General features: G+C 47.3%; 3 protein-coding genes across 3 annotated transcripts in view; 2 read left to right on the top strand and 1 right to left on the bottom strand.

Moving 5' to 3' along the window:
- Positions 1-7,533, top strand: part of FAH (fumarylacetoacetate hydrolase) — a 17,890-nt gene extending 10,357 nt beyond the window's left edge. The window contains exons 8-13 of the mRNA XM_056866129.1: positions 368-498; positions 1,701-1,776; positions 2,799-2,845; positions 4,100-4,201; positions 5,704-5,821; positions 7,457-7,533. Of these exons, the coding sequence (XP_056722107.1) occupies positions 368-498; positions 1,701-1,776; positions 2,799-2,845; positions 4,100-4,201; positions 5,704-5,821; positions 7,457-7,533 (551 nt within the window). The remainder of the gene's footprint in view (positions 1-367; positions 499-1,700; positions 1,777-2,798; positions 2,846-4,099; positions 4,202-5,703; positions 5,822-7,456) is intronic.
- A 6,098-nt stretch (positions 7,534-13,631) lies between these two features.
- On the bottom strand, positions 13,632-13,846 carry CTXND1 (cortexin domain containing 1). Its single transcript, XM_056866130.1, has one exon. The coding sequence runs from the start codon at positions 13,809-13,811 to the stop codon at positions 13,632-13,634; it is 180 nt and encodes a 59-aa protein (XP_056722108.1). The 5' UTR covers positions 13,812-13,846.
- Positions 13,847-46,621: 32,775 nt separating this feature from the next.
- On the top strand, positions 46,622-140,608 carry ARNT2 (aryl hydrocarbon receptor nuclear translocator 2). Its single transcript, XM_056866086.1, has 22 exons — positions 46,622-46,857; positions 56,622-56,686; positions 59,454-59,533; positions 61,721-61,910; positions 64,097-64,208; positions 66,839-66,886; positions 72,731-72,944; positions 74,705-74,918; positions 98,264-98,366; positions 99,617-99,682; positions 101,275-101,369; positions 113,023-113,099; positions 114,925-115,059; positions 117,282-117,356; positions 122,626-122,777; positions 127,320-127,392; positions 128,720-128,843; positions 135,803-135,902; positions 136,945-137,083; positions 138,597-138,762; positions 139,013-139,149; positions 140,485-140,608. The coding sequence occupies exons 1-22, from the start codon at positions 46,622-46,624 to the stop codon at positions 140,581-140,583; spliced, it is 2,700 nt and encodes an 899-aa protein (XP_056722064.1). The 3' UTR covers positions 140,584-140,608.
- The last annotated feature ends 2,489 nt before the right edge of the window (positions 140,609-143,097 follow it).

The raw sequence follows: 143,097 nt of genomic DNA, 5'->3' as shown, positions 1-143,097 counted from the left end.
CCTGGAGGTTTTTAAGAAGGGGCTAGATGGCCATCTGTCAGCCATGCTGATTCTATGAGCTTAGGCAGATCATGAGAGGGAGGGCATCTTGGCCATCTTCTGGGCGTGGAGTGCGGGGGATCACTGGGGTGTGTGGGGAAGAGGTAGTTGTGAATTTCATGCATTGTGCAGGGGGTTGGACTAGATGACCCTGGTGGTCCCTTCCAAATCTATGATTCAAAGAGAGGGTCGTATTGAGAAGGAAATAAGGGACAGAGAGAATGTATAACCTCGTTTAGTTATTTCTGTGATGTCTATAGTTATATCTATTCATCTCTATTTGCCTGCCAGTATAATAGTACTGTTGTCATCTTCTCCCCTCTTCCAGCTCGTGACATTCAGAAGTGGGAATATGTTCCGCTGGGCCCATTTTTGGGCAAGAGCTTTGGAACGACCGTCTCTCCGTGGGTGGTCACGATGGAGGCGCTGCAGCCGTTTGCCCTGCCAAACCCTGCCCAGGTCAGCCGAGCGCGAGCGGGCGTCTCTCGTCTTTCGGGCAGGGCGATGTCTACCGAACCGCCACACTCGGCACTCAATTCGAGACGTGCATCGGAGGCAACCTCCCCTCTCTCGTCTCACCAAGATAGTAAAGCGTGGGCAATCTCCATCCGAGGCCCCCGTGTCTGAATTCCTAATGTGCCCGCAGGCTTTAAAAGGTTGGGGACCCCTGGGTTAGAGTGTTAGATTAGGATCTGGGAGAGCCAGTTTCAATACCCTCTCGGAGCTAAACAAAAACTTGGTGGGTATATCATTTAGACATTATAAACAGGTCATAACTTTTTAATGTTAAGCAGGAAAATATAATCTATTTACCCACATAATGTAATCATTTAGATCATCTAGAAATTTTAAGATCTGTAGAGATGGATAAGAGCCCCGTGGCGCAGAGTGGTGAGCTGCAGTACTACAGTCCAAGCTCTGCTCACGACCTGGGTTCGATCCCGACGGAAGTCTGTCTCAGGTCGCCGGCTCGAGGTCGACTCAGCAGTCCATCCTTCCGAGGTCGGTGAAATAAGTACCCAGATTGCTGGGGGTAAAGGGAAGACGACTGGGGAAGGCACTGGCAAACCACCCCGTAAACAAAGTCTGCCTAGGAAACGTCGGGATGTGACGCCACCCCATGGGTCAGGAATGACCCGGTACTTGCACAGGGGACCTTTGTCTTTAGAGATGGATAGAAACAATTATAGGGATTATAGAAATCATCCTATACCATTTATTGATTTTAATTTTTTTTGATACATTGGACTACTAGATAAACTATTTTGGTAGCTTGTAATGTTTTCGAAGTAGTCAACTTATTTTGTACCATATGTTATATTGTGTATGTTTATTTTATTCTGTTTAAACCAGTCCTTGTTTTGAATTCGCTAGATATTTCTATGTGTAGCGGTAATCTCCACTCTTTTTTATCGGTTTTATCTTTTGTATTCATTATCATCTAAAATAAATAAATATAATATAAAATAAAAAAACTTGGTGGGTGACCCTGGGCCAGTCACCCTCTTTCAGCCTAATGTACCTTACAGGGTTGTTGGGGATAAACTGAAGGGGCACAGAGCAGCATGCCTGCTCTGAGCTCCTTGGGGAAAGGGTGAAATAAGAATACCCTAAATCAATCATTCTGTACAGCGGCTATAACGCTACTTCTGTTCTTTCAGGATCCCAGACCTCTGCCCTACCTCTGTGATGACCAGCCGTATACATTTGATATCAACCTCTTTGTCTCTATTAAAGGTACTGTACGCCCTCTATCACATTTTGGGTCCGACAGAAGGTCAGGGATGGTGGCGGGAAACGCTGCCAAGTCGCAGCCGACATGGCACCCTCATCGGGTGTTCAAGGCAAGAGGCGTTCAGAGGTGGTTTGCCATTGCCTGCCTCTGCGTAGCAACCCTGGCGTTCCTTGGTGGTCTCCCACCCAAGTACTAACCAGGGCCGACCTGGTTTAGCTTCTGAGATCTGATGAGATCAGGCTAGCCTGGGCTGTCCAGGTCAGGATGCGACACATATTACCTGTCTCATTCTAATCCTACTGTTCCTTTGAGGAGCTCCGTACGTGCTTTTCTCCTTCATTTAATCCTCACGACGACCTTGTGAGGGTACGTCCATGGCTGAGTAGGGATTTGAACACGGGTCTTCCCAGCTCTGGTTTGACGCTCTAACCTCTGGGCCACACTTGTTCAAATCCTGTTATGGTGGGAAGGGAAGGACATGCCAATTCTTCCGCTGCAGGAAAAAGATCCCTGGCCAGAATGAGCTTGTGCATTCTCTAGAAAAGCCTGGAACAATGTTAAGGTTGGGTCGCCAGCTCCAGGTTGTGAAATACCTGGAGATTTTGGGGGTGGAACCCTAGGAGGATGGGGTTTGGGGAGGGGAGGGACTTCAGTGCCATAGAGTCCAATTGCCAAAGTGTCCATTTTCTCCAGGGGAACTGATTTCTATTGCCTGGAGCTCAGTTGTAATAGCAGGAGATCTCCAGTCTCCACCTGGAGGTTGGCAACCCTAGTTAAGATCCACCTAGATTTTTATTGTCTCCAACCCATGGGCCAAAATCTCAAACGTTACCTGTTTTCCCCTCCTCGTGACTCCTGGCCGCTGAACGAATGAGGGACATTTAGCAAACCTTTTCCAATAGGGTTAATTAGCATTTATGCAGGCTGCTCAGGTAGGGTTACCTGGACACAGCTGTTTGGGTTTCATTGAAAAGGCAACACTGAGCCAGTGCCAATTCCCCTCTATCCTCCACCTCTTTTTCAGGAGAGGAGATGAGCAAGCCGGCTACTATCTGCAACTCAAACTTTAAGGTAAGAAACTTTTCCCTGTTTCGGTCGCTGTTATTCAAATTCTTGGCTGAGAAGGGATTTGAACCGGGCTCCCCCATGAGCCCGCCGCTAGTAACTGCACCACACTGTCACTTACGGAGCAGCTGCTCTCTGAGACTGGACTGGGATTGCGGCAGTTTCAGTTAATGCGCTTCCTGTGTGACTCCTACACAACAAGATAAAGTTATTGAAAGCCCTGTGGCGCTATGGCGCGTGGGTTTTTGCTGTCAAGTCGCTACTGACTTATAGCGGCACTGTAGGGTTTTCAAGGCAAGAGTCGTTCAGAGGTGGTTTGCTGTTGCCTGCCTGGAAGGCTTGAAGAGGGGAGTGGACATGTACATGGAGGATATCCATGGCTACTAGTCAAAATGAATACTAGTCATGACCCATACCTGTTCTCTCCAGTATCAGAGGAGCATGCCTATTGTATTAGGTGCTTTGGAACACAGGCAGGATGGTGCTGCTGCAGTCATCCTGTTTTGTGGGCTTCCTAGAGCCACCTGGTTGGCCACTGTGTGAATAGACTGCTGGACTTGATGGGCCTGGGTCTGACCCCGCAGGGCTTTTCTTACGTTCTAAGGCTTGAAGAGGGGAGTGGACATGTTCATGGAGGAAAGGGGTATTCATGGCTACTAGTCAAAATGGATACTAGTCATGATGCGTACCTATTCTCTCCAGGATCAGAGGAGCATGCCTATTTTATTAGGTGCTGTGGAACCCAGGCAGGATAATGCTGCTGCAGTCGTCTTGCTTGTGGTCTTCCTAGAGGCACCTGGTTGGCCACTGTGTGAACAGACTGCTGGACTTGATGGGCCTCGGTCTGATGCAGCAGGGCTTTTCTTGTGTTCTTATGCCTCCGCATCGCGCCCCTGGTATTCCTTGGAGGTCTCCCATCCAAATACTTGCCAGGGTCGAGGCTGAGAGTGTGTGACTGGCACCACTGAGGCGGGCAAAAACGCTGGCTATCAGCCATGAACTACTGCGGGAAGAGGATATGATGGATTTCTTGCCTCCTTCCCCACTGTTGTGCTGTACATCTGGTGAACAAATCAGGGAGTCTCATAGAGCAATGTTAGTTCCAGCAACGTGCCTCAGTTGCTGTGAAGGGTTCGGAGTCTCAAAGGAAAGATTAACTTAGACAGCGGATCTCTTTTGATCAGCAGGGGAAGAATGAAACCCGCTGCGTAAAGGCCGTGGTGCGGCCAGCGCCTTAAACCACTTCTGTTTTGTCCTCAGCACATGTACTGGACCATGAAACAGCAGTTAGCTCACCACACTGTCAACGGCTGCAACGTCCGGCCCGGGGACCTCCTAGCCTCTGGAACCATCAGCGGACCTGTAAGAGTTTTCAGTAGCCACTATCGCATGAGCGCATGAACACATGAAGCTGCCTTCTGCTGAATCAGTGTCACAATTTGCATAGTACAGCTACAAAATTCATATAAAACCTTTAATGCCAATATAAGGCTTGATGTGCCTCTGGAGGAGAATGTCTGTCTTGTGCATCATTGCTGCACTTTTTCTCTTTTCCTATGAGACTGAGTTACATCAGTGTGAAAAATACACACAGTAGGCCTAAGGCCAAACTTACGAACAGATGTTATAGCTGCTAATAGCAACTTGATAAAATTAGTAAAAACTGTCTTGAAATATATGTATCTTTGTTTGTTTGTTGTTTAGATAGGTAATGTTAAGTTAGACACTGGGATATATTACACTTGGGTGTGTTTGTTAGACAATTTTGTATTTGATAGTATGTTATATTGGTTTTATATGAATTTTGTAGCTGTGCTATTCGAATTGTGACAGTGATATATAGGGCATGGTAGGTCAGATTGTATTCTACTGACTTAGACCATCAAGGTCCATCAAAGTCTGTATTGTCTACTCAAACCAGCAGCGGCTCTCCAGGGTCTCAGGCAGAGGTCTTTCACATCACCTACTTGCCTGGTTCCTTTAACTGGAGATGCCGGGGACTGAACCTGGGACCTTCTCCATGCCAAGCAGATGCTTTACCACTGAGCCACAGCCCCTCTCCATAGCTCTCCAGGGTCTCAGGCAGAGGTCTTTCACATCACCTACTTGCCTAGTCCTGGTTTCTCCATTCCTACACACGAAGCCAGCTGGGTGACCTTGGGCTAGTCACAGCTCTCTCAGCCCCACCTACCTCACAGGGTGCCTGTTGTGGGGAGGGGAAGAGAAGGTGATTGCAAGCTGGTTTATGTCTCCCTTAAGTGGTAGAGAAAGTCGGCATATAAAAACCAACTCGTCTTCTAATATGCGAGGGTGGGGTGGGGTGGACATGGCATTAGCTGTGTGCCATTGATGTGCTGAGATTTGTCCCCTGTACTTCCCTGATTAGGATTCTTTATAGATTACTTTGTTTTAACAGTTTGCTCTTAGACTTCAAAGGCATTAGCTAGAAAAGCAATCTGTAGGCATTCTCCCAGAGAACAAAGGATTAAATCAGAGCCAAACAAATCAGCCTAGCACATCAATGGACTGAATCGATATCAGGGTGGGGTGTTTTGTTTTGGCACTCTCTGGGTCCGCAGAGCACATCAATGGACTGAATCGATATCAGGATGGGGTGTTTTGCTTTGGCACTCTCTGGGTCCGCAGAGCACCCTTGGGTTTCGAAGGCCGGTGGTACCACAGCAGTAGAAAAGGGCAAGAGTCCAGTAGCGCCTTAAAGACTTAACACAATTTCCAGCAGGGTGTGAGCTTTCGTGAGCCACAGCTCACTTCTCCAGGTCACCCAAGGCTACTGTGCACATGCTGTTAAAAAAAACCCAACAAACGGACGCCGAATAAATATCTGTCCTCGCTCCCTCGTTCAGGATCCCGAGAACTTTGGTTCCATGTTGGAGTTGTCGTGGAAGGGGACGAAAGCGATTGACCTCGGGAACGGCCAGTCCCGTAAATTTCTGCGAGATGGAGATGAAGTCATTATAACAGGTGTGTTTCCATGTGGGCAGAGAGGAAAGATGAGACCTGATGTAGGGGGGGTATTGGGGGGGAGGGGGTTGGTTTAAGTAACAGAGCGTGGGGGCTTGATTCAGACCGAAACGTCAACACGAGGGAGAGGGTTAAGTGAACATACGAAGCTGCCTTATATTGAGTCAGACCTGGGGTCTATTAAGGTCAGACTCGTCTACTCTGAGCAGCAGCGGCTCTCCGGGGTCTCAGTAGCGTAGGGTCTTCTTTCAAATCACCTACTATCCAAGCTTATTGATTGGAGAAGCCAAGGATTGAACCTGGGACCTTAAACAAATGAAGCTGCCTTGTACTGAATCAGACCCTCAGTCCATCAAAGTCAGTATTCTTTACTCAGACTGGCAACAGCTCTCCAGGGTCTCAGGCGGAGGTCTTTCACATCACCTCCTTGCCTAGTCACTCTAACTGGAGATGCCGGGGATTGGACCTGGGACCTTCTGCGTGCCAAGCAGATGCTCTACCTCTGAACCACAGCCTCTCTCCATGGCTCTCCAGGGTCTCAGGCAGAGGTCTTTCACATCACCTACTTGCCTAGTCCCTCCAACTGGAGATGCTGGGGATTGAACCTGGGACCTTCTGCGTGCCAAGCAGATGCTCTACCTCTGAACCACAGCCCCTCTCCATGGCTCTCCAGGGTCTCAGGCAGAGGTCTTTCACATCACCTACTTGCCTGGTCCCTTGAACTGGAGATAATGGGGATTGAACCTGGGACCTTCTCATGCCAAGCAGATGCTCTACCACTGATTTATGGCCTCCCCTACAAAGAAGAAATTATCATCTGTGCAGGTCACAATATGTAAATTAGTTTTTCTGCTTTGTTAATTTTACAGTGACCTCTTCTGTCTATTATCCTGGATCCCCCCAGGACCTAGGAAACAAATTCGCCTTTCCGTCGTCCTTGCAACCACCATCACCCCATCCCGAAAGGAACAATTTGAATCCTCCATCCTTTACAGACCATGATGGATTTGTGCATTCGATACTCTGTAGAAATTCACTTAACCTTTGCGGAGAGTTGATAAGATAAACCCGGAATGATTCATCAAGAGTTTGGCTAGCCATAAACTTCACAAACTTTGTGTGTGTGTGTTACCCCTTCTGAACTCATTTAGCAGCAACACAGAAAGCTTTTTCAGGAGGATTTTGTGGTGCTGGAGAGCAGTGCTAAAGTCCCCCCTCCATCCAACTAGTAGTCTCTGGTATTATGCAAATCTATGAATAGGTTCTCCCCCAAATCTATAAATAGGTCTCCCCAAAGCACTTGCTTTGGACTCTCTAAATCATTAATTGGGGGAGAATCTATTCATAGATTTGCATAACAGAGGGTTTGGCCCTTAGAGAAGGGAGGAGCCCAAACCAGCCTGAAGCCGCCTTATGCTGAATCAGACCATTGGTCCATGAAGGTCAGTATTGTCTACTCAGACCGGCAGCGGCTCTCCAGGGTCTTAGGCAGAGGTCTGTCACATCCCCTACTTGTCTGGTCCCTTTAACTGGAGATGCCGGAGATTGAACCTGGGACCTTCTGCATGCCACAACAAACAAGGCCATACTCTTGTCCAAAAGATTATCTAATTACGTTGTTTTCTCATCCTGCAGGCTACTGCCAAGGAAATGGTTATCGAGTTGGCTTTGGGGAATGTTCTGGAAAAGTGCTCCCAGCCAAACTGATCTGAGTTGTAAGGCTGGCCAAGAGGAAAAGGAGGAGGGAGAATTCCTTTCTTAGCATTTTGTTCCTGCTTCTGACGTTATGGTTTACCAGTACAAAAGAAAGTTGGGTTTTTCTCTCCCTTATAAACTTTTAAACCACTAATTTTTTGCAATGGACTCCGGATTGTTGCTGTTTGTCATAGGCATAAATTCTAGCGATGCATATTGTCTTAGTGAGTCCAGCTATTTCAGTGCCGCCTTTCAACTAGAATCAGAGGCTACCGCTGAATCCCGAGAGCAGTTTTCCCCGTGTTCATCACATACTGATCTGCAGGCTGGCTGGAAAAGGCAGGTCCTCTGAGCGTGTCGTGAATGCTGTTCCTGATGGTGAAATTCTGTTCAGATTTACTCCACTGAAATCAAGGGATTTAGACTAGAGAAACTCTGCATAGGATGGTACTGTGAGTAATGGCATGAAAACATGTCAGTGTACAGTTAGGTTTGTGAACTCTGGGTCGAGAAATCCCTGAAGATTTTGGGGGAGGGCAGGGTTTGGATTGACTCAATAAAGTAAGCCACAGCCTTCAATTTGCAGGATCTGAGCAAGGCTGTCAAAGATAGGACATTTTGGAGGACTTTCATTCATAGGGTCGCCATGAGTAGGAAGCGACTTGACGGCAGTTAACACACACACAGGGTTTGGAGAAGGGAGAGGGCTCAGCAGGATATAATGCTATGGAGTCGACCCTCTAAAACAGCCATTTTCAACAGGGGAAGTGATTTTCTTTCATCTGAAGATCAGTTGTAAATTTGGGAGATCTCCCGGCCCCACATGGAGGTTGGCAAAGCTATGTACAATCGAGTTATGAGGGTGGGGAGTTTTTGAGTCCTTGAGCTTTAGAAATTGGGTAATTCTACACACACACACACACATACACACACACACACACACACACCCCAAAGCCTATGACATCTGTATTATTTAGGACGGGTATCTTTGAATTCTTAGAATCTGGAATCAGCAAACAGTTTTGCAGGAAAGTCATTAGTGGGAAGGTGAAAACCCAAATCTCTCCCTGAAAAGAGCACTTGCCATTAATGATGCATCCTGGCATGCGCGCCATTGCATTACAACTGCAAGTCGCAGAGTTATCCAGGCCAGACCCTTCAAAACTTGACTCCCTGTAAGGACATGTGTTTGTCCAGCATATGTAATGGAATTGGCCTTTGGGGGCTTACGCGCTGAATATACAGTACATAAGTGGCATTGACGGCCCTCCCCTCTCCAAACCCCTCCCTCCTCAGGCTCCACCCTCCAAATCTCCAGGTATTTCCCAGTCCGGAGCTGGCAACCCCATGCCCGAAGATGGACAGCGAGCCGCCGTTTTCTATTGAAGCCATTTATTGTAATAGATCATACATTCTCTACAGGTTTCCGGCGAGTGGGGTTGTTCCGAGCGCAACCGCCCTCGATACGGGAGAACTGCTTAAGTACGAAAGTAATTTTTCTATTCCTTAAAATAAAATCGGCAGAGGCACCTTCCCCACATTCAGTTCAAAAGTCACGGTTGGCCCCCAGTGCTGCATCCCCCGTGGAGGTGAAACTTCTGGGGTCTTTCCAAGGACATTTAACCAGACAGTAGGGTTGGCTTTGGGGGCCAGTGTGTGCGTTAGGCAAGGCATCTTACGCAAGGGTCATCGCCAGAAGCATCGGGGTGAGGTATTTAGGCGGTCCAGCGTTTCCTCTTAGCGACCTCTATGAAATTTGTTTGCTAATCCCACCCTTAATCCAAGCATCTCAGGACGGCATACAAAAATTCCCCTCACAACAACCTGTGAGGTAGGTTAGGCCAAGGGAGACAGTGAATAGACTGAGGTCACCCCGTGAGCTTCGTGTAGGGTTGCCAACCGCCAGGTGGTAGCTGGAGATCTCCCGCTATTACAGCTGATCTCCAGCCGATAGAGATCAGTTCACCTGGAGAAAAGGGCCGCTTTGGCCATTGGACTCTATGACATTGGAAGTCCTTCCCCTCCCCAAACCCCGCCCTCCTCAGGCTCCACCCCAAAAATCGCCCGGTATTTCCCAACCCGGAGCTGGCAACCCTTGCTTTGTGGATGAGTAAAGGATTTGAACCTGGGTCTCCCCAATTCTAGTCCGACGCTCTAATTGCTATACCACACTGCCTCTCTTCCTGCTCCTTCGCCATCTGGAGAAGGCAGAAGGGACAAGACAGTATTGCTGGGTTGCTCTGGAGGAGGTTGCCAGCTTTTTTCCCGGGCAGTGTTCCTGCGCCTTTAATAGGTACCTGACAAACAGCTGCTGCAGCCCTGTCTGCCCAGCGGGCACAGGATCCTAGTCAGGAAAAAGAAGTTGGCAACGCCTAACTGCTGAGTCTGGGAGGGAATCGGTGCGATCGTACACGCATTCACAGAAGCGAGTCCTATTGTATTCATCGGGGCGTAACTCCTAAATAAACAGGCACTGGATCGCCGCCCGTTTTTATCAAACACGGCTTATGGTTTTGAGGAAATTCACTCCCCAGTAGCTCTGAATTGGTCCTAGTTCAGGTCTTAGGTAGGTTTGGATTTTTTTAATGTCAGGCAGAGTTTCTCCCTCCCACTTCTGGCAGTTAATAATATCGTGGATACTGGAGAAACATGTAAGCCCCATTGCATGGCATCATTGTACTACTTATTTCAACAAGCATGGGGGGTAGGGTTGCCAAGCTCCAGGCGGCAAGACGGCTTCGGCTTGGCAATAACGGGTGGCTGGCAGAGGACGCCACGAAAACGGGTTGTTTTACCGGATACCTGTCCCACCCTTGACTATGGTTTGTTCAACCTTGATTGGAACCTTAAGCCGCTTTATCTTTATGTTGATCTGTACTAAAAAGCTGTCATTTGTGCATACAATGAGTGACTGCGTTAAATACAACTCAGTGAATGTAATAACCAAAATACAACTCAAGTGAGTTTAATAACCAATCAAAGCTGTGATTTATAATGTTTTTAGGAAACGGGAGTTTAGCCGTAGTGGCTGCAATATTCTTTATCAAGCTCCAGGCGGTGGCTGGAGATCTCCTGGGATTGCAACTGATCTCCAGGCGACAGAGATCAGTTCAGCTGGAGAAAATGACCCGTTTGGGAAGATGGACTCTAGGGCATTATACCCCACTGAAGTCTCTCCCCACCCCAAACCCTGCCCTCTTCAGGCTCCACTCCCAGAATCTCCAGGTATTTCCTAACCTGGAGCTGGCAACCCTAAGGAGGGGTGATTTTGACCAGAGGAACAACACGGGGTAAGAGTTGAAAACTCCTGCGCCAGGACTCTGATCCATAACACACACAACCCCGGCTGCTTCGTTTAGGTTAAAATTATACATTGGGGATTTGGTTACGGGTCCCTGGAGCTGTGTGTAGCACGGTCCTCAGGGTTTACACACTGCCCAGCTGAGAGCGTTCAGCCTTTCGCACAGATCGCTTCAAGGGTTCAAAAATTCAAGGAACTTAGGGAATCTTCACAACAGCCTTGAAAGGTAGGCCAGGATTCTTCCCCGTACTAGAAATAGCTCAAAGAGTCAGCACTTTCCTCGTTGTTCTTAAAGCGACAGGGCGTGCAGGCTTCAACAGCCGCGTGGGTCAGGAACTGGCCTCGTAGGCAACACTCTGGTGAATTAAAATGAACCGGAAAATAGACGTGGAATTAATTATCTGCTGAAACTTTCTTTCTGCGCTACTTCCGTCCTGCGTTTACTAAAAAGCCGGGCAAGTAATTCTACCTTAGTGCAATTCTTGGAACAAAACGTGGACACTACAAGGATGTTTTGTCAATGGGGAGAAAAAACCGGACCACCGCAAGGCGGTTGTTTTTCTTTCCTGAGATACCGCCGCTGGATCGCTGCGTTCTCTTTTGCTCTACTCAACAAAATATATGCTCTGCTCAACAACAAATGTCCTCCCACCCACCTACCTGTTCTTAGCGTTTATCGTTCAAGTGAAAGGTGTCATTGTTCTCTCCCCCCATTCCATTTAATTCAGGTGTTGCTCAGCAACTGGAAACAAGATGGGAAATGGTTTAAGGTCAGATCGCTTAAAGATCAGGAGGTCTTTAGAAGAAGAGTTGGTTTTTATATGCCGACTTTCTCTGCCACTTAAGGAAGAATCGAACCGGCTTACGACCCCCTTCCCCTCCCCACAACAGACACCCTGTGAGGTAGGTGGGGCTGAGAGAGCTGTGACTAGCCCAAGGTCACCCAGCTGGCTTCGTGTGGAGGAGTGGAGAAACAAATCCAGTTCACCGGATTAGCCTCCGCCGCTCATGGGGAGGAGTGGGGAATCAAACCTGGTTTTCCAGATCAGAGTCCACCGCTCTTAACCACTACACCACACTGGCTCTCACAGTATCTTGCATTATGGAAAGCAAGATATACATAGAGGTGGGCTTGTTGATTTCCAGGGTCCTGGGTATGGGCAGAATGACGCCAGGTGCCTCTGGGTACCCTGTGGGGTATATCAGTCTGCAGCTAACACTGCTGCCTCTAGGGATGCCAGCCTGCAGGTGGGACCTCAAGGACCGAAATGTACTGAGCCTAATTCCATCCCAAAGACCCCAGTAATCTTGGTGGTGGAATGTGCCGTCAAGTCACAACTGACTTGCGGCGACCCTGTAGGGTTTTCAAGGCAAGAGATGAACAGAGCTGGTTGGCCATTGCGTGCCTCTGCGTAGAACCCTGGATTTCCTCGGGGGGTCTCCCATCCAAGTACTAACCAGGGCTGACCCTGCTTAGCTTCCGAGATCTGATGAGGTTGGGCTAAATTGGGCCGTCCAAATCAAGGTGCGGTGGCCTTAGCCACCGAGAATCAAACCCGCTGCCGTCTGAAAGGCCCCATTCTTGGGGCAGATGTTCCTTGGTGCATGCTATAGTGTGACAGGATTTGGGAACTGATCTTTATATATGTAGGCTGCAATGTCCCTTCTCAACGACATAAGATCGCAGTACATTCTCCCCATATTGTCATCCTTTCCTGGGAGATCGGAAGAAGCTAAAGTTTCCCTTCTCTTAGCAGACTCCTCTCGAGAGATAACCACTCAAGTAGCCAAATTCTGCCTCTGGTCTAGTGGGATTCGTAAATGGCTAATTGAAAACCTTTCCCCATAGAAGATCTTTCCTCCTCTTCTTTAAATCATCCCTCCCAGAATCATCATTTTATTATTTTATTATTTTAACCTAACTTTGTTTTTTATCCAGAGCTGATTTTGCATCGAAATAAAACTTAATTGATATATACGTAGGCAGAGAAAGGTACATTTTCTCGGATGTGTAAAGTGGACAAGTATTTGGGGTGTGTCTTTCCTCTCTCTGTCATTCACGGTTATTAGAAATGAAATACTGGGCAGGATTGTAACCTATTTTAACCTATTACTTTAACCTATTATTATTTTAGCCTAACTTTGATTTTTATCCAGAGCTGATTCTGTGTCGAAATAAAACTTGATTGATATATACGTAGGCAGAGAAAGGTACATTTTCTTGGATGTGTACTGAAGTGGATGGATATTCGGGGTGTGCCTTTCCTCTCTGTCGTTCACGGTTCTTAGAAATGAAATACTGGGCAGGATTTCTTGCATTTTGTGCACTGGCTTATGACACACCTTTAATCAACCTCACAACACACAACTGTTGTGATTCAGGCACCCACAGTCCTTCGGCCCTTAGCACCCTAGGATACCTGCCCGGTCGCCACGCCGCGGGTTTGTTTGCAATTAAAAACAATATCGATTTCGACGGCGAGAAGGTGCTTAGTAAGAGAAAACGCTGGAAAGGGACTTCTATTGCCTAGAGAGCTTTTGTGCTACTTTGACAGACTGTGATAATTTTTTCTCCCCCTCTCATTAAAACTCGGAGGTCACCGCAGAGAAATAGGCCGGACGTCGGGCACGGCGAGAGGTCGTGCACGGAAACCGGTGTGCTGTCAGCTGAACCGAGGCAGCCTCGGAAAAGCCGGATAAGATTTTGTGCCCTCGTCGGAAGGAGGCGGCCATTCGTGTTGTGCTTTTCCGGTTGGTCCAGGATATTGGTCCAGGTTGGTCATCTCCCGCCTCTTTCCCGACGTCCCCCCCGCATCAGTCATCCAGGTGCTGTTCTTCCCACGTGGATGTCGGGATGGCGCTGTACGGATCCATGATGACTTTGGCGCAACGGATAATCATGACGATCAGGAACAGGCAAAGGAAGACGAAGCATGCCAGCGTTAACCCTTTATCCACGTCGACAAAGACCGGCTCTGGGGTTGGTCCCTCCATGGCTCATGTCTCTCCGCATCAGGGCTGATTCCTACTGCTACCATCATTTTACTCCTGCAGAAGACGACAACGAAAGAGACGGCTGACCAAAGTGGAACTGTGAAGTTCGGGGGGGATGAGTGGCTTTGGGAATAGGGTTGCCAATCTCCAGGTGGGACCTGAACACATGAAGCTGCCATATACTGAACGAGACCCTTGGTCCATCAAAGTATTGTCTACCCAGACCCCCAAGGGTCTCAAATGGAGGTCTTTCACATCACCTACTTGCCTAGTCCCTTTAACTGGAGATGCTGGGGATTGAACCTGGGACCTTCTGCATGCCAAGCAGATGCTCTCCCACTGAGCCGCGGGCCCTTCCAGACACAGACCTGGAGATCTCCCACTATTACATTGGATCTCCGGTCAATAGCGAACAGTTCCCCTGCAGAAAATTGTTGCTTTGGAGGGGGTGGGGAGTCTATGGCATTTAGGGCTGCCAGCTCCAGGTTGGGAAATACCTGGAGATTTTGGGGGTGGAGCCTGAAGAGGGCGGGGTTTGGAGAGGGGAAGGACTTCAATGCCATAGAGCCCAATTGCCAAAGTGGCTATTTTGTCCAGAGCTGATCTGGAGATCAGTTGTAATAGTGGGAGATCTCCAGCCACCACCTGGAGGTTGGCAAACCTAATGGCATTGTGCCTTGCTGAAGTCCCTCCCCTCCTCAAACCCCACGTCCTCAGGCTCCACCCCCAAAATCTCCAGGTATTTCCACATCTAGAGCTGGCGACCCTATTTGTGAAGCAAGCAAATCCCACAACCTTTGGGAAGGGAGAAGGAGAATTATTTCCCCTTTACTCCCAACTATCTAAAACTCCCTGCTCAACAAGATTTGTCTCTTTAAGGAGGAAAAAGGAGGAGGAGGACATGGACACCGCCCTTCGCAATGTGCCACAGGTTATGGCCGCGACCAAGAGCGCACTGGCCCTTTAAAGCAGTGTCTTCTTCTTCTTCAGCAGAGGGGCAGAGTCCAGGCAGGCCTGCTCAGGGGTATATAAGGAGGCTCTTTTGGCCCCTTTTTGAGGCAAGGTGTTTCCTGTTGAGGTGGTGGAGCCAATATAGCAACCCTTGCTAGAGCAATGCTCTCTCCTGCTCATAGGTTTGTGTCGCTAATGTCTACTTGCATCATCCCAGCTGATTGCCTTCCATGTTTCTGTCTTTGCACCTGGGCTCAAGGTGAGCTCCTGTGCCTTCTTCTTTCCAGGAAGCACCCCGTGTTTACCTCCCTCCTGAGCCTCTCCCCTGCTGCTCTTATACCCCAAGACATGCTATGTAGAAATGTTGTGTCTCCTCCCACCCAGCAATCCTCCTGCCACCAGAGAATCTCTTTCATTATTTTGGTTTGCAAGTTCATCATGCCCTCCGGTCCCTGTTGGCTTCAGCTGTATCCTCTGGAACTCCTGTAGTAGCCCCTGGTAGGTTTTTACAGTGTTTTTTTTTACAGTTTTTACAGTTTTTTTACAGTTTTTACAGTATTTTACAGTTGCACCATTTATTTGTATTTTAAGCTTTTATGCTTGTTATGACCCATGTGGTTATAACAATTGCTCTTGGTTTTTAATGATTGTTATGAGCATGTGGTTACAACAATAAACGTATCCGCTACCTATATAGTAGGGTTGCCAACCTCCAGGTAATAGCTGGAGATCTGCTGTGACAACTGATCTCCAGCCGATAGAGATCAGTCCACCTGGAGAAAATGGCCGCTTTGGCAACTGGACTCTATGGCATTGAAGTCTCTCCCCTCCCCAAACCGTGCCCTCTTCAGGCTCCGCCCCAAAAACCTCCCGCCAGTGGCGAAGAGGGACCTGGCAACCCTACTATATAGGGTTGCCAACCTCCAGGTACTAGCTGGAGATCTCCTGCTGTTACAACTGATCTCCAGCCAATAGAGATCAGTTCACCTGGAGAAAATGACCGCTTTGGCCATTGGACTCTATGGCATTGAAGTCCCTCCCCTCCCCAAACCCCGCCCTCCTGAGGCTCCTCCCCAAAAACCTCCCGCCGGTGGCAAAGAGGGACTGGCAACCCTATTCATCCATGCCCTTCATTTTGCTGACCTCTATCCAACTCTCTCTCTCTTTGTTGGATGGTGAGCCGGGTCTCAGATCACTCGCTGTACCTGGTGGGCCGTTGCGGTGTAAGGAGTGGTCCTTTGTCATGTATCCCGGAACGAACAGGTCGACGGGAGACAATCTGGACTCCTGTTGTAAAAGAATAACAAAGAAAGTTACACTGCCATCTTCAGTAGGGTTGCCGGCTCTGGGTTGGGAAATACCTGGAGATTTTGGGGGTGGAGCCTGAGGAGGGTGGGGTTTGGAAAGGGGAGGGACTTCAATGCCATAGAGCCCACCTTCCAAAGCAGGCATTTTCTCCAGGTGACCTGATCTCTGTCACCTGGAGATCAGTTGTAATAGCTGGAGATGGCCAGCCACTACCTGATTTTGATTGTGCTGGATTTACTCTCCCCGCAAAATCTTTTTACCCTTTGGGTAATGGCAGTGCCGAATTTATGTATAAGCTAAACAAGCTATAGTTTAGGGCCCCACTCTCTTGGCCCCCCAAAAAATTTTTTAAAGGAAATAATAATTATTTCACTATTAACATACTTCTTAATTGTATTTCAGTTCAACAATTACTTTGATAAAATACATATTTTGTTATGTGCAAATGGCTTTAGATACCTACTAGGTCCATAAATTACCATATACCATATATTCAACACAAAAAACAGCGACAATTTGTTGTTGACAAAGGACAGCTGGACATATTACCTTCAGTAGCTTAGGGCCTCATCAAACCTAAATCCGGCCCTTGGTAATGGTTTAATGTTTTGATACTTTTTTTTTTGCTGCTTTTATTTTAAAAAATTGGCATTTTTCATGTGGTTCCATTTTGAAATCGTTTTGAAATTTAAGTATCTTATTGTTGGATTGTATGTTTGTTACTAGGGTTGCCAGGTCCCTCTTTGCCACCGGCGGGAGGTTTTTGGGGTGGAATCTGTGGAGGGCGGGGTTTGGGGAGGGACTTCAGTGCCATAGAGACCAATTGCAAAAGCGGCCATTTTCTCCAGGGGAACTGATCTCTATCGGCTGGAGATCAGTGGTAACAGCAGGAGATCTCCAGCTGGTACCTGGAGGTTGGCAACCCTATTTGTTACCCTGGGAGCCTGGCAGTTGAGATTTAGAATCTACATCTCTGAAATAAAATAATACAGATAAATGAATAGCAGCAACCACAATTCCCCTGTGCAGTGAAAAGATTCTGTGATTGCTCAAAGTCATTGTAAGCGCTTGCAAAAATTCTGCTGCAGTTGTCTCTGTGTGTGATTTTTGCCATCAAGTATTTTTTGCTGTCAAATAAATAAATAAAATAAATAAAGTCACAGCTGACTTATGGTGACCCCGTAGGGTTTTCGAGGCTGGTAGAGTTAGAGAGAACGGTGACTGGCCCGAGGTCGCCCAGCAGGCTTCACATGGAGGAGTGGGGAATTGAACCCGGTTCTCCAGATCAGAGTCCGCCTCTCTTAACCTCTACACCATGCTGACTCTCACTGTAGTTGTGTATTTGCATCTTAAAACACAGCCCGCCCCTGTGAATTATACAGTGGCCGTTTGTGCAATTTGGCCTTGGATTCGCCGCTCTCTAGATGCACGTTTTCCCCATCCGAATTCTCAAAACTCTGCTTGGGGGGCTTATTGTTGAGTTGGGAGAATTCGGATGGGGAAAATGTGCATCTAAAGAGTGGGAAATCTGAGGCAAAACCTCCCAGGCATAAATGGCCATTGTCAGGGAAGATCAGTAACCTAGGCAGTAAGCCTCTGGATCCCAGTTCTGGGATTCCACTGGGGTTACCAACCTCCAGGTACTAGCTGGAGATCCCCTGCTATTACAACTGATCTCCAGCTGATAGAGATCTGTTCCCCTGGAGAAAATGGCCACTTTGGCGATTGGACTCTATGGCATTGAAGTCCCTCCCCTCCCCAAACCCCGCCCTCCTCAGGCTCCGTCTCAAAAACCTCCTGCCGGTGGCGAAGAGGGACCTGGCAACCCTAGATTCAACACCAGGGAAGATCTTTATGCCTGTTTGCTGACTCTCCAGGGCAGCAGGTTTGCCCCTGTGTGAAATAGGATGCTGGAATGGATGGACCACTGGTGTGTTCCAGCACTCTTTTCTTATGTTCTTCAGTCTCTTGCGCCCGCTTTGTTCTTCATTACTTGTCTTCTCGTTGAGGAGCCCGTGATAAATCCCTTAAGGAGCAGCACCTGGAAAACCACCAGCCTCGATAAAGCCTCGGCCGTCGAACATGCCGTCCATCACAGATTTGCGCACGGTAATTCCATCAGAGTGTTGAACTAACGTCCCCCCCCCCGAGCCCGTATAAAAGCCGCTCAATTATCCGACAGAGATGCCAAATTAAGCCGATGGATCTGTCTCTAATTTCATTTTGGGGTCCATTAAGCAGCAGTCTCGAAGCATCCTTCTCCAACTTCGGGGAAAAACGCCCCTTTCCCTGATTTCTGATACGAAACACCGTTGATGGATCGAGGCAGGTCAGCGGCCTCCGGTGCCTAGAGAGCAATCGGCTACTTTGCCTAGAAAAATTAATTGTCCTTTCCTACGAGAAAAGAAATCAGCCCCTTATTACAGCAGCAAAACCCGTGTTCTTTTGTAGTCTGCCTATAGGCCCTTTTTTTTGTGTGTGTGTGTGTGTTTGCTTTTTCGATTAGCGCCTTGCTCTTCCTATCATAATTTCGGGAGCTGCGTCAGCTTTTCCACGGCCCATTTAATGCAAGGCAATTCTCTTGCTCGTTCTTGTCTCGGAAGACCCAAAAGCATTCGACTGTGCTCCCCCGGGTACGTTCGCCCTGGGGTTCTTTGAGAAATTAAAAGGATATTTAAAGGAGGGTTCCGGAATGGCATTTTACAAATTGGTAGCCTAGAGACGGGATCGCCTTGCGTCCAGACGTCACAGACACAATGCAGTTCGATAAAATAGGATTCCAACGACCCCTTTAAGAGGTTAACAAAATAGGAGTTTTCGTGAGCCGGAACTCACTTCGTCAGATGTGTGAAGCGTTCAGCCATCAATATTTCTAAACTCTGTAGCTCTGGGTACAAATACTCAGCATGCCAAAGGTCCAGATTCAATCTCCAGATTCTCCAGTTAAAAAGGATCAGTTCATGGGTGATGTGAAAGACCTTTGCCCGAGACCCTGGAGAGCTGCTGCCAGTCTGAGTAGATGATACTGGCCTTGATGGACCAACGGTAGGGTTGCCAGGTCCCTCTTTGCCACCGGCAGGAGGTTTTTGGGGTGGAGCCTGAGGAGGGCAGGGTTTGGGGCTGGCAACCCTACACTGAAGTCTCTCCCCTCTCCAAACCCCGCCCTCCTCAGGCTCCAACCCGAAAACCTCCAGCTGGTGGCAAAGAGGGACCTGGCAACCCCATGGCTGCCTCCCTCTTGAAAGCAGAACAATGGTTGATACTTCCTGGTTTAGGAACTCAGTTTTTCCAATTTGCTAACTCTGGTCTTGGGGAAGGCACTGGCAAACCACCCCGCAAACAAAGTCTGCCTTGGAAACGTCGGGATGTGACGTCACCCCATGGGTCAGGAATGACCCGGTGCTTGCACAGGGACTACCTTTACCTTTATCTTTAACTCTGATCTGGGGAATTCCTGGAGATTTGGGCGTGAAACCTGGGCAGGGTTTGAGAGGGGAGAGACCTCAGCGGGGTATAATGCCATTTGGAGTCCACCCTCCAAAGCAACCATTTTCTCCAGAGGAACTGGTCTCTGTAGTTTGGAGATCAGTTGCAATTCTGGGAGATCGCCTGGCCCCGCCTGGAGGTTGGCAACCCTAGCAAATGTGGTTCTCTTTCTAGCCTGAGGATTGGTATATGGCTAGCATTTTAGGCTGTCGAATGAACGCTGTTTTTATGCCCCTGAAGCCTCCCGTAGGAGGAGAAGTACAATCATTCTGTTCCCCTCCAGGAGAAGCTATCAGTATTTCAAATTGGCCTTCAGCTGGGGGAAAGATGCTTCTCTCTCATAGTCAATATGGAAGGAATTTTAAAGGAATGTTTTTGGAGAGGTGGTTCCTAAGAAACCGAGCTCAAGGGCCATTAATCAGAGAAGAAAAAAGAGCGCACAGTTCCCTTTTTAATCGTTTTGTGGCGGCTTGCTAAACCAGAATACCATTCAACAGCTTTAATAAGGTCTTTTTTTTTTTAATTTGCTTCTTTTTTTTTTTTAACTCGCCTTAACTTGCTAATTAAATCAAATGTTCCCTAGCAACAAAACCAATCAGGGGAAGATTCCAGAAATTCACAAATACATTTAGCTCTGAAACCACTGCATTGGGGGGGAGAGAAGAGGGGATTGGCTTTTTTACGGGATCAGAATCGTGTAATCAAATACTAGACCCTCTCCTACCCCACTTGCTGCTTTGGAAGGTGGAGTGTAGGGCAGGGGTGTCAAACTCATTTGTTACGAGGGCCAAAAGTGACGTACCATACGGGCCATGCGTACCATAAAATTTCATGCCAGGTACCGGATATACAAACTAGGCTTGCCAACCTCCAGGTACTAGCTGGAGATCTCCTGCTATTACAACTGATCTCCAGCCGATAGAGATCGGTTCACCTGGAGCAAATGGCCGCTTTGGCAATTGGACTCTATGGCATTGAAGTCCCTCCCGTCCTCAAACCCCGCCCACCTCAGGCTCCGCCCCAAAAACCTCCTGCCTGTGGCAAAGTGGGACCTGGCAAACCTATAGAAGACACAGGCAAAGCCAATTAATGATATTTTTTTTTTACTTTATTTTTTACTTAAAATACACACATACTTGAAACAGTAACACGCTTAGAGTATTTTCTTTTATTTAACAGTCTTTGATCATTGACACCTTGGGAGTGGGAGGGGTGTCTGCCTCAGCTGGCTCACGGGCCGGATAAGAGCTATCAAGGGGCCAGATCCTGCCCCCAGGCCTTATGTCTGACACCCCTGGTGTAGGGCATTATACCTAGGGTTGCCAGGTCCCTCTTTGCCACTGGTGGGAGGTTTTGGGGGTGGAGCCTGAGGAGGGTGGAATTTGGGGAGGGGAGGGACTTCAATGCCATAGATTCCAATTGCCGAAGTGGCCATTTTCTCCAGGTGAACTGATCGCTATCATCTGGAGATCAGTTGTAATAGCAGGAGATCTCCAGCTAGTACCTGGAGGTTGGCAACCCTACTCCCTCCTCAAATCTCCAGATCTTTGTGAATCCGGAGTTGGCAACCCTCTTTGTACCCGAATATCCTACATCCTAGTCCAACGCTCTAACCATCATCTCTCAAACTAGCTCCCTAACTTTGGACGTAGATAGCACCATCAGTCACAATTATTCATGCTGGTTATGCTCTGGAGTTCATCTATCACAATCAACCCGGCGTTTGCATTTTAACAATCCTTAGGGTGATTCATAATATGGGCTTCCATTCTCTTATAGTTAAAAACCATTCAAGCTTCAAGCTGCTGAGGCAGTTATTTAAGCCCGGTGCATTACACAACGCCTCGAGATTAACCTTTTCCCCTTACATGATCTATGGCTTGCTTACTCTTTGTCGTGCTAGAATATGAATGGCGTCCTGGGTGCGGGTGTCAATGCTGTCGCTAGCAGAGAATAACCTGTGTGTGTTCTGGTGTTCTCATTAGGGCAGTGTTGCTGGTATTTGGTATTGTTCCCTTGGGTTTGTCGGGTATTTTATGGGATAAGCCTTGCCTTCCAACTTGAACATAAGTCTTCATTTTATGCTGATTTTTACCTTTGCATTGGCCAAACGGGCATGCTTCTGCAGAAAAAAAAGATGTTTAAAATAGACCTTTGAGACACCAATTGAGGAAGAACATTTCAACTTCTGGGGCATTCAGACCTGGCTGTGTGTTTTTATCTTGCATGCTGTTTTTATCTTGTTGGTGGACTGTTAATATTGCTTTGGGTGCAACGGGAGCTTTGCCAGTCTTACTGCTTTGGAAGATACGACGACAGGCAGGAGCACCATTTTTACCAAAGCTAATACTGCCTGTGCTGGCTGGAAATGCTCTTCTTTCATGGTTTAAGATACTCTGATCTGGAGTACCGGGTTCGATTCCCCACTCCTCCAAATAAGTGGGGGAGGCTAATCGGGTGAACTGCATTTGTTTCCCCACTGTAAGCCGGTTTGTTTCTTCCTTAAGTAGCAGAGAAAGTCGGCATGTAACAACCAACTCTTCTTCAAGTTTAAGCTACTCCTTCAGTGTACTGGTAACCAGGCTCCAGATAAATAGGGTTGCCAGGTCCCTCTTCGCCACCGGCGGAAGGTTTTTGGGGCGGAGCCTGAGGAGGGCGGGGCTTGGGGAGGGACTTCAATGCCATAGTGTCCGACTTCTCCAGGCAAACTGATCTCTGTCAGCTGGAGATCAGTTGTAATAGCAGGAGATAGCCAGCTACTACCTGGAGGCTGTAATCAAACAACGGCCTGCAAGTGCTATTCAGGAGTATGGAATTCAAAATATGGCACAAGACAATTTTTTCCAAAATTAGGAAAACAAAAATGCAAATATGCAAATCTTGCTTTTAGGTAAATATATTGAGAACAATTATCATACAGTCACACTTCTTGAGCAGAAAATATGCAACAATTGGTCTAAAAAAGACCCCAATTCATAACATAAAGTGTTACAATGTGAAACTATAAAGGCTCAAAGGCTCAATTCTTATTCAGTCCGTTTCAAAAGAGTCCATAAATATTGCACCAGTAGGCAACAGAAACAAGATGTGATACAATGGAGATCCGGTATACGGTAATTCCATTTCGTGTAAACTTTCTCAAGCCTTCAGTCTTTCTGTGCACTATTCATTCAATGCATAAAGGAGTGTACCTTTCCTGTGTATTTGGACGGCAAAGTAAGACGGCAATATATTTACCTAAAAGCAAGATTTGCATATTTGCATTTTTGTTTTCCTAATTTTGGAAAAAATTGTCTTGTGCCATATTTTGAATTCCAGTACCTGGAGGTTGGCAACCCTACGGATAGATTTATGAAACGGACGCATATTCCAGATTCCTGTCCTTTCCACTGCATACATTTTGTTATATTAAGGTATACATTTTGCTTTACCACTGTCCTCATTACGTTATATTTCTGCACCCTTTTTTACCATTTGGCCACAATTGGTTTGCCTTGCGCCAATAATTGTTTATGGGAGTTTGCTTCATGGTGTATTGTGCTTTTGGGACATTTGCCTGACGCATGGGTAGACTTCCCCCCCCCCCAATGTTCTGAGCAGGCTGGTGGAAAACCAGCAAAGAGCAATTAATCTCTAGCAGCGCCGGTGACCCATTTGCCGCTTACCAAGGTTAGCAGCAGACGTGGCGAAGGACGAAGGGATCCCTCAGAGTGCCTTGAGGCATCTCAGGCTGTGTAAACATCCGTACTGTAGATTTAGTCAAAGTGGGGGGTCACAGAAGAGCGGCCCCTCACCCTTGGCGTAGCTGACAAGCTTCTACAAGCCGGTTGTTAAATCCGAGCTGGATTGTAGCGCTGCTTCCTTTGGAAGAGGGCCGTATTTAAATAAAGGATGGTTTGTTTTTCGAAATCACGGCGGGCGCCCCGTATCCTCGTGGCTGTAAATCAGGGTTGCCAATTTAGGTACTAGCTGGAGATCTCCTGCTATTACAACTGATCTCCAGCTAATAGAGATCAGTTTGCCTGGAGAAAATGGCCACGTTGGCAATTGGACTCTATGGCATTGAAGTCCCTCCCCAAACCCCGCCCTCCTCAGGCTCCGCCCCAAAAACCTCCCGCCAGTGCCAAAGAGAGACCTGGCAACCCTATGAACACATGAAGCTGCCTTATACTGAATCGAACCCTTGGTCCATCAAATACAGTAGAAGAAGAAGAGTTGGTTTTTATACACCAACTTTCTCCACCACTTAAGAATCAAACCGGCTTACAATCACCTTCCCTTCCCCTCCCCACAGCAGACACCCTGTGAGGTAGGTGGGGTTGAGAGAGTGTGACTAGCCCAAGGTCACATAGCTGGCTTCATGTGTAGGAGTGGGGAATCAAACCCAGGAATGGGGAACAAATCCAGTTCACCAGATTAGCATCCACCGCCCATGTGGAGCAGTGGGGAATCAAACCTGGTTCTCAAGATCAGAGTCCACTGCTCCAAACCACCGCTCTTTACCAGTATACCACGCTGGCTCTCTCAGGGCTGGTCACACGCTCTCAGCTTTATCTACTGTCTCCTCAGACCAGCAGCGGCCCTCCAGGGTCTCAGGCAGAGGTCTTTCACATCACCTGCTTGCCTGGTCCCTTGAACTGGGGATGCCGGGGACTGAACCTGGGACCTTCTGCAAGCCAGGCAGATGCTCTACCACTGAGCCATGGCCTATGCCCATGAAACTGCATTATACTGAATCAGACCCCTGGTCCATCAAAGTCAGTATCGTCTACTCAGACCGGCAGCGGCTCTCCAGGGTCTCAGGCAGGGGTCTTTCACATCACCTGCTTGCCTAGTCCCTTTAACTGGTGATGCCAGGGACTGAACCTGGGACCTTCTGCATGCCAAGCAGATGCTCTGCCACTGAGCCACGGCCCCTCCTCTCGCTCTCCCCTGCAGTTCCCTGTGTTGTGCCTACGTTTTCAAATTTGAGATAAAACAGGACTCTGAAAATGCAATACGCTGCTTTCAGGAGCTGCTGATGCTCCTCATCGAAAGGATGTAGGAAGCGCTCGGACCCCAAACAAATACTGATACAATGGGCGTTTTGTTGTTTAATGGTGTTTTGCCTTGGATATTCTGGATGGTTTTTACAGACAAACAGTTCCTGGTGTTTCAGATTGTGCCTCCTGTTCTCACAACACGATATAAAGTAACGCTTAGGGCTGTTTAGCTTGGAAAGAAGGCAGTTAAGGGGAAACACGACAGAGGTCTATAAAATTATGCATGGTGGAGAGAGTGGACAGGGAGGAGGTTTTCTCCCTCTCCCATAATACTAGAACCTGGGGTCATCTGCTGAAGCTGGAGGGTCAGAGATTCAAAACTGATAAAAGGAAATATTTCTTCACGCGACACATAATTAAATTGTGGAACTCCCTGCCCCAGGATGTGGTGATGGCTGCCAACTTGGAAGGCTTGAAGAGGGGGGTGGACATGTTCATGGAGTAGAGGGGTATTCATGGATACTAGTAAAAATGGATACTAGTCATGATGCATACCTATTCTCTCCAGGATCACATGAGCATGCCTTTTATATGAGGTGCTTTGGAAAACAGGCAGGATACTGCTACAGTCGTCTTGTTTGGGGGCTTCCTAGAGGCACCTGGATGGCCACTGTGTGAACAGTCTGCTGGACTTGATGGGCCTGGGTCTGATCCAGCAGGGCTTTCCTTATGTTCTCATGTAGGACGGGGCTATCAATGGCTACTAGTGGCTACTAGTCATGATGCATATCTATTCTCTCCAGGATCAGATGAACATGCCTATTATATTAGGTGTTGTGGAACACAGGCAGGACAATGTTGCTGCAGCCGTCTTGCTTGTGGTCTTCCTAGAGGCACCTGGTTGGCCACTGTGGGAACACACTGCTGGACTCAATAGGCCTGGGTCTGATCCAGCATGGCCTTTCTTATGCTCTTAAAGCTTGAAGAGGGGAGTGGACATGTTCATGGAGGAGAGGGTTATCCATGGCTACTAGTCAAAATGGATACTAGTCATGATGCACACCTATTCTCTCTAGTATCAGAGGAGCATGCCTATTATTTTGGGTGCGGTGCAACACAGGCAGGATGGTGCTGCTGCACTCGTCTTGCTTGTGGGCTTCCTAGAGGCACCTGGTTGGCCCCTGTGTGAACAGAACTGCTGGACTTGATGGGCCTTGGTCTCATCCAGCAGGGCTTTTCTTATGTTCTTATGAAGAACATCCGTTGTCAGGGACTCAGTACTGTGGTGGTGTTTTTTGGGGAGGGTTGAAGGAAGCGTGTCTTTCACAGCGGACCTTTAAAAAATTGGCCAGTCATTCAGCTTGTCAAAATTGATTGCCAGCAGCAGACCTGCCGTGTCATGGTAGTTATTGGGCAGAAGATCAGAACGCTGCCTATCTGCTGACGCTGCAGAACATTTCCAATCATTCGGTAAACTGATAAACGGATTTACGCCCGTCGGGACGAATTCTGCGTTAAATCGCTAACAGCACCTCAAGGTTACCTGTCCAAAAATCGCGGCAGGTTCTTTGACGTTAGCATAGGCAAAAGCCGGTCACTGAAAAACAGACATGGCAGGAAGGTGTTTAATTCTTCTGTGGGAGCGGTCCTTTTGGAAATGAGGGGAAGAAATAAAAACAAGCTGGATGAACTCGTTTCCCCCCTGGTTTATGCCGCAGGAGGGTGGAAGGGGTTGTTTTAGCTGATCTCTCGGCACCGTTAATGATGGGAGAGAGGGTGCGCGTGCACGCGATTTAACGGTGCATCAAAATGTGCCTCTGAATTGGTTTGTTTTATATTATGAGAGCAGCATAGCCACTTTGTCGTCTGAAATCTTCAGAGCAGCTCAACAGCAGAGCTATTAAAATATGAAGTCCGAATAGGATGGTATAGCAGTTAGAGTGGAGGGCTAGGAGATGGGATAGGGTTGCTCGTTGCCGCCGGTGGGAGGTTTTTAAGGCGGAGCCTGATGAGGGTGGGGTTTGGGGAGGGGAGGGACTTCAATGCCGTAGAGTCCAATGTCTAAAGCAGCCATTTTCTCCAGGTGAACGGATCTCTATCGGCTGGAGGTCAGTTGTAATAGTGGGAGATCTCCAGCTAGTGCCTGGAGGTTGGCAACCCTACTCCCTCCTCAAATCTCCAGATCTAAGTTGGGAGACCCAGGTTCAAATCCCTCTTCTGCCATGGAAGCTTGCTGGATAAACTTGGGCTGGTAACGCACTCTCAGCCTAATCTAATCTACCTCACTGGGTTGTTGTTGTGAGGATCAAATGGAGAAAAGGAGAAAAAAATGTAAAGTCCAAAATATTGTCGAAGGCTTTCACGGTCAGAGTTCATTGGTTCTTGTAGGTTATCCGGGCTGTGTGACTGTGGTCTTGGTATTTTCTTTCCTGACGTTTCGCCAGCAGCTGTGGCAGGCATCTTCAGAGGAGTCACACTGAAGGAGAGACACTGTCCTCCTCTGAAGATGCCTGTTACAGCTGCTGGCGAAACTTCAGGAAAGAAAATATCAAGACCACGGTCACACAGCCCGGATAACCTACAAGAACCAATGTAAAGTCCCTTTGCATCTCCACTGGGGAGAGGTGGGTATGATTAAACAAATAAAACCGGTCAGAATGTAAATACTACAAGATTATGCTATATACAAGAGTATGCTAAGTTCAAGACTTTCTATTCCTTGGCTCCACCATCAACCAAAAGGGAAACTGCAGCCAAGAAATCAGAAGGAGATTGAGACTGGGAAGGGCAGCCATGAAGGAACTAGAAAAGATTTTGAAGTGTAAGGATGTGTCACTGGCCACCAAGACTAGATTAATTCATGCCATCGTATTCCCTATTACTATGTATGGGTGTGAAAGCTGGACAGTGAAGAAAGCTGATAGGAAGAAAATAGATTCCCTTGAAATGTGGTGTTGGAGGAGAGGGTTACGGATACCATGGACTGCCAAAAAAACAAATCAGTGGGTTATAGATCAAGTCAAGCCTGAACTGACCCTAGAAGCTAAAATGACTAAACTGCTGCTATCGTATTTTGGTCATGTCATGAGACGACAAGAGTCACTGGAAAAGACAGTCATGCTAGGAAAAGTTGAGGGCAGCAGGAAAAGAGGAAGACCCAACAAGAGATGGACGGACTCGATAAAGTAAGCCTCAGCCCTCAGTTTGCAAGATCTGAGCAAGGCTGTCAAAGATAGGACATTTTGGAGGACTTTTATTCAGAGGGTCGCCATGAGTTGGAAGCGACTTGATGGTACTTAACACACACACACACACACACACACACACACACACAGAGACTATGTTTGGCCACCCAATGTAATAACTTGGCCATAAATACAGCATGGCAGAGCATGAATGCTTGCTTTTCATGCTAAACAGGGTTGGTCCTGGCTCGTACTTGGATGGGAGACAACCAAGGAATACCAGGGTTGCTACTGCAGCATTTGTATTTTCTTCATGTTTGTTGATGTTATACACATCCTGAAACGCTGGACGCCATGTACAAGGTGTGAGCCGTGAGCCATGTTTTAAGGCACATGGACTAACTATTTTAACATAAAGCCACACAGTGTACTGTGAAATTGTGCATGTGTGACCACTGAGGAAGGCCTGTAAAAGGCCAAAACGCATCTGGTCAGATTTTGGTCATGTTGTGTACTAAGAAGAAGAGTTGGTTTTTATATGCCGACTTTCTCTACCACTTAAGGAAGAATCAAACCGGCTTACAATCGCCTTCCCCTCCCCACAACAGACACCCTGTGAGGTAAGTGGGGCTGAGAGAGCTGTGACTAGCCCAAGGTACACCCAGCTGGCTTCATGTGGAGAAGTGGGGAAACAAATCCAGTTCACCAGATTAGCCTCCGCCGCTCATGTGGAGGAGTGGGGAATCAAACCCGGTTCTCCAGATCAGAGTCCACCGCTCCAAACCACCACTCTTAACCACTCCACCACGCCGGCATCAACTGTTATGTGCTGGTAATAATTGTAACTATGTTTGTGCTTTTTCGGAAGCCTGTATTTTAGGCCCTGTGTTTTTTAAATACAATTGTGTGCAATATATAATAAAAATAGATTTATTGGTTGTTATGTTAGATAGTGTTTAGCTCAACCCCTTTGGTTTCGCCTACCACAGAGGAAGGCAATGGCAAACCACCTCTGTTTGTCTCTTGCTTTGGAAACACTGCAGGGTCTCCGTAAGTTGACTTCGACTTGATCCGCATTTTCCACCACCACCATTACCTTTTGCAATACATTACCAAGTGACAGCAAAAAGTTCAGAGCTCAAGAACTAAAATACACTGCAGGTCAAGAAGTAAAAGAAAATTGGTACAAGATGTACTACAGATGGTATATCACCCCTGACATGATTTCTCATATGCAACAAGTGAATAAGAAAGAGGGGGCATGTTGGAAATGTCGAGAAACAGCTGGCTCCTTTTTCATGTATGGTGGACGTGCCCCAAACTACAAGAGTTTTGGGAAAAGATCCGTGGTGAGATACAGACAATGCTCAATTTAAAACTCAGCCTGGATCCAAAAAAATTTCTATTGAGCATAGTACCATCACATTTACCAGTAAAATATAAACACTTGCTTAAATATGCCACAACGGCTGCGAGAGTAGTTCTTGCAAGGAGATGGAAACAAATGACTCTACCAGAAATAGATGAATGGAAAGAAAAGATGCTGGAATATGTAAATATGGCTAAGATGAATTACTTGATGAACTTAGATGACAAGCAAAATGTCGAGCAATTTAATGAGAAATGGTTACCATGGTATATCTATATGTCTTCAAATACTTAACTCTAGCTTAATCTTTCTCCTTTTTATGTGAGCAAAAGTTCTCTTTATGTATAAATACCTTCATGATGATTATCTTTAGAGAAATTGACCACGATTTATCTTTAATATTATCTTATTTAGACCGGCTGTCTAATATGCATAAAAATATACCCGATTGCTTTTTTATCGAGCAAAAATAAAATAGAAACTAATATTCTGAATCAGCAGTAATAAGTATAATCTTGGTACTATGTGTGTATATTAATGATTGAGACAATATCGTTTGCTGCAAACGGATGCAAATCTTTCCCCCTTCCCCTTCTTTCCCTTCTGTATTCCCTAAAACATAATAAAATCCCTCCAACACTAGATATATGCTGCTCAAGATCAATTGATCAAGGAGCTTCTAAGGGATAAAAGGAAAAGGAAAAACTTTATAAAAAAAATGTTCAGAGCTCACACAGCAAACCAGGGGGAAAGCTGCAATTCTACCAACTGGACCTTTTTGCAATGAATTCAACCATTCTCTCCCTTCCAAAAGAGGCAATGCAATTTGCTGCTGGGGCTTTAAATGTCAGCAGACGCCGGCATCCTTATTCTGCTGACACTTGCTTAAAATACTGAGAGACGCCACTGTATTGATAAGAGTATTTCTATAAACCAGCGGTGAGCTGGAACCCTGTTTGGAAACAAAAAGTCATCTTCATACAACTGAAAAAAGTTAATAAAGCCGTATTTTGTTTCCAGAGGCCCGCAAGCAATGTTCTTCTGAATGTGGAGTCTGCCTTCATTGATTTTTCTGTTCAGCAAAGATTCCTTTCCAGATGGATTTTAATTTACAGAAGCAAAGGGGTCAACTCAGCTTCTTCCCTGCCATAACTGGGCTAGTATTCAGAGAAATTCTGACCACCCTGAATTGATTGAAAATGCGGTTGTCAACCGATGGGAAACCGGAAAGACATGAAGATCAGTTGGGCCAGGGGGAAATTTTGGGAGACATGGCTTACGGAAGCTTGTTGGTAAAAAGAGATTTATTGTTATGTAGAACATAAGAAATGTCCTGCTGGATCAGACCAAGGTCCATCAAGTCCAGCCAGTCTGTTCACACAGTGGCCAACCAAGGGCCTCTAGGAAGCCCACAAGCAAGACGACTGCAGTAGCATTACCCTGCCTGTGTTCCTCAGCGCCTGTAGAGACTGGGTTGTGATAATATGAAACTGTCGGTCATTCTGTTGGTCAATCAAGGGCAATATTGTCTGCTCTGGTTGGCAGATGCTCTGAGGTTGAGGTCATTCACATCACCAGCTACCTGGGTCTTTTAACTGGTGGCTGAACTTTGCGCCTTCTACATGCAGAGAGGATGCTCTACTAACTTTCTCCTGAAAATTTAGCTACTGTTTGAATGCATGAAATTGCCTTTTGCTGAGATGGACCCGTGTTCTGTCAAGGTCAGTATTCTCTACTCCGGTGGCAGCTCTTAGGGCCAAACTAGACATGCCAGTTTCTAAAGAGCAGGATTTCGGTTCCTCAGACTCAGGTTCCCTGAGAGGAAAAAAGTTAAGCATTAAATCATCTCTGAAATGGCTCTCTTTTTCATAAAGGCCTCGAATCAACCGGATCATCCCTTAACCTTCTTTTTCAATAGAACATTTTGCACATGCATAGAATGATTATTCACTGCTGGGATGCCTTTGCCATGTTCCATAAATAAGTATTTAGTACACACAAATTTAATGTTAAATAAGGATCAGACCATCATCAACCAAAAGGGAGACTGAAGCAAGAAATCAGAAGGAGATTGAGACTGGGAAGGACAGCCATGAAGGAGCTAGAAAAGATTTTGAAGTGTAAAGATGTGTCACTGGCCACCAAGACCAGGTTAATTCATGCTATCGTATTCCCTGTTACTATGTATGGGTGTGAAAACCGGACAATGAAGAAAGCTGACAGGAAGAAAGTAGATTCCTTTGCAATGTGGTGTTGGAGGAGAGTGTTACGGATACCGTGGACTGCCAAAAAAACAAATCAGTGGGTTCTAGATTAAATGAGGCCTGAACTGACCCTAGAAACTAAAATGACTAAACTGAGGCTGTTGTATTTTGGTCACATCATGAGAAGACGAGTCACTGGAAAAGGCAGTCATGCTAGGAAAAGTTGAAGGAGCAGGAAAAGAGGAAGACCCAACAAGAGATGATTGACTCAATAAGGGAAGCCACGTCCCTCAGTTTGCAGGAGGCTGTCAAAGACAGGGCATTTTGGAGGACGTTGATTCATAGGGTCGCCATGAGTTGGAAGCAACTTGACCGCACTTAACACACACACACACACAAGGATCAGACCGAGAAGCATTGCATCCAGCATCCTGTCCAAAGCACTGACCAGCCAGTGTGTGTACGAAACTCACAAATGGATAGCTGTCCCCAACTGTTTGTTCTCCAGGATCTAAGGTATTTTAAGGTGTACTGCCTCCGAATATGGAAGTTCCACTTTGCTGTCATTGCTAAGCAGGTGCTGACAGGCCTATTCTCTATTATATCATCTGAACATTTTTTTTTTTAAAGCCACTTTAAACTAATGCCCATTGGCACGTCTGTAGTAAGCAAATTCTACAAATCCCAAATGCATTGCGTGCTTATCTGGGATTAGGGATTGCTTAGAAACCTGGTGTCTTCAGACCCGTGGTTCCATCAGGTTACAAAAAATGCCACTAGATCCATGAAGTGAATGAAAGAGTTTTTGATTTAGAGTAATTATGCATCAACCAGTATTCAAAAGTGGACCAGGGGAACTATTCTCTTGAAACCCGCAGAAAAAACCACAATCGTGAAGGTTGTTGACGTTATTATTCCTTTCTAGTAGCTTTTATTGTTACGGCAGAATAACTGTATGTCTTGTTCGCAGCTTAATTTCTTTTGTTTGAGAGAACCATACATGACAAGATTCTCTAGGGCTGAAAAGGGGAAATTTCCCAGTTTCATCATTACAGGGGAGAGTTTTCCTAATAAAACTGTCTCTATACTTAAGGGGGGGGGGAAAACGGGAGTCCTTTTAACATGAAGGGAATTGCTTAACAGACTTCAACAGTGCTAAATTCGCAAAGGCTGCTTAGTTAAGCTCAAGACCTTTGGTCAAAGGAGCTAGTAAATAAATGGAATGGCAAAGGCTGCTTAGAAAAGCAAACCTGCAATCTTTTTTTTTCCTGTTCATTAGACAAACTAAGATTGTTCCTAACATTAATGGACTGCTAGATGTTGATGCTGAAATACATTTATCGAATACCAATGAATGCAGACTTTTTTCCACTTTGGTGAACTGAGAGATTGAACTATGGCTCACATTAGTTTATACCATTAAAAAAAAAAAAACTACACCCCAAATCTAGTGTTAAAGGTGGCACTTTGTAAAAATCCAAGTGGATATTGACGACATATGAATCCGAGTCTTTAAAAAACGTCTCCGCTTAACAATTCAGATTATTTAAAAGTGCAGTATAAAAAGTTGAAGCCACTTCAGAATCCAAGATGGTGGAGACAATTCCTTATCTCTAAAAAGTCCATGAACGCTGTAATAAACCTGTCTCACGAAAGAAGTGACTCAAAATCTGAGAAGACATTGCTTCCATTCACACACCTGCACATCAGTTGCTACATATGGAACTGCTCTGTATATACAAATACAAAATTAAAGGTACTTGGGTGTTTGGGTCAGGCCTACTCCTACAATCCAAACTCCTTATTTCCTCCTCCTCTGGTTCCTAAGAAACAAATCCTCAGTTCCAAAATAAAGGCATTCAATCCTACTGTTGTTCTTCTCTACACCTAAACATCTGTAAGTGGTTTGTGGGCATTTGCTTCTGCACAGACACAAATATTATCCAGTAAAGCCCCCTTTCTACGTAGCTGCGAACAAAATTCACCGGCAGCCGCTATCCGGAGGTCCAACAGCACTGGGATCCATCCCCCGCCACTAGAGTGAAATAATGAATCTCGGTCTCCATCAAACTGCCCATTCCTCAATATTGACAACTGGGACTCGCAGCTGTCTCTTTTCCCACCGGGAAATCCCTGTGCCGGTCTTGGCGCACTGTTTGCTTCCCGGCAGATGGATTTCTCTGTCGGCTGAAAAATCCAGCAGACAGGTGAACGAGCGCTCTCCGGCTGGGCACCCTCCTGTCTCTAAGCAGCAGCTAGAAAATAAGAGTTACCAACCTACTGGAAGAACTTGTCCAGCCCAGGACTGTTGCGTGGACCATCCCCTGCGACGCAGAGGCATGATGCACTGTCTTCCAGCATCCTTGCGTAGCGGTGCGATTTCCTCCGGCTGATTTGCAAACACCCCCCCCCCAAAAGGACCAAGGAGAGATTCCCTTTTGCGCTGACACCAGGCCAGGTCTGGAAATGGCCACGAAGCAGCAAGGATGTCCTTTCCCCCCCAGTTGCTAACTAGCTGCCGGCACACTGCTGCAATCTCTGTCTCATTTACTGCAATGCTCTCTCTCTCTCTCTTTTTTTTTTTCTCCCCTTCTTCTTACAGCACGGTTGAAAGTGCCGGTTCTTCTGAGCGGCTCTCCTCCTTCTGTCAAGCCGGAGGGGCTCCCGTCTTCTCTTCCGCACCGTTCACCTCCTTAAGGATCTGCATGCTCATGCTGGAAGCGTTTGTGTGCCCCTGTCCTGGGGTTTCCTGGCTGCAGTCCCTTGCTTACCCTATCCAGAGGCTCTGATGTGCTCCAAGGGAACAGTCCACTGGGTCTCTCTGAAGAAAGAAAAGATGCACCTCCTTGAGAACCAGATAAGAGAGGAGGGGGGGGTGCATTTATTTATTTGCATCAAACCGGCGCAACTCCTGAACCATCTGAAAGACCTTTTTGCGTGCTTTCAGTCTCCGTGGTTTTCCTTTCTAATACAATGTTTGGTTTGTGCAACATCATAATACGGGCGTAACGAAAAAAGAGGGGTTTGATATGAAATTGCATTTGACTTTGGAGTGAGGAAGGGGAATATGTCTGGGCTCACCAATCTTGTATTGCAAAATATACACAAGCATGCTATGTATACAGAGGACACTGGTGGAGACTCTGCTGCTTGGTATAATGAACGCATGAACGCACGAAGCTGCCTTGTACTGAATCAGACCCTCGGCCCATCAAAGTTGGTATTGTCTACTCAGACCGGCAGCAGCTCTCCAGGGTCTCAGGCTGAGGTCTTTCACATCACCTGCTTGCCTGGTCCCTTTAACTGGAGATGCCGGGGATTGAACCTGGGACCTTCTGCATGCCAAGCAGATGCTCTACCGCTGAGCCACAGCCCCTCTCCATGGTTCTCCAGGGTCTCCATGGTTCTCCAGGGTCTCAGGCAGAGGTCTTTCACATCACCTACTGCCGGGCCCCTTTAACTGGAGATGCCGGGGATTGAACCTGGGACCTTCTGCAGGCCAAGCAGATGTTCTACAAACTGAGCCACAGCCCTCGTGTTGCACTAGGTTTGGGGAGACCCAGGTTCAAGCCCCGGCTCTGCCGTGGGAGCTAGCCAGGTGACCTTGGGGCCAGTCACTCACTCTTGGCCTGACTTACCTCACAGGGTTGTGAAGATAAAACGGAAGGGGGGAAAAGCAGGGTATAAATATGTGAAAAAGAAAAGAAAAAAATTGGATGCATATCATGTTATGAGTAGAGTTGCCAGGTCCCTCTTCGCCACCGGCGGGAGGTTTTGGGGGCAGAGCATGAGGAGGGCGGGGTTTGGGGAGGGGAGTGACTTCAATGCCATAGATCCCTATTGCCAATGTGGCCATTTATGTCCAGGTGAACTGATCTCTATTGGCTGGAGATCAGTTATAATAGCAGGAGATCGCCAGCTAGTACCTGGAGGTTTGGCAAAACAATTCACAGTGCGATACAAGTAGGCTTAGCAAAAATAATCAGCACTAGGCTCAGTTCTAAACATATATTCAAAAGGAGACAGTCAATACAACAAGTAGTGTGAGAAGTATCTACAAGTGAGCGATAGTCGAACAGGGGAACACAGTACAACTAGAATCAAGGAACAAGATCAAAGAACAATATATACACACAAAATCTATGTCTAATGTTTCCCTTTGCGTCCTTAAGACTTTCCTTTAGTAATAACAGTCTTTGTAAGAGCTGGTCCAGGAGGTGGAAAAAAAAATTCCTTGAAGGAATTGAATAGGTCCGTATCGAAAAACGGACTCCTTAATCCGCTGGCCGTGTGCTGCCGGATTTCCAACGAGGACCAAGCTGGCACTAAATGTCAAGCGGAACGGAAACGTCTTCCGGGTAAAGGACGCTTTCACCAATGATGGCTTCTTCAGCCTTGTTGATTTGTTATTGCTACATAATCAAGTCTGCAACTTGGTTCTTGCCTGTGTAATTGACGCCTGTGCTTTCTTGGTCAAAGGGAAACATTAGACATAGATTTTTTGTGTGTATATTGTTATTTGATCTTGTTCCTTGATTCAAGTTGTACCATGTTCCCCTGTTCGACTATTGCTCGCTTGTAGATACTTCTCACACTACTTGTTGTATTGACTGTCTCCTTTTGAATACATGTTTAGAACTGAGCCTAGTGCTGATTATTTTTGCTAAGTACCTGGAGGTTGGTAACCCTAGTTATGAGTTATGATGTAATGTGCCCTGGTCATTATGGTCTATGGCAGGGGTGTCGGACTCAGTTGTTACGAGGGCCGGATATGACATAAAGGTCTCTTAATCGGGACGGGCCATGCCTCGCCAGCCCAGATTGAGCGGGGGGTGGCTGCCTCGGCTGGCTTGCGGGCCGGATAAGAGCTCTCAAGGGGCCAGATGTGGCCCGCGGGCCTTATGTTTGAAACTCTTGGTCTGTGGAGTGCTTATCAGAATGTCTTGCAGAAGGAAAGGATGAAAATATAGACCTCTGCCCCAAGGAATTTACAATCAGATTTCAGTTGAGAGGAGCAGGGTATTTAAAAAAGTACAGCATTCTTCCAAGTCCATAGGCTTTAGATGAGGTTCCCTTTCCATTTCTGCCTCCTTCTCTCCTAAATATCTCGGTCCCTCTGCTGACCGAAAAGGCTCATATCTGTATTCTGTATTGGGAAGTATAACAGAACACAAACTCATTTTCTTCCACAAGCTCCAGTTTAAAACCTCCCATTTCCATAATCCATGAAAGATGAGCGCCAGGCAATGTCTGCTTGTAGTCTGGGGAGACAGATCAGTAAATACCATACCGGATTATGTTATCACTGCATTGTCAGGTAGGGAATTATGTGTGGCAACATCTTTGAGATGATATAGGGTCAAGGATTTTTTTGTTTTTTTTTTTACAAGCAAGAGAATCTATATCACTTTTGCAAATAGGTTCGGCCCCGACAGACGCTGGTCTTTGCTGAAGTCTGCAAAGATTTATCACAGAATAAGGAATGTAATGTAGAGGCAATACGCCTTTCACAGTGAAGTATTGTGGTTGCAGGATTTACAAGGCCTCGTGGTAGCTATTGCCCTGACTAGGATAGCCCAGGCTAATGTGATCTCATCGTATCTCAGAAGCTAACCCGGGTCAGCCCTGGTTAGTACTTGGATGGGAGACCACCAAAGATGCCCAGGGTTGCTGCGGCAGAGGAAGGCCATGGCAAATCACCCCTTGCCTTGAAAACCCCACAGGGTCTCCATAAGTCAGCTGTGACTTGACGGCAAAGTAAATAAAATAATGGTAGCTGTTAACCATTTCTTTCTCAGCTGAGCTTCAGGAGTTCTCCTGTAGGGGATTCATGTTGGCGTATTTGATTCTGAGTAGTTTATTTGTGCACGTTCTATTTTCAAGGCTATTATTATTGTTGTTGTTGTTATATATTATTAGTTAGGATTGCCAACTTCAGCATTCAAAAATTCTGCCTCTTAAGAACATAAGGAAAGCCCTGCTGGATCAGACGAAGGCCCATCAAGTCCAGCAGTCGGTTCACACAGGGCCAACCAGGGGCCCACAAATAAGATGACTGCAGCAGCATCTTGCCTGCTTCCCACAGCACCCTGCCTGCTTCCCACAGCACCTAATATAACAGGCCTGCTCCTCTGATCCTGGAGAGAATAGGTATGCATCATGACTAGTAGTCATTTTGACTAGTAGCCATGCATAGCCCCATCCTCCATGAACATGTCCACTCCCTTCTTAAAGCTTTCGAACATAAGGAAAGCCCTGCTGGATCAGACCAAGGTCCATCAAGTCCAGCAGTCTGTTCACACAATGGCCAACCAGGTGCCTCTAGGAAGCCCACAAGCAAGACGACTGCAGCAACATTATCCCACCTGTGTTCCAAAGCACCTAATATAATAGGCGTGCTCCTCTGATCCTGGAGATAATAGGTATCCATCATGACTAGTATTTATCTGGTGGAGATGCAGGGGATTGAACCTGGGACCTAGTGGGGAAGGGGATACAGGGGAAAGTGCGGTACCTACCACAAGTCTTTGCAGGTTCCCCACCATGCAAATGGGGCAGAGTTTTCTTGGGGAGAGACTGCCAAGGAAGAAGGAAGGAGGGAAAGCTAAAGACCTGGGGGGGAGGGAAGATCAAGGCAGGTTGGCTGGTGGGTGGGAAGGAGAGAAGGAAGCAGGAAAGGGGGAGAGGGTGTGGGGGCTTTCAGGGAAGGGAAAGAGGAAATAGTGAGGGAGGGGAAAATTAACTGCATCCCACAAGTATAGGCAGGGCTCCCTTTGTATCTACTGTTTTAAAGTTATTTCAGTGTTATTTCAATGTTATTTTAATGTTTTGTATGGTGGGTTGTGATGGCCTTTGGCCGCAGACAATAAACTTTATATCATTATTAATAAAGAACTGAACCACGCAAAGACCCAAAGTCGTTGGAGGGGTGACGGCGAGTGAAACGGCCATGCATAAAAGACCAAAGGCCGCCCTCTCCTGTGTTTCACCAGCCTGCTTGTCCTCCAAAGCTGACTGTCCTCTTCTCTGATTCTCCCTGGACTCCGCCGTATAACAAAGTCCCCAAGAAAAGGCAAACGCTGCCCTAAACGTATGTTGTCTATCGAAAGGCTTGTGGTGAATGGGAAATCGGCGTTTGATCTCCAGTCCCAGAGGAGAGACAGACATGCGACGGAAATGAACCGTTTTGGAGAGCAAAGTTGAACTTCGTGGAGCGTTTGATGTGCAGGGATTGCGTTTGCCTGTGTGCCAAATGGATTGGCGGCTCTGGAGCAGCCTGCGCCGCTGAGAAATTACTCGAGGAATGTTGGATGTGGAACAGAGATCCGAGTTCTCCGCCAAGGATCTGTTTCTGAATTGGCACTTGAGTTAAATGGATGGTACTTTCGGTCGCTAAGGAAAAGAAAAGAAAATCAGTGTATGTATAAAGAGGCACATTAACCCAACTAGGATTCAAAATGTAGCTGACTATATTGGTAAGTAAGGTAAAGGTCCCCTGTGCAAGCACCGGGTCATTCTTGACCCATAGGGTGATGTCACATCCCGATGTTTTCTAGGCAGACTTTGTTTACGGGGTGGTTTGCCAGTGCCTTCCCCAGTCATCTTCCCTTTACCCCCAGCAAGCTGGGTACCCGTTTTACCGACCTCGGAAGGATGGAAGGCTGAGTCAACCTTGAGCCGGCTACCTGAAACCAACTTCCGCTGGGATCGAACTCAGGTCGTGAGCAGCGCTTGGACTGCAGGACTGTAGCTTACCCCTCTGCGCCACGGGGCTCTGTCTTTACCGGTAGCCATGCATAAATAGTCTTCCCCCACCTGTAGTGTTTAACTTCCTGCCTTAAGCTTTAAGAGAAGCCCTGCTGGATCTTATGCCTGGGACAGTTCAGTAGAAGATTCCCTGGATTCTTCATGTTCCCAGTATCTTGTGAGTGGACTCAGAATCAACAGGATGAATTATAAATAAAAGTTACAGGTGTATGGAAGAACTTCCATTAAGAAGAAGAACAGTTGGTTTTTATATGCCAATTTTATCTACCTTTTAAGGAGAATCAAACCAGTTTACAATCTCCTTCCTTTCCTCTCCCCACAACAGACACCTTGTGAGGTAGGTGGGGCTGAGAGAGTTTGGAGAGAACTGCGACTGGCCCATGTGTAGGAGTGGAGAAACCAACCCAGTTCACCAGATTAGACTCTGCCGCTCACGTGGAGGAGGAGTGGAGAATCAAACCCGGTTCTCCAGATTAGAGTCCGCTGCTCCTAACCGTACACCACGTTGGCTCTGAAGTGTTTATGGAACCAGAAAGGTTTCTCCTAATTTATCTGTTTTGGAGTTACTGCCGTGGGCAGTTTGACCTTGCCTGCAGCCACTGAAAAATTAGCAAAACAAGTGAATGGGAATCAGAGGCAGAACAGATGAGAAGAGATTCTTCTCGGAGAGCGTCCGGCTACAGAGGCTGCTTATCTGGGTTTCAGACATATTGGTTTTTCTAAACCCAGCTGGACAGATACGTTTCAGCTGCCGGCAGACTGTAATAAGATCACCTGTAATTGAAGTCTGAGTAAATCAAGTTACTGCCTGTGAAATAACCGAGTCAAACTTCTGTCTTCAAAACCCACGCACACAGGCCATTTATGCAGGGTTAATTTTGATGCTCGCTCAAAGCTCTTTTTTTTAAATTGCGACCTTTAAAATGCCTATTCAGGTGCCGATGCAAAAGGAGTAATTCCACACCCACCCACTCGCCTGCTCCTTCGTTCGCATAGCCATTGGCAATGGTCGTTTGCATAGCTAAGCCACGTTTGTGATTTTGCATGCTTCCTGGAGGGGATTCTTCAAGGCAGGGGCGGAGCAAATACAAAAGGTCAGGTTAAAAGGGCTCTTAAGAAATGCGAAGCAGGTATGCGCCGGCTTCGCAGTCACTTCCTGAATGAGGGTTCAGCATGAAAAACTAAAAAAATAATAATATGCGGGGCACTTCAGCCTGGAACGCGTTGCTAATTACCAAACATAAATGGCCACAGTTTGTGAAGGAATGGGCCCCTTTAAAGATGCAGCCTTTAAACAGTAACACAGGTCCAGAGGGCTGGATATGCAAATCTATCCAACAGAAGATACTGTCAGACTCGCTGGTGGTAGCAGTTACTCAACAGTTTTGATTTTGGTACCCCTTCTGAGACTAAGGGAAAGGAGTGATATTGCCGAATGGAGGCTTGGGACGGCCAGGCAACCCCAAGGAAACAGGGCTTGCAAGTCCATTCATTCACAGAAGTAAATAAATATTTAACATTTTAAAGAATTTGCGATTCTGCACAAGAGGAGAGGAAGACCACCAGCGGCGTTTTGAGTTGTGTTAAAAAGAACCAGTTGATTATCTGGTAGAATTAGGGTTGCCAGGTCCCTCTTCACAACCGGCGGGAGGTTTTTGGGGTGGAGCCTGAGGAGGGCGGGGTTTGGGGAGGGACTTCAATCCCATAGAGTCCAATTGCCAAAGGCGGCCATTTTCTCCAGGTGAACTGATCTCTATCGGCTGATTAGTTGTAATAGCAGGAGATCTCCTGCTACTACCTGGAGGTTGGCAACCTTAGGTAGAATGGGTAATCCATGTTTTTATTTATAACTCTGAGGGCAGCTCATCTGGCCATCCCTCCTGCCCCCATGAGACGGCTGTCATCCTATATGTTCAAAAGTTCACACATGCACACCATTAGAACTGAGAACATTAACCCCACAAATTTGCATGCTGAAGTTTTATGTCCAGGCATCTGCTGATCTTTTGTTTTCTAGGAAAGTATTCCTCTTGCAGCAAACAAACCCAAGAGTCTTTTGGCACCCTAAAGATTTAACAGATGCATTGCAGACTTGCTTATGTCACAATAAATATGTTTGTTTTTTAAGGTGCTGCTGCTACAAGTGCATGTATACTCAAAAGAAAATCCTACGGAGTTCAATTAGACTTACTCCCTACGAAGGGCGTTTAGGATTGCAACCAGCAACAACTCTTGGTTGTGATTGCTTCTGCAGATTATGCGCCAAACTACAAAGGACAACAGGAAATCCATCTATGGCTCTCCAACACTTCTTATTTCCCAGAGGTTCAGTAGCAGATGTGGAGGATGCAGGGGAATTTAACCCTTTCTTCCATGCAGCATTTTTCAAATTCGGTTTCCCCTCCTTCTGAGTTGCTGTTTGCCCCGTGGAGGGAAACAAACCTGTTTTTCTCTGGGGGGCAAAAACATCCGGGTGGGAAGAGATGGGGGAAACTGTGCATGGGGGAAGGGTTTACTCTTTGCTTCTGTGACAGGGCCCCAATCCACATTGCCCGAGAAGCTGCAAACACTACACTCTCTTGTGTAGGGAGAGCCAGTTTGGTGTGGTGGTTAAGAGCGGTGGTTTGGAGCGGTGGACTCTGATCTGGAGAACCGGGTTTGATTCCCCACTCCTCCACATGAGCGGCAGACTCTGATCTGGAGAACCGGGTTTGATTCCCCACTCCTCCACATGAGCGGCAAAGGCTAATCTGGTGAACTGGATTTTGTTTCTCCATTCCTACACATGAAGCCAGCTGGGTGACGTTGGGCTAGTCACACTCTCTCAGCCCCACCTACCTCTGTTGTGGGGAGGGGAAGGTGATTGTAAGCCAGTTTGAGTCTCCCTTAAGTAGTAGAGGAAGTCGGCATATAAAAACCAACTCTTCTTCTTCTTGTGTGGCACTGGGTAGTTTTTTTCCCTAAAGCACTTCCCCAAATAAGCAGGGGGGTAACGTTTAAATGTTTACATTCAGTGTGTACTGATGCAATCACATGGACTGTCAGCAAACCAATTTCACATCTCCCGGGTAATCTGACGCTGGTGTTCCCATTCTGGAAACAGTTCAGTCCTACCAGCCCTTGCCTAAACAGTGCTTGAATGGGAGCTGCCACATGACCTGTGAACTGTAAAGGCCAAAGGAGTCCAGACCAAGAAGCTGACCTCAACTGCTGAAGGAGGGCAACCACCAAGTAAGAGAGTTTCTAACATTTTAAAGTAAAGTAAAGGTCCCCTGTGCAAGCACCAGGTCATTCCTGACCCATGGGGTGACGTCACATCCCGACGTTTCTTAGGCAGACTTTGTTTACGGGGTGGTTTGCCAGTGCCTTCCCCAGTCATCTTCCCTTTACCCCCAGCAAGCTGGGTACTCATTTGACCAACCTCGGAAGGATGGAAGGCTGAGTCAACCTGGAGTCGGCTACCTGAAACCAACTTCCGCTGGGATCGAACTCAGGTCATGAGCAGAGCTTGGACTGCAGTACTGCAGCTTACCACTCTGCGCCACAGGGCTCCTAACATTTTAGGATTCCATTTTTGTATTGTTTTGACTGTAAATTGTCTTAAAGTGCACGGGCAGAATGGTGTTTAACGCATAAGCAATTATCTGATGATTTGGGGCTACATTCTAAAACGTTTTGAATCCTGCTTTGACTTCCCGAGAGCTTAGCAGGGTCACAGGATTCTTTTTCTTAGAAAAAACACCCCATAAAATTACCTATTCCGTAAGCAAGCAGCACTTGAAAAGTAATTAAACCAGGCAAGGATCTAAAATGTAGAAGCCATGGGGTTTTTGCCAGCATCACTGATTCATTGCGGTTTATTTGGCTTTTAATCGACAGCAAAGCCTGTTCACTCTTGGCCCGCCCCCCAACCTCTGAAACATTAAATAAAATTATGTCACATTGATCCCTTTCAGTGTTTTTTTTAAAGAGAAGCTAAGGGATGTATTAGTTGGCTCAGGTTTTGTGGCACGCCGTTTAAGAAATATAATTTAGAAGAAGAAGAAGAGTTGGTTTTTATATGCCGATTTTCTCTACCTTTTAAGGAGAATCAAATTGGCTTACAATCTCCTTCCTCTCTCCACAACAGACACCTTGTGAGGTAGGTGAGGATGAGAGAGTTCAGAGAGAACTGTGACTAGCCCAAGGTCACCTGGCCGGCTTCATGCGGAGGAGTGGGGAATCAAACCCGGTTCTCCAGATTAGAGTCCACCACTCGCCACTACACCACGCTTGCTCTCCAGCTACAGTACCACGTCAGCTGGACTGCAATCTCCGAACAGGAAAGCGCTGTTTTTGTCTGGTTTGTAGAAACAATTCTGTTATAAAAATGTGCCCGTCAGATAAGATGCAGATGCATTTGGAGTGCAATGGGACTGGGTAAATTTCTCATCTATATCTTGAAGGGAATTGGCAAAGCACGTGATCCCCAAATCCACTGTGTTTTTTTAAACAGACTTTCCTTCTGATAAGGTTGCCAGCTGATCAGGAGGGGGGGAAATAAACAGCTTGACCTATGGCTTTAAGAGCAGGGGCCATGGCTCAGTGGTAGAGCATCTGCTTGGCATGCAGAAGGTCCCAGTTTCAATCCCTGGCATCTCCAGTTAAAGGGACTAGGCAAGTAGGTGATGTGAAAGACCCCTGCCTGAGACCCTGGAGAGCCGCTGCCGGTCTGGGTAGACAATACTGACTTTGATGGACCAAGGGTCTGCTTCAGTATAAGGCAGCTTCAAGTGTTCAGGTGTTCAGATTGGTCCAAAGAGGATGACAAATGAAAGATTTCCATGGCATTGAGATTCGTGTTTTAATGGCACAGGAGCCAGTGCTAACAAAATATATGAATTAGCACCCTAACTTTCCCTACCTGCAAAACAGATTTGGGTGCCAGAGACGGCAGAGCCCCCAGATCACTTCCGCGATCTGCTGGACTGATCCCCTCCACTTTCTAGCCAGGAGACACAAACTATGGTGGCCCGTTCCGAACCAGGAAGCAAAATCCAAAATATCGGGTCTGTTTCTTTGGAACTGGTTCCCGTCAATGCTGAGAGCCGTCTGTGGGCTGCACACATGTCCACTTCAGCACTTCGACAATGACAATGGGGTTGTGCTTTTTGCATCTGTTTTGTGCCGAGAATCGATGCCTGAACTTCGCCCCACATATTCCGCGCTGAACTTGCGACTCCGTTGGCTCCTCTGTATTCCGCACTGGTCCGAAAGTTTAGAGATAAGCTTGAGAAAACATAATTCCCCTGCAGTCTGTTATCAGCTGTTCTAACCTTGGTGTGGGCAAAACAGCAGTTGCATGGCAAACGTAATGTTCATCCACATGTGTGTACATGCATCGCAGCGCGCTACAGTACAAGGTGCAGGTTTCCCATTGAGAAACTCCATGGCTGTTGACGTGGGAACCTGAAAAGTGACAGCTTCCACCACGTCCACACCCCAGTTTAACAAGGGTACCAGTATGTTGGACACATTATGAGAAGACAAGATGTTTGGACACATTATGAGAAGAGTCACTGGAAAAGACAATTATGCTAGGAGAAGTTGAAGGCAGCAGGAAAAGAGGAAGACCCCGCAAGAGATGGATTGACTCAATAAAGGAACCCATGACCCTCAGTTTGCAAGATCTGAGCAAGGCTATTAAGGATAGGATGTTTCGGAGGACATTGATTCATAGGGTCGCCATGAGTCGGAAGCGACTTGACGGCACTTAGCACACACATACGGCACAACACCAGTGTGTTGCCAGGATGTCAGCATCTCACAGAGATGTAACTGGCTTATTTTGTGCCCGAGGCAAGCATATAAAATTGTGCCCCCTATACTTTCATAGTAGCTATTTTGGTAACAAGGCAAATATGTAAATAACAGGAATAACAACACTATGCTTATTTTAGTAATGAGATTTGCATTCACAATCAACGAATGCAGAAGTGGAGGGGAAGGTGTATTGTAAGCCGCTTTGAGACTCCTTGAAGGTAGAGAAAAGCGGGGTATAAAACCCAACTCTTGTTCCAAGTGAGCATTTAAATTATTATTTTAAAATACAAAATTAAACTATGTCAGGAAGCTTTCTTTTTTTCTTTTCTTACAGTTGCACTGTTTGTGCTTTCAAATGTGTGTGTGTAAACTACCGTCAAGTCGCAGCTGACCTATGGCAACCCAAGTAGGGTTTTGAAGGCAAGCGACCCTGGTATTCCTTGGTGGTCTCCCATTCAAATGCTAGCCAGGAATGACCCTGCTTAATTTCGGAGGGTGAAGACGCATGGTCGCTTTAGCCTCCTTTATTCCCTGTTGCAGCCAGGATTCAGCCAGGATCGAACGCGTGCATTTCCCCGAAGGTGCGTTCGATCCTGGCTATCCTGTCTGAAACAGGGAATAAAGGAGGCTAAAGCGACCGTGCGTTTTCGCCGTGAGAAGATACAGGCTAACCTGGGCCATATGGGACAGAGCTATACTTCCAAGGGGCTTAATCAAGTTCTGTTCAGTAGTCAGTTCTGCCTGTTAATGTTTCCAAATGAATCAATATTTACAGCACAATCCTAAACAGAGTGACTCCAGCCTAAGCCCACTGAATTGAATTGGCTTAGACAACAGTGACTCTCTTTAGGATTGCACTGTTAGCCACTGATAACGCTGTTTTTCATCCCCAACGAGGACTCCAGGCGGCCAGTGTGCTGTAGTGGTTAAAAGCGGTGGTTTGGAGCGGTGGACTCTAATCTGGAGAACCGGGTTTGATTCCCCACATGAAGCCAGCTGGGGGACCTTGGGCTAGTCACAGTTCTCTTAGAGCTCTCTCAGCCTCACCTACCTCACAGGCTGTCTGTTGTGGGGAGGGGAAGGGAAGGTGACCGTAAGCCGGTTTGAATCTCCCTTAAGTGGTAGAGAAAGTTGGCATATAAAAACCAACTCTTATTATTATTATTATTATTCCCATTGCATTTTGTCCCCAAGCTAGAATGCCTAAGGAGCAGGTGTAAGCAGCCCTACTCCAGAAGCCAAACCACTAGGACTGGCTCCCAGGATCGCGGCCCTTGCCTCCTTTGCAAGGCACCCCCTCCCAGTGACCGTTACCCAGATTTCCTCCTGTGCAACCCCAACCCCAGCAAAGGGAAAGGGGCTGTGGCTCAGCGGTAGAGCCTCTGCTTGGCACGCAGAAGGTCCCAGGTTCAATCCCGGGCATCGCCAGTTAAAGGGACTAGGCGAGGAGGTAATGTGAAAGACCTCAGCCTGAGACCATGGAGAGCCATGGAGAGGGGCTGTGGCTCAGTGGTAGAGCAACTGCTTGGCATGCAGAGGGTCCCAGGTTCAACCCCCGGCATCTCCAGTTAAAGGGACTAGATGAGCAGGTGATGTGAAAGACCCCTGCCCAAGACCCTGGAGAGCCACTGCCGGTCTGAGTAGTCAATACTGACTTGGATGGACCAAAGGTCTGATTCAGCAGCAGGCAAGGATGGAAGGGTGGCACTGATGGTGGGGGGAGTGGGCAAAGTGAGGGCAGCGGCTTCACTCGCCCATGTGCGGCTGGGCGGGGGGGGGCGAGGCGGTGCCTGGCCGCGCCTGCGCGGTGGGGCGTCTCGGACAGCTGCGCCCAGCCCTCCTTGCCCGGGACGCCTCCCTTTGCGCGGACGGGGCGGGGGGCTTCCCGGCCTCCCTCCGCCTCCCCTCCCGGGCCTCGCCCCCCCCGGGCATCCCTCCGCACCCGGCCGGGGACCACGATGGCCACGCCGGCGGCGGTGGTCAGCCCTCCCGGTGAGTCTGCCTCGCCTCCCCCTCTCTCCAAAGGACGCCTTTGTGCAGAGCGCGCGCGCCTCTCTTTGCAAGCGGGCTGGGCTGGGCTGGGGGCGACCCCTTTGCAAGGGGGGATCTTTGCAAGCGGGCTGGGCTGGGGCGACCCCTTTGCAAGGGGGGGCGACCCCTTTGCAAGGGGGGGATCTTTGCAAGCGGGCTGGGCTGGGGCGACCCCTTTGCAAGGGGGGGCGACCCCTTTGCAAGGGGGGGATCATTGCAAGCGGGCTGGGCTGGGGCGACCCTTTTGCAAGGGGGGGCGACCCCTTTGCAAGGGGGGGATCTTTGCAAGCGGGCTGGGCTGGGGCGACCCTTTTGCAAGGGGGGGCGACCCCTTTGCAAGGGGGGGATCATTGCAAGCGGGCTGGGCTGGGGGCGACCCCTTTGCAAGGGGGGGTCTTTGCAAGCGGGGCTCTGCTGTCTCCCCGGCATCTCGCGGGCTCCGGGAGAGCTAAGAGCCTTTGCACGGTGCTGGGGGAGGAGAAAGGTTGCATCTCTTGGAATCATGGAGTTGGAGGTTGGGGCTCCCCCGGGGTCATCTAGTCCAGCCCCCTGCTCAATGCAGGATGTTCACGACGGCCTCCCCCACCCACGCACTCACCCAGTGACCCTCTACTCAACCCCCCTGCGCGGTGCAGGAGATTCACAACGGCCTCCCCCCCCCACAGACACACCCAGTGACCCCCTACTCCAACCCCCTGCTCAAAGCTGGGTATTCGCAACTGCCTCCCTCCCCCACACACCCCCAGTGACCCCCTACTCCAACCCCCTGCACAATGCAAGAAATTCACAACTACCCCCCACACACCCAGTGACCCCCTACTATGACCCCCTACTCCAGCCCCCTGCACAATGCAGGAGATTCACAACTGTCCCCCCCGCACCCCCAGTGACCCCCTACTCCAACCCCCTGCTCAAAGCAGGATCTTCACAACTGCCTCCCTCCCCCACACACCCCGTGACTCCCTACTCCGACCCCCTGCACTATGCAAGAAATTTACAACTACCCCCCACACCTCCAGTGACCCCCTACTGTGACCTCCTAATCCAGCCCCCTGCACAATGCAGGAGATTAACAACTGTCCCTCCCCCACACACACCCAGTGACTCCCTACTCCAATCCCCTGCACAATGCAGGATATTCACAACTGCCCCCCACACCCCCATTAACCCCCTACTCCAACCCCCTGCACATTGCAAGAAATTCACAACTACCCCCCCACACCCCCAGTGACCCCCTACTGTGACCCCCTACACAATGCAGGATATTCAATACTGCCTCTCCCCCCCGCACCCCCAGTGACCCCCCTACGCCAACCCCCTGCTCAATGCAGGAAATTCACAACTGCCTCCCCCCCCACACCCCCAGTGAACCCCTACTCCAACCCCCTGCTCAATGCAGGGTATTCACAACTGTCCCCCCCCCACACACCCAGTGACCCCCTACTCCAACCCCCTGCACAATGCAAGAAATTCACAACTACCCCCCACACCCCCAGTGACCCCCTACTGTGACCCCCTAATCCAACCCCCTGCACAATGCAGGAGATTCACAACTGTCCCCCCACACCCCCAGTGACTCCCTACTCCAACCTCCTGTTCAAAGCAGGATATTCACAACTGCCTCCCCCCACACACCCAGTGACCCCCTACTCCAACCCCCTGCTCAATGCTGGGTATTCACAACTGCTGCTTTGGAGGACGGAGTCTATGGCGTTGTAACCCACTAAGGTCCCTGTCCTCCCTTGGCTCCTTCCCCAAATCTCCAAGAGTTTCCCAACCTGGAGCTAGCAACCATAACCCCCATCACCTGTCAGTGGCTAGGGGGGACATGGCAACCCTAACTCTGTGGCATTGTGCCCCACTGAGGTCCCCGAGGTCCCCAGGATCCATCCCCAAATCTCCAGGAGTTTCCCGACCTGGATCTGGCAACCCTACCCCCCCATCCCTCACTGGTGGCTGGAGGGTGGGGCTAGCAAGCCTACATGTGAAGAAGGCTACTGGGGAGCATCAATGGGGCGTAGATCTAGAGATAAAGGAGCAACCCTACAATTGGCAACGTTTGTGGCCCGGGGTTGTAAAGATTCCTCAAAACCCTCTCGTGCAAGTTTTGGTCAATGAATAGTTCGCTGGTTTATTCTGGATCACTCCTTATTATTATTATTGCAGGAACAGTAAACTATTGTTGCTTCTTTTCGCTCTAAAGCTGGTGTTTGGAAAGCTTGTGATGTAATTTAATCTCCTAGTGGGTTTTTAAATGCATTTTACTTGATTGTGTTGTTTTATTTGCTGTTTTTATTGTTTTGCTATGGGTTTGAGCGAATGCAGTTAAAACTTGGTTCTTGTAGGTTACGCAGCCCGGATAACCTACATTGTAGGTCCTACAAGAACCAATGAACTCTGACCGTGAAAGCCTTCGACAGCAGTTAAAACTGGTGTGAACTCTGGGGCGTGGGTCTGGGGGGAGACCGAGCCGGCCACCTGCCCAGAGGAAACCCGATTTCATCGGGGGGGGGGGGGCCTCTTGCTTTCCCGACTCGCTTAGTGTGGCCAGTCGATAGGGTTGCCAACCTCCAGGTGATAGCTGGAGATCTCCTGCTGTTACAACTGATCTCCAGCCAATCGAGATCAGATCACCTGGAGCAAAAGGCCGCTTTGGCAATTGGACTCTATGGCTGTTTGGGTTTTTGCGCTTATAAGTTTCTAAGGACTACCTGTCCTGATGGAGGGAAGGAAATTCTATTGTTCCCTTGGTCAACATAATGATTTTTAGAATTGGGAAGATTCAGATTCAGATTATTTATTTACGGCCCTTAGCCTGATAAAATTAGGAAGATTCGCTTGGTATCTAACCTGAATCCGGTTCTGACATAACTTGAACTCTTTGCTCCTTTATTCTTCTGCTGGTGGTTGTTAATTTTATTTACGTTTTTTAATATTTACTTTATTTACACCTCACGTTTCTCCCCAACGAGGCCCCAAAGAGGCTGATATCATTCTTCCGTCCTCCGTTTTATCTTCACACCCACCGCCCTGCGAGGTGGGTGAGGCTGAGAGAGTGTGACTGGCCCAGGTGCACCCAGAAAGCTTCCCTGGCAAACGGAGGATTCGAACCCGGGTCTCGGATCCTAATCCCACACCGTCTCGGGATGCTCTGATGTTCGCGATGCTCTGCTGGCCTTTTTAATGACCCCGATACATCTGCTGAGTTTAGGAAGGAACCGTTTGTCTCCGTGAGAGTTTTAAGTCCCTCGTAGTCGCGAAATGAGCACAAAACACAGACCACTGGCCCGGAGATCCCTTTTTAATTGGAAAGTTTTAAAAAAATCTTAAAATGAAAACCAGTACGTGATGATAGAGTACGAAGTGAATGTTCCCTGGCTTCTTGTCCTGAAACGTGGTGTGTGTTTTCAAGGTGAAACTCGTTTGACCTACATAAATGCCGGGTGAGTGTGGGAAAGAAAGTCAAGCGGCCTGGTTTTGTTTTTTCCCTTCTCTGGACAGCGGGCAGACTTTGCAAGGTCATTTCTTTCCAAAGGGGCTCTGAGACCAGGTTCCCATATGCAGAAGAATGAGATGGTAGATCCCTTAGGGTTGCCCGCTCCGGGTTGGGAAATACCTGGAGATTTTGGGGGTGGAGGCTGACAAGGGTGAGGTTTGGGGAGGGGAGGGGCTTCAGTGTATAATGCCGCCGAATCCACCTTCCAAAGCAGCTGTTTTCTCCAGGTGAACTGATCTCGGTTGCCTGGAGATCAGTTGCAATAGCACGAGATCTCCAGCCATCACCTGGAGGTTGTTGTATATAGAGGCTGGCTAATCTCCTGTTAAGGAAAAATATCCCAACACGCAGCCACTTCCAATTCTTTTGTTATTTTTATATTTTTCCCATGCTTAGTATCTCTTTAAATACCAGTTCACAAAGTTTTCATAACACGATTTACAATATTAAACCACCATAGACAAGATAAATTGTCCAGGATATTGCATGTAGAAAGCTAGCACAGCAGGGAGACATGGTTCTTCCATTCCCCCCACCCTTCTTTGGTGGGTGAACTCTGTGGCATTATACCACCCTTCTCCAAACCCTTCCCTCAGTTGTAATTCTGGGAGATCTCCAGGCCCCACCTGGAGATTGTCAGTCTTAATTTGGGATCTAACTATTTTATTTTATTAGATTTCTAACTGCCCTTTCTTGGCCTAGGTCAGACTCAGGCCGGCTTACAACAATCAATAATAATACAATAAATATAAAATTGCAGACACATCCCCAGTCCTGTTCACCCTGCGGGCACTTTGGGAATGTTGAGGACGGGGCATGAGCACCGTCGCAAAGCGGCTGCCACGTGGTCAGTCTTACAATGTTCCAAGCCAAGCTATAATGGGGGCCGCTGCTTCTGAATGGGTAGCCCCTGCAGACACAAAAGTGTTACCTTCCGCTCCTGAGAGGTAGAGAGAAGCTAAGTATGAACCTTTGCTTTGTGAAAGAGATGTTTTTTTGAAGAAACAGAGTTGGAAGGGACCACCAGGGTCATCTAGTCCAGCCCCCTGCACAATGCAGGAAACTCACAACTACTTCCCCCACACACACCCAGTGCCCACAAGATGGCCAAGATGCCCCCCCCCATGTACTGCCCAAGTTCATAGAATCAGCATTGCTGACAGATGGCCATCTAGCCTGTGCTTCAAAACCTCCATGGAAGGAGAGCTCACCACCTCCTGAGGAAGCCTGTGCCACTGAGGAACCGCTCTAACTGTTAGAAAACTTCCTAATGTCTAGACAGAAACTCTTTTGATTTAATTTCAACCCGTTGGTTCTGAGAATCCATTGGTTCTCTGAGAAGACCACCCAATTGTTTTTGTCGGGATAATGGAAGGCGTCCCCCCCGTTCTGCTAGAAAATCATCCTGGTTAGAGAAGGGGAAGAGGCTGAGAATCTTGCTAATTTCATAGGAATTCAGACGGGACTTCCTGTCGTGGGGGGTTACCGCACTTTGTATTCCCAGTGATGTATTAAGAGTTTGAAAACGTTATAAAAAATACTGTTCGCACTTTGTTTGGCCCCTTTAGTTGTGAAGATGTCTTCCAACCATTTATAAGCTGTGGTATCCAAAAACCCTTTTAAAGCGATGGGGGTTACCGCACTTTATATTCCCAGCGATGTATTAAGAGTTTGAAAACGTTATAAAAAAACACCGCTTTAAAAAGGTTTTTGGATACCACGGCTTATAAATGGTTGGAAGACGTCTTCACAGCTAAAGGGGCCAAACAAAGTGCGAACAGTATTTTTTATAACGTTTTCAAACTCTTAATACATCGCTGGGAATACACAGAAAGTGCGAACAGTATTTTTTATAACGTTTTCAAACTCTTAATACATTGGTGGGAATACACAGAAAGTGCGAACAGTATTTTTTATAACGTTTTCAAACTCTTTAATACATTGGCGGGAATACACAGAAAGTGCGAACAGTATTTTTTATAACGTTTTCAAACTCTTTAATACATTGGCGGGAATACACAGAAAGTGCGAACAGTATTTTTTATAACGTTTTCAAACTCTTTAATACATCGCTGGGAATACGCAGAAAGTGCGAACAGTATTTTTTATAACGTTTTCAAACTCTTAATACATTGCAGGGAATACACAGAAAGTGCGAACAGTATTTTTTATAACGTTTTCAAACTTAATACATCGCTGGGAATACACAGAAAGTGCGAACAGTATTTTTATAACGTTTTCAAACTCTTAATACATTGGCGGGAATACACAGAAAGTGCGAACAGTATTTTTTATAATGTTTTCAAACTCTTTAATACATCGCTGGGAATACGCAGAAAGTGCGAACAGTATTTTTTATAACGTTTTCAAACTCTTAATACATTGCTGGGAATACGCAGAAAGTGCGAACAGTATTTTTTATAACGCTTTCAAACTCTTAATACATTGGCGGAAATACACAGAAAGTGCGAACAGAATTTTTTATAACGTTTTCAAAATCTTAATACATGGCTGGGAATACGCAGAAAGTGTGAACAGTATTTTTTATAACGTTTTCAAACTCTTAATACATCGCTGGGAATACACAGAAAGTGCGAACAGTATTTTTTATAACGCTTTCAAACTCTTAATACATCGCTGGGAATACACAGAAAGTGCCAACAGTATTTTTTATAACGCTTTCAAACTCTTAATACATTGGCGGAAATACACAGAAAGTGCGAACAGAATTTTTTATAACGTTTTCAAAATCTTAATACATCGCTGGGAATACGCCGAAAGTGTGAAAAGTATTTTTTATAATGTTTTCAAACTCTTAATACATTGCAGGGAATACAAGTGTGGTAACCCCCATGGTTTCCTCAAGCCTCTCTTAGAGCAGGATGTCTCTAATAAGTGGGGCGCTTCTTGCGTTTCGGCCAGTGCCTGGCACTTATGAGAAAGAGAAGGCCTGAAACAGTTCGGCATGCATCAGTATGGGGCTTCTTGGAACAGGAAGGCGGAAAAGCCTTGAATGCCAGGAAGGGATATCGCGGGCCACGTTTGTTCCCTTTCCTTCTTATGCCACCTTGCCACTTTATACATCCTTGCCATTTTGCCTTGCCGATTCTGCCTCCCGTTTTTATTTCCTCTTGGCTTCCCAAGATTTTTTTACGGTTTTGCAAAAAAATATATCTCTTTTTTAGTTCAGCCATCTAGTTGGCATTTCCTTTTACTCCCCCCACCCCTCGTCCTCTTTCTCCCATTCAGATCCCTCTTACGGCTACTGTACCTGGCAGGCTCTCTCTCTCTTTAGAAACTGTACTGCTAAACTCAGCAGTGTTTCTGCCTCTTGGTTACCATTGTTTGAATCTGAATGAACGCTGGCCAAGGTACCACCGCTCCGCAGGGAGGGTAGGGGGGCTTGAACGGCGCTGAAGTTGTGTTCTGTTGGGGAGAATTGGCCGGAAAGCCCCCCCCCCTTTCCTCGGGAGAAGAAGAAGAAGACTTGGTTTTTATATGCCAACTTTCTCTACCACTTAAGGAAGAATCGAACCGGCTTACAATCGCCTTCCCTTCCCCACAACAGTCACCCTGTGAGGTGGGTGGGGCTGAGAGAGCGGTGACTAGCCCAAGGTCACCCGGCTGGCTTCGCGTGCAGGAACGGGGAAACAAATCCAGGTCGCCAGATTAGCCTCCGCCGCTCATGTGGAGGAGCGGGGAATCGAACCCGGTTCTCCAGATTAGAGAAAGAGAAGGTGGTTCCTCAATTCATCTCCACCTCTGAAATATGTTACACAAGTGTAAAAGTCTATTAACCGTTGGATGAGACCTCCATTTTTGCTCTGTGCTTCCTGGATACGTGTGCACACTTTCAAATGATTCCTTTTTTCATATGTCAGCCCCTATACACACACCGGGGTTACTATTGCCCTTGCTGTTTCCACATACCCTCTGTTTTGCTTTTTAATTGCATTATAATGTCCTTAAGGCAGGGACTTTCTCTCTATTTCTTTTGGTTTGGGCACTGTGTATATCTCTAAGGAAATACTTCTTCGTAGAATGTGTAAATTTAGCTTTTGGCATTCATTGTCACAAGATTGTGTGGTAGCTATTTGTCTGGATGGCTTCCTGACGGTTCCATCTATCTTAGCCGTTTTTATGGTCTGCTTGTAGCTCGAGGACTTTTTTTTTTACGAGTATCTTTTTTAGGTTGCTGTTTTATACTGTGCTTGTTTTTAATGGCAGGTTTTATGGTTTGGTTTTATGGCTGCTTAGAACTGATAATTTTTTGTACCATTTTTTATTTCGTGAGCTGCCTCGAGTAGGTTACTGGACAGGCGGCATATACGTTTTCTAAATAGGGTGACATGGATGAAATATAATTTTTCCTTGTGTTTTCTCCCTGGTGTCTTTGCTGTTCTATTTATTTGCTCCCCAAAGGAAATAGTAATGTGTAGATTGCGGTTTTCTTTGCAGTTGATACCAGCTTCCTGCTAACTCCCAAGCTTTTATTTTTATGATTTCCTTTGGGGTCTATTGTACCTTCCACATTGGATTAGTAAAGTGTGCTTTTTATTCAGGACAAGATCAAGTTCTTATGGTAAAGGAGAGACAGCAAAAAAAATTTAAAATATTTTTTATTAAAATTTTAAACATTACAAAAGCCTACAGCTACACATACATACAGTCTAGACCTTCTTCCAAGGAAATCGGTAAATAATTATAAGTGAACTAGTAAATAATAGAGATCACTCGTTTAAATCATACAGTGGATTTATCTTAATGATGAACTACTCTAAATTACATATATCATGTAAGCATCTTGTTCTTCTAGTTAACCAAAATTCTAAATTATAAAATTATAAACAGTGTCTAGTATTGCTACACTTGGTTATACTTGTCATCCCTACTTTGATTGTACTGTAAATTATTTCTCCACATTTTACTGCCTACTTTTGCCATTTATTCAACTATCTTCATCTATCCTCTACACACACTATACTTGGCGTACAAATACCTTATTTTACACTTTCAGGTGTGCATAACAGTAGAACTTCCATTTCTTTTGAAATTCATCCATGGAGACGCATCAAATTTAATGATGATTTTTGTCCGAGGACAGACTGCAAAGTTCCACAGAATATCCGATGCAACTAACAAAATAGGTAGAGAACGAGCCCTTTCCGGTTTGGTCTCTCCCCTAAAGTCAACCAAGAGTGGAAGGGTTTAATTACAAGCCCTTCTAGCAGCCAAGCCGCAGTGCTTACTCAAGAACATCGCTCCCCCTTTAGTGCGCGCAGCGGCAAGCAGTTTAAGAACTGAATCTTCCTTTATGCGTCCTAATTAAATATCCTACCTGGGTTTTTCATTTTGCTGATGGCAAGCGTCCATGTTTGAATTCTCAGCTACCGTTTGGGCACCTCTCAGCCAGGACAGATGCCATGTCACAGTGGGAATAAACCCCACTATGTTTCAGGGGCTGTGGCTCAGTGGTAGAACATCTGCTTGGCATGCAGAAGGTCCCAGGTTCAATCCCCGGCATCTCCAGTTAAAGGGACCAGGCAAGTAGGTGATGTGAAAGACTCCTGCTTGAGATCCTGGAGAGCCATGGGAAGGAGCTGTGGCTCAGTGGTAGAGCATCTGCTTGGCATGCAGAAGGTCCCAGGTTCAACCCCCGGCATCTCCAGTTAAAAGGGACTAGACAAGCAGGTGATGTGAAAGACCTCTGCCTGAGATCCTGGAGAGCTGCTGCCGGTCTGAGTAGACGATACTGATAGTCCAAGGGTCTGATTCAGTATAAGGCAGCTTAATGTGTTCATGTGCTCTTTTAGGGGCGGGGCTGTGGCTCAATGGTAGAGCATCTGCTTGGCATGCAGAAGGTCCCAGGTTCAATCTCCGCCATCTCCAGTTAAAGGGACTAGGCAAGTAGGTGATGTGAAAGACCTCTGCCTGAGACCCTGGAGAGCCGCTGCCGGTCTGAGTAGACGATACTGATGGTCCAAGGGTCTGATTCAGTAGAAGGCAGCTTCATGTGTTCATGTGTGTTCAAACATACGTAGGACTGCAGCCTTGGGCAGCTTAAGAGCATAAAGAAAGCCCTGCTGGACCAGATCAAGGACCGTCAAGTCCAGCGGTCTGTTCACACAGCTGTGTTTTCGGTTGGGATGGAAATCCTAGTGCATGGCTGAACTTCTTATTCATCTAGACGCAAAGCAAATTGAGCTGGGGTCTGCTTTCCCCAGGACAGGAGGCATTCCACCTGTGCCTTGGAACCAAACGGCTCTGTTCAGCAAATCGTGGAGGAGAGGTTAGGTAAGGGATCCATTGCTTAGTTTCTCTTCTTGTCGAGGATTCCACTTTCAAAAATTCAATTCCGCTTGTTTAGGTTGATGAAGAGGGCCTTAGGCAGAGATAAAAAGCCAGTTTATTATTCGGAGTCGGGCAGACGTGCCCGGTTTGCTGACCCAGCAGGGCCGAAGACAGCGAGAGCTCTAAAATAGTCATTAGCCCCACTAGACGTATCTATAAGGATTCAGTATTCGAGGCCAAAATGTGCGTTCTGTGGACATGTTTGAAACTGCTTGGTAAACTGATATTTGTTGTGACGAATTTGCTGAGAGAGGAGGAGAGATGCTGGTGAGTGTATATTGAAGCCAAGTAGCAAATGAATGCACAATAAAGTGAAATGTTTGCCTGAGCGTTGTGAAGCCGCACTGTTCCCAACAAGACTCCTCCTGGCAGATACTAGTTGCCACTGTTCCTTATGGCTATCCTGAATAATAAATAAATAAGTTTTATTTGCGGCTACTATGCCAGATAAAACAAGTAAGACCAAGTCCTATGAGGAAAGGTTGAAGGAGCTGGGTATGTTTAGCCTGAAGAGGAGAAGACTGAGAGGGGATAGGATAACCATGTTCAAGTACTTGAAGGGCTGTCACATAGAGGAGGGTGCCGAGTTGTTTTCCTTTGCCCCAGAAGGTCGGACCAGAACCAACGGGTTGAAATTAAATCAAAAGCGTTTCCGTCTAGCCATAAGAAGAATTTTCTAACAGAGCAATTCCTCAGTGGAACAGGCTTCCTCGGGAGGTGGTAAGCTGTCCTTCCCTGGAGGTTTTTAAGAAGAGGTTAGATGGCCATCTGTCAGCAATGCTGATTCTGTGACCTTAGGCAGATGATGAGAGAGAGGGCATCTTGGCCATCTTCTGAGCATGTAGTAGGGGTCACTGGGGGTTTGGGGGGGAGGTAGTTGTGAATTTCCTGCATTGTACAGGGGGTTGGGCTAGATGACCCTGGTGGTCCCTTCCAACTCTATGATTCTATGAAAACAGAAACTGACCATACAGAGTAGATGTTTACAACCAAGGCCAACACAATTAGGAATCACCCAATTTTACATTTCCACAGATTAAGGAAGTACATTAAGGCGACGTCGCTCCATTTCTACTGCACAGTTATTTTGCGACCTGGGTGGTGATCGGTGAGCTGTCTCCCAGCAGAAACCTTTGGGTCCATTTACCCTCCTCACCGGAGCCCATTTCCCTAATCAAAAGGTCAATAATATTGAAGTGGGCTGACTTGTAGAGGGGACATCTAAAAAATACATGCTCAGTGGTTTCCAGCTCCCCTGCGTTACACGGGCAAAGTCTCTCCACCCTGGGGATCCTCTTAAATCTCCCTTCTAATATGGCGGGTGGTAGGGCTGCACCACTGCCCAGTGTATAAGCCCTCCTACGTGTGTTCCTTTCCAGGGAGTATAAATATGCAGCTTATGGCTATCCTATCCCATGTTGTTGAGGCTTTTTCTGTTGGCACCCCACTAACTTAATTGGTCTTCTCCCACAGCAGCCAGGATGCTCTTAAATCTATCAAGTACACCTGATTTTTCCCACTTCTCCAGTCCAGCGTGGTGTAGTGGTTAAGAGCGGCGGACTCTTAATCTGGAGAACCGGGTTTGATTCCCCAGTCCTCCACATGAGCGGTGGACTGTATGTGGGGGAGGCTGTGGCGCAGTGGTAGAGCCTCTGTTTGGCATGCAGAAGGTCCCAGGTTCAATCACCGGCATCTCCAGTTAAAGGGGGCAGGCAAGTAGGTGATGTGAAAGACCTCCGCCTGAGACCCTGGAGAGCTTTCCGGTCTGAGTAGACCACTGGTTCCCAACCAGGGGTCCATGGACCCCCAGGGGTCCACGAGAACTAAATTAAGGTCCGCAAAACAAAGTTATAAACCCATAATACATTAATATTTTAAATTAAAAGTTCTCTATTATAAAATATATTCAAATATTATTCTAAGTTTAATGTTTAACAGTTATGATTAAAGTTTATTTTCAAATTCTCGGAATTTTTATTTTGAACCTTGGGGTCCCTGCACCGAACAAAAAAGTCCTAGTGGTCCCTGGTCAAAAAAAGGTTGGGAACCACTGGAGTAGACAGTACTGACTTTGATGGACCGAGGGTCTGATTCAGTATAAGGCAGCTTCACGTGTGTTCATTTGCAGAGGGGCTGTGGCTCAGTGGCAGAGCATCTGCTTGATATGCAGAAGGTCCCAGGTTCAATCCCTGGCATAACGGGACTAGGCCAGTTGGTGATGTGAAAAACCTCTACCTGAGATATTGGAGAGCCGCGGCCGGTCTGAGTCGACAATACTGACTTTGATGGACCAAGGGTCGAATTCAATATAAGGCAGCTTCATGTATTCATGTGACTAATCTGGTGAAGCGGGTTGGTTTCCCCACTCCTACGCATGAAGCCTGTTGTGTGACCTTGGGCCAGTCGCAGTTCTCTCCGAACTCTCTCAGCCCCACCTGCCTCACAAAGTGTCTGTTGCAGGGAGAGGAAGGGAAGGCGATTGTGAGCGATTGGTTAAACTCCTTTCCCTCCAATCCCCCCTCCGCCAGATCCGAAGTGGTTAATGTAGAAAATGCTGGTAATTTCCTGTGCAAAGAATCAGTATGCACGGGGGCTTGCCTCCCGCTGAATCATGGTCCACAGCGAAGGTAAACAGGTCTGGAACGACGGCTTCGGAGTGGAATACCAATGCAGCCGTGTTTCTTCCCGGAGGTTTCTTGCTGTTCCTTAGGCGTGGATAAAAATGGCTGTTTCTTAGGCGCCATCCCAGGAAGTGAGAAGCATCTTTGGGGGACCTTCTTCTGGAAAAAGGTGGGAGGAGATCTGTTTGAGGCTGGTCAGCTTGGGAACGTTGCTGGGTGGTTTTGTTTCCAGTGGCCTTGTGATAATGAATCCCCCCTTTTTTGGGGGGGTGGGGGTGGGAAGACCGTGGGAATTTGCTATAACTGGTATATTGGCCGGAAAGGGTTTGTTTTGTTAGGAAAAACAAGGTGTGCACATAACTATTACTGTTATTTCAAAAGAATTCTGCTTATTTTCCCACTGTGAGATTTATGATTACGTTGCCAATGGGGTTAACCATTATTTTACAGTAGAGTAGTGGGGTAGTGGGGTTAACCGTTATTTTACAGTGGAGATTTTGCAAAGGGCTGATTTTAGTGAGGCTCTTGCTTGTTAAGCTCCATACAGTGTTCTTCCCCCCCATCCTTTACATCTGCTCATAAAATTATTTCATTACCTGCCTTGGCTTGGTATGACTAAGAGCAAGGGGCTAATATCGTGCTCGGCTCAAAACTCACTATTTTAAAAACCTGTCATTAAAAAAATGTTATTATGTATTGTGGGTTTGTGTTTAGAAACATCTGATTTTCTCTCCCCCCCCCCTAAATGTAAATATTTGGAGGGAATTGGTAATTCAGGACAGATAGAAACCTGAGATTAGTAGTTTTTTTTAATCCTCATGCTTGCCTTGTATGTTGGGTTTCTGCGCATACTTGGCCATTAATATACCACCGGAGCCAGTGTGGTGTTGTGGTTAGGAGCAGCGGACTCTAACCTGGAGAACCGGGTTTGATTCCCCTCTCCTACCCATGAAGCCAGCTGGGTGGCCTTGGGCTAGTCGCAGCTCTCTCTGAACTCTCTCAGCCTCACCTACCTCACAAGGTGTCTGTTGTGGGAAGGAGAAGGTGATCGTAAGCCGCTTGGAGAGTCCTTAAAGGTAGAGAAGAAGCAGGGTATACAAACCTCTTATTTTCCTCTTCTTCTGGACTCAGTGGGAATTATTTCAGAGTCAACATGCTTCAAGCCAGGTTGATGCCCATGGGCAGGCTTTAAAAAGCCAGTTACCCAACCACCTGTGGTACATCAGAACCTCTTCTAGGTGAGTAGGCAACAGACTAAAATGAAAGTGTCCTGGTTCTTGCTTTTAAACAAGTTGTCATTGTGCCACACTTTATAATATAGAGACGTTTGGGCTATTTTAAAAAAGCGAATGGCCAGGGATTTCTGTAGACCTACTTGCAAAGCTTAATTTGTCTCCAAGTCCCTGGGGTCTGTCTTGGCGGCTTGTTTTGATTCCTAGAACATGTGATGTAATACGAGAGTGACTTTGAGCTGGTGCAGGGCACATTTCCCCGAAATTTCACTCCATGCTCACCACCACATTCTGCGCATCGGTACTCTTGAAGCATAAATGCAGGTCTGTGAGATTAAAATCTGTAAGAGCTCAGCGTGGTGTAGTGGCTAAGATCGGTGGACTCTGATCTGGTGAGCCGGGTTTGTTTCCCCACTCCTCCACATGAAGCCTGGTGGGTGACCTTGGGCTAGTCACAGTTCTCTCAGAACCTATTCTCTCCAGGATCAGAGGAGCATACCATATTAGATGCTGTGGAACACAGGCAGGATAACGCTGCTGCAGTCGCCTTGCTTGTGGGCTTCCTAGAGGCACCTGGTTGGCCACCGTGTGAACAGACTGCTGGACTTGATGGGCCTTGGTCTCATCCAGCAGGGCTTTTCTTATGTTCTTATGAGCATGCCTATTATATTAGGTGCTGTGGGACACAGGCAGGATGGTGCTGCTGCAGCCGTCTTGGTTGGGGGCATCCTAGAGGCACCAGGTTGGCCACTGTGAGAACAGACTGCTGGACTTGATGGGCCTCGGTCTGATCCAGCAGGGCTTTCCTTATGTTTTTATGAGCATGCCTATTATATTAGATGCTGGGGAACGCAGGCAGGATGGTGCTGCTGCAGTCGTCTTGTTTGTGGGCTTCCTAGAGGAACCTGGTTGACCACTGTGTAAACAGACTGCTGGACTTGATGGACCTTGCTCTGATCCAGCATGGCCTTTCTTATGTTCTCTCAGCCCCACCTACCTCACAAGGTGCCTGTTGTGGGGAGAGGAAGTGAAGGTGCTTGTAAGCCTCTTTGAGTCTCCTTAAAGGTAGAGAAAATCGGGGGATATAAACCTGCTCTTCTTCTAATGTGCTTTTTCGGGTCTAGGCCAGTGGTCTTCAGCTCCTCCAGGCCCAAGAGCTACTGAGCTGCAAGCGCATGATAGAAAACCATGCAACGTTAGAATCAGGTGACAGGAAGAGGGGGAGCCAGAGCGATAACCTCGCTGGAGTCAAAGTCAGGACCATGGACAGCAAGCAGACCGGCAGAGCTGGGACCGGAAATAAGCGGCGCACCGGTGGGTGGCCAGTAGGGAGGAAGCAGCCAAGGATCAGAGAGAGCCATGGGGGGATTCTCTCCAACCTCTGGGTCATCTCTTCCTCCCTTCCTACTGCTCCTTCTCTGAGTTTGTGGGCAAGGAGAAGCTGGAGTCCTGGAGCCCTTCCTCTGTATGCAGCAGGGCCTTCCAAAAGGAAGCAAAAAAAAAAAAAATGGCACCTCTGCATGAGTTCAGGACCAGCAGGAGAGTTTCTGCAAGAAGAAGAAGAAGAAGAGTTGGTTTTTATATGCTGACTTTCTCTACTACTTAAGGAAGAATCAAACCAGTTTACAGTCACCTGCCCTTCCTCTCCCCACAACAGACATCTTGCGAGGTAGGTGGGGCTGAGAGAGTTCAGAGAGAACTGTGACTAACCCAAGGTGTGGAGGAGCGGGGAAACAAATCCAGTTCACCAGATTAGCCTCCGCCGCTCATGTGGAGGAGTGGGGAATCGAACCCGGTTCTCCAGATCAGAGTCCACCGCCCCAAACCACCGCTCTTAACCACTACACCACGCTGGCTCCCACCTGAGGCTCCCAACCCACAGGCTGAAGACCACTGGTACAGGCTGCAGCCTACGTCTGGCGCTGGCTGCCTTCGTTTGGGTTTACAGATGCGGTTAGATGATGCGAATCGTCTAAATGCCGTGGTGCATCTCAAGGCTTCGGCCACGCTGAAACCGCGTCAGTACCGCGGGCGTTTCACTTCTGGGTTTCTTTCTCTTAAAAAGTACATGGTTTCAGTCTCTCGGCCCGGTTTTTGCTTTTTGGCCAAATGAGTGTTCTCCTAATAAAAATCAATGTACCGGGCAAATTTTCCTGAGAGTAATGATCAGTGGCAATGATATTGCATAAAAGCTCCCTCGTGGCATTGAGTTTGGGTACCTAAACGGGAATCCTTCACAGAACTCCCTGGGCACGGCGAAAGGAGGCCTTTCCATTCTTCCAAATGCTGTCCTAAATAAGGTGTGTAAAGAGTTTTTGGCTGCGAGAGTCAGCCTGCTGTAGAGAGCCAGCGTGGTGTAGTGGTTAAGAGCGGTGGTTTGGAGCGGTGGACTCTGATCTGGAGAACCAGGTTTCATTCCCCACTCCTCCACATGAGCGGCGGAGGCTAAACTGGTGAACAGGGTTTGTTTCCCCGCTCCTACACATGAAGCCAGCTGGGTGACCTTGGGCAAGTTACAGCTCTCTTAGAGCTCTCTCAGCCTCACCTACCTCACAGGGTGTCTGTTGTGGGGAGGGGAAGGGCAGGTGATTGTAAGCCGATTTGAGTCTCCCTTAAGTGGTAGAGAAAGTCGGCATATAAAAACCAACTCTTCTTCTTCATCATCATCATCATCACCATCATCATCATCATCGGACCCAGATTTGAATCCCCACTCCACCATGGAAGCTTGCTGGGTGACTTTGGGCCAGTCGCTGTCTCACTCAGCCTCACCCACCTCGCAGGGTTGTTGTGGGGATAAATTGGAGGAAGGAATGATGGTGGAAGGGAAGCAGGGTATAAAGCAGGGAGAGCCAGTGTGGTGTAGTGGTTAAGAACAGTGGACTCTAATCTGGAGAACCGGGTTTGATTCCCCACTCCTCCACAGGAGCAGCAGACTCTAATCTGGTGAATTGGATTGGCTTCCCCATTCCAAGAGCCAGCGTGGTGGAGTGGTTAAGAGCAGTTGTTTGGAGCGGTGGACTCCAATCTGGAGAACCGGGTTTGATTCCCCAATCCTCCACATGAGCGGCGGAGGCTAATTTGGTGAACTGGGTTGGTTTCCCCACTCCTCCACATGAAGCCAGCTGGGTGACCTTGGGCTAGTCACATCTCCCTTGGAACTCTCTCAGCCCCACCTACCTCACAGGGTGTCTGTTGTGGGGAGGGGAAGGGAAGGTGATTGTGAGCCTGTTTGAGTCTCCCTCAAGTGGTAGAGAAAGTCGGCATATAAAAAACCAACTCCTCTTCTCTTCTCTTCTCTTCTCTTCTCTTCTCTTCTCTTCTCTTCTCTTCTCTTCTCTTCTCTTCTCTTCTCTTCTCTTCTCTTCTCTCTCCTCCTCCTCCTCCTCCTTGTCTAAATAAATACGAAATGCGACTTTCACAGTTATTTTTGAGTTTGCCGGCCTCCTTGAATGCCTTGCTCACCGGCGTTGGCGCTGTCCTTTTGTTCCACGTTGCAGAGATGGCGTCGGACATACCCGGCTCGGTGACGTTGCCGGTGGCGCCCATGGCAGCAGGTCAAGTGAGGATGGCAGGATCCATGCCCGCCAGAGGGGGAAAGAGGCGCTCAGGGTAAGTCCATTTCCTGTGTTTGAAGTGAAATCGGAAGCTTTTCTTTCCGACACGTAGCTCTGAAGTCGCAGAACACTTGTATCAAAGGGTACTAAATGTTGACTTCTAGCCTAGTCACAAAGGAAGCTTTCCTAGTATCTGGGCTAGACGTCAGCATCTCCAATTAAAGTGCAGTGGCTGCCAGAGCTAGGAAGATTTCCGCCGTAGAAGGCTGCTGGTAGAGACAGTAAATAGCATCAGGCAGAAGTAGAGCAGGTAATGATGAGTTTGATCGTCCAATAAGTTGAGAAAGTTTACTACTAGAGAGCCAGCGTGGTGTAGTGGTTAAGAGCAGTGGTTTGGAGCAGTGGACTCTGATCTGGAGAACCCGGTTTGATTCCCCACTCCCTCCACTTGAGTGGCAGAGGCTAATCTGGTGAACTGGATTTGTTTCCCCACTCCTGCACATGAAGCCAGCTGGGTGACCTTGGGCTAGTCACAGCTCTCTCAGCGCCACCTCACAGCTCACAGGGTGTCTGTTTTGGGGAGGGGAAGAGGAGGTGATTGTAAGCCGGTTTAATTCCTCCTTAAGTGGTAGAGAAAGTTGGCATGTAAAAACCAACTCTTCTTCTCCTCCTCCTCCTCCTCCTCTTCCTCCTCCTCCTCCTCCTCCTCCTCAGAATTGAGTTTCAGAATTGTGTGACTCCATCCCTTGGTAAACAAAGTGTTTATTTAGGAAAGAGGAAGGCGCTGTCTAAAAGGCTCTGTGTAGCGGCCAACAGACAGGGCTGCTAACCAGGATGCTTCCCAGGCATATCTCCTCTCCTATGAATTTGCTGGGTGGCCTAAGAAAGGGTGGGGTAAAAATAATAATAATAGAAGCCAAGCTTTTGCTCAACACAATTGATGAAAAGTGGTAGATCCTGAATGCGGCCTGCTTCATTAAATGTTGCATTGGCTGTTGAAGAATTGTCTTTCCCTTTCTCTCTGGCCTTCCCCAAGAGATGATAATTGCAATAAAACGAGGTTTATTCTTTCTTTTCTAAAGTGCCAGTGTCGCCCGGTGGAGTGGAAATGTGTAAATGAAGACAAAAGAATCTTCTTCTCTGCAATGAGATCATTTGTCTTTTTTGGAAGCAGCCTTGGCTGCTGTTGAATGTCGTGTAATTTATTATCTGATGGGGGTAGGGTGGGCAGGGTATTTCTTTTCACAGTGTCCCCCAAAACATTGACAGCTCGATCACCAAAGCATGGGGGGAGAAGGACCAGTGACATAAAGGCACCTTGTGTTTGGAAGGAATTTGGGGCACTGGTCTGTTCCATTGGCTTTCAGTTTTTCAGAGCTCCTGAAGCTTACCAGGGGTTCTTCAGTGAGCAGATCAAGAGTGGCAGAAAGTTGAATGAATATCATCCTTTTTCACAAGAACAGCCATGCAGATCTTTATAATGTATCCCTTTTGTCATTGCATAGTTAAATTGGGGAACTCCCTGCCCCAGGATGTGGTGATGGATGCCAGCTTGAAGGGCTTTAAGAGGGGAGTGGACATATTCATGGAGGAAAGGGGTATTCATGGCTATTAGTTAGAATGGATACTAGTAATGCTGCATACCTATTCTCTCTAGTATCAGAGGAGCATGCCTATTATTTTGGGTGCCGTGGAACACAGGCAGGGTAATGCTGCTGCAGTCGTCTTGTTTGTGGGCTTCCTAGAGGCACCTGGTTGGCCACTGTGTGAACAGACTGCTGGACTTGATGGGCCTTGATCTGATCCAGCAGGGCTTTCCTTATGTTCTTAAATACTTCCTTGAAGGACAGGTTGACCCACCATGACCTGTCTTCCTCTGCAATGTGTAACCACAGAAAATACTCAGTGCTTGCAAGGGGGGGGGAATTGAGGACTAGAAACATGCATAAGAAGAGCCCTGCTTGATCAGAGCAGTGGTCCATCTCCTCCAGCATCCTGCTTCACCCAGTGGCTGACCGGTTGCCCTGGTATCTTGTTCACTAGATAGCCAAATTGTCCACTGGAGGTCACTGTTTCCCTACCCATAAAGAATTGCAAGATTCCTTTTGTGCCAAGAAGGGAAGCAGTTACGGGTGCAGCCCAGGATTTGATCAAGATGCTATTTTTTTCCCCAAGACGCTCATACATAAGAGATAGAATCGCAAAGTGTGGATGCGGTCCATCCCAAATAAGCACAATGCAAGTCACGTCGGTGGAGAGCTGGTATAGCCCCGTGCCTGAGAGCCGGCACGGTGAACCTGGACGTTCCTGGTTTAAATTTTGCTGCTGCGATGAATTTGCGTGGAACATCTGGAGTTCTCATCTCTGTACGCATAGATATGTGCTTCCCCTGTTCGCAGCAGTTAGAAATGAAGGGCTACGTATTGCAGAGGAAGGTGAGCAATCTTGAGGCCATGGGTAGCGTTCCTGGGAAAAGGCCCGTGAGCGTTCTTTAACTTTAGGATCCAAAGAAAATGGTCAAAGGAAGTTATTTGGAATTGCGGATATTGACTGGAATGAGAGGTTTTGGCTTGGGAGGGTGGCTGTTAGTAGAGAAAGGGCTCAGTATTAGTAAACAGAAAAGCAGGCGCGAGGCCTGATTAAACCCCAATGACTCATTCAGAAAACGGTAACTTTTTTTTTCAGAATGGAGTTTGACGATGAAGATGGGGAAGGGCCCAGCAAATTTTCAAGGTGAGACAATTAAAAAAAAATTTACCTTGGAGCAAATAGCTCAACTTTCAGATCAAATAAAATTTTATTCATTCGGTCAACTGACCCATCACACGCCAACACATCAAAATTTCCAGACTCAAATTGTTTTGCACTGCAGAATCACAGACTGCCCGTAAAATAGCTCAACTTTGTGTCCACATGTGCACCCCTGCCCATGAATACAAGACTCTTCAACCAGTCTGTCTGGGGATTTATTCCGTGTGCTGCCAAGTAGGGATGCCAGCCTCCAGGTGGGACCTGGGGATCCCTCAGAATTACAGCTTATCTCCAGACGACAGAGATCAGTTCCTCTGGATAAGATGCTTTGGAGGGTGGACTCTGTGGCGTTGTTCCCCACTGAAAAATATAACGTGTGTGTGTATGTGTGTGTGTGTGTGTGTGTGTGTGTATATATATATATATATATATATATTTCATATGTGTGTGTGTGTATATATATATATATATATGTGTGTGTGTGTGTGTTATATATAACAAATCTACACATCTTACATTTCAATCAGTTATTAATGTACAATGATGAGTATCCAAAAATGGCACCCATTCATACTCTGAGATTGCAGTGCTTGGTATGTGCATATACAAGGTAATACTGGCCTTTGACTATGCCATCACCTTCCTAGTTTCCAGTAACGTTCTTACTTGTGTTTTTGTCTGTTTTTTTTCTTTTCTTGTACAGGTATGATGATGATCAAATCTCTGGTGATAAGGAATAATACGCAAGGTAGGCGTTGAGAGAACAGGGAGGGATAATCGTTTCCTAAACCAAAGTCCAAAGCTTCAGTCTTTGCTCCTTAGTTTAGACAGCAAGTTGTGTTTGTTCCTAGAGTGGACAATGTTGGAAATGTGGCTGGTCCACATGGAAAAGGGTGGACTGGGTAGGAGCAAAGAGAGAGCCGGAAGTCGGCGCCTTCTGCATAGAATGAAAGCGGAGTCTGTTACTCCTGGAGCCAACGATGGGCCTGTTTTAGGGGAAACGCCGAGCAGCGGATATCATTGGCCTAGTTAAGCTTGAAGGGGTTACTCTAGAGTGGGCAGCGTTGTGTGCGCAGCACCCTCAATCCACATGAACGCATGAAGCTGCCTTCTACTGAATCAGACCCTTGGTCCATCAAAGTCAGTATTGCCCACTCAGACCGGCAGCGGCTCTCCAGGGTCTCAGGCGGAGGCCTTTCACATCACCACCTTGCCTGGTCCCTTTAACTGGAGATGCTGGGGATTGAACCTGGGACCTTCTGCATGCCAAGCAGATGCTCTACCAACTGAGCCACTGCCCCTCCCAGTCAGACTCTGTTGCCAGTCAGAGTCACTTGAAATGTTTGGTGTCCCTTGTCCTCAATCCCCTGTGGGTAGCAGTGTGTTAGAAGGTCCCCCCACTTGCTCTTTGTCAGAGACAAAGTTGAAATCAGAGACAAATCAGAGAAATCCAAGACAAAGATGAAAGGAAGCACAAGTATTAACTTGACATGTTAAACACTGCAGGAATCACACTGTAAGATAATACAGATAGTATGTACTCTGTGTGTGTGTATGTGTGTGTAAAGTGCCGTCAAGTCGCAGCCGACTTATGGTGACCCCTTTTTGGGGTTTTCACGGCAAGAGATTAACAGAGGTGGTTTGCCACTGCCTTCCTCTGCACAGCAACCCTGGCATTCCTTGGTGGTCTCCCATCCAAATACTAACCAGGGCTGACCCTGCTTAGCTTCTGAGATCTGACGAGATCAGGCTAGCCTGGGCCATCCAGGTCAGGGCAGTATGTACTCTACCCAGTAGCATAGTCCACAGTCCCTTTCCCATCATTAAAGCATCTTTCTGAACAATTCTGTACCCTAAGGTCAAAAACAACATACAACAGGGCCAAAATAAATACTATGAATGATTTTATGAAAATTTATCTAATATATTTAATACAATAAAAATCCATCACTTGTCTAAGGCCCTAATGTAGCCTCTATATTTCTGTTGTACATATGAACATATAACACACATAGGCACAAAATAACAACCAAACATTTAGACCAAAAATGCGACCATACGTGGTTCGGCCACGTGGCCTTCTTTAGTGGTCTACATACATAAAATGCAGAATGAAATTACACAAAAATATATGTCAGTATACCAATCTTTATGACTGAGTTTAAAATGGTGTATATCAAATATATAGTAAACCTATGCAGGTTTTGCCTTTTTCACATTTAGGCTTCACTAAGTCAGAAAATATAATTTCTTTTATGAAACCCTCTTGAAGGGGGAAGATATTAAATTCCTTGCCTGTAATTTTGCCTGTAATATCCCAGTCATAAAGATTTCCTCAAATGCAGCCTCATTGCCTGTGTGTGAACGCCCCCTTGAATCATTCGGTTTTGCGTTAGCTTGCAGAAAGCCGGGAGAGGGGGCGCCTCCCCGACCCCCCCCAGGCGAGGCCATCCCATAAGGTGGGGGCCGCGACGGAGAAATCCACGTATGTGGGGCAGTTGTTGATTTCGCCCATTTGCAGGGCGGCAGCTGCCGGAGGCCCTGGGCAGATGAGCGAAGCTGGCGTGGCGGAGCGTGCAAGGCGAGGCGGCCCCGCAGATAGGAGGGTCCAAGACCAGTATGTGTTAGCCAATACCTTGAACTGAACCTGGTAAACTGGTGGGCAGCCAGTGGAGTGAATGCGGAGTGGGGGTCATGTGCATGTTCCTCCTGGCTCTCGGTGACGGCTGGGCCACGGCGTTCTGCACCAGCCGCAGTCTCCGGGTTGACGTAGAGGGGAGACCGATGTAGTGTGCAGGACGGTGTGGTCGGTGGCACCGTGGTGTGGATCCCGGGTGACCGGATCGGCCGAGTCAAGGTGATCTTCCAGGCTAAATGGAGTTTGAAGAAGGTGCTTTTGTGCAGCTGCGTGGACTGGCTTCTCCTGCAGTAATGCTGGATCCAATCTGACCCTAGGCTCTCAACTGAGTCAGCAATACCTTTAATAATATAGTCAATGACCAGAAATACACAGAGTGTAGTAACCTGTACCTGTTTTCATATTAAAGGTAAAGGTCCCCTGTGCAAGCACTGGGTCATTCCTGACCCATGGGGTGACGTCGCATCCCAACATTTACTAGGCAGACTTTGTTTACCAGTGCCTTCCCCAGTCGTCTTCCCTTTACCCCCAGCAAGCTGGGTACTTGTTTTACCCACCTCGAAAGGATGGAAGGTGGAGTCAATCTCGAGCCGGCTACCTGAAACCGACTTCCGTCGGGATCGAACTCTGGTCGTGAGCGGAGCTTGGACTGCAGTACTGCAGCTGACCACTCTGCGCCACGGGGCTCTTATATTTTCATATTACAGGTCTAAAAGATAAGGTTAAAAATGCAAGACATCACAGGCTTAACGATGACCCCCTTTATATAGTACATTGAACCGCTTATTCTTTTCCTAGCCGGGTTCGCCGGATTTTAATAGCTGCGGGGCAGAATTTAGCGGTCTGGAGAGAAACCTGAAGTTTTTCATCTTTTTTATAACAGCTTGGGAGGAGGTAAATCGGATCGGCCAGGGAAGTTTTTGACCAGTGGAGGAATAAATCTTGTACGGGCTGCCTGATACAAACATTTAAAAAAGATGTTGCCAGTTATCGCCCAGTCTCTAATCTGCTTTCGTTGCTGACTCCGTGAAAGTGAGTCAGCAATATAAAAACACACACCGCAGCAACGAAAGCAGATTGGAGACTGGGCGGTAACTGGCAACATCTTTTTTTTTTGTAGAGATGGTTTTTAAAGTATTAAAAGACCCTTCTTCGAGTGGCCGAGGGATCGATTGAGCGACTGATTTACGATAGACACCAGGGATTCGTCGATGTGGTCCTTACCATGATTTTAGCATGCAGGATGGGCAAGGATCCAGGGCATAAGTAGTAACCTTCAGACGTTGCAGGATGCTGGGATAAATAAGAGCACAGCCAGGGCTTGAGAGTGTGCAGAGAATCCACGAGATTGAAGAAATAGGTCAGAACGTCGGGTATGGGCGTCAGAGAAGATCTTTACATGCATATTAAAAAAGGAAGCAATCTTCTAGCCCTTCTGGTTCTGAAGATAAGCATGAAAGGGCCCAAGGGTGGTGCCTGCTGAAACCGTCCAGAGAGGGGCTGAATAACCATTTCTGGGTCAAGGGCACAGAGGGGGTTCACGTTAATGCTTTGCAAAGCTACGTACTCCCGCTGTTCCTTGATTAGCAACAATAAGGTAAATAATAAAATTTGCAAGCACTGAACAAACCTATTTATTGTTCCATGGCACCTATTTATGATCGTTCCATGGCACCCTTTCCTGGAGCCCTGAACTTAAAAAAAATAAAATAATAATGTGTGGATTATGCACAACTTTGGGCGTAGTGTATCTTTCTGCTGAGATAAACTGGGGCAGAGTATTATTTATACCGTACTCTTCCCGATGGATTAATAACTCCTATAAGGGAATAATTTCTCCTACAGTTTTACTGTAGGAGAAAGGCATCGTGGTGTAGTGGTTGAGAGCGGTGGACTCTGATCTGGAGAAGCGGGTTTGATTCCCCTCTCCTCCACATGAAGCCAGCTGGGTGTCCTTGGGCTAGTCACAGTTCTCTTAGAGCTCTCTCAGCCTCACCGACCTCACAAGGTGTCTGTTGTGGGGAGGGGAAGGGAAGGAAATTGTAAGCCAGTTTGGAAAAAAAGGTAGAGAACATCGGCATATAAAAACCAACTCTTCTTCTATTAATTTTGGAAGAACCAGGTTGAAATTGTAGCTTGTTACGAAGCTTTGTTTTCCACCTTGGAGCCCTGCAATGCTGTCCCTGAGTCAGGGTTGCTTCCCTGCCTCCCCAGATCAAACTGAGCTTGCAAAAGCATCCGATACGTCACCATCCAAGTGTTGGAGCCAGGGCAGAGCTTGAACGAACGCACGGAGCTCCCCTGCCTTTAAAGAGCCATCTTTTAATTTCAGTGTAAAGGAAAGATCTGGCCCGGCCCCAGAAATGGGGACGAGGCTCCTCTTCCTTGGTTGAAAAATCACAGGGAGGCCTTTGGAGACAGTTATGCCAGCAAGAAGCAGCCTTCAAGCCTTCGTTTTCCCAACTGTAAAATGGAGGTGGAGGATCCTTTACTTTTTCTGTGTGCTTCAGCATCTCCTGATAAGTGTTGTGATGCATGCAGAGTATTTTGACGGGCAATGTTTCAGCGAATAGCACCAGTTCAGTAGCATGGAAGACAGTAAAGGAACAAACGTAGGGACACTATGGACCAATTTTTTATGCCGTGGGAGGTGTACAGGTACCCTTATCCAGAAGTCCTGCAGGTTATACTTTAGGGTGCAATCCTAAATAAAGTTTAGGCCTTTTAAGCCTGTTGACTTTATTGGACATTGACTTTATTGGACATAGGACATTGAAATGCCCTGTTAATCCTAGATTCGAGTCCAGTGGCACCTTAGAGGCCGACAAGATTTTTGCCGTATAAACCTTTGAGAGTCAGCTCCCTTGTTATCTGATTAAGGGAGCCTTGATTCTTGAAAGCTTATACCCTGCAAACCTTGTTGCTCTCTGAGGCGCTACTGGGCTCGAACCTAGCTCTTCTACTGCAGACCAAAATGGATACCCTCTGAAACTGTTAATCGTGTGGAATTTAGCACGAGCCATTGATAACTAACCTGTCCCGTGTCTGTGTTGGGTTCCATTTCTTGGTCAAGCTAGCATGCAACAGAGCCCTTTTTTAGTATTCTTGAATTATTGTGACGATTTCAAGTGCCCCGTCTTTTACCCTTTTTGTTTTCTGTGTGTGTGTGTTTGCCCCCTTCTTTTCAGGGAGAACCACAGCGAGATCGAGAGGCGCAGGAGGAACAAGATGACCCAGTACATCACCGAACTGTCCGACATGGTCCCCACCTGCAGCGCCTTGGCTCGCAAGCCCGACAAGCTGACCATTCTCCGCATGGCGGTCTCGCACATGAAATCTATGAGGGGCACGGGGAACAAGTCGACAGACGGAGCCTACAAGCCTTCCTTCCTGACTGAGCAGGTAGCTGGCTCCTAAGAGGCTGGGACGCCACTCCGGGGTTTCCTTGTTGAATGAATGAATGAATGAATGAATGAATAAATGAATGGTTTCACTTGCATTTAGCTATAGGCCATTACAAACATATAGAGCTCCGTGGCGCAGAGTGGTAAGTTGCAGTACTGCAGTCCAAGCTCTGCTCATGCCCTGAGTTGGATCCCAACGGAAGTCAGGTTCAGGTAGCCGGCTCAAGGTTGACTCAGCCTTCCGTCCTCCCGTGGTCGGTAAAATGAGGACCCAGCTTGCTGGGGGTAAAAGGGAAGATGATTGGGGAAGGCACTGGCAAACAGAGTCTGCCTAGTAAAAGTCGGGATGTGACATCACTCCATGGGTCAGGAACGACCCGGTGCTTGAACAGGGGACCTTTACCTTTTACTACAAACATGTCAAGGATTCAGATACATAACAAAGGAAATGTAAGGTTAATTAAATTCTGGATTGATAATAAATATAATAAAACTATGCTAAAATATACATAATAAAACTATTCGAAACTCAATGCATTCAGAGAAATAATAAGTAAAAATTGTGGGGGTGTCCCCATCGGCGAACGGGACCTTCCAACCATTAAAATCAACCCAAAGGCTCAGCTCTCTTAGCAACTGTATTGGACCTTATTTTCTTTGCCGCCAGAGCATACAGGGAAGTCCTGTAAGAAACAAACCCATCGGTGTCTTTTAACAAAAGTACTAATTTCTCAGCACTAGGGCAAGTGTTTCGGCCAGAAGCCAACCCGGCAAGAAATTTAGCCCTGGGGATTCCTTGCTGATGTAGATCTTCTGAAGGACCTTAGGTGTTGCGTGGCAGCAGACACAGATCGTCAGCGAGGTGTGCACCGAAGAGGGGCTAGTCGCAGCCAAGTGTGATTCCCTAACAAGTGGGCTTGGGTGCCACGTTTAGGGTGACGAGTGAGGGAGATTTGAAACGGTCAAAGGGGCTTCATATCTGGAGGTCCTGCAAAAAAAATAAAAAGATTTTGGACAAATATCCATTCAATATCAATATCAAAACCTTTATTGGCATAAAATAAATATATAACATATTTAGGTAAAAAGAAGGTTTTAAAACTAAAATGGGACTCTTCCTTAAAATCATAAACGTGGATTAGAGTAATTTAAAATAAGTCCCAGGAAGCTGGCAACCCCTGCAGTAACCTGAGAATGACTATCGCTTAAGAGAAATCTGACTAGCTCCTTGTCAGTGCCGCCGGGGCTGTCTTTCAAGAGGGGTTCGGTGATCTGTTTGCAAAAGGGTGAGCCATGCTCACAGTGTAGCAGAACATGGGCCACTGTTTCGGCTTGGCCATGAGCGCAAGAACATAGCCTTTTCGCATGGGGGATCTTAGCATATCTGCCCCTGGTCCAGGCCGTGGGAAGGATATTTAAGCAGGCCTGCATAAAAAGGCGTCTGAGGAAGGGGGAGGTCAGAGTGTAGAAGTAACCAGGTAGAGAGCTCGGGGTCATGGAGGTACCATAGAATAGAGGCGAGCAAGAGCTTATGGCACTAGCAAGAAGAGATTGTTTCCCGATGTCTGTGATCTTTCGTTTTAGGATTCTAAAGGCTTGCGCCTCGGTTAAGGGAAGATGCAGCCCACAAATATCTGCAGCTGTCTACGGAACTACCAGGTTTAAGGAGCTGCGGAAAGATGCCCGATAAAATCGGTGATGCTTTGGAAGCGCTTGCACGTTTTGCTTCATGTTTTGCTTCGTTGTTCTCTCGGCCAGGAACTGAAGCACCTCATCCTCGAAGCTGCCGACGGCTTCCTCTTCGTCGTCGCCGCCGAAACGGGCAGAGTGATCTACGTGTCCGACTCCGTCACCCCTGTCCTGAACCAGCCCCAGTCGGAATGGTTTGGCAGCACCCTCTATGAGCAGGTTCATCCTGACGACGTCGAGAAGCTTCGGGAGCAGCTGTGTACATCGGAGAACTCCATGACAGGTTAGCGGCTTCTTGGCGCGTGTGCTCCCTGCTGCTGGGCCCAGGGGTGCGGGTTTAGGTTGCGGTTCAAGAGACGGGGCCTTTTTAGTAGTGACACCTAGATTATGGAATTCCCTCCCAAGGGAGGCTTTCTTGGCTCCCTCCTTGCTTCGCTTAGGCTGGAGGGAGTTTGGGATAACTGGGATTATCCTGCTTTTCCAATGTGGTTTCTGGTCCCTGCGTCAGTCTAAATGGCTTTTGAGGGTTCCACATGTGATACCAGCAACCTCTTTTTAAAATGCTTATTAAGACATTTGCTAATTAAGAAATTAGCAAATGCGATCGTGGGCTGTATCGACAGACGTATAGTGTCCAGGTCACACGAAGCGATGGTATCGCTTTGCTCTGCTCTGGTTAGACCTCACCTAGAGTACTGTGGTCAGTTTTGGGCATCACAATTTAAGAAAGATGTAGACAAGCTGGGACGTATCCAGAGGAGGGCAACGAAGATGGGGGAGGGGTCTGGAGACCAAGTCCTATGAGGAAAGGCTGAAGGAGCTGGGTATGTTTAGCCTGAGAGGAGACTGAGAGGGGATATTCAGTTCAGACACGCTCTCAGTCTCAGGCCTCTTCTACAGAGATTAAAATTGATCAAAGGTGATGGCATCTTACGTGGTGCTGGGTACCCAAGATTGCGTAGAAAGAAAATGTATATAAATATACTGTGTATAAATACTGAAAATATAATTTATTTGAAGCGCTATGTAAAGGTTAAAAATATTTAAAAACATTAAAATAGCACAATGGCATTTCCCAGGGTTGATCTCTGTAACCACATACCAAACGCGTTTCGGCCTATTGGGCCTTCATCGGTGGTTAATTAAAACGCATGTTAAGCCTGCACACATTTACAGAAATAAATAAATTAATACATATACAAACAGTTCAAATCAAACCAGGCATGTGTATAGGATGTAAAATCTATTGCCAATTATTCAACTGGTCTGAAGGGTTCAGGTTAAAATACTGGTTTGTATATGTCTCTCATATACGATGTGTGCAATGATCAACCTAGTAGAGCAGTCCTTTGCTTTGGTTTAACTGCTACAGCAGATGCAGGGGCTCTAATGCACACGCGGAGCTCTCCAGTTGCATGATCTTCCTCTCCCCCCTCACAACAGGCACCTCGTGAGGTAGGTGGGGCTGAGAGAGTTCGGAGAGAGCTGTGACTAGCCCAAGGTCACCCGGAAGGCTTCTTGTGGAGGAGTGGGGAAACCAACCCTCTTCACCAGATTAGCGTCTGCTGCTCATGGGGAGGAGTGAGGAATCAAACCCCGTTCTCCAGATAAGAGCCTGCCGCTCATGGGGAGGAGTGGGGGAACAAATCCGCTTCACCAGATTAGAGTCCACCGCTCAGGTGGAGGAGTGGGGAATCAAACCCCGTTCTCCAGATTAGAGTCCTGGTTCTCCAGATTAGCGTCTGCCGCTCATATGGAGGATTGGGGAATGAAACCTGGTTCACCAAATTAGGGTCCACCGCTCATGTGGAAGAGTGGGGGATCGAACCCGGTTCACCAGATTAGAGTCCACCCCTCATGTGGAAGAGTGGGGGATCGAACCCGGTTCACCAGATGAGAGTCCGCCACTTTTAACCCCACTACACCTTCTGGGTTGTGGCGTATCGACTACAGAATTCCTTGAACCTGATATTTGTAGCTGCTGAGGGGGGAAAAAAACCCCATCTTCCTCATTGCAACGGTCTTTGGTGAAGTGCTTGGGTCTGTTTTTGTGCGCTGCAACCTAGTCCATGGCCTGGGTGGTGTTTTTACGGGACTGTTTCATGGTTGTAATATATGGTTTGGCGAGCCTGGTGGGAAAACTTGGATGGAAACTATATAAAATAAACTCACTTGGAGCAATGGGGGTGGGGAGCCGAGCCGCGTTGCGAAGTATGGGACTGGATGCATCCGAGCCGCTCCAAGGAGACGAGCTTTGTACCGAAGGAAAAGGTCAGTGCAAGGCCTGAAAGAAGAGTGTCTTGTGGCATAGCCAGCTGTTTGGCTTGCCTCTGGATTTTTCTTCCCTGCAAAAAGTTTATTTCACCGCAGGCAGCCGGAAATTTTGCATTCAGCAGTTATTCAGGGTAGGGGCCATGTGGGGAGCTGAAGAGGTTTTCAGAAGGTGAGAAAGCGTCATTTAAAAAAATGAATGGGCCTCTTGTGTCTGCGTGTACCCCCGACTTTTTTTGTTTGTTGGTTTTTATACCCCGATTTTCTCTATAAGGAGTCTCAAAGCGGCTTGCAATTTCCTTCCTCTCCCCGCAGCAGATACCTTGCGAGGTAGGTGAGGCTGAGAGAGTTCGGAGAGAACCGCGACTAGCCCAAAGTCACCCAGCAGCCTTCACCCGAAACTGCCTTCTACTGAATCAGACCCTCGGCCCATCAAAGTCAGTATTGTCTACTCAGACCGGCAGCGGCTCTCCAGGGCCTCAGGCAGGGGGTTTTCACATCACCTACCTGCCTGGTCCCTTGAGCTGGAGATGCCGGGGATTGAACCTGGGACCTTCTGCATGCCAAGCAGAGGTGCTGCCACTGAGCAATGGCCCCTCCCCATGGGGAGGAGCGGGAAAACCAACCCGGTTTGCCAGATTACATACAGACTTAGACACAAATTTCAAGGGAACACATTGGAACCGCATGCGGGAGTGTGAGGAAATTTGGAGTGCGACTGAATGTATAATGTACATGGCCAATTATTTGATTGGCCGTATGCGAGACAAGCTGTGGTTAGAGCGCTGGACTTTAGCTTGCGGGGACCATCAGTTCCCCGCTCACCGTGAAACGTGGTGGTCAGCACGGGCTAGTCGTTCTCTCTCAGTCCAACCTACCTCCCAGGGGTTATTGTGAGGATAAAAGTGGAGGAGAATCCCATCTATGCTGTCCCAGGTTCCTCGGAAGAAGGTAGGGAGAACAATGCACTAAATCAATATTTCAGGTGTTTATATCCTTCATACATGAATCTCCCTTCTGCTGTCAGACTGTTGGTCTATCAAGGTCAGTGTTGTCTACTATGACAGCCAGTGGCTCTCAGGAAGAGGTCTTTCCTATCCTTAAAGGTAAAGGTAGTCCCCTGTGCAAGCACCAGGACATTCCTGACCCATGGGGTGATGTCACATGCCAACGTTTTCTAGGCAGACTTTGTTTGCGGGGTGGTTTGCCAGTGCCTTTCCCAGTCATCTTCCCTTTACCCCCAGCAAGCTTGGTCCTCATTTGACCGATCTCGGAAGGATGGAAGGCTGAGTCGACCTTAAGCCGGCTACCTTAAACCGACTTCCGTCGGGATCGAACTTAGGTCGTGAGCAGAGCTTTTGACTGCAGTATTGTAGCTTACCACTCTGCGCCACGGGGCTCTCTATGTTCCTATCCTTACCTGATCCATTTAACTGGAGACGCTGGGGATTGGACTTGGGACCTTCTGCATGCAAAGCAGATGCTGTGCCCCAGCCCCTCCCTATTTTCAGCCGAGCTTGACTATGGGACCTCTGGATCCTTAGTCTAGATGAAACAGTGGCTTGAGTTCTTTATGGTATTTCTCTGTTATATTCTTTCATCTCGCCACCAAGAAAAGTTTATGGAGTTGCATTATAGATGGAAAAGGGCCAATTAGAATTTTTTAAGCTTTGATAATCACAGCCTGAATAGCCAAGCTAGCCTTGCTCTCATTAGGGCTCAGAAGCTAAGCGGGGTCGGCCCTGGTTAATACTTGGATGGGAAACCACCAAGAAAAGACCTGGGTTGGTGTTCAGAGTAAGGCAATGGCAAACCACCTCTGTTCTTCTCTTGACCTGAAAATGCCTTGAGGGATTGCCATGTGTCAATTGTGACTTGATTGCTCTTAATAATAATTATCAGCCCTGACCTGGGTGGCCCAGGCTAGCCTTGTCAGATCTTGGACGCTAAGCAGGGTCGGCCCTGGTTAATACTTGGATGGGATACCACCAGGAAAGGACCTGGGTTGGTGTGCAGAGCAAGGTAATGGCAAACCACCTCCGTTCTTCTCTTAACTTGGAAACACCATGAGGGGTTGCCATGTGTCAATTGTGTCTTGATGGCACTTAATTATTATTCATAGAATCACAGAATCATAGAGTTGGAAGGGACCACCGGGGTCATCTAGTCCAACCCCCTGCACAATGCAGGAAATTCACAACTACCTCCCACACCCCACACCCCCAGTGACCCCTACTCTAACCCCCTACACAATGCAGGAAATTCACAACTACCTCGCCCCCACACCCCTATTGACCCCTAGTCCATTTCCAGAAGATGGCAACGAAAACCCTCCAGGATCCCTGGCCAATCTGGCCTGGAGGAAAATTGCTTCCTGACCCCAAAGTGCTGATCGGCATTTCCCTGGGCATGTGAGAAATTTCTGGGGGTTCTCTGTCCCCAGGATCAGGGTTTCAGGGAGCATTTCAGATGATCTGCCCTAACCTGGATGGCCCAGGCTAGCCTGATCCTGTCAGATCTCGGAAACTAATCAGGGTCAGCCATGGTTAGTATTTGGATGGGAGACCACCAAGGAAGTCCAGGGTTTCTACGCAGAGGCAGGCAATGGCAACCCCCCTCTGAATGTCTCTTGCCTTGAAAATCCAACGGGGTTATTGTAGGTCGGCTGCGACTTGAGGGCAGTGTACATACACAAGGGAAAACAATTCCAATCTGTCTGATTTTATGCAAGTTGGGCTGATTTGGATCAAAATAACATGGCTGTGGCGAACCTCTCCTTTGGGCAAGTTTGTGGCTTTTTTTACATCGCGCCTTGAGGTTTTGCTAGATGTCAGTTTCAGAAAAACAGATGATCCAAGGGAGAAAGTATCTGTGCTGCTTCCTATTGTGCAATTTAAAGGCATGACTAAGCTGATTTAGCCAATCTCATTTTGCTTGGCTTGAGAGCCACGGCCTTCTCAATTTGCACAATTATTTTGCGAGGGGTTAGAACAGGACATAAACTTTTGCAGTGGAAACAGTGACTGACCCTGAGGATTTGGTTGATTTTTTTTTATCATTGAGTGCCTTTATTGGATTAAGAGCTCCGTTCCACAGTGACTTTGTACAAGAAAGTCTTCCTGCAGCAATATGGGGATCTAAGCCTTGTTAAAGCAGCAGGGGGTTCGCCGAGGTCGGGGTTTAAAGAGGGGGAAGCCAGCCTTTCGGAAGCCCGCAAGCGCTGCAGATGTTGATGTCCAGTCGCAAGGAATGCTGTTAGCGAGCCAAGTTTGCACACCCGGAGAGAGTCCAGATGTTGTCGATGGAGTTGGATTGTCTGTGCAGGACAGACATGGAGTTAATTGTGAGAGCAACTGGGAAGCACCAGGCCAGAAAGGGATTGTAAGAGAAGGGCTTCTATAGGACGATGATGGTTGTTATTAAATAAATAGCCCAAAGGACAGAAGCCCCTTGAAAATAGTTTTGTTAGGACCAATCAGGCCTTTTTCACCCCTGCCAATGCAAAAGGCAAAAATATGGCATGCAAATACAAAATGCAAAATATGCCATAAAAAAGTTAAAGGTCCCCTGTGCAAGCACCCGGTCATTCCTGACCCCATGGGGTGATGTCACATCCTGACATTTACTAGGCAGACTTTGTTTACGGGGTGGTTTGCCAGTGCCTTCCCTAGTCATCTTCCCTTTTACCCCCAGCAAGCTGGGTACTCATTTGACCGACCTCGGAAGGATGGAAGGCTGAGTCGACCTTGAGCCCGCTACCTGAAACCGACTTCCGTCGGGATCGAACTCAGGTCGTGAGCAGAGTTTAGACTGCAGTACAGCAGCTCACCACTCTGCGCTACGGGGCTCTCAAGAGATGGAAGCCCCTTGAAAATAGTTTCGTTCTTCTTTTTCGTTAGGACCGATCAGGCCTTTTTCATCCCGCCAGTGCAGAAGGCAAAAATACGGCATGCAAATACAAAATGCAAAATACGGCATGCAAAAGGCAAAATATGCATAAGTTGCGGTCTTCCTTTATTTTTTAAATAAATGTTCAAGGCGGCTTCCAAATGTCAGTAGAGCAATATTACGCAGACGGTTATCAACAAGCAACAAAACGTCGACAACAAATAAAACAGGAGACATGATAGAGGTCTACAAAATAAGGGGAGACATGATAGAGGTCTATAAAATTATGCATGGTTTGGAGAGAGTGGACAGGGAGAGGTTTTTCTCCCTCTCCCATAATACTAGAACACGGGGTCGACATCGAAGCTGGAGGGCGAGAGATTCAAAACAGATAAAAGGAAGTATTTTTTCACACAACGCATAGTTAAATTGTGGAACTCCCTGCCCCAGGATGTGGTGATGGCTGCCAGCTTGGAGGGCTTGAAGAGGGGAGTGGACATATTCATGGAGGAGAGGGGTATTCATGGCTATTAGTTAGAATGGGTACTAGTCATGCTGCATACTTATTCTCTCTAGTATCAGAGGAGCATGCCTATTATTTTGGGTGCAGTGGAACACAGGCAGGATGGTGCTGCTGCAGTTGTCTTGTTTGTGGGCTTCCTAGAGGCACCTGGTTGGCCACTGTGTGAACAGACTGCTGGACTTGATGGGCCTTGGTCTGATCCAGAAGGGCCTTTCTTATGTTCTTATGGTCTAACAGCCGGTAAAAGCTTAAAAAGAAAGTAGCGGCAGTTAAAGTGGAACCGGGCACACATCACTTAGCTTGGGCAAATGGTGTGGGGGGTCCTTCCATAACATAGGCCTAGATGTCAGTATCGGTTGTGAGGTGTGGGGGGTCCTTCCATAACATAGGCCTTCTATATCTGGTTGTTGGTTATAACCATTTGGGATGTGGAGAAGAAGGAGAAGAAGAGCTGGTTTTTATATGCTGACTTTCTCTACCATTTAAGGAAGAATCAAACCGGCTTACAATCTTCTTCCTGTTATTGCAAGTTCTCTCATTAACTGTGATTACCAGGATGAGGAGGAGTCCCAGATATGTGCCCTATCCAGTTAACTGGCCTTATTATCTGGCATTGTCTTTCATCGATTTCCTTCTGCATCAAAGGGTCATAATTGCCTTGGAAAACAGCTCCAGACTAACTGAGCTCTGTCGCTTCCTGATAAACGCATTGCCGTAGGCGTAGACAATAGGGAATTTGGAATAAGCCACCGTAAACAAGGTCTACCTGCGGAAGTTGCCGTGCCCAACTTTGTAGGTCTTGTCCAAGAGCCAGTGTGGTGTAGTGGTTAGGAGCGGTGGACTCTACTCTGGAGAACCAGGTTTGATTCCCCACTCCTCCACGTGAGCGGCAGACTCTAATCTGGTGAACCAGGTTGGTTTCCCCACTTCTCCACATGAAGCCTGCTGGGGGACCTTGGGCTAGTCACAGTTCTCTTAGAGCTCTCTCAGCCCCCTCTACCTCCCAAGGTGGGGAGAGGAAGGGAAGGTGATTGTAAGCCGGTTTGATTCTCCTTGAAAGGTAGAGAAAGCCGGCATATAGAAACCAACTCTTCTTCTTCATAATCTTCTTGATTAGACATTGGGGTGATGGCCTGCTAAACAGTAACTACACACTGCTTTCACACATGTTGGATAATGCGCTTTCAAGGCACCTTAGCAATCGTTTGCAAGCGGACTTCCCTGTTTCGCACAAGAAAATCCACTTGCAAGCCATCACTCAGGTGCCTTGAAAGTGAACTGTCCAACTTTGTGTGAAAGCAGCCAGACGTTTAGTCTTGTTTCTAATACTATCTATTCTTTTTGCTTACCCCCCCCCTCCTGTGTTTTGTCAAACGTTCTGAGCCATAAAACCTGAGATGGAAATTTGGAAGGTTATGAGAAAGAGCCTCTTGAAATATAGAACTGTTTTTTAACCAAAAGGTTGCTACAGGGGGGGGGGGGATTTGCGTTGTGGGTAGGCAGAGGAGCAAACACTTGCATAGTGTTTAAGTGGACATTTCCCAGACTCTTGGCTTAAGAATGCTACATAAATAGAACATTTACAGTCCCAGAGAGATGCAGTTACTTTTAAGGGGCCAGACGAAATGATTTGGAGAACCTCCAGTTGTTCTAAAAAACTAAATTCATGCAGATCGCTATACTTTCTGCTAGGAGCCAAAAACTTTAGCTATGTAATGCTCTATTTTAAGGTCAGACTAGATGAGATGGGGGGTCACAGATGCTGTGGACACCGGAATTTAAGGTACCCCAGTTGAAGACTGAGCCACGTGGTCTAGTGGTTAAGGTGTCGGACTAGGATCTGGGAAGCCCAGGTTTGAATCTCCACTTGCACCATGGAAGTTTGCGGGGTGACCTTGGCCCAATCTCACACACTCAGCCTTGACCCTGCCAAGTATTTGGATGGGAGACCTCCAAGGAATACCGGGGGCGTGACACGGAGGCAGGCAGTGGCAAACCACCTCTGAATGTCTCTTGCCTTGAAAACCCTGCGGGGTCGCCTGAAGTCAGTGGTGCCTTGCTGGCAAATGAAAAAGTCCAAGACTAATTGCATGTTTAATAACTGGTGCTTTGTGCTGTGTCTAGGAGTAAACTGGCAGCCGGTGGTGATTTTTCAGAACTGACAAAACAGATTCTCGCTTAATTTTTCTCAGCCAGCAACCTTGTAACTGCATTTTGAGCCAGGTGGCATTTGCAAACAAAGCCACTTCCAGGTAGAGCGCATTACGGCAATCTAACTGAATACAATCAGAGAAGGAAGCCTGGGGCAAGATTCAGGAAGGGATGCAGCTGGTTAACCAAATGAAGTTTGTTAAAGGTGCCAAAAGCCAAAAATTCACCGTCTTTAATCTTTCCAGACCTGGGTAGCAGTGGAAAATGCCGCCAAGTCACAGCCAACCTGTAGGATTTTCAGGGCAAGAGGTGAACAGAGGTGGTTTGCAATTGCCTGCTTCTGCCAGCGTGGTGTAGTGGTTAAGAGGTGGTTTGGAGCGGTGGAGTCTGATCTGGAGAACCGGGTTCGATTCCCCGCTCCTCCACATGAGCGGCGGAGGCTAATCTGGTGAACCGGGTTGGTTTCCCCACGCCTCCACACGAAGCCAGCTGGGTGACCTAGGGCTAGTCACAGCTCTCTTAGAGCTCTCTCAGCCCCACCTACCTCACAGGGTGTTTGTTGTGGGGAGGGGAAGGGAATTGTAAGCCAGTTTGAGTCTCCCTTAAGTGGTAGAGAAAGTTGGTATATAAACGCCAACTCTTCTCCTCCTCCTCCTCCTCCTCCTCAACCCTTGGTGGTCTCCCTTCCAAATACTAACCAGGGCTTACTTTCCGAGATCTGATGAGATCGGGCTCGCCTGGGCTGTCCAGGTTAGGGCAAATCCGAGAGCCATCTTTAATCCCCAGACCGCATTGGGGACCACTGACCTGCAGGAAGAAGAGTCACAGTCTATGAGCCCGCCTGTGTTCAAAAGGAATCCTCTTTACCACTGAGAAGGGTAAAGGGGCTGTGGCTCAGTGGTAGAGCATCTGCTTGGCATGCAGAAGGTCCCAAGTCCCAAGTTCAGTCCCTGGCATCTCCAGTTAAAGGGACCAGGCAAATAGGTGATGTGAAAGACCTCTGCCTGAGACCCTGCAAAGCCGCTGCCGGTCAGAGTAGACAGTACTGACTTTGATGGACCGAGGGTCTTACTCAGTATAAGGCAGCTTCATGTGTGTTCATGTGTCCTGCTGCACTTCTTAGCGTGTGCTCGTAGAAAGTCAGTGGCGCAGCATGCTTGCCGTGTGCTCACGCACCTTAGCGGCGCATCCTCCTAAAAAGCAGGAAATAAAGGTGGCTCTATCAGGCCTCGCGGCTCAGCATAAGTGCCACGAACCACCTGATCCGTGGTTTGAAGACCTCTGCCGTGGCTGATGCCCGAGAGTCTGTCGGCAGGAGCCGATCGAATGAGCCCCCGCCCCCAATTGCAAACCTGCTCCTTTAGCTTAGTTTAAATGGTCAATCGTGAGGTTAGCCGCATATCCAGCAGTGTCTCCTTCTGCTTGGGCCGTGTTTCGGTTCACTGGCTGGAATGTAGCCCTGGGTAGCGATTGTGCAGGCAATCGGCAGAACCCCGAGAGTTTTTCATTCTCGTGGTTGGACAAAAGATCCTAAAAAAACAGTGTGGTGGGTTTCTACTGTAAACCTTCAGGCTGGTCCTGCGGTTACTTGCAGAGAGCTGTCGCCTGTTGTTTAGATGTTGCTTTTCTTTTTTTTAAAGGAGAGCCTGCGTGGTGTAGTGGTTAAGAGCAGTGGTTTGGAGCGGAGGAGTCTGATCTGGAGAACCCAGTTTAGACTCTCCACTCTTCCACATGAGTGGCGGACACTGATCTGGTGAACTAGCTTTGTTTCCCTGTTCCTACACACGAAGCCAGCTGGGTGACCTTGGGCTGGTCACAGCTCTCTCAGCCTCACCTACCTCGCAGGGTGTCTGTTGCGGGAGGGGAAGGGAAGGTGATTGTAAGCTGGTTTGATTCTCCCTTAAGTGGTAGAGAAAGTCAGCATATAAAAACTAACTCTCCTTCCTTCCTTCCTTCCTTCCTTCCTTCCTTCCTTCCTTCCTTCCTTCCTTCCTTCCTTCCTTCCTTCCTTCCTTCCTTCCTTCCTTCCTTCCTTCCTTCCTTCCTTCCTTCCTTCCTTCCTTCCTTCCTTCCTTCCTTCCTTCCTTTCCTCCCTCCTTTCCTCCTTCCCTCCTTTCCTCCTTTCCTCCTTCCCTCCTTCCCTTTCCCTCCTTCGTCTTTCGTCTTTCTTCTTCTTCTTCCCAAAAAAGCAAACGAAACAATGAGTTTATATTTTCTCCAGAAGCCAAGATTCGGCTACTTACATTTCCCCCTGGTCCTATATGCCATGACCCATCCATAAAGAGATATATCATAGTTTTGCCACGCTCGCTGCAAAAGAAAACCCCACTAATTTGACAAATCGCTGCAACTTGAGGAATGTGGGCAATGAGAGATTTCAGGTTTTCCTTCCCCAAAAACCTTGGGGGTGGAGGAGATGCGGAGCAACAGACAGCTGAAAACAAACCCCAACTTTTCTGCCCCGACATACATATAAAGTTAGAAAAAAGTGTGTACTCATGGGGTGTAGGAGATTGCTGTTTGGGAGACCCTGGTCCAAGACCTCCCAGGGCATGCAGAACATGCAATACACAGCCGTTTATAAAATTCAGAATGGTGCTGAGAAAGATTTTGCCCCCCTTTCACAATACTCCAGAATTTGAGGGGGGGGGTCACCCAAGGAAACTCACTGAGTGAGGGCAAGAAGTGAGGGCAAGAAGAAGAGGAAGAAGAGTTGGTTTTGATATGCCGACTTTCTCTACCACTTAAGGAAGAATCAAACCGGCTTACCATCACCTTCCCTTCCCCACAACAGACCCCCTGTGAGGCAGTTGGGGCTGAGAGAGCTCTAAGAGAGCTGTGACTAGCCCAAGGTCACCCAGCTGCCTTCATGTGGAGGAGTGGGGAAACCAACCTGGTTCGCCAGATTAGCCTCTGCCGCTCATGTGGAGGAGGGGGGAATCAAGCCTGGCTCTTCAGATTACAGTCTACTGCTCCAAACCACTGCTCTTAACCACTACACCAGACAAGAAGTATTTCTTCAGATGATGCACAGTAACTTGCAAAATTCGCTGCTTCACGTGGACGTAGCTGCCAGCCACAGTGTCATTCTTAGAAAGGTTTTTAGTCACCTTGCTGCAGCTAAGCACTCTGGGCTTCGCCTCTTCCCGCATGGGAGAGTTCCTGGTAACCCTCTGCCTCTGCCATTTTAAGTCGGGGAGGGGCCGTGGCTCAGTGGGAGAGCATCTGCTTGGCATGCAGAAGGTCCCAGGTTCAATCCCTGGCATCTCCAGTTCAAGGGACTAGGCAAGTAGGTGATGTCAAAGACCCCTGCCTGAGACCCTGGAGAGCCACTGCTGGTCTGAGTAGACAGTACTGACTTTGATGGACCAAGGGTCTGACTCAGTATAAAGCAGCTTCATGGGGATAGGCCATGGCTCAGTGGTAGAGCATCTGCTTGGCATGCAGAAGGTCCCAGGTTCAATCCCCGGCGTCCCCAGTTAAAGGGACCAGGCAAGTAGGTGATGTGAAAGACCTTTGCCTGAGACCCTGGAGAGCTGCTGCTGGTCAGAGTAGACAATACTGATTTTGATGGACCAAGAGTCTGATTCAGTAGAAGGCAGCTTCATATGTTCAGGTGCCACGATGAGAAGCCGGGGCAGTGATGAAGCAACTAAACAAAACCGCAATGGGCATCTTTGAAAATGGATGTGTGTGTGGTGGGGGGGCATGGGCGGGGAGACAGACCACAGGGAAAGCCTTTACTTTTGCGCCCTGCTTTTGACCTTCCTGGGGACATCTGGCTGGTCTCTGCTGGAAACAGGATGCTGGAGGAGAGGGCCTTCTGGTATGAGTGGCACTTGGCATGCCTTTTTGGATCCGATGCCTGCTTGCAAGGAGGGGCGAGATTTTGAATCAGCAGTTCGGCAATCCTCATGAGAGAAATCGGTTGGAAAACTCTGAAGCTGCCACATTATCTCAGAGGGTGTAGAAAAAATGTTTAATATTGAACCTCAAAGGCTTCGGCTTTCCCTCCCTCCCACCCACCCCCCTTTTTGGCTGCAGAAGCATCGAGCTGTGTCCCGTTTGAGATGTCGGGGACTTGGCTTTTCCTTCTCTGCACTACCGCATCGGCACATGATACCTGTTTTTATGAATTTCCTGGCACATTTATTAATTAAAATGTTATTTTTTAAAAAAGAACCGTTTCCATACATACTGGCTTGTTGCCCTTGTTTCAAGGAAAAGATTCTTGGAGAGTGAGAAAACCAATATTTTGTTCCCCATGTAAGCAGAAACCTTTCTGTAGAATCCTAGCCAGCGTGGTATAGTGGTTAAGAGCGGTGGGTTAGAGCGGTGGAGTCTGATCTGGAGAACCGGGTTTGATTCCCCACTCCTCCACATGAGTGGTGGAGGCTAATCTGGTGAACTGGATTTGCTTCCCCACTCCTACACATGAAACTAGCTGGGTGACCGTGGGCTAGTCACAGCTCTTATAGAGCTCTCTCAGCCCCACCTACCTCACAGGGTGTCTGTTGTGGGGAGGGGAAGGGAAGATGATTGTATGCCAGTTTGATTCTTCCTTAAGTGGTAGAGAAAGTCGGCATATAAAAACCAACTCTTCTTCTTCTTTTATTGTTTTATTATTTATTTGTTAAAATGTTTACATCCTGCCTTTTCTCTTGGTTCAGCTTATGGCCATTGAAAGCGGATCACCAGATTTCAAGAGACAATCTTTGTTTATACTTTGGAGGCAGGAAAAAAGCATTTGAACATACCCAGGAGTGTGTGTGACCTTAGAAGCACCCAATATATATATTTTTTTGTCCAAATAGCAAAAATGCCGTATTTCCTGACTCTGGTATGAACAAGTGGAATAGCACCTTGTTCAAGGTATGGATTCATCTGGGAAACATGTGTGCTTGGCCGTTTAGACAAAACGGTGACCCTGCATATCAGGAGCATTGTAGATAGCGTATGGTTGAACCCCCACCCCAAGTCTGAAAAGGTATTAAATCTCAGGCCTTTGAATGGTGCTAGGATGATTGAGGGGGGCATCATTACACATCAGCTTTGTAACCGCCCCGAACAGGTGCTGATATAAGAAGAAAAAGAAGAGTTGGTTTTTATATGCCGACTTTCTCTGCCACTTAAGGGAGACTCAAAGTGGCTTACCATCACCTTCCCTTCCCCACAACAGACTCCCTGTGAGGTAGGTGGGGCTGAGAGAGTGTGAGTAGGCCAAGGTCACCCAGCTGGCTTAGTGTGTAGGAGTGGGGAAACAAATCCACTTCACCAGATTAGCCTCCGCCGCTCATGTGGAGGAGTGGGGAATCGAACCCAGTTCTTCAGATCAGAGTCCACCGCTCTTAACCACTACACCACTCTGGCTCTCAATGGTGTTGTGACTTTCAGGGAACACCCCGCACATTCATTTGTCCGCCATGGATTCCCTGAGGACCGTGCTAAGGTGCAAGTTCGGTTCATGTGAGTCACAGATCATGCTCATGGGGCCTCGCTGTTTGAACCAAGTGTGTACATTCTTCTGTGGCTGTGTATTGCAAGGACGTTTTGTGGGCACCCGCCGCCTCTCAAGGGAGCTTGTCTGTCATTACTCATTAAGGAAGCTCTGATAGGCTTCCAAGAAACCACAGAGTTCCCTGGAACACAGTTCAAAAATGCCTGCTGCAGAAGTTCGTGTTTTTAATTTCAATCGTTTCGATAATTTTGCCCATTCTCTTTTTTTTTTAATAAAATTTTTATTATTTTCACAATTTTATACTGATAGGTAACTTTTCAGCAACACATCCATTTCAAATGTAAGAGAAAGAAAAATTTAACATCGTCGTTGAAAAGCATTTCATCCATTAATCAAACGATAATAAAATAAAAGACTTCCCCCTCAACTTCCTTCACCTTGCTATAAATAATAATTTTGCCCATTCTCGGCCCTCTGCTCCTTCAACAGATTACGGGCCGTGCTCTCAGTTCAAGCGGATCAGCCAGGCAGCCTGGAAGGGGCCCTCCTAAACTGTGGGCATGTGCCCGCAGAATGTTCCTTGGAGCCCCCTACAGCGGGGCTCCTTGGAAAGCGAGTCCCCGAAGAAGGAGAGTTTGCAAACAACGTGTCCTAGAGGAAGCCCACATCGAAGGGAGCGTGCAGCGCATCTGATCTATTGCTCTGTTTTTCCCCTCTCGCAGCAGCCTTTCAACATAAGATCTGAATTAGGTGCTTGGTCCGTTTCCAACGCTGTTGTCTCAGTTGCGGCGATGCTCTGCCCAGGATTGCAGGGGCGATGCTAGCGTTAAAAATAGCTCTGTTTTAAGACCCTAGAAAGCACATACAGTTTCCTTCGCATTTCATTGAGATGAGGCATGTTTGCTGCTTACGTGTTTTGGAGAGATGCTATGCTCGAGATTAAGTAGTCAGATGCAAAACAGGATGCAAATTCCTTTTAGCCTTCGGAGCAAGGAACTAAAATTAAGAAATCAGCTGAATGGGCATTCTTGGAGAGGGATAGTCAAGGCCTTTTTTTAAAAAAGCCCTTTATGATTCCTTTGCTCCGGTCCATTTGTGGCTCGTGCCAAGAACATTCGTAAATATCCCCCAATCGTTGCTACATTTCGGTCCAGTTTCCTTGTGCTTTATTGCCCATCACAAGGACGCAACCGTTTATACAACGGGTTGCAATCCAGTGAGATTACCCCCCGGCACCAGATCGGATGGCGGGCCAAACAGTTCCGTCGGGAACTGGACCCATGGGTCGTCGGGTCACCTGGAGGTTGGCTGCGGTTGACCACGTTTTGGATACATTGAGGAAGAGGTCACAGGAGACTTTTTTGAGATAATTCAGAAAGAGGGGAAGGAGGGAAAAAAAAATCTCTTCTAGCATTGTAGAATCCTGGCTGGTGTGAAGCAAAATTAAGTTGTAATATTTAACATTTCATAGAATCATAGTCTCATAGAGTTGGAAGGGACCACCAGGGTCATCTAGTCCAACCCCCTGTACAATGCAGGCAATTCACAACTACCTCCCCCACACACTCCCCCAGTGACCCCTACTCCATGCCCAGAAGATGGCCAAGATGCCCACCCTCTCATGATCTGCCTAAGGTCATAGAATCAGCATTGCTGACAGATGGCCATCTAGCCTCTGCTTAAAAACCTCCAGGGAAGGAGAGCCCACCACCTCCCAAGGAAGCCTGTTCCACCGAGGAAACGCTCTGTTAGGAAATTCTTCCTAGTGGCTACACAGTAACTCTTTTGATTTAATTTATGTAATACTTGGGAGTTGTGTCTTGGGACTCTCCTGGATACGGTTGGGTGTTTTGTTAATTAAAAATTAAATATATATATATCCCACGCTCTCCACTTAAATGTGTCCTCCAGGTTTGTGGCAAAGAGGAGCTTCTCTTCCCCACGTGTGCTACCTTAATAGTCTGCAAGGTGAATTCCTATCACTTGATGGGCCAGTGAGGAAGCAGGCGGAAACCTATTCTGTAACTGCACAGTGGCTACAAAACTCTGCCTTTCCTTTCCATAAGGCTGCTATTGATCGAATCCAGCGGTTCCCAAACTTTTCCAGTCATGGAGCGCTTTACAGGAGAGAAATTGGTCACGGAGCACTAATTTTCACCTAGCACCTATATACTAAACCGAATGCCAGTAGCATTGACGGTGGAAGGTAGTTTAAGCATTTGGGCATGTTAAGCATCAGGTTTTATTTCATTCCCAATGAGCCCCGGCTAGCCCTGTATAGTTCCTGCTTCACAGCACACTGCAGGGGCTAAATAATTTCGTACTCGATACTTTCCTACGTGCAGTTCACGGCCGCAAAAATTCACAGTTTTGAGATCTGGCCACATTTATTTATTTTTCTTTCCAATCTCTTCACGGAGCACTAGGAGACGTTTCGCGGAGCACCAAGGGCTCCGTGGAGCACAGTTTGGGAGCCGCTGATCTGATCGATCCAATCTGCTTGTGAACTCCGACAGCATTAACTCTCTTCTCTCTCTCTCTGGCAATTTTCAAAGGGTTTGAGGCTGACAAGATCTCGGATCAAAACATAGATTTGCAATAATAATAATAAACCTCCACCGTTTTGCTAGTTAATGCAGGACCAAAACGAAACAAAAAAACCCAACCCTGCGGTTCTTCAAGCTTTGCTATCTTGATATTTAAAATGTCATCAGCGCCGTAACTCCCCATTAGCTGGTTCACAAGGCAGCAAGCCTCAAAATGCAGTCATAAGATAATAAATAAATTGCTACTGTAGTCAAAGTTTCAAAGTGATATAAAACAGCAGGTAAAACAGTAAGATGCTTTCTAAAAGCAATAGGGCAGCATCACACGTTTTAAAAAGTGGATTTTTTAAACAAGATACCAGCAGGGAAACAAAAACTCTTAAAATCCAGCATGCACATTTTTTGAAAAACCCACCAGCCGCCTGGGAAAAGCCTGGGGAAACGAACGTGTCTTAACCAGACGGTGATAACGAAACAGACTCTATGCAAATAAGTGCAAAGAGTGTGTTCCCTAAACTGGTTGCTTCTGGGATCTTCTAAACCAGGGGTGGGGAACGTCAGGCCCGGGGGCCGTATACGGCCCGCGAAATCATTTGATCTGGCCCTTCATGGGTCCTGGCAGATCTCTAGCTCAGAAGGATGCTGCCCTGCCTGAATCTCTTGGGCCCAGCTAGGGACAGCAGAGCTCAAAAGTGAGTTGCTCTGTGTGGCAGACACTTGGAGCCGTCTCTGGCCGTGGCTCTTGGCTAAATGTTTGACCAGATATAGTAGGCTAATTTTTAAGTTGATAATTTTGTATGGCCCGCAAATGATGTTATAAATATCCAAATGGCCCTTGGCAGAAAAATGGTTCCCCACCCCTGTTCTAAACATTCGTTCATGGACTGCCTGCAAATTTTTTATAAAACAAACCCTGGCCTTCCAAGTCCTAGGGCAGGTAGGACTGCGAGATGTTCTCGAAAGACGTTCAGCAGACAAAGGAACTGGCACTTCTGTTAAAACGTCGGAGTGTTGTTAGACCACCGTCGTGTAGTGGTTAGGGTGTTGGACTCGGATCCGGGAGACCCGGGTTTGAATCCCCACTCTGTCATGGAAGCTCACTGGGTGACCGTGGGCCAACCCCTCTCTCTCAACCTAACCTACCTGCCAGGGTGGTCATCCTCTGGGGTCCTGCTTCAGCCTTTTGAGATTAGATGGGTAGCAACATGGAACAGGGCCTTCTTGGTCATGGCCCCAAAGCTCTAGAAATCTCTCTCCAGGTGGACTTGTCTGTCCCCTTGCGTTGCCATCTTCCGCCAGCAGGCGGAGATTCTTGTTTTGTTTGGCATTCCCGCAGTGACCCCTCTTGCTTGCCCAATTTAAATTGTTGCTTTGATGTTTTCGTATGTATATATATTGGCTCCGTTTTTAATCGTTTTAATGACGTGCTTTTTTGTCGGTTTTGATGGTTTGTAAGGTGTGATTTTGGGAGGTATGTTTTTAATTTGTTAGCTGCCTCGGTGGCCCTTATGCGAGCAAAAAGGTGGGGTACAGATTCTGCAAAATAAATAAACTTGTTTTTGAAGATTGCAAGGATATTAGTAAGAAGCGGCTGTGTCAGATGACATTGGAGCCGCATCAGATAGTATTGGTCAACATTTTGATTCAATTGTTTAATCATTTCCTTTGTTTTTTCTTCATATCTTGTCTTTGAGTCGTTCTCTCTCCCCCCACCCATCTTCCCCCCCCTTACACCCAACCCAAAATTTGGGCTCTTGCTACAATTCTTTTGCTCCTTTTCCTGTTTTTTGTTTGTCTTTGCTATGTAGCCTGTGGCGAATTTTTCTTCTTGGAAGTACAAAGTCCTCTTTTGTTATCTTGTCCAATCTAAACTACTGGCTGGTCGGGTTTTTTTTTTTAAATTCAGCTGGGGGGGAAGAGAAAAAGTCTGTATAGTTGAGAGTGTTGGTGGAGAATGTTAATCTTAGCATTGTAGAATCATAGAAACATACAGCTCGGACCTCCTGGGTCATCTAGTCCAACCCTCTGCACCATGCAGGAAATTCACAACTACCTCCCCCCAACACCCAGGCATAACACATGATTTGGCCGAGAAAGAAAATCCGTGATCAGTCTCTTCTTTTCAATTAAATGAAGGCATGGAGGAAGGATTTAATTCGATCTGGAAGGATGATTGGAGGTTCTTAACCTTTTTCTCCCATGCTGTTTTTTCTATCTTTATAGGGGGGAAGAACAGGTGCATGTGGAACAAATAGCAGCTGGATGAAAGATAGCAATTTTAGTTCTGGAAAATGGCACAGAGGAGAAGAATTCATGAACACCTGAAGCTGCCTTATACTGAATCAGACCCTTAGTCCATCAAAGTCAGTATTGTCTACTCAGACTGGCAGCGGCTCTCCAGGGTCTCAGGCAGAGGTCTTTCACATTACCTACTTGCCTAGTCCCTTTAACTGGAGATGTCAGGGATTGAACCTGGGACCTTCTGCACGTCAAGTAGATGTTTTACCACTGAGCCACAGCCCCTCCCCCCCGATCAAATTAGGCCCCAACCTGGATAGCCCAGGCTAGCCTGATTTCGTCAGACCCCGGAAGCTATGCAGGGTCAGCCCTGGCTAGTATGTGGATGGGAGATCTCCAAAGAATGCCAGGGTTATGATGCAGAGGCAGGCAATGGGAAACCATCCCTGAAGTCTCTTGCCTTGAAAACCCTACAGGGTCGCCATAAGTCAGCTGTGCCTTGATGGCAAAAAAAAAAAAATTAAATTAGCGGTGCCTTCCTCCATTATTGCATTTGTTGTCCAAAAATAAAAGGAAATCTCGTAGCAAATGGAACAGGTTGTTTGGTCCTGAGATCTGTTTGGGTGGGGCTCCGGGGAAAACCATAAATGGGAGCAGCCTAAACCGTTCCCATATATTTCATATTTATTTCAATTCATACTCAGGTTAATAATACAATACATTTATTGGCATCATAACATGATATAGCACAGCAAAACATCAGTGAAAATAGGTTAATATCTTCCGTTGTTCATTAAAAATAATATTTATCGATTAAAATTTTATTTAAGTTCTCTTAAACCGAGTGAGCTTGATGCTTCTCTCAGTAAGGGCTGAAGCTAGGAAGGAAGCTACTGAAGCCGTGAAGTTTCTGTCTTGGTCCGCTAAAAGGAGACGAGTCAGATTCCTTTTTGATCTTGCGCACCAAGGGTCTGGCAAATGGCTAAGCATTAAATGACGAGGTCTGCTATGGAGAGGGCAGTCCAATAGGATATGTTCCACCGTGTCGGGAATGTATGTGATAAAACTAAGAAAAGTAAAAAAATATATTATTTTAAAAAAAGGGAATTCCGCCATCACAGGCGCATAGTCGGGCATTATGGGGAACATGATGGAATCTGCCAGAAGTCACTGCCGATGGAAAAGGCATTTAATCTTGCCAGCATGAAAGCTCTTCTCTGGGTTGGTAAGGCTAAATTGTAAAGGTAATTAGCGCAAGGGCCATAAGGTGAAATGATGCCTAGAGCGCCGGGGGAACAAGCTAAACCGTTCCCATAGGCCTAGCCGCTGCAGAATCTGAGCAGCTCACCTGAGATGGTCCCATGGCATCCCTAGTAGCGAGGAAGAGTAATTGCAAAGCAGGGATGCAAGCATACACCGCGTAACTGGTTTCAGGTTAGCAAATGGGCTGCATTCGTACCGTTTATGTTGGTTGCCGAATTTGCACAGACGGAGGTGCGGTACGTATGGAACGACAATGTACTATTTTGGGGGGGGAAGCCCACGAGAACTGGCTTGCCGTCTGCTCCGCACGCCTTCCCTCGAAACGTTCTGGCTCTGGAGGGACGTTCTATGGACTCGAAAAGAGCAAGAGAATCCAGGTTTGGGTGAAGAACCAGATTGAGCTGCCCTAAGTGGGGATTGTAAGAGGGAACGGGGGGGGGGGGGGAAACAGGCCATAAAAAATGGATCTGCATCTGATTATCAGCCTATGACGTTCAACACGCTGAGTTTTAAAGATGTCGCTTCTATTGTGTTGAGATGGACTTGAGCCAGAGCGCCAAGGCTGGGACAAAATAAGATTCCCGGCTGCCATGAGAGCCCAAATCTTTGGTCTGAGCTGAGCGTGGGATGGATTCCTTCTCAACTATTTATGAAGCGGAGGAAGAAGACTTGGATCGAAGGCATGTCCTTTAATCCCTGCCTCCTGGGCTATCCTGAAAAGCAAGTGAGGGAAAGTGAGCTGGGAGCCAGGAAGCCCCTGGACCTAGCTCACCTCAACCGTGAGCGCACGTAGGTTACCCCCTCTCTAGGTAGCTGATTCCCCTGTCGAAAAACTCTTACTGTAAAAAAAAAACATTGTCCTAATATCCATCCGGTACCTTTCCACCCGCAATTTAAACCCATTATTGCAAGTCCTATCCTCTGCTACCATGCAGGCCATCCAGTCCAACCCTTCTGCTCAAGGCAGGATCAGCCTAGAGAATCCCTGACAAGTGATTGTCCAGCCTCTGCTTAAAGACTGCCCGAGAGGGGGAACTCACCCCCTCCCTAGGTAGCTGATTCCACTGTCAAACAACTTACATTAAAAAAATTTCCGAATGTCCAGCTGGTACCTTTTCTCCCGCAATTTAAACCCATTATTGCGAGTCCAGTCCTCTGCTGCCAACAGGAACAGCTCCCTGCCTTCCTCTAAGTGGCAGCCCTTCAGATACTTCAAGAGAGCAATCCTGTCCCCCCTCAACCTCCTCTTCTCCAGACTAAACATTCCCAACTCCCTCAGCCTTTCCTTGTAGGGCTTGGTCTCCAGGGCCCTGATCATCCTCTTCTCTCTCCTCTGTACCCGCTCTGTTCTGTCCACATCCTTTTTGACACAAGGCCTCCAAAACTGCACACAGTACTCCATTAAGCAGGGGGTTGGGCTGGATGGCCTGTATGGCCCCTTCCAACTATATGATTCTAAGTAAGATGGTGCCAAAGTCTATAGCAATGTCTCGTGCTAAATCTTCTCCATTTACCACTAAACCCAGCCCATATAGGGAATAGACTTGGGAGGAGGGGCCTGAATGATAGCTGGAAAATTATAATTAGGAGTCCCGTAGGAGCCCCCATTTCTCTTGCACATGTCCGTTGTTTTGCTTTCCTACCCTAGAGTCCTTGTGGTCTGAGGATTGGAATGATGACTGTCTTCATCAGATATAATGAGGGTCCTCTGGGACTTAGTTTAGCAAACGGCTACAATGAGGAGCAAACAGTTTGAGATCATCCTCTTCCCCTTTGTCGTAAGTCGCCCTCTGAGTCACACCTCGAAGTGGGTTGCTCGGCTTGCCCGGGGATGTAATTGGGGGCCAGATCTGGCTCATGCGTCAACCTTTGAGGCATTTGGAAAAGACATTCCGACGGGAAGATGTCACGGTTGAAAATGTGACTGCTGGTAGCCTGCTCCGGTAAGGTGTTCCCTGCCAGAAGATCAGATGGAGGCAATTATGAAGCTCATAACTGTCTAGAAGAAGAAAGAGGGGAAATTTTTATACGCTGGCGGGCGTGTGACTTGGTCGGGAAGGAAGGCCCTGGCGTCTCTGCATTTTAATTAACAGCTTTTAGTTGATTGTCTCGCTGCAGACATGAGCAGTGGGTAATCCAGTTTTGCAAAAACACACTAATTCGACAACTAATGTGTTCCTTCCTTCTATACGCGGAGGATTGTGCGGCTGTGTATTAACACCTGTGACATTATTTCACAGTAGGCAGTGGTAGGGGTGGACGGGAGGTTGTTCTCCCATTCAAGCCGCTCCATTTCTCCATGAATCTCAGTGGCAGCCGAAACAACCTCCTTTATGTATAATTTATATAGAACACGATGGGTAGCTGTGTTAGTCTGTCACTAGCAGTAGAGAAGAAGAAGAAGAGTTGGTTTTTATGTGCTGACTTTCTCTGTCACTTAAGGGAGACTCAAACTGGCTTACAATCACCTTCCCTTCCCCTCCCCACAACACACACCCTATGAGGTAGGTGGGGCTGAAAGAGTGTGACTTGCCCAAGGTCACCCAGCTGGCTTCGTGTGTAGGAGTGGGGAAACATACCCAGTTCTCCAGATTAGCCTCCGCTGCTCATGTGGAGGAGTGGGGAATCAAACCCGGTTCTCCAGATCAGACTCCACCGCTCCAAACCACCGTTCTTAACCACGGTGCAGTAGCACCTTAAAGGGCAGGAGTCCAGTAGCACCTTAAAAAGCCCGAGAACCCCCTGCTTGCATGTGGAGATCCCACGGCAGATGTCTGAGGATTCCTCAAACGAGTTTCCGTCTAGACATTAGGAAGAATTTTCTAACAGTTAGAGCGGTTCCTCGGTGGAACAGGCTTCCTCAGGAGGTGGTCAGCTCTCCTTCCCTGGAGGTTTTTAAGAAGAGGTTAGATGGCCATCTGTCAGCAATGCTGATTCTGTGACCTTAGGCAGATGATGAGAGGGAGGGCATCTTGGCCATCTTCTGGTCACTAGGGGTGTGGAGGGGGGAGGTAGTTGTGAATTTCCTGCATTGTGGACTTGATGACCCTGGTGGTCCCTTCCAACTCTATGATTCTACGATTCTATGATCCTTGCAAGACTGCGCAAATGCTTCCCGGAAGACGTCAAGTTTGAAACCACCGTTCTAGCGATCGCATCGTGGATTGTGGTCTGCCCCACTCTTGTAGAGAAGCGGAATATCGGATATCTGCTGAATTGGGGTTCCAAATCTCAAATTCGTGTTCTCGGGGGTCGACTCTCATTCGTTCTCTTTGCTCTTTCTTTTAAAGGGAGGATTTTGGATTTGAAGACGGGGACCGTAAAGAAAGAAGGCCAGCAATCGTCCATGAGAATGTGTATGGGATCGAGGCGTTCTTTCATTTGCCGGATGAGGTATCTTGTTCCGTGTATGCTTCGTCGGTCGCTCTTTATTAGCTTGACCTGGAGCTGTTTCTGTTACACCCAGTCTTTCTTTTTCTTTTTTTAAATGTTGGCTTTAATGGCCGAGCCGTAGGCTAATAAGTGCTCCCCTAAGCAGCAGATAGCAAACGGCCTCTAGAGTCAGCTTGTGCGGTCAGAAATGGAGGACTGATACTGGTTGCCAAACTGGAGCCTCCATTTCACTTCCCAGAAGTTTGCAGCAGACCATCTTTGCTCTCCGCTCCTGGATGCTTTCCATGTTGGGACACCGAGGCAGGCAATGGCAAATCACCTCTGTTTGTCTCTTGTCTTGGAAACCCCATGGGAAGGGTAACCGTAAGTTGGCTGCGACTTGGTGGCCCTTCCTACCACCTCCCTCCCCCAGACAAATGCTACAAAACCATATTCTTACAAAGAGGGAGGGTTGCGAGCCATGAAGTAGCACCTTCTGCTCAGTCACCGTTGGTTGGCAAATTCGCCTACAGTTAATGGCTAGTTCCCCGGTTGCATTTAACAGTATACTTTTCTCCTGTACTTTGGCCCCGGAAAACCATACATCGAATCCAGCCTTTGGAATGTAAGCCATTCGGTTAGGATCATAATATGTGATTATTTAAATCCATATTTTTAGAAGCAAAGGGAATGGGATGTGTGGTTGCGTTGGGTTTCCCAACTAACCAGTATTATTTAAAAACATGTAGACAAACAAGGGGAATTAACCACCTAGCTAATTTTAGGCAGATGAGCAAATCTTGAGAGCATTTCTGTTACGCAACTTTCAAAGGTCTTGGAAGTGACTAACTCAGTATTTCGTTTCTTTCTTCAGTTAAAGCGCATGGTAGTAATTAACCCCATCTCCCAGGCTGAAGGGATGTTTAACAGTTCTTAAGATCTTGGTCTCAAAAAATACTTGAGGTTTCTGTACCTGTATACTGATTTCATCTTTTAAAAAACAACAACTGTATTTCCAGTTTGAAATACCCTAAACACTAGCCACCTAACTGTCTAATATGCTAAGATAGACTGCTTCTGAACCCAAAGCTTCCCTTTAGCTGCTGTGGCTTATATTTTTGAAGAGTCTTCTCCTTTGTGAATTTGCCACCTCACCGGCATAATAGGGTGTATTTGTGTGTGTGTGCAGTTTAAATGTTCTTAATACTTCTGTTCCTTCCGAGGAGTCAAGAAATGTTCCTGAATTTGTTGACCCGCTGCTTTGATTCCAGGTGTGGGAACGCCCCTTTGGATCATTTGCCTCTGAACAGAATAACCACCATGAGGAAAAGATACCGGTGAGTGTCTTTCCTTTGCCAGGAGTCATCTGTGCAATGCATTAGATCACCTTCTGTTCGGAACTAGAAAGCTGGTACCCTTCAGAGCTGCAGATGATAATGAGAATGCCCCAGTATCTGACTCACAGTACGGCAACTTTGTGAGTTGCCATGGGCCAATTCATGTTCTCGGCCTGCCAGAAAGTGTCTGCATGGTGCTTCTTGTGTGGCAGCAAAAGAACTAAAGAACAGTTCCAAAGTTCTGATTTGATTTGAATGAAACTGCAGAATTAAAAAAAAAACCCTGAAGAGTGAAATTTGGGGGGGGGGGGTCTGAGCGGATCCAATCTCACGCTCTCTAACTTTGCATTTTATCTGCGTCGCGGTTTTTCCGACTGAATCAGCCGCTGTCGATTTAAAAAGCAAAATGAGCAAACCAGGGTTATAAATGTGTTTAAATCGCATCTTTTAAAAAAGTTGAACATGGTCCCAAATGAGCTTCTTTGATTAAAACGAGCAGGGCTAGGATTACCAAAGCTGTGATCGGTCGCAGTCTGGGATGGTCACTGAACTGACAAACCGTGGTTTGACACTAGGCAGCTGGGTGCCGGGTCTGAATTGAAAATGTAGTAAAAGCCACAGTTCCACTTCCAGAGCGCACAACGGCTAGATCAGAGGTGCTTGCCTGCACTAGGGTTGCCAGCCGCCAGTGGCTCAGTGGTAGAGCATCTGCTTGGCATGCAAAAGGTCCCAGGTTCAATCCCCGGCATCTCCAGTTTAAGGGACTAGGCAAGGAGGTGATGTGAAAGACCCCTGCCTGAGACCCTGGAGAGCCGCTGCTGGTCAGAGTAGACAATACTGACTTTGATGGATCAAGGGTCTGATTCAGTAGAAGGCAGCTTCATGTGTATGTGTAACAGAGATCAGTTCCCCTGGAGAAAATGGCTGCTTTGGCCATTGGACTCTATGGCATTGATGTCCCTCCCTTCTCCAAACCCTGTCCTCCTCAGTCTCCACCCCCAAAATCTCCAGGTATTTCCCACCCTGGAGCAGGCAACCCTAGCTTGCACCTTTCCTAGAACCTGCCAAAAGTTTTTAGAAAACGGGCCGGGCCATGTGAGTCTTTTACCCAGAAGGAGACCCAGCATGGTGTAGTGGTTAAGAGCGGTGGTTTGGAGCGGTGGAGTGTGATCTGGAGAACCGGGTTTGATTCCCCACTCCTCCACATGAGCGACGGAGGCTAATCTGGTGAACTGGATCTGTTTCCCCACTCCTCCACACAAAGCCAGCTGGGTGACCTTGGGCTAGTCACACTCTCTCGGCCCCACCTCCCTCACAGGGTGCCTGTTGTGGGGAGGGGAAGGTGATTGTAGGCCGGTTTGATTCTTCCTTAAGTGGTAGAGAAAATTGGCATATAAAAACCAACTCTTCTTCTTATAATTGGTCGCTGGAGACCTGATTGGCTGTGCGGGTTTTTAAAACTTTGCTTCGGCAGCTGCGGCCGCCACAGGGCCAAGATCTTCACTGCGTGGCTGAAGGTTGATCTGCGTGCGCACAAAACAACTATGGTCATTTGAAAAGGCGCCCTGTTTAAAACACTTCTCTCCATTTAGGAACGGTCTCGGCCCGGTGAAAGAAGGAGAAGCGCAGTATGCCGTGGTCCATTGTACTGGTTATATCAAAGCCTGGCCTCCGGCAGGTAAAATAGGCAAGCTATTCGTTTCAATTTAGTATTACTCATATTCTCTTTGGGCAGCCTTCCTCTTAAGCTTTATTTAAATGATCGGGAACGGGTCACAGGCAGAGTAGTCAGTGGTAGAGCATCTGCTTGGCATGCAGAAGATCCCAGGTTCAATCCCCGGCATCTCCAGTTTAAGGGACTAGGCAAGGAGGTGATGTGAAAGACCTCCGCCTGAGACCCTGGAGAGCCGCTTGCCAGTCTGAGTAGACAATACTGACTTTGATGGACCAAGAGTCTGATTCAGTGTAAGGCAGCTTCATGTGGAAGTTCTTGGTTCTTGCGGGGAGGGTGGATTGTGCTTTTCAGACTGAATTTTCAGGGTTTCTGAAATGAACATTCAAAGAATCCATCCCTGAGGGGGCTTCAGAGTTTTTGAATGTAGGTTGTGGGGTGGGTGGGACAGCATGTCTCAATGGTCCCAAGTTTAAGAAAAGCATCCCCATACGTGCCCTGACCTGGATGGCCCAGGCTAGCCTGATCTGGTCAGATCTCAGAAGCTAAGCAGGGTCAGCCCTGGTTAGTATTTGGATGGGAGACCACCAGGGAATACCAGGGTTGCTGTGCAGAGGAAGCTACTGGCAAACCACCTCTGCTAGTCTCTTGCCATGAAAACCCCAAAAGGGGTCGCCATAAGTCGGCTGCGACTTGACACCACTTTACTTACACACACACACACACATCCCCATGCGTAGAAAACTAGCATGTCAGGCAGAAGGCTAGGGTAGAGACAGTGTAGTGTAGTGGTTAAGAGCGGTGGGCTCTAATCTGGAGAACTGGGTTTGATTCCCTGCTCCTACACTTGAAGCCTGCTGGGTGACCTTGGGCTAGTCACAGTTCTCTCCGAACTCTCTCAACCCCACCTACCCCACAAGGTGTCTGTTGTGGAGAGAGGAAGGGAATTGTAAGCTGGTTTGAGATTCTTTGAAGGTAGATAAAATTGGGGTATAAAAACCAACTCTTTTCTTTTTTCCTTCTTCTTCTTCCTTCTTTTTCTTCTTCCTCCTCCTTTCCCTGGCGTTCTAGGGGCCATGTTGTCCCATGCTTTTCCACTTCTTGCCAGCAGTAGCCTTCGTTTCGCACGACCCAAGGGTCTCTTTGGAATTGTTTCTTGAATGGAAACTGTGCATGTCTCGCTACATTTGTCACCAAGAGGAATTTCAGAGGCACCCTATGATATGATGGGAGGGAGTTACTACAGGGAACCCGCGGACTGGGTGCCTGCAAGTCCAGTAGCACTTTCAATCCTAGCTGCTGTATCCTTGATCCCTTAATTATCTAAAAGAGGTCTTCCGGGAACATCATTTCTATTCCTCGGTCTGTTGCGTTGTCCTAAGCACCCTCTGGTAACTCAGTATGGGAGTATTTACATCTGGGATAACCTGGGGGATCAGCCGGAGGCAAAGAGGAGAATCATAATGGGCCGTGTTGTTAAGGGCTGGTTTGGCTGACCTTACCACTTGGACAAGCCGAAGAACCTCTGATGTCTCTGACGACTCCTGCTGGTATGAATCACAACACATGATTGTGCCCTTTTGTTGTGTAAGCTTAAGTGTACCACAGACATAGCCCTCCTCGTTCCTGACGCTGCGAATGCCAGCGTTGCACTAAAACATACACTTTCAGGCAGATTTGAGCTTATGCCTGGCCATTTTCCTGACAGATCTTTATGCTGTGGCGCATCTTTTTGACAGACCCCTGAATTATATAACGTTTTGTGTTTGTGTTGCATGCATGCGCGGGCGTTGCGAGCTATGCATTCCTCTGGTGTTGCAGAAGCCACTTAAACAAAATGAATCTAATTCACATAATGCGGCCGCAGTTTATACTTCAGCGGTGGGACCGGTAATGTGAGCGGGTGGGGAGAAAGAGTTCCTCCTGGGCATTTTCCAGCAGCCGCTAACAAGGTTTTTAGCTTACTGTAAATAAACATTTTGATTTACAAGGTGTGGGGGGGGGGGAAGACTCAACAGAATAATATGAACTCCATCGGGCTTGCCTGGCCTAAAGGGAGTAAGAATCTTTTCCAAGTCCATCACAGGGGGTCAAGACCCTCTGTTAGATGCCGAGCCTGTATAGAGCGATTGCTCTCTTGCTGGTGCTAGTGTGCATGCACAGAGAGTAGGGTTGCCAACCTCCAGGTGGTGCCTGGAGATCTCATAGAATCCTAGAGTTGAAAGGGGCCATCTAGTCCAACCCCTGCTCCATGCAGGATCAGCCTAGAGCACCCTGACAAGTGCTTGTCCAGCCTCTGCTTTAAGACTGCCAGTGAAGGGGAGCTCACCTAGGTAGCCCTAGGTAGCAAATCCACTGTTGGAACAACTCTTACTATAAAATAATTTTTCCTAATGTCCAGCCGGTACCTTTCCTCCCGCAATTTAAACCTGTTATCACGAGTCCTATCCTCTTCTGCCAACAGGAACAGATCCCTGCCCTCCTCTTAAGTGATAGCCCTTCAGATACTTAAAGAAAGCAACCATGTCCCCCCTCAACCTCCTCTTTTCCATACTAAACATTCCCAGCTCCGTCAGCCTTTCCTCACAGGCCTTGGTCTCCAGCCCTCTGACCATCCTCGCCGCTCTCCTCTGCACCCGCTCGGTTCTGTCCCCATCCTTTTTGAAGCGAGGCCTCCAGAACTGCACACGCTGTTCCCGGTGCGGCTTGGCCAACGCGGTGTACAGCAGAACTGTGACATCTAGCGATTTGGAAGTCACGCCACTATTACAACTGATCTCCAGGTGATAGAGATCGTTCCCCTGGAGACAATGGCCGCTTTGGCCATTGGACTCTATGGCATCGAAGTCCCTCTCCCCTCCCCACCCCCCGCCCTCCTCAGGCTCTGCCCCCTAAATCTCCCGGTAATCCCCAACCCGGAGCCGCCAAACCTTGCAGAGAGCAAGAGCAGGTAAGTGGCCCAATAGACAACACCGCACCTCTAGTTTGATGCTTGCTGATCGGCGCAATAAAATCTCACGATGATTATAACTGATGGTTATGATCGTATCAGTTTTTGCGTTTTGCCTGGAGGAGCGTTAAAAAATGGGACAGGCACCCCTGATACCTGAAGCGACGTGGTCCACTCGGGGTCTACGGCCTGTGTTGGCGAAGCCCCGGTCTTCGGTTACTGCCTGTTTTCCTCCTCTTTGGTTTCGTAACTGTCCTAACTTGATCCTCGCACGGACAGCCGACCCAAAAACAAACCTTCCCTCTGCCCTTGTGCCCACGTCTCTTTTTCTCTCGCCAAGCATTCCTCAACGCCCCGCACTGTTTATTCGCGTCGTACCAAACAGATGTCGTCCCGCTAAATAAAAACCAGACAGCAGCGCCTCGGAGCCATCCAGCTGCGCGCTCAACAGCTCGACAGCAAGACCTAGTTTCGGGGAACAGAGAACCCACATTTCCAGCAAATCGGCTTTAAAACGCCGTTTTGTGTGGGTTTCGGCCGGATTTGCCTCCTTCCCGGGGCCACGGGTCACAAGGATGCTTATTTCAGCGAGCAAACAGATGACCTAATTTTGCAGTCTTTCACCTCTTTTTGTCTGGAGGAGAGGCATTCTTTTATTCCCCTATATCCATTCTGAGCGAACGTTGGCACTCGGAAGGCCCTCATCATGAGCGGATGAATTGCCGGGGGACGATTGTTTCCAGAGCCGCCTCATTATGACTTCAACCTCAGACCCTCTTGAGAAAAGCCAAAAAATGTTTCCAGCTCACGGAAGGAATTTGGGGATCATGTGTTTGGAGGTATAGGGCCTGGTCAGACATCGCTGTGTGAAACGTCAAGAGTTGAGGTCAACTTTTTTTTTGGATCTAGGGACAGATTACAGGTCTAAGGAGAAGACGGAATAAATGCAACCCGGATGTTGAGCTGGGAGACCCAGCGTGGTGCAGAGGTTAAGAGCGGCAGACTCGAATCTGGTGAACCGGGTTGGTTTCCCCACTCCTACACATGAAGCCTGCTGGGTGACCTTGGGCTAGTCACAGTTCTCTCCGCTCTCAGCCCCACCTGCCTCACAAGGCGTCTGTTGTGGAGAGAGAAAGGGAAGGTGATTGTAAGCTAGTTTGCGTCTCCTTAAAAGGCAGAGAAAATCAGGGTATAAAAACCAACTCTTCTTCTAGTAATCAAGGAGATGGCTACAATAAGCCAGTTTACTACAGCGAGAGAGGGATCCTATAGGTGTTCAGATGTATGACACCTATACCCATACTTACAGAGCGTCAGCATGGCGTAATGGTTAAGAGCGGTGGGCTCTAATCTGGAGAACTGGGTCCGATTCCCCACTCCTCCACATGAAGCCTCCTGGGTGACCTTGGGTCAGTCACAGTTCTCAGCCCATATGGAGGCAGGCAATGGAAACCATCTCCGAAGGTCTTTTGCCTTGAAAACCCTGTGGGATCGCCGTAAGTCAGCTGTGACTTGACCACAGTTTGCACCACCGCATTGAGCTGAGCCTAACATTAGTTTCTGCTTGAGATGATCAGGGTCCCGGCATGGAGGAGACCAGGGCTCATTTGTTGTAGCATCAAACTACTAAGGTAACATCTGTCCAAGTCCTTCACAATCTTACACAATAGCAAATTGCCAACAGCCTTCAACATAAGATCATAAGAAAGGCCATGCTGGATCAGACCAAGGCCCATCAAGTCCAGCAGTCTGTTCACACAGTGGTCAGCCAGGCGCCTCTAGAAAGCCCACAAGCAAGACGACTGCAGCAGCACCATCCTGCCTGTGTTCCTCAGCACCTAATATAATAGGCATGCTCCTCTGATCTTGGAGAGAATAGGTATGCATCATGACTAGTTGAGTTCGGGGGACACTTCTTTTTTGAGTAACGAGAGTTTTGAGAAATTATAGTGGGTACCACCATAAAGTGGCTGCCATGGGGGTGGAAATTACAAAATATTGAGAGGTTCCAAGGCAAGCATGTTGGAATCGTCCTTATGTTCTTATGTTCAAACAACTTCCTATAATGGAGGCGGCTATTTTGGTGCAGCTATTTCCATGCCTTCTGCGGTTTTCCGCAGCACCTCTTGCTCCAGTGAGATGGAGGATCGTTGGGATTGGCTTTGGTGGAGAATCATGTGGGCAGCAGGAAACAGATCAGCGGGTGCCAAGTTGGGATCATCGTGACAGAACGACAATTTAAGCTCTTTTTTGAGACTTCTCCTAGGCGCCTCCACATTTACCGGTGGTTTTTGTACTGTATTTGGGAATCCTGAGGTTGCTTGGAAGCATATTAGCGATCTTAAAGGCAAAGGTCCCCTGTGCAAGCACCGGGTCATTCCTGACCCATGGGGTGACCTCACATCCTGGCATTTCCTAGGCAGACTTTGTTTATGGGGTGGTTTGCCAGTGCCTTCCCCAGTCATCTTCCCTTTACCCCCAGCAAGCTGGGTCCTCATTTTGCCGACCTTGGAAGGATGGAAGGCTGAGTCAACCTTGAGCCGGCTACCTGAAACCGACTTCCGTCGGGATCAAACTCAGGTCGTGAGCAGAGCTTGGACTGCAGTACTTCAGCTTACCACTCTGCGCCACGGGGCTCCTATTAGCAACCTTACACAAATGTTTAGATCTTATATCTTTGGGTATATCCGAAACATCTGGTGCACAAGACCAAATACAATTACAAAATACAAATACAGTAACACTTCTTAAAAATGGCCATGACAAGTAGTATTCGTTGATTTAGTTGCTTTATATTACATTTATACCCAGCCTTTCTTCCAAATGGGGATCCGTAGTGGACAGCCAGCGTGGCGTAGTGGTTAAGAGTGGTAGAGTCTAATCTGGTGAACCGGGTTGGTTTCCCCACTCCTCCACACGAGCGGCGGACTCTAATCTGGTGAACCGGGTTGGTTTCCACACTCCTGCACATGAAACCAGCTGGGTGGCCTTGGGCCAGTCACAGTTCTCTTAGAGCTCTCTCAGCCTCACCTACCTCACAAGGTGTATGTTGTGGGGAGAGGAAGGGGAGGAGATTGTAAATTTGATTCTCCTTTTAAAAAAGGGTAGAGAAAGTTAACATATAAACACCAACTCTTCTTTCTTCTTCTGTTCTCCTCTCCTCCAATTAACCATCACAACAGTCCTACAAGGTAGGCTAAGCTGAGACTGGCCCAGGGTCTCCCAGCAAGTTTCCATGGGCCAGTGGGGCTGTGGTTCTCCTTAAGTGTCGACTCTTAAAGAGGTACAATCCTTCTGCCGCTTTTGGACTCTATCCTCTCATTCCCTAGTGCAGGGCTCCGAACTTACCATAGAATCCAAGCAACGTGTTCAGTTTCTGCGATAGGCATGAATTCTTCAGCGGATGAGGTCAGTGAAAAGAGCACCTGGTAGTAGGGTCTTCGAAAACCACCAGAAGATAAGTATAACACTCTGGATGTATATTCTACATCCCCAAAGGGAAATGTCCGAAAATGGTTTCAGGGAAATCCATGCTCGGCAAGCGGCCGTGTTAGGATCTGATGCACAATATGTTTTATTGCAAACTTGGAAACTCAATGCTGGAACTTTCCGGAGTAGGTTGGAAACGGCCACGGTTAAGTCTGTGCATTTTCTGTTTGCCTGGACAAATTACTGCATGCAAATTGTTGCATGAATGCGTCCGGGGACGTATAGAAATTGAATACCTCCCACCCCGCTCTTTACTATTTTAGTTTTTACATTTAATTTAAGCAAGTATTTATTCCTCCCGCCCGCCCCCTTTTCTCTTATTAAGGGATCTCATGTTTCTGAGAAGGAAATGAATTTTTATGAAGCCCGTACGATGTGTTTTTTCCTAACCGTTTCTGTTCATCGCATAACCATCAATGGAAAATATTTGGTTGAGATATGGCTGGCGTTAGAGAGAGAGAGAGAGAGAGAGAGAGAGAGAATGTATATATGAGCATGCTAGAAGTTTTATAAGTATTAAATCAAAGCCAGAACTAATGTTCTGGCTTGTACACTGCCCTGGTGCACGTCCTACACAGAAAACTCCCAAAGTAAACAACTTGTCAGATAATATAGAAATTCTTTTTCCCTTTTCACTTTCAGACAGCTGCTTCAACGTCTTTTTTTTTGCTCATAGCTGTTCCAATTCTGCTTGTGGTAGTAGCTACACCCAGCAGTTAAATCTTTATGGGCCTTTGGCCTGAATCTTAATTTTTTTTTTGCTTTGTAAAGTTTTCCCAAGAGCTGGCATACAAACGCTGCGTAGTCAGGTCTTAAAATCCTGAGATAGTGGTATTAGCTGTATTAATTTAAGCTTCCGTGGGCATGTGCCATTTGGAATGCTTCCCTGCAATTATTTTTTTTTAAACCCTTCTCCCTGCATGTAGAAAACAAACCCAGCAGGGAGCAGCAGAGCTAGAATCCTACATCTTGATGTATTCATCTTTTTATTCACTGAGAGTCAGCATGGTGTAGTGGTTCAGAGCGGTTTTTTGGAGCGGTGGACTCTGATCTGAAGAACCGGGTTTGATTCCCCGCTCCTCCACAGGAGCGGCGGAGGCTAATCTGGTGAGCTGGATCTGTTTCCCCACTCCTCCACATGAATCCAGCTGGATGACCTTGGGCTAGTCACACTCTCTCAGTCCCACCCACCTCACAGGGTGTCTGTTGCGGGGAAGGGAAGGGGAGGTGATTGTAAGCCGGTTTGATTCTCCCTTAAGTGGTAGAGAAAGTCAGCATATAAAAACCAACTCTCCTCCTCCTCCTCCTCCTCCTCCTCCTCCTCCTCCTCCTCTGTATGGAGTTTGTTTTTTTAATATGGGGAGTATTCAAACATCAGTATCCCCCATCTGGAGGAATAGATACATTTGGGGCTCTAACCACGTTAGTAAAACGTGTAAAGTCACCGTCACCCTGAGAGAGCAGGAAAAAAAATGTTTGGGCAACTGTCTGCAATGTTATGGGCCACAGCTTTTAATTGCACAGTGATTCCTTTTGGTGAGGGGCTGTGGCTCAGTGGTAGAGCATCTGCTTGGCATGCAGAAGGCCCCAGGGTCAATCCCCGGCATCTCCAGTTCAAGGGACTAGGCAAGTAGGTGATGTGAAAGACTTCTGCCTGAGACCCTGGAGAGCCATGGAGAGGGGCTGTGGCTCAGTGGTAGAGCATCTGCTTGGCATGCAGAAGGGCCCAGTTTCAATCCCTGGCATCTCCAGTTGAAGGGACTAGGCAAGTAGGTGATGTGAAAGACCCCTGCCTGAGACCCCGGAGAGCCGCTGCCGGTCGGAGTAGACAATACTGATTTTGATGGACCAAGGGTCTGATTCAGTATAAGGCAGCTTCATCTGTGTTCATGTGAACTGTTTGCAAGGGTTTTACAGAACTCCTCTTCTAAAGGAGATTGTAGAAGACTGGCCTCGCTGCCAGTAGGAAACCTTGAGTTGGCAAGCCACCACCATTCACTTTTGTTTGCCTTATTAATAAGTTTTATAAGTTGCCTTGAGCATTTATGAGAAGAGTGGGGTGTAAATCTCTTAATTAATAGCTCCCTGGGTCTAAAGCCTTTGGATGAAGTGCCCCTGAGCAGACGCAGTGGGCATTTCTTCGCCACTGGAGAGAGACCATGCCTGATAGGGAGATGCCGAGGGTTCCCAAACAGAATTGACTTCCAATACCACTTTTTCTCAAATTTAAGTATGGTGGTGGACATAATTAGCAGTGCAATCCTAAGCAGAGTTACACACTCTGACTCCTTTGAAGTCAGCAGGCTCAGAATGGTATAACTCGGCATAGGATTGCACTGGAGGCCTGTTGAAATGAAAGACTAGATAGGGTTGCCAACCTCCAGGTAGTACAGAAATAGGCAGTAATAGTGAAATACAACATCTATTGAAAGAAAGTCAAACATACAAACAAGGTATAAATACAAAAATCATCCAATCCTAATCATATATATACACAAAAAATTCTCATAGGTCTTGTGTGAATTTATAAATTTCTGTCTTCACCATGGTCCACATACAGGTACAACCGGGAAGATAAATTCACACAAGACCAATGAGAATTTTGTGTGTGTATATATATATGATTAGGATTGGATGATTTTTGTATTTACACCTTGTTTGTATGTTTGACTGTCTTTCAATAGATTTTGGATTTCACTATTATTGCCTATTTCTGTACTGATCGCCAAACCCTCCAGGTAGCAGTACAAAGGTGTCCTTTTCTTCTCTGTTGTAACCTCCAGGTAGTAGCTGGAGAGCTCCCGCTGTTACAACTGATCTCCAGCTGATAGCAATCACCTGGAGAAAATGGTCACTTTGGCAATTGGACTCTACGGCATTGAAGTCCCTCCCCTCTCCAAACCCCACCCTCCTCAGGCTCCACCCCAAAATCTCCAGGTATTTCCCAACCTGGAGCTGGCAACCCTAAGAGTAGAAGAGGTCAGAAAGGGAAGATCAACATTGCTTCTGAACACGAGCCTGCTTTCTGATTCACCTGACTAATGTGCCAAAATATGTTTTCCAGCGATGCCTCACTCGTCCTGTGACGTGAGTCCAAGCGACTCTGGGGAAAGGTTTTAAATAGCGTGGGATCTCTCAAGCATGTGTAGGAAGTTTACGGCTTCAAAGCCGGGCCTCGGAAATTTGATTACTTAGCGGGATCGAGAATGCTTGGGGACCGAAACAATATGTTTTGTGCAACCCAGAAGGGCTGAAAATAGCCTTCTGCCACGCTGTTGTGTCCTTGTCATGCTTATAAAATTAAGTCCCATTAAAATGGTCGAGAAAACAGAGGGAAATCGAGGGCCCACTTGTTTTTCTGTCTGCTGTTTTCTTTCCAGTATGATGAAATGTGTTTGCGAGGGGATTTTTAGGAAACACAGAGATCTTTCAGTAAAAGAGTGCACATGCCCTGATGAAGGCGGTGTGGTGCGTAAATGCACATGCGTCTGTGGCAGCAAGAACCAATTTCTGAAGTTTGGGCGGGGGGAGTGGGTCATCCCCACACAAGCTGGCAGGGGCGGCATCCCAGATCTTGATATCCTTTCGGGTCTTGAAGTCAAGGGAAGAACAGCACAGAAAGGTGGCCTGTCTTCCGACTAGCTTCGCTAAGGGTGGGCCGATGTGGTGTAGTAGAGCAGCAACCCCAAAATTGGTGCCCGTGGATTGTGCTTCCTGGTACCCATTCACCTGTTTCCCCAAAGCAAGGCACCAGTCCTGGCTTTCATAGAATCATAGAGTTGGAAGGGATCACCAGGGCCATCTAGTCCAACCCCCTGCACAGTGCAGGAAATTCACAACTACCTCCCCCACACACCCCCAGGGACCCCTACTCCATGCCCAGAAGATGGCCAAGATGCCCTCCCCCTCATCATCTGCCTAAGGTCATAGAATCAGCATTGCTGACAGATGGCCATCTAACCTCTTCTTGAAAACCTCCAGAAGAGGAGAGAGCTCACCACCTCCCGAGGAAGCCTGTTCCACTGAGGAACCGCTCTAACTGTTAGAAAGTTCTTCCTGATGTCTAGATGGAAACTCTTTTGATCTAATTTCAACCCATTGGTTCTGGTCCAACCTTCTGGGGCAACAGAGAACATCTCGGCACCCTCCTCTATGTGACAGCCCTTCAAGTACTTGAAGGTGGTTATCCTATCCCCTCTCAGTCATCTCCTCTCCATACCCAGCTCCTTCACCCTTTCCTCTGTGTCGCTAAAACAGAAAGTGCTTCGGAGGCCCCAACATTCAACCATTGTCCACAGGTTCAACAAGGCTGAGGACCTCTAGGGTCATACTAGGGTGTGGGAGACCTGGGTCCTAATCCCCACACTGCTGTGAAGGTTGCCACAAACTAGTCAGACTCTTGGTCAGCTTAACTTACCTTACAAGGTTTGTTGTGAGGATAAGATAGAGGAGCGAAGAACTGTGGATGCTATTCTGAACTTTTATTCATGGTGGGATAAAAAAATATACTGGATAGACAGGAAGTCATCATTTTCCTTTGTGTTCTAAGATGGACAGTTCTTAGAAGGGTTTAGAGTCAAGGATAGGAAGGCAGAAATAGGAAACACAGGAACTGTGGCCTTCCCGCCTTCTGACTCTGGTTTCACGATAACCGATTACAGGACAAAAAAAGAAGAGTTGGTTTTTATACCCTGATTTTCTCTACCTTTACGGAGTCTCAAACTGGCTTACAATCGCCTTCCCTTCCTCTCCCCACAACAGACATCTTGTGAGGTAGGTGGGGCTGAGAGAGTTCCAAGAGAACTGTGACTGGCCCAAGGTCACCCAGTAGGCTTCACGTGGAGGAGTGGGGAATCAAACCCGGTTCTCCAGATTAGAGTTCGCCGCTCTTAATCACTACACCACGTTGGCTGTCCATGTCTCTAATCCAGAAGTGGTCTCCAGGGGCTATCCAGGTGTGAACATTGGGAAAGAGTGTCAGTTTGGTGGAGCAGGTGTGGAGGGAGAACATTTGACTTCATATCTCCACCCAACTGTAAAGCGTTCTGGGAGACTTTAGGCCAGTAGATAGCTTTACTTTTTTTTCAGGCTCCTTACGAAGATAGTGGTGGCGGTAGGAGGAATCCCAAGTATATCGCAAGATCTGAGATTCTTGGAGGAAAGACAAGAGATGAATCGAACTATTTTTTTTTTACTGGACGTAACTGGGATTTGATTTTTTATTTTTAGGAATGACCATTCCAGAAGAAGACGCGGACGTGAGCCAAGGCAGCAAATATTGTCTGGTGGCGATAGGAAGGCTTCAGGTAAAGGCTTTTCTTTGCGAAAACCGTTTTGTGTCAACGTACTTATTTATTTATTTCCGTTATTTATAGTCTGTCTTTCTCACCGGGACTCAAGGCGGATTACATAGAACGGGGAGTCAAACTCATTTGTTACAAGGGCCGTATATGACATAAATGTCACTTGGTTGGGCCGGGCCATGCCTTGCCAGCCCAGATTGGGACGGGATGGGGGCTGTCTCGGCTGACTCACGGGCCGGAGAAGAACTCTCAAGGGGCCGGATACAGCCTGCGGGCCTTATGTTTGACATCCCTGATATAGAATAAACCAGCACAACCAACAGAGTGGGACATCCGAAAGGCAATGCAGCAGAGCGTTTTGACTTGTAAAGAAAACCGACCCGAGATGAAGTGCAATATAAGTATTAACGTTCCCCACTCCTCCACGTGAGCGGCGGAGGCTAATCTGGTGAACTGGGTTGGTTTCCCCGCTCCTACACATGAAGCCAGCTGGGTGTCCTTGGGCTAGTCACGCTCTCTCAGCCCCACTTACCTCGCAGGGCGTCTGTTGTGGGGTGGGGAAGGGAAGGGGATTGTAAGCCGGTTTGATTCTTCCTTAAGTGGTAGAGGAAGTCGGCATATAAAAACCAACTCTTCTTCCTCCTCCTTCTCCTCCTCCTCCGAGGAAAGACTTTCCCACCTGTTAATGCAGCAGTAGTCACGGCATGTCACATGGGATAAATGTGCTCAAACCCCCTAACTTAAATGTTTTAGTGTTGAGAGGCAGTTTGGGGAGGAGGGAGGGTGGGTGTTGTATGGGGCTTACAAGTCTCCGCAGCTGCCAAAACAAACTGTCGTCCACCAGTGCCATGGTCTGCACATGGAGCATTGGCATATCTCTGACGTCGAGCATGCTGTGAATGGGGCAGGTTTTATCGCCAAGAACCTTGGGAAGGGGGCATACATTACGACCTCTTCTCCTCCAGGAAGTAACTCTCCCAACGGGAAGGCAGCGACCTTTGTGAGCCTCAGATTGGTTGGCGTCTTGGCACATTGAGAAGTTAGGGGAGGGGGAATTAAATGAATCTTGGTACGTGCTTCACTGCCTGAGAAACTCCTCTGGCCCTGTAGGGTGTGGAGGAGAGGTCGAGGGAAGAAGAGCTCTTGCTAGGAGCCGGGGCCAGAAAGTGCTGATTTCATTAGTGTCCTCTGCTCTAAGATCAGCGCTGTTGAAAAATTGCAGCTCGTTCTTCCCAAACAAAATGTGCTTAGATTGCTCTTTTTTAAGAAAACCAGTATTAAGAAGTGGGCATTGTAAACAAAGCTGCACTAAACTATTTATGTATATTTGAAAAAGCAGGGCAAACATCTGTCAAAGTGAGCTTTGACTCAGAAAAGCATGTGTGTGTGTGTGTGTGTGTGTGTGTGTGTGTGTGTGTGTGTGTGTGTGTGTAGGAGTGGGGCAACAAATCCAGTTCACCAGATGAGCCTCCGCCGCTCATGTGGAGGAGTGGGGAATCGAACCCGGTTCTCCAGATCAGAGTCCACTGCTCCAAACCGCCACTCTTAACCACTACACCTCCTGTGATGCAGGAAGTCCCGGGTTCAAACTTCAATTTGGCCATGAATTAACCAAGCCATTCTCTTCTGGTCTGAGTGCCCCATCTGCAATATGGGGTGTGTGGGGGGAAATAAAGGTGGCCTACCTTACAGGTTTGTTGTAAGGACAATAATGGTATCATTAGAAAGGTAGCAGCATCCCAGCAGGTTTTATTTCTGCCCCCAAAAAGCAGCCTTTCCTTTTGCTGAATTGTTCCTCGAGCCAAACATCTCTCATTCTTCCTCCCAGGTTACCAGCTCCCCGGTCTGCATGGACATGAATGGGATGTCCGTCCCCACGGAGTTTTTGTCCCGACACAACTCGGATGGAATTATCACCTTCGTGGATCCAAGATGCATCAGCGTTATCGGCTACCAGCCGCAGGTCTGGTTTTTTCTTCAGCGGAAGTATCTGGAAGTTCGGCCTCCTCCGGCTTTCCACCCCTCTACCCTATTTCCTTCAAAGTCACAGTCCTCAAAATGACAGCCATGGTGTATTTGAGCGGCAAATTAGGGTGAGACCTGGGTGCAAATCACCACTCGGCTGGGATGTGCTCTCTCTCTCTCTTTCTCTCAGACACACACACCCAACATGGTTGTAATGGTTAGGAGCGGTGGACTCTAATCTGGAGAACTGGGTTTGATTCCCCACTCCTCCACATGAGCGGCGGACTCTAATCTGGTGAACCGGGTTGGTTTTTCCTCTCCTACACATGAAGCCAGCTGGGTGACCTTGGGCTAATCACAGCTCTCTCTGGACTCTCTCAGCCCCACCCACCTCACAGGGTGTCTGTTGTGGGGAGGGGAAGGGAAGGCGATCGTAAGCCGGTTTGATTCTCCTTAAAAGGTAGAGAGAATTGGCATATAAAAACCAACTCTTCTTTTTAACTTAACTTACAAGGCGGTTGTGAGAATCATACCGGAGGGGGGAGAAACAGGTATGCCTCCTTGGAGAAAGCTCAGGATAAAAACATCTAGTAGATTTTGGACTTTGCATGTGTCAGCCCCATGCAAATGTTGTGTCAATAGGCAGTGTAGCAAACATAGAAGCAGGGCAGGTGCAGATGATGAACTCAGAAAGCTGCCTTCTGCTGAGTCAGACTCTTGGTCTGTTGAGGTCGGCGTAGTCTACTCTGACTGGCAGCGGCTCTCTAGAATCTCAAGTTGCATCTCTCGCTTTTTTTAACTGGTAGAAAAGAACAAGAGTCCAGTAGCACCTTAAAGACTAACAAAAATATTTTCTGGCAGGGTATGCGCTTTCGTGAGCCACAGCTCACTTCTTCAGATACAGCTAGAAAGTCAGTCAGATACAGCTAGAATGTCAGAAAGCGCATACCCTGCCAGAAAATATTTTTGTTAGTCTTTAAGGTGCTACTGGACTCTTGCTCTTTTCTACTACTGCAGACAAACTAACACGGCTACCCACTGTGAATTATTTTTTTAACTGGAGATGCCCAGGGTTGGGAGGGGCTGTGGCTCAGTGGCTGAGCATCTGCTTGGCATGCAGAAGGACCCAGGTTCAATCCCCGACATCTCCAGTTAAAGGGACTAGGCAAGTAGGTGATGTGAAAGACCTCCGCCTGAGACCCTGGACAGCCGCTGCTGGTCTGAATAGACAATACTGACTTTGATGGACCGAGGGTCTGTTTCAGTATAAGGCAGCTTCATGTGTTCATGTGAAACCTGGGGCCTTCTACACACAAAGAAGTTGCTCAGCAATTGAACCATCCCAAGCCGAGAGTGGTTTGATTCCATGCCTCCATAGTATATAGATTCTACATACCGAGGTTTAGTTCATTCACAGCCCCAAACTGTAGCGTGCTGACATGTGAATGAACCTGGGGGAAACCTTCAGACACAACCCCCTCCCTCATAAATAGGCAGTTATTTAGATATTCCCAGGTTTGTGACATAAGATTTGAATGAGCAAACTGTTTGATCTTTCCCTCCAGACCACAGACATAAATTGCAAGTTTAGTTGGCTTGGAATGGTGGGAAGGGGAGAGATTCTCCATTCTTAATAAACCACAGTTTGCCCTTATGTCAAACCCAGGTTTCAGAAACTTGTCCAAACCAGACCTCAATGCCAGCATGGTTAAGAGCAGTGGAGCTGTGACCTCTAATCTGGAGAACTGGGTTTGATCCCCCACTCCTCCACATGAGTGGCAGAGGCTAATCTGGTGAACTGGATTTGTTTCCCCGCTCCTACACACGAAGCCAGCTGGGTGACCTTGGGCTAGTCACAGCTCTGTTAGAGCTCTCTCAGCCCCACCTACCTCACAGGGTGTCTGTTGTGGGGAGGGGAAGGGAAGGGAAGCCGGTTTGAGACTCCCTTAAGTGGTAGAGCAAGTCGGCATATAAAAACCAACTCTTCTTCTTGTTTGAGCTTTCCCTCCAGACCAGAAACATAAATTGCAAGTTAGTTGGCCTGGAATGGTGGGAAGGGGAGAGATTCTCCATTCTTAATAAACCACAGTTTGCCCTTGCGTCAAACCCAGGTTTCAGAGCTTGTCCAAACCAGACCTCAATGCCTTATAGAATTTGGAGAGGAACTTGTAATTTTTTGCTTACTTTTTAACAAGGCAAATTTTCTCCGTTGTTGATTAGGACCTTTTGGGGAAAGACATTTTAGAATTCTGCCATCCAGAAGATCAAAGCCACCTGAGAGAGAGCTTCCAACAGGTAACAGGCTACTTATTGGCCCAGCTTCAGTCTCTTTCACCTCTGCGTCATTTTAACAGTGAGGCTGTTGGACAAAACTGATCTGCCTTTGCACAGCTTATTATTGTTAATACTAAATGCCTGTGTCCCCTCTAAAGTGAGAGGATTTACAGGGACACGATGCCCACCAAAAAAGCGTCAGTCCAAGCCCTTAGATCAGCCTTTCAAAGAAATCCTCAAGAGTTTGCTAGTTTGCAAAAAGGAAAGAAAAAAGTTAGCTTGCCTAAGTTACACCGAAAAGCTAAGGGATGGGTCTCCAGTGTGGGGACCGTGGGAACCATGGCGCCCGCGGACACCTTTTTCTGGCACCCGCCAAGTGGTTTTTTGGAAGTGGGTGGGGTAGGGTTCCCAACCTCCCAGTGGTGGCTGGAGATCCCCCGCTATTACAACTGATCTCCAGCTGATAGAGATCAGTTCACCTGGGGGAAATGGCCGATTTGGCAATTGGACTCTATGGCATCGAAGTCCCTCCCCTCCCCAAACTCCACCCTCCTCAGGCTCCACCCCAAAAACCTCCGGCCAGTGGCGAAGAGGGGCTTGGCAAGCCTAGAGGAGGGGCTTCAGAAGTTTAAAAAGCGTTACACGGAAGCTCTGGCCGAACTTTCTTCTCCAAAGTTTGTGGGAAGTGGCAGTGGAATTTCTGCCCGTTTCTGGATTATGCTCACTTGAACTGTTTGGAAGATACCACCCATGCTATATAATTGGAATATCCTCTCCCCCCCCCCCAATTGTTTATATAAAATAATCCTGAGAATTTTGGCTGTCGATGCAAAGCCTTCGGAAGTAGCGCTAAGATCCGCTAACGGAAACATGCAAGCATATGGAAGCAATTCTGGGCCTAGCTTTGGGTTTTCCAGAGCACCGCAGATCTGTGGTTGGAATTCATGTCCTTGTTGGACGAATTGATTCTGATTGATCTGGGATGTAGCGTTGGGATTGTTTTTGCCAAGCGCTTTGGCCTGTTTCCAGTCGCGCTTCCCAGATGCAGTTCTCAGGGTGTTTAACAGCAGGGAGTCCTATTACCTATTACCTGGAATTCCAGGTTTTCTGGGGCTCCTTCTTTTCCAGTGAAAAGCTATGTTAATGGCAAGTTTTTTGTTGGGAGACCTCCAAGGCATACCAGGGCTGCGATGCAGAGGAAGGTAATGGCAAACCACCTCCAAACTTCTCTTGCCTTGAAAACCCCACCAGCGATCACCATAAGTAAGATGTGACTTGCCGGCCAAAAGAAAAAAAAAGGCTGAGAAGTAATACAGGTCAGGTATCCCTTATCTGGACTGCTTGGGACCAGAAGTGGTTGGTTTCGGATCTTTCTGTATTTTGGAATATTTAGGCATTTTAGCATATACATAATGAGATATCTTGGGGATGGGACCCAAGTCTAAACATGACATTGATTTATGTTTTATATATACTTTATACACTCCTCCACATGAGCAGCGGGGCTCTAATCTGGTGAACCAGGTTGGTTCCCCCACTCCTCCTCGTGAAGCCAACTGGGTGACCTTGGGCCAGTCACAGTTCTCTTAGAGCTCTCTTAGCCTCACCTACCTCACAAGGTTTCTGTGGTGGGGAGAGGAAGGGAAGGCGGTTGTAAGCTGGTTTGACTCCTTAAAAGGTAGTCGGCATATAAAAACCATCTCTTCTTCTTCTGTAAGAAAATAAGATTTTTTTTCCTCATCAAAAACCCCAGTGAATTATATATTGTCACTGGTGTGCAGTAAGCCGCAGAAAAGGCGAAGTTTTAGAAATGGCCGACCTTCTCAGGAACCATTTAGGGCAAGACCAACCTGAGTGGGATTTTGCAGGCTCTGGCCAATTTCCAGTATCTTTGCTTCCTGCCAAAGATAAATTCATTCATCGGGGTAGGAAAAATTAAGCCTAAATGAATGGTTCGGAAGCCAAGAACAACAAATAGAATTTGTATCGAAATTTGCAGAGGATGGCTGTCTAGTATCACTGGAAAGCCCTTCCTCTGAGCATTTAGACACAAGCTCTATTTTTTTTTTTTTACAATCACCCTGTTGGGTGTGGTGGTAGAAAGGCTGTTGTTCAAAGGATGTGGCTCATCCAACTGAAGCTAGGATGGTAAAATTTAGTTTAAATAAAACATTCACTTCTGGCTTTCATTCAGGACCAGACTTTATTGTTCTGGGAACTGTGAAAAGTATTTTTCTTTCCTTTTCACTTGTGCCTTTTCCTGCTTTAACTGGAGATTCCAGTTTTCCAAGTTGATCAGTTTAGAGCAGATTTCTTAATGAACTAATGGAGAGCCACGATGGTGTGGTGCTGTAGGCGTTTGGACCAGAGCTACACTGGAGTTCTGCTGTGAAATGCACTGAGTGAGTTTGATTCATAAGAACATAAGACAAACCATGCTGGATCAGACCAAGTCCCATCAAGTCCAGCAGTCTGTTCACACAGGGGCCAACCAGGGGCCTCTAGGAAGCCCACAAGCAAGATGACTGCAGCAGCATTATCCTGCCTGTGTCCCACAGCAGCTAATAGGCATGCTCCTCTGATACTGGAGAAAATACGTATGCATCACGTCTAATATCCATTTTGACTAGTAGCCATTGATAGCCCCATCCTCCATAAGAACTTAAGGAAAGCCCTGCTCATTCAGACCAAGGTCCATCAAGTCCAGCAGTCTGTTCACATAGTGGCCAACCAGGTGCGTCTAGGAAGCCCACGAACAGGACGTCTGCAGCAGCATTTTCCTGCCTGTGTTTCAAAGCACCTAATATAATGGGCATGCTTCTCTGAAATTGCAGAGAATAGGTATGCTGGGTCCCCAAAGGAAATGCTCCTCTGATACTGGAGAGAATAGGTATGCATCATGACTAGCTTTCATTTTGACTGGCAGCCATGGGTAGCCTTCTCCTCCGTGAACATGTCCACTCCCCTCTTCAAGCCTTCCAAGTTGGCAGCCATCATTCAGTAGCAGTCTCTCAGCCTGGCCCCACACTACAGGGTTCTTGTGAAGGCAACCCCTTGAACTCTTTGGAGGAAAGGCAAGGTACATGAAAATGAGATCCTTCTGTCATCCTAGCAGACAAACAGTTGACAAGTAAGGAATTTGTCTCGCCAGTTTTCCCAATCTATTATGGGTTAATTCCTCCCTAGTCACAGTCGCAGTCTCCTAGCTGCTGTTCTGCACAGATTCAGTTCTTACCCAAGACATTCATGTGTGTGTGTGTGTGTGTGTGTGTGTGTGTGTGTGTGTGTGTGTGTGTGTGTGTGTGTGTGTAAAGTGCCGTCAAGTCGTAGCCGACTTACGGCAATCCCTTATGGGGTTTTCAAGGCAAGAGACTAACAGAGGTGATTTGCCATTGCCTTCCTTTGCATAGAGACCCTGGTTTTCCTTGGTGGTCTCCCATCCAAATACTAACCAAGGCTGACCCTGCTTAGCTTCCAAGATCTGACAAGATTGGGCTATACCATGCTGCCTTCCCTCCCAATACATTTATACACTGCTTGTAACAGGGGGACCCCATAGTCCAGTGGCCAAGGGTGAAAACGCATGGTCGCTTTATCCTCCTTTAATCCCTGTTTCAGCCAGGATTCAGCCAGGATCAAACACATGCGTTTCACCTAATGTGCGTTCGATCCTGGCTAAAACAGGGATTAAAGGAGGATAAAGCGACCATGCATTTTCGCCCCAAGATAGCCTTCTATACATTCTTCTTCATAACATTATAGGAACTGATACTTCTGATTATGGTTCCCTTTCAGGGATAATATTACTCAAGAAAGAAAAAAATACATATATTATTGCGATTTACCTCCGTGACTATCTCTGAATGTATTGTAAAACTGGGGGGAAAGGGGAGGGAACCAGCAATCCACGTGATTTCTCCCCTCTGTTCTAGAAACATGTTGGAGATGTCAAATGAACAATGCTGACTTTTTATGGATTTCTTTCTTGGAACTATTTGCAAATTCCAACTTTCTGACATACAGTTTTAGAATTGATCCATGATAGTTGAGGATACTTGTTGCATTTGATGCCAGCAGTTTTTATTAAGTTATTTGGGAGAGTATGGTTTAAGAATCTGATTTAGAGGGAGGTGTTTTTTTCCCTGCTTGAATACAGCAGCTAAAATGTTGTGAAATTTTTATCGGGTGAAAAAATCTTAATCTCTTAAATGGAGTGGTATCAGAAAATTTGAAAAACTGTTAATGAGGAGTCTTAGCTATTATGTAAGGCAAACTCTAGGCAGATATCTAGCAGTGACTCTAACTGATTTGTAGGGTTAGAAAAGAGCAAGAGTCCAGTAGCACCTTAAAGTCTAACAAAATTTCTGGCGGGGTATGAGCCCCTTGGCGCAGAGTGGTAAAGTGCAGTACTGCAGTCCAAGCTCTGCTCACGTCCTGAGTTCGACCCCCACAGAAGTTGGCTTCAGGTAGCTGGCTCAAGGTTGACTCAGCCTTCCATCCTTCCGAGGTCGGTAAAATGAGTACCCAGGTTTCTGGGGGCAAAGGGAAGATGACTGGGGAAGGCACTGGCAAACCACCCCGTAAACAAAAGTCTGCCCAGTAAACATCGGGATGTGACATCACCTCATGGGTCAGGAATTACCCTGTGCTTGCACAGGGGAAATTTACCTTTATGAGCTTCACAGCACACTTCTTCAGTTATCTGAAGAAGTTCACTGAAGAAGTGAGCTGTGACTCACGAAAGCTCACACCCTACCAGAAATTTTGTATGACTTTCACTGGTCACTTCTTCAGTTAATCTGAAGAAATTTGGAAAACTGTTAATGAGGAGTCTTAGCTATTATGTAAGGTCATCTCTAGGCAGATACCTAGCAGTGACTCTTAACTGATTTGTAGGGATAGAAATGAAAAAAGGTCCAGTAGCACCTTAAAGACTAACAAAATTCTGGCAGGGTATGCGCTTTCGTGAGCCACAGCCTGTTATCTGTATCTAAAGAAGTGAGCTGTGACTCACGAAAGCTCATACCCTGCCAGAGATTTTGTTAGTCAACAATACAATACCTTTATTGGCATCTTGAAACAGTAAGATTTCGTTAGTCTTTAAAGTGCTACTGGGCTCTTGCTCTTTTTTCCTGCTACCGACAGACTAACACGGCTACCCATCGTGATTTGTAGGGAAACGATCAGTGTTTTGTTTTGGAAAAGTAAATGATACATGATGCGCCAAATGTGTCTTCTTGGTCGCCCTGCCGCTTTCTCCCGTCACTGATTTTTGCCACGGCTTCTGCAGGTGGTTAAGCTGAAAGGCCAGGTCCTTTCTGTGATGTATCGTTTCCGTATCAAAAACCGGGAGTGGATGTTAATCCGGACCAGCAGCTTCACATTCCAGAACCCTTACTCGGATGAGATCGAGTACATCATCTGCACCAACACCAACGTCAAGTATGTGTCTGCAAAGTTGGCCCACTCCCGCTTCCACTTCCTTTGCTTGTCCTTTGTTGTTTTGGAAAGATGCTGCTCGGTGGAGCTGTCCAGTAATGATAATTACAAGGAAATAGAATTGCCACATCTCTGTAATTTTGTCATATTTTAGGATCCCTGTCCATTAAGGAAATAAGCGTGTGGGTGGATGGGGTTGGATTCAGTGGTAGTTTCTTGTGTTGGGAGTGGACTTCGCCACCTCCCCCCTCTGGACTGTTACTTTGGGGGGTTACAGGGGACACCAGGAACGACATGAAAGGGGAGGTGGAGATCAGTAGTGGGAGGAAGAATGAGTGGCAGTTGTCTCTCCCCTTTTCATCTGGGGATACCCTTTGCTGGATGCGAGTCTTGGCGTTTGTGCTGTAATGCATTGGCCTTCGACCTGGGGGGGTCTCATAGCCCCACATGCTGGGTTGTGGGCCCCTCTAGAGCCCTCCACTGACACTGCCATCTTCCTCTCATCCTGTCTCCCCCCCCATTGCACCTCCGGCCCTCCCCCCCAAGCTATGAGGCAGCCGTAGGATGGAGGGCAGAAGCCCGTGCCCCGTCTGTTTCTCTCTCCTTGCCTGCTCCCTCTTCTTCTCACCGAGCCCAGAGAAGCCCGGTATGGCAGTGGGGTTTGGGTGGCTCGCTGGAGCCCTGTGGGGCCAGGAGAGGAAGTAAAGAGGACAAAGATGTGCTGGATTTTCCGAGTTGGTGGTTTTAACATAAGAAAGGCCCTGCTGGATCAGACCAAGGCCCATCAAGTCCAGCAGTCTATTCACACAGCGGCCAACCAGGTGCCTCTAGGAAGCCCCCAAGCAAGATGACTACAGCAGCATTGTCCTGCCTGTGCTCCACAGCACCTAATAGAATAGGCATGTTCCTCTGATACTAGAGAGAATAGGTATGCAGCATGACTAGTATCCATTTTATCTGCCATGAATACCCCTTTCCTCCATGAATATGTCCACTCCCCTCTTAAAGCCTTCCAAGTTGTTAGCCATCACAACATCCTGGGGCAGGGAGTTCTACAATTTAACTATGCGTTGTGTGAAAAACTTCCTTTTATCTGTTTTGAATCTGTCACCCTCCAGCTTCAACAGATGACCTCGCGTTCTAGTATTATGGGAGAGGGGAAAAAGCTTCTCCCTGTCCACTCTCTCCAAACCATGCATAATTTTATATACCTCTATCATGTCTCCCCTCAGCCGCCTTCTTTCCAAGCTAAACAGCCCTAAGCGTCTTAACTGTTCCACATAGGACAGTTGCTCTAGTCCCCTGATCATTTTGGTTGCTCTTTTCTGCACATTCTCTAGCTCTGTAATATCCTTTTTTTAGGTGTGGTGACCAGAACTGTACACAGTATTCCAAGCGTGACAGCAGCCCTGCTTTGACCTGTTCACTGGTAGTTCAGTTCAGTTCTTTATTATTACAGTCCACAACCAGTAGGGCTCTCCGCTGATAACTGACGGTGGCAACGAGTCTATACTTATCAAACAGATATGGTAGTTGCGGATGTGCCATAAACATATATCTGGAAAATATCCCATTTGGTTGGGCCCTAAGTTGACACAGAAAGCTGCTTTGCATGCAAAACGAAGGTCTTGGATTCCTTACTGAGCACGTATTTGATACTTGGATTCGATACTGAGCAAGATGGCCCAATGCCCTCACTCGGTATAAGGCAGCTTCCTGTGTCCTTAGTGATTTGAAATAACCAGCTGAAGTTATTTCTTCTAAGGAATGAAATCTGAGATCGATCACCATAAATTTTGCACGAGCAATAAATTGCAGATGATGTATTGACAGCTCCGTTAGGTGGAGTTAATTAATATGTCCTCTGTAGATAAAGTCTCATCAGCGTTGTATATGAGTGGCAGATATATGTGTATTGATCTAGAAAGATGCATGAGAAACTGCTCGAGGCAGCTTACAACATATTAATGCAGTATATAGGCATGTGCCAATTGCCACTGATCTAGCCACAATGATCCATACCTTAGTTACATCTAGACTGGACTATTACAATGCCCTCTACTTGGGGCTACCCTTGGAGAGTCTTCAGAAGCTGCAGCTGGTGCAAAATGCTGGTCGGGGCCAGCTCTCGGGAGCATATGCCCCCAGTATTATAACAATTACACTGGCTACCGATCCGCTCCTGAGCCCGATTCATGGAACGTTTTCTTATTACCATTTTAGCTTGATCGTATGTATATAATTGGGCAGGGGTTATTTAGTTTTGTTTTACGAAGGCTGTTACCTTCCTTGGTATGGTATGTCTTTAAAAGTGAAAACTGATGAATATGAAGCTGGTTGAGTAATGAATTTACTCAGCTTAAACGGTTTTGGAAGAACTGTAGGGGGCTCCGGTGATTACACTTGGTAGTTGTTTTTGTGTTGTGTTTCTTTCCAGCTTCAGCGAACAATTTTCCAAATTTGGTTTAGAAGTGGAAAGACAACCAAACATTGGGTTCAAATGTTCACTTTCTTTCCATGCCAATAAAATAAAATAAAATAAAAATCCAAGTTTGTTTTGGGCACAGCTGTCCCAAACGAACTTCCTGGAGAAGTGAAGTATTTTAACTCGAGCGTTGCTCTAGAGGAGAATTCTCCACCCCCATTCAGCTTGGCCTTCTCATTCGACTTCCTGACTTATTAATTTTATTTTTTTAACTTTCGGCTTTATTTCCAGGTTTACCGAAAAATTCGGGTCCATTGTAGTCGATGGGGTGAGCCCCGTCTTTTTAAAAAAACCTTATGCTTGATCCAGATCAACCCACTGAATGGTTGGTCAGACCAAGTTGGCTCCAATTACACGACCACGACCTCACAAGGGCCTAACAAAACCAGTCAAAAAAAGATAGAAAAAAGAGAAAGCACAGAGCAGTGCATCTGAGCAAAGGCGAATATCTGAATATTTGGCTTTTTCGGGAATCGCCTATTCGGCTTTGGGGAGATCCCCAGGTTTTGGTATTCGGTAAAACCAAAACCTGAATATTGCCAAAATGGCTAATTTGGGGTTTGTTTTTGGTTGGGATATATTGATATGCACAACCCTAGTCTTAACTGGTTTCCAATGAACTGTCTACTGGCACTTTCCTACCGCCAAAGCACCCGACACCCGACTCAGATGATGTCTGCGTCTGAGGGATTTGTAGAGCTATTTTGATGGATTTTACTACCTCGGTCTGATTCATTTCTCTTCTCTCTGATTGAATGTGTCAGTTTCCTTTGAAGCGGGTTCAGCGGCTTCTGCATGTTTAATTAATTTCCAGAGTTCTCATAATTGGATTAAGGCAGCCACCTGCCGGGCGCTCTTACCCATTCAGGTCGCTTTACTTCCTTCCTTCCTTCCTTCCTTTGTAGGTTTCTGAACAAGTCTTCAGAAAGGGGAAGTCTGAAATTGCGTGTTGGAGGGCAACTGTAGCTTGTGTTTTCCCTAGTCCAAAATATTGCTGTTTAAACTGGGGGGGGGGGGTTATACATCTGTTGCTGCAATACCTTTGCTATGGGGAATGATTAATAGATGGAAAGCATAGGGACCCTGAAGCTGCAAATGCTTAGATATCTGAAGTGGCGGGAGCTGCATATCTATGAGTTTATTTAGGAATAAAGCCATAACGTTTATTTGGGACCAGGGGAGGGGGCATACAGGCTGCCCTCTGCATCCCCGTGGAATTCATTGTTCTGGCCTTGATTATTTCCAGCCGATGTCTGCTGGTGAGAGTAGGAGGTGGGGAGAAGTCATTCTGCCACATGAGTCAAGAACAGTTAGATAGGTCAGAGAGGCAGCAGAATGACCCACCCTCTGCGGAGGTTGCCTGTTGCATCTCTGCATGAGTCACTCCTTTTTCCATTTAGAATATATGCACCCAGGTTGGACTACTGGCAGAAGCAAGGGGTTTGCTCTTTTAATGGGTGTTTTTAGTGCTCTTGGTTTGACTGGTGAGAGAGGAAACGGCGCCAGGAGACCCAGAAGAAGCGGGGTGGGTGGGGAGCTACGTGTCAGTCGCTCCGTTCCAAAGGTTGGCCAGTATACGGGGCAGGTGGCCGAATAGTCCGGCAGCACAGAGCAAGTGCCTGGCAACCTTACCAGACTGCGGGAGGTCAGCAGATTGGGGGGTTCTGTAGTGGGCCGGTAGCATAGGTTAGGGTCTCCAGGGCCACATGATTCCCAGGGCCGGGTGACAGCATTGTGGCAGGGACTGCCCGCCGTTCCCTCCACTCACCGGCTGGAACGAGACGGCTGCCAGCTTGGCAGCGCCTGGCTGTGACTTCTGCGGCATGCTGCTGTTGAAATACAGGTCGCAACCTTCCACCTGTGTTTTCGTGGTCTCCTCCACCCCATCCTAGGATTGTGATGCTCCGTCCCTGACGGGCGCCCAGACAACCTGGAGATCCAAGTTGGGTTGCCGGATGGCAGTTCAGCCAAGCGTTCCTGTGTCTCTGCAGAGAGCCGCTCTCCCAAAGGGGAGAACGCAGCTCGAGGCTTCTTTAACCAATTCCCTTTCCCGTCTCTAGGCAACTTCAACAGCAGCAGGCAGAGCTTGAAGTACATCAGAGAGACGGGCTGTCGTCGTACGACTTGTCTCAGGTGCGGCAAACCTGGCTTCTTGGCCTCTTTGGGTTTCGTCAGACGATTCTTGGGTTGCCTGAGCGTTCCTGTGAGGCCAGCAGCAATACGCTGCTGCTTCTTAGCTTCGCCTTCCTGCCAAGAAGCAAAGTAGGGGCTACCCCATAATCCCTTGCATTAAAAAAAAAGAACACTGCCCAGTTCTTTCTGCCCAGGAGGACCAATCAGGATAGTTGCCCAGGTTGGGAAGAGCGGTAGAATGTACTTGACACTTGTGGGAAGGGGGGGGGGTAACCTTATTTCCAGGATCACAAACATGAGGGACCCTGTGATGATAATGTGAACTATCTGCGGTTCCATCGTCTCTAGGGCCGGTTCTGGGTATTTTGGGGCCCCAAGCAAGGTGGGTCTGATGCTTCCCCCTGTGCTGCCACCAGCCAGATCCAAGCTGAGCTGTTCTGGTGCTGCCACGGGGCCTTACTTTGGACCTGCCCTTTCGCTTCCTGAACCGCCTCTGATGTCCGGGACTAAGTGAGCCCCTGTGGTGCATTAGAATCATGGAATCATAGAGTTGGAAGGGGTCATAGAGGCCATCTAGTCCAACCCCCTGCATAATGCAGAATGAACCTAGAGCATCCCTGACAAGTGACTGTCCAGCCTCTGTTTAAAGACTGCCAATGAGGGGGAGCTCACCACCTCCCTAGGTAGCTGATTCCACTGTTGAACAGTTCCACTGTTGAACAACGTTGGTGCATTCCTCTTTGAGCCAGTGTGGTGTAGTGGTTAAGAGCGGTGGACTCTGATCTGGAGAACCAGGTTTGATTCCCCACTCCTCCACATGAGTGGTGGACCCTAATCTGGTGAACTTAATTTGTTTCCCCACTCCTACAAATGAAGTCTGGTGGGTGACCTTGGGCTAGTCACAGCTCTCTTTCAGCTGTCTCAGCCCCACCTGCCTCACAGGGTTCCTGTTGTGGGGAGAGGAAGGGAAGGAGTTTGTAAACCAGTTTGATTCTTCCTTTAAAAAAAAAAAAGTAGAGAAAGTCAGCATATAAAAAACCAACTCTTCTTCTTCTTCTCTTTGTGCCACCCCACGAGCTGCTTGTGTGGTTTGGCCAGAGAACCAGCCCACTCCACTGACCAGGTACCAGAGGTCCTGGAAACCAGTGGCTGGCCCACAGGTCACTGGTTTCAGGGGGCCCTACCCATAAAGCCAGAGCATTAATGCACCCATAAAGAAATGTACATTTGTCGTTGAACTGAATCTGGAAGGTAAATTTTGAAAAGGTGGGCTGAAGCTTACCCACCAAGGGGAGTATGACTTGCTGCTCTGTTCCTATGGAGGTAGGTACCTGTTCCAGCTATACAGTCGAATGTCCATGAGAGCGGGAAGCCTGTTGAGAAGCCGGACGCAATCTTTTCCCAGGAGAGGGATCCGAGGTTCGCCGAGATGTTTGCCGGCATAACGACTTGTAAGTGAAGTTCTTTGCTGTTGAAATTGTCTGTCCCCACTATTTGTGATCCTCATTGCTAGCTTTTAAGCGCAGATGCTCATAGGAACAAGAAGAGTTGGTTTTTACATGCCGACTTTCTCTGCCCCTTAAGGGAAACTCAAACCAGCTTACAATCACCTTCCCTTCCCCTCCCCACAACAGACACCCTGTGAGGTAGGTGGGGCTGAGAGAGTTGTGACTAGCCTAAGGTCACCCAGCTGGCTTCATGTGGAGGAGTGGGGAAACCTGGAGTCCCACCAGGCTGGTTCACCAGATTAGCCTCTGCCGCTCACGTGAAGGAGAGGGGAATCAAACCTGGTTCTCCAGATCAGACTCCGCCGCTCCAAACCACCGCTCTTAACCACTACACCACAGAAAACCCTCTGTTGAAAAGGTCACATAGGGATGGATCCAGTTATCCTCTAAGCAGCCTTCCTCCAGCTCAAATGCCTCTTTCTCCACTGGAAGAGACACTGGAAGAGACCAGCGTGGTGTAGTGGTTAAGAGTGGTGGACTCTAATCTGGAGAACCGGGTTCGATTCCCCACTCCTCCACATGAAGCTTGCTGGTTGACCTTGGGTCAGTCACAGTTCTCTCTGAACTCTCTCAGCCCCACCTACCTCACAAGGTGTCTGTTGTGGGGAGAGGAAGGGAAAGAGATTGAAAGCCACTTTGAGACTCCTTAAAGGTAGAGAAAATCGGGATATAAAAACCAACTCTCCTCCTCCTCCTCAGACTGGAGAAAGGCTTCCAACTTGAGCTAAAAGGCAAGGTAGGGTTTAAATATGTGAACAAATAAACTTTGTTCAGCAGAATGGTACAATAGGGGTAGGTTTGCCATCACTGCGGACAATTATCTGTTTTCCAAGCTAAAGTCTTTTTTCCCCCGTTTGGATTTAAACATTATTGTTTTAGTAATGAATACTTGTACCAGATGTTTGGCGGAATCCTTTTCAAGAAACCAAAGGAAGCCCGACTTAATTTTCCTCCCACCTCCGGCCCCCGCTGCGTGCCTTTGATTGTGTCACAATCCTGTTTCCGACAACAAGCCCCTTCTGATCCCGGTTAGCGGTACGTGATCCAGCCGCTCTCGGTCCGATCAGCGCCTGGAAAGGGCCGCTTCTTTGGAACTCTGTAGGAACATTACACGTGGGAACGAAATGAGGGCTCGCGGAGGGGCGGGCAAGGAACATCTGAGCACCCCTGCGCCGTGGCTGGATCCCACAACGTCTGAAGGCGCAGGAGCAGTTCCTTACGGCGTCTCAGAAGCTGGAATAATGGCAGAATGAGATTCCCACTGCATTATTTATTTATTTAATTAATCCAGTTTATGCCCGGCCCTCAAATCCCAGCCAAGACTGGCCTCGGGGCGGCAAACGACATGTAAAACCATACAAATTCCTTAAACACAATAAAAACAATCTCCATAAAATCGCATGGCGTTTCAGAAGTTAAAACCAGTGAATTGACAGTCGATGGCTCTAAATCAGGGGTGTCAAACATACGGCCCAAGGGCCAGATCCGGCCCCTTGGGAGCTCTTATGCGGCCCTCAAATCAGCCGAGGCAGCTACCCCACCCATTCTTAATCTGGGCTGGCAAGGCATGGCCTGGCCCAACCGAGTGACACTTATGTCATATCCGGCCCTCATAACAATTGAGTTCTACACCCCTGCTCTAAATCTGAAAATTGCTGCAGCCCTCGGGCCCCACAGTATAAAAGAACTGGGGAGGGGGGAATTGGTGGGGGGAGGCCAGCACAGATGTAAAACCGTAGCTGTCCTCAACCATAGGCCTGGTGGAACAGCTCCGCCTTGCAGGCCCTGCTGAATTGTTTGAGATCCCGCAGGACCCTGGTCTCACTTGAAAGGGAGTCCCATCCGGCTGAGCCCAGGGCTGAAAAAGCCCTGGTTGAGGACCGCCAGGCGCTCTTTGGTCCAGGGATTGCCAAGAGATCAGCATTTGCTGATTGTAAAGCTCTCTGAGGGGCATACCAGGAGAGGCGGTCCCTTCCCGCAGTTGCATTACTCAGAGTAGTGCCATTGTGATAGAGTGGTTGGCGTGTCAAGCTGGGGAGACCTATGTTCACACCCCTACTGAGGGGGGGTGCCAGTGTCCTGTGTTCAAATTTTTCTGAGAATCACGTAGCCTTCAGCTTCCTATGACACACAAATCATCGGGGCTCTAGTTCACCAGGAGGTACCCTAATAATGTTAGTCAGAAGGATTGTTGAGGCTCAAGCATCTGTCATCGTGGTGTAGTGGTTAAGAGCGGTGGCTTGGAGCGGCGGACTCTGATCTGGAGAACCGGGTTTGATTCCCCACTCCTCCACATGAGCGGCAGACGCGAATCTGGTGAACCGGGTTGGTTTCCCCACTCCTCCACATGAAGCCAGCTGAGTAGACCTTGGGCTAGTCACAGCTCTCTCAGCCTCACCTACCTCACAGGGTGTCTGTTGTGGGGAGGGGAAAGGAAGGTGATTGTATGCCACTTTGATTCTTCCTTAAGTGGTAGAGAAAGTCGGCATCTAAAAACCAGCTCTTCTTCTTCCTCCTCTTCCTCTTCTTCTTCTGTGCGTATGTGTGTGCGTGTAAATAAATCGATAAAAGATGGGCTGTGGCCGAAAATGGGATCACAACTAACTGATCATGGTTAAAAGGGAACAGGTAAAAGATAAAATCAAGACGAATAGGAAGTGGGAGAGCAAGGAGAAATGTTCAGTTCTTAATTCGTTCTTTGATTTCCTCCCAATAGAGTGCTATGAGAGATTTGAGGATGGGGCTGTTTTTCACATCAACGTGTGGGTCTTTCCCACATCCGAGTCTGATCCAGAGTACCCCCACAAACACACAGGCAGGCTCGCACATTGCTTGCATGCGTTTGCGCTGTGTTGACTTTGGATCGGCTTTTCCGGGACAGCTTGTGCAAACACTTGGAGTTCTCACAGAGGGGGCCAATCTCGGTGGGGACATTCGCTCTGCAGCCGTCAGGCACGTATCGGCGTACAAATTAGATCCCTTCTTGCCGTGGCGTGGGGCTTCTGAGCAGCAGGTCTTACGAGGCCCGTAGCTCTGAATCTGGCAAGAGCCTAGGTGGAGGTCAGGAGTTGGACACTTACAGAGCATCCAAATCCAGAAAGGAGGGAGAGTTTTCCCTCTGCTTCCTTCTCTGGAAACCCACAATCCAAGTACCAAACGCTGGATTTATTACAGAAGCTTCACTAGTGTTTGTTTGTTTGCTTTAAAGCATTTGTGTCCTGCCTTACCGATTAAAAGACCTCCAAAGGCACTAATGTTATGTGCCATATTTTTTAAAAAGAAAAGAAGCCATTTAACAAAAGGAAAGTGTGTGGGGTGGGGGAGCGAGGAACAATAGAAGAAATCATCGCAGGGAGAGACAATCGTAGTAGCCAATAATGACTAGTCAGCAGTTATTTATTTCAAGTCATGTCTCTCCATTAATTGTTTTTAGGCAGCCTGTACAGATGAATCAAATGCAGAACCACACAGTAATTATTTAAAACAAGAACAGCCCTCTGTACAGACCGAGGGAATAAAATAATTAGAACAGTAAGATTTCCCTTTGAAAGGCAATGCAGAATGTTAGCAAACAATAGAAAATTTTGCAGCAGATAAGAAGAGGATAACGAAAGACCAAAAATGTCGCAGCAGATAAAACCAGCGGTGGAGGATGGAGGTGATGGCCAACTCACTTGGGGTGAGGGTGGGGAAATAAAAAATTAAATTATTATTAAATTACAGATTAAGTTAAAAACGTAGCAATCCCAAGCAGGTCTGCTCAGACGTAAGCCCCATTTTATTCAGCGGGGATTTCTCCCAGGAAAGTGCTCTTTGGGAAAATTTAAAATAAAGACATCATGGCTGTGATCCTAAGAGCGCTTTTCTGGGAATAAGCCCCACTTAATAAAAGGGGGCTCCCACTCTTACCGTCAAAATACTGATATCAATAAAAATGCCTTCTTTTTTGTTCCGTCAAGTCACAACTGACTTAATAGTCAACTGACAAGTCACAACCCCGGTGGGGTTTTTGAGGCAAGAGATGTTCGGAGGGGGTTTGCCATTGCCTGCCTCCACGTCACGACCCTGGTATTTCTTGGAGGTCTCCCATCCAAATACTTGCCAGGGTTGAGGCTGAGAGAGGGTGACTAGCCCAAGGTCACCCAGCAAGTTTCCAGGCCAGAGTGGGGATTCAAACCTGCGTTTCCCAGATCCTAGTCCGACACCTTAAAATGTCATACACCAATAAAAATGCTAAACATCATCAAAACCGAATGAAATGGTGCAGACAGCAGCTGCCATGATAATCACTGTATTGGAGCAGAAAAGCGATCTACAATAAAGTTGGTGCACTATAGTCGAACAGTAAGACCAGGGTCTAAAAGCAGAATAACTATCTGGGCAAAGGAACAACAGCAAACCTGAAAAACAAAACCACGTAAGACCTTTTTATTAAGACTGGCTGCAGTAACACAGCACAGTGTTCTAGCTTTCGAGCTCTCCAGAACTCTCCCCCAAACGGGGCATCTCACATGAACACATGAAGCTGCCTTCTACTCAGTGGTGGATCTACTATGAAACTAATGAAGCTTAAGCTTCAGGGCCCCTGAAGCAACTTTTTTTTTATGAGTGGTTTTTTTAATTAAAATAAGTCTATTTTAGTGATAGAATCATAAGCCAATGGGTTGAAATACTTAATATTGACCTTAGGGTGTGCTCGAATTCCCATTTCATATGGCCTCAAAATGTCCCTGTAATTGGTCAGTTTTCAAATTTTTCTCGGGGACTTGCAGCCCCTGAACCCCCAGCTGTATGGGCTCGTTGTGCTCACCAGAATCTATTCGTAGCCTACATTTTGGCAGCTGGATCCTCGAATCCTTCGTTGGTGCATGGCTTAATAGTTCTATAGCTCAGCCCTTAGGCTAGAGCCAATCGGAACCATAAAAAGACATCTGAATTCTCAATTCAAGCTGCGCTCGTCTCGCTTGCGCATTTTAACACCAAAATTCAGATTTTCACCTCTTTATCCTAACGAGACCCCGCTGATTACCTTCTGCCTCTCTATTAGAGAATTAACCAATACAGCTGCCATAGAACAACCCCACTGAAGAAGATAACAGAGGTTACCCGGACCTCGTTGCTGGTTGTGAAGGGGCTCCCATAACAGTTCAAGCTTCAGGGTCCCAAAAATGTGGGTCCGCCACCTACCTGCCTAGTCCCTTTAACTGGAGATGCTGGGAATTGAACCTTCTGGGACCTTCTGCATGCCAAGCAGATGCTCTGCCACTGAGCCATGGCCTACCTCCATTAAGCTGCTTTATACTGAATCAGCCCCTTGGTCCATCAAAGTCAGTATTGTCTACTCAGACCGGCAGTGGCTCTCCAGGGTCTCAGGCAGGGGTCCTTCACATCAGCTACTTGTCTAGTCCCTTTACCTGGAGATGCTGGGGATTGAACCTGGGACCTTCTGCGTGCCAAGCAGATGCTCTACAAACTGAGCTACAGCCCCTCCCTCTCAAACAACAGCACTGAAATATCAGTTAATGCCATCGGACGTTGGCATGCATCCTGGTATGTTGTTCCTCGGATGGAACAGCATGTCCGCCAGAATAGCGATTTTCACTGATTCCCCCGTCCCACCGAAGGCCCCCCAATTTTGCCCCTATTCTTACCCCGAGGTTCTGCTGACCCTCAGTAACAATTTCAACGGGCTGGGCAGGCTGCAGAAGGAAGGGGGGGAGCCTTACGCCTTGAAGACCAGGACGCACGTCAGCGCATTCAGACAGTATAAACATAAGAACATAAGGAAAGCCCTGCTGGATCAGACCAAGGCCCATCAAGTCCAGCAGTCTGTTCACACAGTGGCCAACCAGGTGCCTCTAGGAAGCCCACAAGCAAGTCGACTTGCAGGATTCTCCTCCCTGCGCCCCACAGCACCTAATCTAATAGGCCTGCTCCTCTGATCCTGAATAGGTATGCATCATGACTAGTATCCATTTTAACCAGTAGCCATGAATATCCCTCTCCTCCATGAACGTGTCCACTCCCCTCTTCAAGCCTTCCAAGTGGCTTCCGATTTGCAATTTTTGTATATGTGGCAGTAGCAGTTGGATTGCCTCTGCCGTTAGATGTGTCTCTGCCCAGTTTTACAGAATCCAAGGCAAAAGGTTTATTTTCCAGATTCTGGAGGGGTGTTTGTATTGGCCTATTGTGCACAAATTGGAATACTGACAAACAGGAATGAAGACATCACACAGGCAAATTGTTGCCTGAGCGGCTGTTAAATCTCGCCAGGATTTTCCTAGCTACTTACGCAATAGACTGCAAATTTGATACCCCAGGTCGATAGCTGTATTCTCTTACGAGTTCTTGAGAAAATTCTGATTTGTTTTTCAGTGTCTTATGTCAGTTGGCAGTTCTGTCGGTATAGCAGGGTTTTTAAAAAAATCATAATCCAGAAGATGCACATGTTTGAGGTTATGCTCTTAGGCTGGAGTTGCACAGTTTGGGCTGCTGAAAATCCTGCTCACTTCCATGGTATTTCAGCAGTTTAAGTCTGTTAATCTTATGTACACTTACTTTTGAACAATTCCCTCAGAACTGCATTGCAGTTATTACCGAGTCAAAACTATAAGGGTTAGGTTGTTAATGTACACAGACCTTATTATTCCCTTAGAACTTAGAATTATGCTGCCCTAAAGGATTTAGTAGCAATCTTGTTCTGGTCCAGTTGACCTAACTGCTTCATCGGGCCCGCAGAAAACCTGTTAATTTTTATATCATTTTTAATGGTGTCCCACAAAGCACTTTGCCCTGAGGGACTACGAAGACCATTTTCCAGTGCCGAGCCGTTTGCATGTCTTGTGAGTTCGTTTGTTCCATCCCCCACTCTGAAAGATGTCTTCTCGCCGTTGTTCTTGCAGCAGATAAAAAGATGATGCCTTCCGCATCCACGGCGGGAAACCAGCAGATCTATTCGCAAGGGAGCCCTTTCCAGCCAGGACATTCTGGGAAATCTTTCAGGTATACCTCGCGACAGAATGAATGAAAGGAAGATACTGTCGCTAGGTTTGCAGCTTGCGTCGATCCACTGTTGCTTAGCAGCGTAACTAAGTCATCCCTCTTGGAAAGCACCACTGGGGCTTCCGTCTAAAAAATCCCCCCACTTTCCCCTGGAATTATTGTAGGGTTTTTAAGGTCTTGTAAGGTAACCAGTATTTGGGTTTTAAAACCCAGTAAATGCCAGACATTGGCAGGCTGTACCCATGATCTGCGAGATTCTTTCTGGGATCTTTCCCTGGCTCCACCAGATTCAACTGTTGTCCTGCCTGGGTCCACCAAGAGGAAGGTACTTAGGAGTACAAAATTTCTGGTTCTTTTGGTAGCCCTTGAAGCTGGGCAAGTCATAAGATTTGGGGAGCCAGCATGTGTGGTTGTTAAGAACAATGGTTTGGAGTGGTGGACTCTGATCTGGAGAACTGGGTTTGATTCCCCGCTCCTCCACATGAGCGGCGGACATTAATCTGGTGATCCGGGTTGGTTTCCCTGCTCCTACACCTTGGGCTAGTCACACTCTCTCAGCCTCACCTACCTCACAGGATGTCTGTTGCGGGGAGGAGGAGGAGGGAAGGTGATTGTAAGCTGGTTTGATTCTTCCTTGAGTGGTAGATAAAGTTGGCATGTAAAAACCAACTCTTCTTCTCCTCCTCCTTTTCCTCCTCCTCCAGGAATTTCCTAAGCTGAATTCAGGACCCTGTTAGACCTAGATAACACCAACTAAGCAGTTTTAAAAAATAAAAATAAAAACCAAGGAAACATTCACAACTGTGATGGGTAGGGAATTAGAAATCCATTTTGCCATCACGGATACAGCTAGCCCCCTCCCTGAATTTATCTAGTCTCCTTTGTGAAACCATCGAAATTACTGGTCATCGCTTCACCTTGTAGCAGTGAGTTCCATAAGTTAATGTATGCATTGGGGTGAAGAAGCGCATTTGCAGACCTTGAGATACGTGAGCATCGCTGAGCTTCTCTTCGCGTTCCTTCACGTTCTCCTCCTTTTCAGTTCCTCCGTGGTCCACGTCCCCGGCGTCAACGACATTCAGTCCTCCTCTTCGACAGGCCAGAATCTGACGCAGATCTCTCGCCAGCTGAACCAGAGTCAAGTGACGTGGACAGGAAGTCGCCCTCCGTTCCCAGGACAGGTACGAAGGTCATTCAAGGGGCTTGCACGCTTCTGTCTGGAATGGAATGAATAAACTTAATTTTGGTACAGGATCCTTTTGATATTGCTAGTAAACCGTGTCCCCCCTATTCTGGGCTTGTACGTTTCAGGTATCCAACAAGGCTGTTCAGATATGAGTGGCAGAGTAGACCCTTCTTACCCTTGATTTACAGTGCATTCCTAAGGAGAGTTACTCCATTCTAAGCCCATTGAAATGAATGGGTTTAGAATGGAGTAACTCTCCTTAGGAATGCACTGTTAGTCTCACTTGGCCTAACATAGGAAGGTAGGGCAAAGCTAGCTGTGGCTGGAACCAACTGCGAATGCTCTATTGACATAGATTCAAAAAGATCCCATATTCAGAAAGATTATGTCCATGCCCAATGGGGGAGGTGGAAACTACGGAGCACATGCTTTTGAGATGTTCCTATTACAAGGAGGCCAGATTAAAATAACTTCAGCCATTGTTAGATGGTCTCCTCGACAAGTCCGATGTGACTACTTTGGAATATCTGTTGTCCGATGAAAACCACTGGGTATCCAGACAAGTAGCTAAACTCTGCCTTGGGATATGTAAGATGCGGGGGAATGATACTAAAGTTGATGCAGATCCTTAAACCCATTTGACTAGTTCAAATGATCATGTTGATACTCTTTGCTGTATCGAACGATTGTTGTTTTAACGATATTTTAACTTTGCAATACTGGTCGATGGCCTCAATAAATTAGCTGAATGTCTGAATGATCAAGATGGGTAGAAAAGAGCAAGAGTCACCTAGCACCTTAAAGACTAACAAAATTTCTGGCAGGGTATGAGCTTGGATGACTCATGGCTCCCTTCTTCAGATAACAGCTAGAGTCTCCTGCTCTGTTGAGATTTGCTTTATCAAGATTTACTTTTAAGCGCATCAACCCTGACAGAGACAAATGAAGGTGGGACGAGTTTTGCGAAAAAATTGCCGCTTCTGCAACTTCTTGTTGCTAAATTGGAGGCCGGTTGTGCCGCTCTACTCCCAGGTCAAGAATGCCGGGGGGGGGCAACGATGTGAATTATGAGCAGTTTCATGAAAAATGGACACTATTCTATAAATATGTTGTGATCTAATTTTAATCAAAATAATAATAAAAGACTAGATACTAACTAGCGAAATTCAACTCAACTTTAGAGCTACATAATTGTTTTGATTGCAGAGATAGCAAATAAACTTGGTAGGCCTGTTATTATTTTTAATGATGTGATTAGCAGTGTCAAAACTATTTTCAATAACTATTCTCAATAACTTGGGTAACTAATTGATGGTATAATGATGATGAAAAGTATGGCAATGCAATTGGCTTGACTTGTTTTTGCTTTTCTGTTTTATTAATTGTAATGTTGATGTCTCCATTTTTCCTTTCCTTCTATATCTCCCTCTAAATAATTAATAATAATAAAAAGAATTCTGGGCAGGAAATGCATTTCTTTTTTGGGGTGTGCTTGTTTCCCTGTTCAGCAACTTCCTTCGCAGTCCGGCAAGGCTCAGTCTTCGCCCTTTGGGATTGGAACCAGCCACACCTACCCCGCTGACCCGGCCTCTTACAGCCCTCTCTCCAGTCCTGCCACCTCTTCGCCGAGCGGAAATGCCTATTCCAGCCTGGCCAACAGAACTGCAGGGTTTGGTAGGTAGGCAACCCGGCGGCTTGGCCAAAGTGCATTGGAGTCCAAGGTGCAAAATGTCGTTTAAACGTCTGACTGTTGGGGCTTTGGATCCTGGAGGGGTTTTGCCTTCCTCTGGCATAGATCAGGGGTCACTGGGGGCGTGGGAGGGAGAGGTAGTTGTGAATTCCCTGTGTTGTGCAGGGGGTCGGACTAGATGACCCTTGAGGGTCCCTTCCAGCTCTGTTTCTATCTCATTTTTCATTTTCTCAGCCGAGAGCAGCCAAAGCAGTGGGCAGTTTCAAGGGAGGCCTTCGGAGGTCTGGTCCCAGTGGCAAAGCCAGCACCATAACCAGCAAAACAGCGAACAGCACACTCACCAGCAGACCAGCCAGACGGAAGTGTTCCAGGTGAGCAGAATCAGAAGTCGAGCCGTTACTGCCTTTGTGCTGGGATAGGGTTGCCAACCTCCAGGTAGTTAACCAAACAAAACAGCCCTTACAACCAAAGTCTCGAAAATGATCAAAAATATATTCTAAAGCCTCATAGTGTCAACATGCTACTGGTGCCTATACAATATCTCAAAGTACTGCCCCACATATATCACTATTATATAACATAACCACTATTAACATACAACTATAACCTAAGAATTATGCAAGAGTCCAATAATAGTCCAATCCTCTGTAAGCGAGAAAGGAATCCGGCATTATCCTCTTTCAAATTTCAATCCTTCATCAGTCACACTTTGGAAAAGTTTGACTCCATTGCTGTATTCTTCAGCTTGTATTATAACCACGGGGAAGGCCGATTTAAAATGAATTATAAGAATCGGATTTAAAATGAATTATAAGAATCCATGTCTGCGCCTGAATACACAAAATGTGAAGCTGTAAGGAGCAAAGTTCCTGGTTGGTTATAATACAAGCTGAAGAATACGGCAATGGAGTCCAACTTTTCCGAAGCGCGACGGATGAAAGATTGAAAGAGGATAATACCGGATTCCTTTCTCGCTTACAGAGGATTGGACTATTATTGGAGTCTTGCACAGTTGTTAGGTTATAGTTGTAGGTTAATAGTTGTTATGTTATGTAATAGTGATATATGTGGGGTAGCACTTTTGAGATATTGTAAAGGCGCAAGTAGCATGTTAACACTATGAGGCTTTTGAATATATTTTTGATAATTTTCGAGACTTTGGTCATAAGTTCTGTTTTGTTTGGTTAACAACCTTTAGTCTGCATGGGTTTTTTTTTGGTCCAACCTCCAGGTAGTAGCTGAAGATCTCCCACTATTACAACTGATCTCCAGGCGACAGAGATCAGCTCACCTGGAGAAAATGGCCGCTTTGGCCATTGGACTCTATGGCATTGAAGTCCCTCCCCTCTCCAAACCCTGCCCTCCTCAGGCTCCGCCCCCAGAATCTCCAGGTGTTTCCCAACCTGGAGCTGGCAACCCTAGTTCTGGGAGGATACCAAAGGAGCAAAACTAGAACCCGGCCTCTTTTTGATCGAGTTTAACCCCTGTTACCCTAGCGTGGCGGGGAATTTGATGAGCTGACTTTCCCGTGAACTGGGTTTTGAGGTGCGGAGGTCAGTCGAATCCCCTCCACTTTATGAACAAGTCACCTGTGTTGTTCCGGCACTACCGATTAATTGCCGCTTCCAAGGAAGAAGGGTTGCCTCAGATAAGATCACTAGACAAAAAAAAATTGTGCCTTCTTTTCATTTTTATTTATCTTACAGGATATGCTGCCCATTCCAGGGGATCCGACCCAGGGGACGGGCAATTACAACATCGAAGACTTTGCCGATTTAGGCATGTTTCCTCCATTCTCTGAGTAAAGCATCTAGGCAGATAACCTCTGAAACGACATTCTGGGTTTTTTAAAAAAAGAAAACCACCTAGTTTGGGGCTCTGCTTTTTCTGTGTTGCGTTATCGTAGAAGTGATTAAACAAGGAGACGGTTCTCGTATTTCCAATATCTCGCTCCCCCTCCCAAACCTTGACTGTCCAAGTTCTAGCGAGATAATTCGGGGGGGTTCATTTCAGGATTAGGTTTTTTTGCAGTTCGTTCCTCCTCGCTTTTAGAGATTGCGGGGGACGGCACGGCGGGAGGCGCCTTGACTGCAGAGCGTTTTCGGAGCTCTGACTATTTGACTGTGAAACCATTTTCTAACTTTCCCCTTGGAGCAGTGGTTCTCAACTTTGTTTTGCTCCATTCCCCCCTTTCCCCATTGTTCGGAATATAATTCCCCCCTTCCCAAGATAGTCATAAACTCTATTGAATGTCGAAGATTAAATTAAAAACAAACTACACGTTTACAGATTGTACTTAATCTACAGGACATCACACTTTGCTGAATAGTGGTCCCAATTCCCCACCCCACCCCCCGGAACCCTAAAATTCCCCCCTTGTTGAGAATCCATGCCTTAGAGAAAGTTGTTTGTAAATAGGTAACGAAAGAACAGGTTCTCTCCACTCTTTGGCACGCTTACCTGGAAGTAAAATACTCTCAATTTCACTGGCTCTCAGAGCAGATGTGGTTTGGTGAATCAAACACAGGGTTTGGGGTCGCAGTATGTTATGGGGGTTCAGTTCCTGCAGCCTGCTTGCCTCGGGGAAAGCACTTAGCTCAGAGGACAGACGTAGCACTTAGCTCTCCGTGCACGAGAAGAAGAGAAGAGATGGTTTTTATATGCTGATTTTCTCTACCGTTTAAGGAGACTCAAACTGGCTTACAATCGCCTTCCGTTCCCATCCTCACAGCAAACACCTTGTGTGGTAGGTGGGGCTGAGAGAGTTCGGAGAGAACTGGGACTAGCCCAAGGTCACCCAGCAGGCTTCATGTGTAGGGGTGGGGAAACCAGCCCGGTTCTCCACTCGTGTAGGAATGGGGAATCAAACCCAGTTGACCAGATTAGAATCTGCCGCTCATGTGTAGGAATGGGGAATCAAACCCGGTTCACCAGATTAGAATCTGCCGCTCCTACCTTACAAGGTTGTTGTGAGGCTAGAATGGAATAGGGGAGAATGTTGTAGGCTAATTTGGGTCCCCAGAGGAAAGAAAAGCAGGGCTTAGTGTAGTGGTCAAGAGCGGTGGTTTGGAACTGTGGACTCTGATCTGGAGAACCGGGTTCGATTCCCCACTCCTCCACGTGAGCGGCGGAGGCTAATCTGGTGAACTGGATTTGTTTCCCCACTCCTACACACGAAGCCAGCTGGGTGACCTTGGGCTAGCCACACTCTCTCAGCCCCACCTACCTCACAGGGTGTCTGTTATGAGGAGGGGAAGGGAAGGTGATTGTAAACCAGTTTGACTCTCCCTTAAGTGGTAGAGGAAGTCAGCATATAAAAACCAACTCTTCTTCTTATTCTTCTAAATATCTAAACAAATAAATATCAATAAATAAGAATGAACATCCTGGACTGCAGACACTTCAACCCAGAGCAGAGAGGGGCAGCTTAGAGATTCTTCGGGGGTCACACTGTTCTCCAGGCAGTGATTCTGGGGTCAGAAATGTGTTTTGCCACACCATGGTGCTACTTTAATGGAATGTGTATGTCGGGCACAACTAGAGCACTGCATTAAAAAGAGAGATTCATAGAATATTTCACAGCACTTGAAAACGTTTCGTTTCTTCTTGAGGAAGGAGACGTTCCTTCGTAGACCGTCTCTCGATCACGCGCAACCAGGTGGCCGGATCCAGGCTAGCACATCTCTCCTGGCCTCACCAGTCTTTCCCTTGTTGGTCGCGATGCGTTCCACGACAGCGTGGAAAGTCCCAGCCTTCACCTCTAGGCCAGCATGCACCAGTAACGTTCAGGGGAACGGGTGTAATTGTGCACCATGCTCAAAAGATTAGTGAGGGGACCATACCAAGGTGTGCGTAAAGCCCAATCCACCATTTTCTGACCGTGCCATGAGACCACTTTCATATAACATGCCTTTGTTGGAGAGAACTGTTAGTCGAAGGGGAAAGGCACAAGCAAAATGCCTTTTTTGTGGGGTATGGCTTTTATGGCGGGACACACTCTTTGGCCAGTATACTGTGAGACCGGGCACGAGGGAGCATCGTCTTGCTTCCAGCGCCTTCGCTTGGAAAGATGGGGTGTTTGCACGTCTGTGTTGAAGCGTTCTCTGTTTCTAGGGAAGCCCTGTCCTGTTCTCGACGCTCGATTCTACTCTTACTTTTCTTTCCGTGATCATTTTTTGACCAGGTTGAATGTAAGGTTACGCCTTGTGACCTGATCCTTTCTGGCAAGAAAACTTCCATGCCTTTCCAGTCTCATTTTAACCCAGCTAAACTTGAACACGTGTACATTTTAGTACTATCTGTATATCTGGTGTTGTACG

Source organism: Euleptes europaea, chromosome 20, assembly GCF_029931775.1.
Source record: "Euleptes europaea isolate rEulEur1 chromosome 20, rEulEur1.hap1, whole genome shotgun sequence".
Taxonomy (NCBI): Eukaryota; Metazoa; Chordata; class Lepidosauria; order Squamata; family Sphaerodactylidae; genus Euleptes; species Euleptes europaea.
This window is presented reverse-complemented; position numbering and strand designations above follow the sequence as displayed.

Coding starts and splice junctions, on each gene's coding strand:
- CTXND1 (XM_056866130.1), bottom strand. CDS start 13,811: ATGGAGGGACCAACCCCAGAGCCGGTCTTTGTCGACGTGGATAAAGGG.
- ARNT2 (XM_056866086.1), top strand. CDS start 46,622: ATGTGCGGCTGGGCGGGGGGGGGCGAGGCGGTGCCTGGCCGCGCCTGC. Junction 74,919..98,263: donor ATCGGAGAACTCCATGACAG/GTTAGCGGCTTC, acceptor TTTCTTTTAAAG/GGAGGATTTTGGATTTGAAG. Junction 101,370..113,022: donor GCCTCCGGCAGGTAAAATAG/GCAAGCTATTCG, acceptor TTTTATTTTTAG/GAATGACCATTCCAGAAGAA.